The sequence below is a fragment of the Semicossyphus pulcher genome, unplaced genomic scaffold (assembly GCF_022749685.1).
Source record: "Semicossyphus pulcher isolate SPU_LCO1_2020_fin unplaced genomic scaffold, fSemPul1.0.p SCAF_15, whole genome shotgun sequence".
In the NCBI taxonomy this organism is placed as follows: Eukaryota; Metazoa; Chordata; class Actinopteri; order Labriformes; family Labridae; genus Semicossyphus; species Semicossyphus pulcher.
The window spans coordinates 14,080,144-14,188,062 of NW_027211659.1; the positions used below are offsets into that span (position 1 = coordinate 14,080,144).

General features: G+C 43.5%; 2 protein-coding genes across 3 annotated transcripts; one reads left to right on the forward strand and one right to left on the reverse strand.

The window, feature by feature from the left end:
• Window positions 1-228: 228 nt before the first annotated feature.
• LOC138592552 (WD repeat, SAM and U-box domain-containing protein 1-like) lies at window positions 229-16,463 on the forward strand. The gene is made up of 11 exons (XM_069663385.1): window positions 229-640; window positions 1,436-1,626; window positions 3,609-3,695; window positions 5,089-5,182; window positions 5,641-5,674; window positions 5,777-5,817; window positions 6,197-6,303; window positions 6,833-6,862; window positions 10,225-10,401; window positions 15,037-15,171; window positions 15,253-16,463. The coding sequence occupies exons 1-11, from the start codon at window positions 243-245 to the stop codon at window positions 15,402-15,404; spliced, it is 1,446 nt and encodes a 481-aa protein (XP_069519486.1). The 5' UTR covers window positions 229-242; the 3' UTR covers window positions 15,405-16,463.
• Window positions 16,464-16,526: 63 nt separating this feature from the next.
• Window positions 16,527-87,454, reverse strand: tanc1b (tetratricopeptide repeat, ankyrin repeat and coiled-coil containing 1b). Of its 2 annotated transcripts, XM_069662879.1 has the most exons (24): window positions 87,319-87,454; window positions 77,215-77,319; window positions 63,541-63,674; window positions 61,204-61,393; window positions 57,819-58,142; window positions 47,497-47,619; window positions 45,183-45,464; window positions 44,906-45,060; window positions 39,368-39,599; window positions 38,544-38,710; window positions 35,186-35,793; window positions 33,010-33,118; window positions 32,673-32,795; window positions 28,843-29,079; window positions 28,481-28,666; window positions 27,690-27,768; window positions 22,477-22,610; window positions 22,150-22,273; window positions 21,860-22,035; window positions 21,612-21,744; window positions 20,650-20,741; window positions 20,122-20,268; window positions 19,348-19,448; window positions 16,527-19,245 (listed from the first exon to the last, which is right to left on the reverse strand). In XM_069662879.1, exons 1-24 carry the CDS (start codon window positions 87,392-87,394, stop codon window positions 17,646-17,648), a joined length of 5,637 nt encoding a protein of 1,878 aa, XP_069518980.1. In that variant the 5' UTR covers window positions 87,395-87,454; the 3' UTR covers window positions 16,527-17,645. The 2 variants fall into 2 exon arrangements, with proteins under 2 accessions (XP_069518980.1, XP_069518981.1); XM_069662880.1 differs by lacking the exon at window positions 16,527-19,245 and having other exon boundaries at window positions 19,344-19,448.
• Between the last annotated feature and the right edge of the window lie 20,465 nt (window positions 87,455-107,919).

Here is a 107,919-nt window from a genome sequence, read left to right on the forward strand (position 1 = left end):
GTTTGTTGTAAGAGGAAACTATCCGAGACACTTCAGGAGCAACACTGAGCTGAGAGGTTTGTACCTTTTCATTCTTTAAACGTAACATTTAACAGATTATCTGGTGTCACGACAGTTTCCTTCAGGTGTTTCTGACTCGTTTCTTTCCTTTTTTTCCCTTCACAGGCGGATATTTGAGCGTTTTGCGCCACCTTGTGAGTGAACTGCTCCCTCAGCAGAGCCGAAATAGACGACATCTCAAGATGGTGTCATTACTGTGCACTCTTCGACAGCACACCGACGAGGTGAGCTGCTGTGCCTTCTCTCCTTCTCTACTCGCGACCTCCTCCGGCGACAAGACCCTTCGTGTTTATAACACCGCGGACTTCTCGGAGCTCCCCTTCTCTCCTCTCTCGGGTCACGGCTACGGGGTTCACTGCTGCTGCTTCAGTTCGTGCGGAAGTTACCTGCTCAGCTGCTCCACGGACGGCTCCGTCATCGTGTGGCGCTCGGAGACAGGTGAGGTGTCCGTGGTGCTGCAACACCCGGGCCGCAGCCCGCTCCGAGCGTGCGCACTAGCTCCAGACTCCTCCCACCTGCTGGCAGGGGCCTGTGACGGCACCGTGGCCCTCTGGGACTTCACCTCCAAGACATTACGCAGGTACAATGTGACCCAGTTGTAGCCACATCAACAGTTAAATATAGCCATATGCAAAAATATGTTAAATTCATCAAAGGCCCGTTTCCAGCAAAGCTCTAGCCTCAAAGTGACATTTTTAAGCCCCTATGCCAAGTGTTCCTCTATGGTTTGACACTAAAATGTGTGTTTTGGTGTATTCATAAACCTTTTACTGAATAAAACTGAAAAAAACAAATCTCTTGTTTAATCCAACCAGCAATCCAAAAACAACAGATGTCATATTACTATTTACAAGTCAAATTAAAGCATCACATCCTGACAATTGTTGATCAATTATGAAAATAGCTGCCAATTAATTTCTCTCAACAAAATGTATCCCCCAGCAAACAGCCTCCCATTATGAGCTTAAAAGTGTTTTTTTTTAAGTTTTCAATCACACGGCCCACATACTTGGTGTTTACAAAGCTTTACACCGAATCTTACAGCCTTCATCATCAGCAAAATTCACAAGGTCATCCTGATTCTTGTACTGTGGAATTCAGATTGATCCAGTAGAGTAATGCCCACATTGTACTAGGGAGGAGAGCAGAGATAAAAACACAAAGACAGAAACATGAATAGTTTGTATTTTGAAAATAAAGAAAGTTTTCAGGGCCTTTAAAAAACATTTCATACTTTCATCTTGTCTTGATTTACCTAAACCAGTTTTCTAAAGAAATATCAGGTTTACTTCATGCATACATTGAGGAAGGTTTTAACAACAGACACACATGTGACTATCCCTAAATTGTAACTCTATTATATTGTCTGTAACAGATGCAGTGCTGTGAGCGAGGCCAGTGTTGTGGCCTGCTGCTTCTCCCCCTGTGGTCAGATGTTTGTGACCGGCTGCACCCACGGAGACCTCAAACTCTGGGATGTGATGGACATGAACCTCCAGCATGCTGAGAAGGACGCCCACGACCTGGGGGTCTCCTGCTGCAGCTTCGCACAACAACTTAAAGTGGGTGAGTAAAGTTAAATGTGTGTTTGTTGTGGTGGTTTCTGTTCCTCCTGTCTGGGAGCTCCAGGTGCTGCTCTCACGCGTTGCAGCCAGTGATTGAGCTCACCTGTGTCCAATTTGTCATCAGGGCTTGGAAATACAGCAGTGCTTAGTCTTTGGATGTCTTTATTTCTCTGCTGTAGAGTTTCTTTTTTGGTTATCATTTAAGTTCTCAAACCAATATTTGGACCAGTGTTTTTTGTCTGAAGAAGAAGCCTATTATCTGTTGTGAGTAAATTCCTTTTGCCTTAGTTTGTTTATAAATTAATTATTTTAGCTTATACTGTGCTCTTATCCCAGCCCTCCCTTGTCTCTAGGTTTTATTAATTGTTCCTCTCTTTATCCGCTAACCGTTACCGAGGAAACTAACAGGTTGTTTCAAGTTAATTAGTGTCTAAATGCCGATTGTTGGCTTCTTGTTTTGAAATAATTCCCTCTTGAGATTTCAGCTGCCTCCCCAAATTAATGGAGAGTGAAATGTTTGTTTTGTTAGACTTAACTGGTACTTATTGCTAACTATTAATCACTAGATGCAAAAGTTAATCACTACATTTTGATTATTGATTAGTTTTCTCTCACATGAGAGTCTGCGGTTTGTTTCTGTTTAATTGTTGTAAGCTGAACATCTTTGGATTTTAGACGGTAGGTCAGACAAGTAGTTAGACGTAATCAGCTAGGATTCTGGGAAATTGAGTTTTTGTTTGTTTCACTTTCTTAGAACTTTCCATCAACCAAAAGATAAAGATTAATGTAAAAACTGTTTGTGCATTTATAGACTGATGATGAAAATATAAATGCACTGCTCTTATAAAGCGCTTTTCCAGTCTTCAGACCACTCAAAGCCGCTTTTACACTACATGTCACATTCACCCTTTCACACTCACACTGATGGTTAAGGCTTACATGCCAATCTCCAACCAGTATCTATACACATTCATACCCGATGGCTATGCCTTCAGGAGCAATTTGGGCTTCAGTGTCTTGTCCAAGGACACTTTGACATGTGACTGCAGGGATCGAACCCCCAACCGCCCGACTGAGAGACGACCGACTCTACCACTGAACGCACAGCTGCCTCTAAACATGAGTAGAAACAGAATGAACATGTTTTAATGAGAATATTTCTTCAGTAGGGAGATCTTTTGAACTGATCTCAAAGATCTCAGTCTTGTTCTCTTTAGCGGCACCTATGGTGATCAACCGGGACTGCAGGAGCACACTTTTCCAGATATCCAGACAGTGTTGCATGTGTGACGTCCACGGTTGGCTCCGGTTGTAACTCTTGATTTTCTTCGCTTTCCTTTTTAGACTGTTTGCCTTCATTTGAGCGTCCAATTTGTTTCTTTTTCTTTGGATTTTCACTTATTTTTGAAGTTGTATCTGTAGTCATTGATCTCTTCTTTGTTTGTTCAGCCATAGTAGATTACTGTTTACTCACAACACTTGCAGAGACTGGCAAAATTCTGCAAATGCAAAGGCTTTCATCAGTGGGCCATAGGCTCAGTCACCATTGTGTTACCTCATTCGGTGATAGGTGGTGACTTAACAGACATTTATTTAAATGAAAATCTTTGAGATTGTATCTTTTAAGTTTGTAACAGGAAAAGAGAGTTTAGTTTTCAGCTTTGGCTCCCCGCATGAATTAATTCTGCACAGCGAAACGGAAATCCTTCCTCCTTCACAGTCAGCGTTCAGTTAAAAGAAACCTGTGGCCCTTTTATTCCTGAATCCATGCGACATTTACAGTGTTTTTGAGGAATGAAAAGAATGTTTTTGTTATGGAAATCTCCCTTAAATCCAAACTCTAAATTCATCCCACATGGCGTGTAAAAGAAGCGTGTTGCTGCACCTCACAAACAGGCCGTCAGATGATATTTGTCTCCTTTTGTTATTAAACTCAGCGGAGCGAGAACGCTCACCGAGTGCGACTGTTTTTTTGTTCTGCAGACGGCTGCTGTGTGGAGTTTCGACTGGCCTCCTGTGGGCAGGACAGCCAGCTGAAAATATGGATTGTTTCCCAGCGTGAAGGAGCAGGTAGGCCGACCTCCTCTGTCCGCTTCCTCGACTTAAAGCTCCCTCACTCCATCACGAGAGAGAGCGAGAGAGAGCTGCTTTAACCTTGAAATCTCTGCAGAATAGAAGAATTTTATTACTGCATGGAATAAATCAGCTGCAGACTGATTCATTAATAATGGATCACTTTAAGACATTCTGCTGAAATACAGCAGCAGAGGGCAGTGAGTGTGTGTCTAAGTGTGTGTGTGTGGAGAAGATTTGGAGAGAAGTCAGGTGCATATATCCTCTGTGACATTTCTATCATGTACGACCAGGAGCAGAACAAGAACATTTCCTGTACGTTCAGAGGTTGTGGATGCGGCCTGCAGACTGTATTTTGATTAGTGTATGGACACACCACGATGTTGTTAGTTCCCTAGATGTGTTGCCTTGGTAACGGGTCATTCCTCCGGTAGAATGCAATGTGCCCTACGTGGTGACCCGCTGCGCTCCATGGGGATGTTTCATCTCTGAGCAGCTTGCACACGGACGTAGAACGATGTACGTTTCATTCCTTTTAAAGTGTCGTTTCTCAGACTCGGCGTTTCTCCGTGGAGGAGCCGAAATGTGCATTTGTTTTGTGTTTGCAAGAAGATTGCACCCTTGAACCACACTTGAACCTTTTAAAAAGCAAGATGATTCAAGGAAAGCCGAATATGAAGCTGTAAATATGCAATCTAAATATTTATACAGCTTCGTGGGTCAGATCTTTAATGCTGTCAGTTCTGCAGCCTCTTCCTTCTCTCGGCAGCGCGTGCTGGCAATCACACGTTCCATCTGATTTATGTTTAAGTGCTCACTTAAATTTGTCAGGTTTGATAATGTGTTTTTGTTTTCAACACATGCAAATAACAAATTAGCCTCCCACTGAGCCTGCGTACTGTACTTTCACTCTAATGGAGAAGACGAGGGTTTAATTTACTACACGCGTGTTTACAGGATTATAATTCACACGCTGCCACAGACCTATTAGTTGTAGAGTTATTGCACAGTAAATTATCGCTCTTTATATAGAAAGCATCTTTCTATATAAGGCTGTGAGCGCCTCAGGTTTACTGCCGGAAAGAAGATCTTTTGTTTCCTCGCAGCTGTCAGCAGGAGGCCCAGCTGCGAGCCAGCGAGAGGGAGGAGAGGTATTGACAGAAAGTTTTGAGTGTGAGGTGGAGCCGACTGAACAGATACACACAAAGATGCAGTTTGATGCAGTGTGTGCGTGTGTGTGTGTCAGCTTCAGAGGCAGAATTTTGTTGTGTTTTTTTTGTCAATTTCTGGACAAAACTTTTTAAAGTTAGTAGCTGAACAAACGCAGACATTACTTCTCTGTGATGTCTAACCTTGCCTGCGTGTGTGTGTGTGTGTTGTCGACCCTCAGCCTGTGTCATGAAGCTGCTTCACACTCTCACCAGCCAGTCCGCTCCTGTTCTGTCTTGTGCCTTTTCTCCTGATGGAGAGCTGGTTGTCTCCGGGTAAGACACGCACACACACAAACAAACACATACAAATCACTTCCTGTCTTCCTGTGTGAGCAGCTCGAATAAACACCTCCTGCGCTTGCAACTGAATTATGACTGTTGTGCCTGTTAAGCTTATATTCTGTTTAAAGATTTATTGTGAGCTGTAAAATAGTTTGCTTATTAGGGACAATTAGTATTAAGTTTCCCCTCTGCGCTGTGAACGGCGTCCTGCTGTTCCCTGTGTCGGCCACAGGAGGAGTGTATTCTGTTGCATTTAAGCGTCTGCTGTTTCTGGCTTTAATTCAGACATGCTGAAGGTTAATCTGTGCTCTGCTTGCAGCTCACATTTGAATAATGTGTGTGCTTTTCTTTGACTAGAGTCCAATCTTTTGTGTTATTATTCTGTCATGCACATGCTCACGTGATTTCTGCAATTGAAAAATGACTTTTTAATTCTTATTTTTCAACAGCTCAGTGGATAAAAGTGTTGCAGTCTATGATGCGGTGAGTAAAGCACGATTTAAAGGTGTTTAGTTTGGTTAAATGTGCCACCTGTAAACACAGAGATGAATAACGTTCCTGTTCTTGTTCCTGCTTTGCTCACAGAACCTGGGAACTCTGCTCCACACTCTGAAACAGCACGACAGGTAAATGACCTGCCCTCCCGCCGCTATGCAATCTCTGCAGCTATCAGGCAAACAGCGGAATAGGAGCCCCAGTGTTTCAGATCAAAATGTGTGATTTTTGCTTGATTAGTTTTTCCCAGAAGCCCTGGGTGCAGTGATGCAATAGTATCCAACTCTGCTTTCCAGACAGTTATTGAAGTGGCACCGCAGGTAGGCACAGGCAGAGCTCTTTGAAGTGCTTGAAAGGATTTAAGATACTGTATGATCTAAGTCTGCATTTTTCTTTTTTTTCTTTTAAGGGCAGAGGGAGCCTGACTTTTAAAGCCGATCTCTTCCTGTGCCAGTTTTAGTCCGTCATACACACCCTTCACATCTGTGCTCCTCTTCCTCCTCCCGGCAGGTACGTGACTGCTGTTGCTCTGTCTCCCACCATGCCGTGGATTGCAACCGGCTCCATGGACAGAACGGTAAACGTGTGGAGAATAGGAGATGAAGTCAGCACGACTGGTAAATACTTCACAGAGAGTTGTTTAGGTTGGCGCCTACGTGTGCACAATCACTCCTCCTTTTTAAAAACAGACTATTAGCAGTGGTTCAAAGCCCAGAAACCATTTGGAGCCTCCCAGAAGAGTATTTTGGGAGCTATCCAGCAGGAGAAGGTCCCATTACATGTGTATTGCTGTCTGGCTGCAGTGTCTAGAGGAAGTATTGTGATTGATGTTTATTGGTGCAGCAGGGCAAACTACCACTGCGCCTCAGAGAGCTGTTGTTATTGAGGTGAATCCTTAAAAAAAAGTTTAAAGCCAACATGAAAGAAAACACTCGGAATACTAAATGAAAAAGGTGCAATCGTCAGACATCTGGAGGCCTTGAAGCTTCATCGGGGCAGCAGGTTGATGTCAACAAACAATATTTCAGCGCAATGAAGATCTGCCTTTTTATGCTTCTACCTCTCCTCTCTCTGTTCCCCCTTTCCTTTAATCTTGTCTCTTTCTTTCCACATATTAAACTTATTCCCTTTTATGTTTTTCCACAGCAGCTGAATCACAGCAGACGGCGTGCCAAGGTAAATAAACGCATCACTCCGCTTTGCCCATAGAAATCACCGCTTATTCACAGCACTCTCCGAGCCAAAAAACGCTGCTGTTTTATTTTGATATGTGCTTTATGTGTACGTGTGAATGGTTCAGGTGTCAGAGTGTGGTACAGGTGTGAAAATGATGAAAACATCTTTTCTTTCCAGCTATTGTTGCAGTAATTTGTTGTCTTTCTGGCTGTAGTGGAAAGCTTTTGTGATTTTGTGTATGTCCTGTGTGTTGTTGTGTGAACCCAAAAAAAAATGGTGCTTTGGTGAAGCTAAAGGGGATAAAAAAAAATAAAAAAAATAAATTGAAAAGCTACTGTCTGGCTTTAAAGGATAAGGCTGGCATTATTGAATATTTTTCTTAACGTCAACAAATCCCATGAAAGGACTAAAACCAATAATGTATTGGGAGGTCTCCCAACTTTCCAAGCCTTTAGTTATAGTTAGTTAAAAATACAGTTTAATTTACAAAAGAGGATCATTAATTTCTTAAAATGAGTGGGCACCATCGATTTTAGCCATGATAGCTGAATCTATGGACGTTAGTTTATCGTAGGGTGACCATATTTTCTCCAAATGTATGAGCTCATGGTACAATTGGATTTTTCATCAGTGTGCCTTTCAACACCGTGCAAAGTGCTTCAGCAGATGAAAAATCATGTCTCCAGAGACACCGTGGACACTTGTAGTATGTGCAAAGCGCAGCACATTCACTGCCTGGTACTTTTCGAAGGAACTCCTCTGGAGCTCCTTGGAAAACACTGACTTCCTTTTCGGCGTGACTGCTAGCCTACCTGATGTTACGCCATAGAGTGTATAAAAAGATGGACGACATGACAGCTCCCTAAAAGTGAAGCCAAAACATTTGGAGCGCCCCCTGCTGACTGGCGGCAGTATAGGTCATAAAGCCAAGTTTACTTCTAATGAGTTATTTGATGCTGTAAAAAGGATGATTGACAGCTCTGTTGACAAATCTGGCTCCTGCAGCCGATCTGTTCCAGATTAACAATCACGACAGTCACTGAAGTTTACATATCAGTCATACAGTCATTGCGTTACGCAGCAGGTCGTGTCAGTATGACGAGCTGGGAGAGATTGATAGACACATGTAGGCCCTGCAAACAAGTCAGTATTGAACTTTGACCAGCAGTGCATTAATGATGTTTATCTATTGGTTAAAACAGCAAAAGCCTTGGCAATGACATTGACTGACATATACAGACAACTCAGTGTTGCAAGCATGGTGCATTGTTTTGGTATTTCAATTGGTTAAAACCGGGACAGGGCTTGTTCAAAACCGGGACATATTAGTGTTTTATAAATAGTTGTTGGGACTCGGGACACGGAGCTTAAAAACGGGACGTATGGTCACCCTAGTTCACCATTTTGTTCCAGCCTTAAATATTTGTTACTTATGCTAGAATAACTAATGAAAATCCCTTTAGGTACAGCTATGCTTCGTTTTTAGTGCTAATTAGCAAATGTTAGCATATTACCATGCTTTATTAGCATGTAAGCTTGCTTACGTTTGCACCTAGCTTAAAACAGTGCTCCACAGAGCAGCTAGCTGTAGCGTCTTTAGGGAAGTTTGTATGGAGAAGCATATTAGGTAATTAATTAGGTAATACCTTTTTAGAATGTTATATACATTAAGAAAAATGCATAAGATTTTTTTTTTTTTCAGTAGAGTGCAAAATCTGACCTGTTAGCATAAAAAATGTAACTCTCTACTCAGCTGTAGTCCACCCACACAGGTGTTTTCACTTAAGGTGCTTGATTAGACCTCCCCTCTACACAACAGGCATGATTGACATCTCCCTCACTCTGCTGCTGTTGCACCTGTGGGGGTGGGACAACAACCCTCCTCACAGTCTAATCAGCCTGAGTGATTGAAAACACCTGTGTTCACGAGCAGGGTCTCAGGCAGTGGGAAACCGTTTAGGGTTTTTTAATTAATTCAGATGGACCTAACCTCAATTACCTGGAGGTTTTACCAGACATAGGACACTCAAATATGGAATTTCCTGTTTAATGTTCGACTGTGGAGGCAGAACGCTGGATAACCTGAGAGGTCTGGATAATGACATAGCAGCGGTTAGAAATGTATTTTGGCTTCAAGCACTTTAATGCTTTAAAAATCCTTTGTCCTGTTTGTTTTTATAGAATTTAATAATAACAGAAATGCACTGTTGCCCGGCTCCTCCTGTAAATAATGGACTTGATGAAGAGATCTTCACGCATCTGTCCAAATAATTAAACCGTGCAGTGTGAGCTCTCCCAGTCTGCAGTGGGGCTCTGTGAGGTTTCATGCTCTTGGCACCGTGTTTCATGACTCAGCCTCCTAGACTGTGAGACTCCACACTCTATCAGCGCGGCTGCAGTGAAGAGGTGGTGTTACTCCGCTCACTGTCGTGCAGAACTAATAAGTGGATCTTTCCACTAAGTGCTACTGGGCTTGGGGGGGGGATTTATGTTTGTGCAGGTTTAGTCTTTCCAAATAAGGACGTTTTAGGTCAGAATTCATTTATTCTGAAAGACAACCAGCCCCTTGCTGACAATAATGGTATTTCCAGGACAACTGTAATTGAGGGCATCAGCAACTATTATTTTCAGCAAATATTTTAACCGTTTGTCCCCATTGGAAGAATCCTGTTGAGTTTGTTTAAACCCTTATTTTTTCCAGGAAGTGCCGACATGAGGTCGGCGTTTGTGGTTGTGAATGAAATATCTCAAAAGGTCAATGAACTGTCTTGAAATTAGGTACAGACATGTCACTTTCTGGATGAGTCAAACCTATAAAACTACCAGTACAAACAGCCCAAGCTGTCTTAGCATGCTAACCTGCTAAACAGACCCTGCTATACATCAGCATATTAGGTACAGATGTGTTTTGCCAGAGTAATCAGACACATTTTAGCATTCCAGACCACGTCTTTTGTGGAGGAAAGTATGCATACATTGTGATTATTTATGCTAGCAGAGGTGAGGGGGAAACCTAACATGTGGTTCACGTGATAACGAGCAACACCTCCCGGTCTTCAGGGTTATCCTTCACGTTCCTAATGATGGGCGATGGGAACCGTGCGGCTGCTGGGAGGTGTCATTAACGGGGCCGGTTTATCTCAGCCTCGTGTGATAAATGGCGGCTGCTCACTCCCATCGTGTCATGTGAAGGTTGATAAGCTGCATGCTGGCACACAGTGCAGCAACACAACCCTGGGTTTAGCCGCACCCATATCTGTGCAGTGTGAGGGGAAATATTTAGCATCAGATAAGTTTTGTTGCAGCAGATGCAGAGAGAGGGGAAAGCAGAACACTTCCTCCCTTCCTGTTGTGTTTTGCAGAAAGGAAGTTGCCGGGTCACTCCAGGCTGCTGCTTGCCGATTGGTCGGAGGAGGATGTGCAGGCTTGGCTGTGCGAGGAAGGGCTGCAGGAGCTCGTCAGCATCTTTAAATCCAACAACATTGACGGGCCAGAGCTCAACAAGCTGAACAAGGAAACAACGACAGAGCTGGGAATCGGTGAGGATGACATATAAAGCAGAGTCACGAACACACACACACTGAGTTCAGTGTTTTCGTGCGGATTTACCATTTGATCCTAAAACACAAGCAGATTGAATTGGATAGCATGATATAAGCCGCTTTTTATTGATGCTCTGATTTATTTTCCCCCTCCCAACAACACTCCCCAAATAGTGATCTGATTCAGGGATGTGAGGCCGCAGTGTTTCTATCTGCTTATACAATCATAAATCACGCAGTGAGGACAGTACCCCTCAGAATGACCTTTACGTCACAAACAATGATAATCCCTCTGAAAATAAGATTAGTCCGCTCAGGGTTGTCCAAGGTTTCAGTGTGGAAAGTCACCGTGCAAACTGCGGCCAGAAGCAAAAAAAACACCTCTCCCTGCAGGCCATGGACACTTGTGTAAACAACAACACTGTAGAGTAAGAGCAAACAATGTACAAATGTCAGCATCACCGACCCAGACGAGACTTTTGAGGCTTGTTTTAAAGGAATACTAACGTCTTTTTTTTTTTTTTTTTTTTTTTTACTGTCTGCTAAATTAAATTGTAATATTGTATATGCAACTGGTTTTACAATATAAGCCAAATTGAAAGTGCCTTAAACCTGCATTCTTTCTAACGGCCAGCAGGGGGCGACTGCACTGGTTGCAAAAAAAGCCTAATTCTAAGAAAATGTGATTTTTTTAATACTCGGTAAACATTTTCCTAACAAGTTAATGGTCTCAATTGCTTGTTGTATATTTTTTTTAAATACACTATGACAGTTTTGTAAATAATGGTCCCATAATTATCGCTTAAGTTGGGTACGCTTTAGGGCATGGCTACCTAAGATTGTCAAGCTGCTACCACGGCTGTCTGTCAAACAGTACAGAGGTGTAACAAACATGTCAACCCTGTCATCCAAATATGGTCTCTTCTGGTTCCAACAAACACAACGATGGCCAAAATGTTTCACTGAAGGCTTTAAAGTTGAGGTGAAATGAAAAATGTCATTTTAATCCTTTTAGATCACATCCCCGGTAATATACTGCATCTATTTGACAATATAGGCCAAAAAAAGATAAGCAATTTCTTCGTATTCTTATATCAAAATCCGATCTTTTTTTTTTCCTGTAAAAAAAAAATATCCAGTGTGCCTACGTAAGCTAGAACCAACCAATTTCAACCAATCAATCTGCAACATTTAGCCGCAGAGCACCAAGAACGTTCAGTCAGTTAGCTAGCTACTGCGCTGTAGAGAACGTCTGTCTACGCCCACTTCTCAACGATCGAATCAAATCCCTCTGATGATATGTCCCGCCTACACGTCCTGTTTCACTCGGAAATACGTCACGATACGGAAGCTAGATACTCTCGAAATGCCGTTTCAGCTCGACTTTAAAAGTGGGGTTCACAAACCAATTGGTGACGTCCCATTTGATTGATATAAACTTCAATTATTCACTGATGGTTAGCTTAGCTTGGCATGAGGACGGTAGTTTTTTTTTCACGGTTTCACTATGTAATATGAGTAAGATCCTTTTAGGCTTATGTTGTTACCTTCAGATAAAGCTAGGCTAATTGTTTTACCTGTTTCTAACCTTAGTGCTAAGCTAACTGACAGCTGGCTTCAGATACGTATTTTCTGTAATGAGAGTGGTATCCATCTTTTCCTTATTCTCTCTGTAAAAAAGCAAACAAGCGTGTTTCCCAAAATATATTTAGCTATTGCTTAAGTCCCTGTATGCGTGTTTAGCATAAGAATTGAACGTCAGACTTAAGTTAAATGTGTTTGAAAAGTGAGTTTTTGGCACAGATAGCGCCGTCATCTAGCTCCTCATAAAGCACTTGTTTTTGTGCATACCTCCTACATGTACAGTATAACAGCACGTTGGTGGACGACTAAATCTGACCTATTGTGAAACAAGACACGTGCACATGATTTTTTTCAAAATCTGAATAATGCTTTCTCACCTTTTTTCCTCTTCCACTTTACCACATCACACATTGTTCTTTGTAGAAATCTGTATGTACTCCTTGTCAGAAATCCACACGAGGGGCACACATCCTCGCTGCAGATTAAAACCTAATTAGCTTCTGTTGAAATAACTAACGCAGGGATAGTTGACCTTGTGTTTGGTGCTTTGTGGTAAATAATTCAGTACTGGTAGTTGTAGCTAACCACGGTGCTATCTTGAATTCTAATTTGAGGTTTTAAAGGAAAACGGACGATTGCAGCTGTAATGCCGTAATGTTGAGAACAGCTGTCGTTTCTCTGTTTGTGTCGAATGTAACCATGTCAGTAACTGCATCATAGGCCTGCCTTTAATCAAACTTTATTTAATTTGACAACGGTTAAAAGCAGACTTCCTGTGCATGTCTTATAGCATCTCTGTTCCTTGTGTTCAGCATGGAGGACAGCTCCCATCATTATCGCTGAATAAGGACACAGCAAACAGCAGATTGGCGCTTTCCTGTCCTGTCTGCGCCGTGCAACCAACAAACTATCATTTTTCATGCATGCTGCTTGTGTAAATGTGTGCTCATGCATAGACACACAAGTACTTGTTCAGCACACACACACGCAGAAAATTCCAAATTAGATTCCAGCACACTTTACTTGATGAAATATTCATGAATCTTTGAGTAAGAGGAGGGGAAAAAAAGTTCCTCTCGGATATAATTCAGTGTATCTCTGCGGAGACAGCCTCATTCTGCAGTTTTATTGTAGCGTCTCATCAAATGATCAATCTAAATGTAAAGTGGACAGTATAGTCTTAATGGCTTGTGCCCCCGTGAAAAATGTGGGAAGTACTTATGGAAATCTTAAACCCTATAGAGCCGTTAAGAGCAGTTTTTCTATCCAAGAGTGGTTTATTGGATGAATCAGAGGATTTAATGGGTTCAGCGTGTCTCACCGCGAGAAGACGTTTCGATCACTTTTCCCAAAGGAGCCAAACTATTTGTGATTGCGACAGCGGGCCACCAATGCTGCATGTGCCTGTTTTACTTTAGGCTTGATTGCAGAATTTGCAATGCTCTGAGATCATGCTAAGAAGCAGCCGCGGGCTTGTGGTGTGAAATGCTGCTTTCCTCCATCGCTTCGAGTTCCTGCTCAAAAAATGAGTGCAAAGTTAAGATGGACACAAAACATTTCTTTTGCTGCAGTAATATAAAGAGTTTTACAAATTCTTCCCTGGTTTAATAACATGCTAATCAATGTTAAACTAATAGTCTCAAAGATTAACATTTAAATATGTCTGTTAAGTCACTATCTATTGCCGAATGTGGTAACACAATGGTGATTGAGCCTGTGGCCCGCTGATGAAAGCCTTTGCATTTGCAGTATTACAGACTGGGTGTCTGGTGCGACTTTCGCAGAAAGAATCACAAGCGGCGAAGATGTTACGGTGGTTAGGTCTTTATTGTATCTATTACTCGTTCAGTCTGTTTATCAAACTCGGGGCTGACAAATTTTGAACGATGTTCGAGCGCTGCTCGGACGGAGACGGGTGGAATTTGTAGCTGAGATGACGAGGAGTCGCAGAAGTTACTGACGGAGCATAGCATCGTGCCGAAGGGGGGGGGGGTGGAGATTAGCCTGTCAACACGGGTTTTGTGTTCCCATCAATGCCGATCGGAGCCGAGGCGATAATTACCCGGGTCTGCTGCAGAGTCATTTGACCCGGGTGTTTTTTTGACCAGTGGGAAAGCGGCTTTAGTGACGCGTTTTCCATCACCCAGCAGTGGTTGGTCTGCCAGAGAGGGTAGGCGGAGCTAAGTGGCTGCTTTTCTGGTTCTCTGCAAGTGTTGCGCGTAAACAGTAATCTACTATGGCTGAACAAACAAAGAAAAGATCGATGACTACAGATACAACTTCAAAAATAAGTGAAAATCCAAAGAAAAAGAAACAAATTCGACGCTCGGATGAAGGCAAACAGTCTGAAAAGGAAAGCGAGGAAAATCAAGAGTTACAACTGGAGCGAACCGTGGACGTCACACATGTAACACTGTCTGGATATCTGGGAAATTTGCTCCCGCAATTACTGTTTATCACCAAAACTGAAATCTTCGAGGTTAAAACTGTAAACTGAGCACTAATATTACATGCCTGCACCTCAGTGTCGCTGCCACACGCCTGTGAAGCTCCTCCCTCCATTGTAGCTTGAGGTTAAATTTGCAGCTGATGACGAGTTCAAAAGGTGCCGTCAGTGGGCAGAGAGGAACTGAGTAATCTTCCTCTTATGGCCTGTTTTGCTGTTTTAATTCCTGAGGAGAATAATAAGGGATGTTAACTCTGAACTACAGCCCACACAAAGTGCTCTGGGGACTCACCTTGCCATTATTACAAAGTGAGCATGTTTGGCTTTTTGTGTCTGAGCACGGATTCATTGAATGGAGATCCAGATTTATTCCTGCCTTTTGTTTTATCTGAGAGACCAGAGAGGAAACGAGAAACGCTAAAGGTGCCGTCTGAGTGGAACAACATTAACATAAAATCAATTTAAGTGTATGTGAAATGCCAAGTCTTTGTTTGTACCAAACATTTCAACACTTATTAATCATCAATCTCTGCGTCGCTACACTTTAAGTGTCACATGAACTTGTACTGAACAGAATACCGAGCAGTGTGTTGGTTCCTCAGAGTCTGTGGGCCTGCGCGGTCGTCTCCTGAGGAAGATCGAGGCCCTGAAGGCAGAGCAGAGCGGTTCAGACGCCCCCGATGAGTTTCTGTGCCCGATCACCAGAGAGCTGATGAAGGATCCGGTCATTGCTGCAGGTTAGACAACAGAACCTTAAAACAACTCACAGCTGGCTTAAAGTGAGTCCACCATGTGTCAAATGTGCGTCTACTCCACAGATGGGTATTCCTACGAGCGAGACTCTATCGAGAGCTGGATCAGAGGCAAGAACAAAACCAGCCCCATGACGAACCTGCCCCTGCACACCACGCTCCTCACCCCCAACAGGTCTCTGAAGATGGCGATCTCACGGTGGAAGTCGAGCCAGTAGACGGCAGCTTATTTTAACTCAGCAGGTACTTCAGCATTTCACTACAATGGCAACCATGATGAGTTTTTCTTAAGACAACAGATATTTACCTGGTACATAATTAGTTTAACTAAACACCTGCGTACAAGCCAACTGTAATTATGAAACTGTGAATTTAAAGACTTAAATCAACACGATGTAACTCCTGAATGTAGAAATACATTCTTCCTTTCACAAATAAAAGGTGGAGTTATTAGGAATGAAAGACTATTCAATACTTCACGGTAGCTTAAGCTAATGATATCAAACTTTAGGCAGATTTGCTTTGTTAACTGACACTCAATAATCACTGAATATTGATTAGATCATATTTAATCAGCTATGCTCCCAGGGTCCTTTGTCCCCAGATCAGTGTTGTCTTAATACGACTATTTAAGGAGATGTTTTATGATCTGTTTTTTTCCGTAGATGCTGATGTTTGACTTCTAGAAATCTACACCCTCTAATTTGCAATACAAATTAGCATGCCTTTAGACACCGATATCTCTACAGTGGCTGAACTCTGCATTTGAAGCATCCCCGATACCGCTAACCAATCTCATACATTGTTAGTGCAGTCAGAGCCCTGTCGACGTGGGGGGCGACACGCTTTTACTTGTGGTTCTGTGAGCTTTTGTTCTACCACCTTCTTTTATTGAATCGTCACTTGTTGCTTCAGCAGCTGATATTCAGCACAAAGTTTTACTATCGGTTACATCATCAAGCTTAAGTGAGATAATGTAACTTTTAAAGACGTTTATGTAATGTAATAAATCAGCAGTAAAAAGGTTTGCTGCAGTCTTATGTCAGATATGACCAGGAGCAAGCGGAGGCTTATACTCGCTCATTGCATTGTCTTTTATCAAATATTAAAAACTCTTCCTCTCCAGGAATGACTGTAAATATAATGTGCTGTTGTCCTAATGTGTTTGTGGCCTAAGTGGCAAAACGTAATGATCTGTTTCATTACCTTTGGCTTGTTGTCGCTGATCAAACAGATGTATAATGATTTACCTCCTGTTTAGGTTCACAGTAATAATAAAAGGCTCTCATAAATAAGGCAGCCCTGTGTTTTATAGTCAAAGTGAGCAGACCTGTTCGCTTTTTCCTCAGTGGGTCTTTATTTCTCTCTCCCATGGTGGCTATGGCAGTAATGTCCTATTACAGTATGTGATCACAGCTAATAAAGCTCACAATACTGAAAACATGGCGACAATTGCATTTAACGTACATATTAAAATAGAGCTGATGGCACTGTGCCCCGAAAACCATTTCTGTTTTTATAGATTTTTTTTACTCTGTCATATAAACTGCAATTGTAGCATGCACTTAAACTCAACATCATTGAGAATCATAAAATGTCTTAGTAGCTGTGCAAAAATAACTATATAAAATATATTGCTTTTACAATTAACCAAGCCATTGGCGCTGTAAATAAATTAAACTAGACAGCAACAACAAGCAGATACAGAAAGGAATTCAATGTTAACGGTGATTTATATCATGTACAAACACATTTAACAAATGCTTTTTTAGAACACCATCTGAACAACATTGTGCATAAAACTCAAAATACACAAGTCTGAACTTGTCATTACATTTAACATGGACCTTCAGTGAAAAGAAGGAAAGGACATATTTATATATATACACAACGTGAGGATCTACAACATCCTTCCTAAAACACAGGAATGCCCGTCCTTTAGACTCTCTTACACCTTCACTGAGGACTCCCTCCTTGTTTCTCCTCTCAGCACCATGGACGTAATGAACACAGTTAAACCCCGTTTCACTCCCTCCAAACTCTCCTGTAATAACATAATGCTGTAACTGAACATGTTGTTTAAGCACTTGAGCGGCCTAAGTGTGTATAAAGTGCTTACTGTCACCGCTGCGTTGATGAGGACTGTACAGTTCACGTCCAAATACTTCTTTCAGTGCAATGTCTCCAGCTTGGCTGAACGACGGCGGACATGTTGTCTTGTAACAGAAGCTGACAGCCACAAGCGACAGGTTGGGAAGAAGAAAATCTGGAGCGATCAGTACACTGCCTGCAGTCTGTATTCACACAGGAAACAAAGCGCTTGCATCATGTACTTGTTACAAGGCTTTAAAGTGAGACTGTATTTTTTTGGGGGTTGTTAAAAAAATAAAAACAACCTGTTCTCACTTCTTGCTCGTGCGTGTGCGTTGTGGACTGTACGAGAGATAAAACAAACATCTCTACACATTCGACTCTATAAATGATCGCTTTGGTTTCATTGAAGCTACGTGGATGGCAGGATTATCTCGGGCTAGGCCAGGCTGCTTGGGCTTACTGTCCATGAAAGTGTGCGGCAGAGCCAGCGCTGGCTTGGACTCTTTGTAACAGTTGGCGGCTTGGCAGAACTTCTCCGTGAATTCCTTGGCGTGCATGCCGTTTTGTAAGCTACTCATTGCCATAGCACCCTGAGGTGGCGGAGGTTTGTGCTGCTCCTGGTAAGTGCTCACTGTTTTGGTGTAAGGCAGCTCGCAGTCGACGGGCAGCAGGCCCATCGCCGACATGTTGTGACACATCAGACCGTCGGACGAGTGGTTCATCCAGCCGCGGCTCTGGTGGCTCTGCAGGCCGTGGTGCTGCTGCTGAATTTGCTGCTGCTGAATTTGCTGCTGCTGTTGGAGCTGTTGATGAAAGCGAGCCGTCTTGTCGGTGATGCCCATGAAGGGTCGGGGTTTGTACTCCGATGCAGAGCTGGCCTGTTGGCTGTGCTTGGTTTTGTCAGAGATCTTGGTGCGGACATCAGGTCCCAGCTTGCCGCTGTCTGATAGGCTGCTGCTGGACGCCAGGCTGCTGGTGGAGCTGGACACTCGCATGCTGCTGCTGCTGCCGCCGCCTCCCTGCGACCCTACTGCACCGCACACTCCTTCCTTTCCTGTCTCAGTGTGGTTCCCTTGTGGTCCAGGACCGGAGCAAGCCAACCCATCCAGGGAGGAAGCAGAGTGGGCAGACAGCCGGTCTTGTCCCGGACCCTTTGAGTTGCTGCAGGATGAATAAGAAGCCTGGGAGGAGTGGAGGCTCTCGTTTTCATAGCTGTGACCCATGGAGGCGGAGGCAGACGCAAGTGGCGGGCGGTTCCCGTACACTGGCTCATCAGCGGGGGGCGGCAGAGGGCTGATGTCGATGCCTGGGCCTGGCTTTAACATACTGGACATGTGTCTGCTGGGTAAGGGACTGGAGGGAGCGTACTGAGATTTTGCCCCTGTGGGTCGGCCGCCCACCGCCCCTCCCACAGCCTGCATGGAGCTCATATGCTGGTTGGTCTTGACTATCTGGGCCTGCTTGGTGGGCTGCAGGACCAGGCCCTGTTGTGCCAGCGCCTCCCGGTGCTCTCGAGGGTACCGGTGTGGGGGTAGCCTTCCGGGGCCCGGGGGCGAGCTGGGGCTCAGACTCTGGTGTCCCAAACTGTTGTTGCCGGGCTCAGAGGTTGCCACCTTGTTGTAGGAAAAACTGTTCTGTGACCAGCAGCCTTCAGCTGTCCTGTCGTGCAGCGAGGCTTCCTCCTCCTCTTCCTCCTCCTCCAGGATGTCTCTTTGTCCTTCCATGCTCCTGGCGAGGCTGTGCTCTGAGAGGTCTCCTTGTCCTTCGTCCTGCTCCTGGTCGGACTCGTGTCCTCCTGATGCCTGGCTGGAAGCAGCTGCTGCCCCGGCGAGGCCTCCTTTAGTCTGGACGCGCTGCATCTGTTTACACTCGTCCTCCACTCGAGCCAGCAGACGCCGGATCTCCCGGTTATTGGGGCACAGCTTGGCCGCTTCGTGCAGGTCAGCCAGGGCCGCCGTAAATTGCCTGTTGATGGGAGAAAGAATGAAGAGACGCATTGCTGCAAGATCTACGCCACATATTTTAACAGCCAGAGAAGCTGTTGTGGAGCTGTGCCGAACAGCTTACCTGCTGCTTCTTTTAGCTCTTGCCCGAGCATAGTAGGCCTCATAGGATTTGGGTTTCAGCTCCAGTGCTTTTGTTGCAAACTCCTCTGCCATCCCAAAATCCTTTAAAAGAAGCACATGAATGAATAACAGTGAAGCACACATGTTTGAGTTTAAATCACACACAAGACTTACGTAAACAAACTTTTATGAAGAGCTCATCTGCAGCAACAATTATCCAGAAATTCAAAAGCATGACAGCTTAAAAATGTGTTGTGTTTGCTTCACTGTAAAGTCTTCCTCAAGAAGTCATTTAATTGATCATTCTGTGATAACATTGGGTAAAAACCCGAACAGAAAGAGGCACAACTGTTCTGCACAGTCAAAGCGAGCAGACAGGCTGGCACGCTCAGGAGCTGATATTGTTTCACAAGAAGATTTGAGGAGATTGTGTCCACTGCCCAGTACACATGTAGCTTCCTCCCAACCTCCTGCCTGGTGCCATCTGAACACTAACAAGCTTCTCCTGCCCACACAGGCTCCCGATCGTTCGCATGCTGCGGTCCTGGTCACACATTTAGCTTTTCGTCTACAACATTTCAAAACAACGGGGGATACTTCCCAGTCTTTTCTTTAGCAAATATCCGTTTAATGATGCCCCGTGATATTCATTACACTGACAAATAAAAGTCTAGTGAGTGAAACGGCTTATTTAAAGCCATTAAAGGATCATGCTAAAAATACAGCTCCGGCTGAGGAACAAAGGGAAAAAGAAAGTGTCTCTTGAGAGGCTTACGTTGGTTTTTCTGCGACAGCGGGAGAGATTGAGATACAGAGAGACCCTCAGGTCTTTAAACGCCTTCAGGTCATCTCCAAAGCCTTCTCTAGGAAACTTCCTCAGGGCGTACTGGTACCTCTGGGCCGCCTCTTTCATCTTCCCTTTCTGGAGGATGCGTGGAGGGCGAGCATGCGGAGAGGAAGAGGGACAGAACCAGAAGGAAACATGTGGGTGAGAGAAGCAGGGCAGGGTATTGAACCAGGAACTCCCACAATAGTTTCTTTAGCTTGAGCCCTTTGTGCTCATCAATCACAGATTGGGCACACAGGCGCTTTCAGACACCTGACAGGTTTGTCCTTTCTGCCACAAACTCAATCTGTTAAATGTCAAGCATCGATCATGGCTGCTTTGGTGAGTGGTGCGAACATACACTATTCTTTTTCTGCATTTAGCTGACCAAGAAACGGATGTCGTTAGTACCTTTTAAATTTCTTTTAAAAAACAGGAAATATTTTAGTCCAGCTGGTTCTTTCTTTGCCATCTTACCTTATAAAGTAGGTTTCCCTCCTCCATCAGCTTCTGCAGGAGGATGATCAGGATGTCAGGCTTGGAAGTAGCCATGGCCCACGCAGCGTTTCCTGTGTGCATAGAGAGGGAGGAAGCAAAGGGGAAAGAGAGGCCTGTTAACGTTGTTGTTAACGGCACCAACAGACGGCCAGTGTATTCTCTGGAAATTGGTACAAGGTAAAGTTACCTAAAGATTGTACCTGATCGATCGTAAGGAGACGTTCTGTGGCCTTAGTTTAGTGAAGGCAGTGAGGGAGTTAGGAGGGAAAGAGTGAAGAGAAAAGAGGTCATGCAACAGTGAGAGTAGTCATCTGTTGTGAAAGGAAAAGGTGCTGCAAAGTGAAGTGTGACAATATACAATTACGCCTCCCTCAACGTGAGGCGGCTTTGTAAACGCATGCAGACTGTTAACAGTGCTGAAAGAAGTGTAAAGGTTCTGCCCATCACTTTCTTTCTGAGACGGCAGAGTGCAGCGCAGATAAGCCACACAGCAGATAGCTCTGTGAATGTCATTTCAGTGATAAGTCACATTCTGAAATTAGCAAAGCAGCTCGCGAGGGAGAGGAAGGAGGACATGCACATGCACCGACACACACGTAAAAGTGAGCGTACAAGCATGCTGAGCAGTGAGAGAGAGGCAGGAATAGAAACGGGGTTTTTCTTCGACATTCCACAAAATTATCCCGAGCTTTTTCTTGGTGCCATGAGATGCTGGGCGAGACGGGAACAAGCTCGACATGAAAAACACTCTTAGTGTTAACTGAGACGTGAAGACACTGCAGACCTCACAGTTTCTTGGGACCACAGGACTAACAGCTGACTGAGTGATGTTTGACAAACTAACAGCCTTAAATGTTAGTACACATGCTCACGATTACCCACATGAACAGTTGGAAATAAACAGAAAACTTATTTTACTGTAGATACATTGATGTGCTTACCCAGCTTGGCCCCTTTCTTCAGCAAAGTCACCACCACCGACGTGTTCCGGCAGCCTATAGCCCGGTCCAGAGGCCGCATCCCACTGTAGTCCACATGCTCTATCACTGCTCCTCTTTCCACCAAATACTGGACCTGCATGACGGCACCAAGCAACACTGCGTTGTCAGCGCAGCCCTTGTCTAACGCTCAACAGTATGTGCTCAATAATGGAACAGAGACGCTCTCTGTGTAAAGTACTCTCACTCACAATCTCGGCGTCTCCGTAGAAGGCAGCGAGGTCCAGCGGAGTCCGTCCGTTCTTGTCCGTGTGGTCGATGACCGCACCTTTCTCCACCAAAAACTGCACTACATTCTTATGTCCTTTCAAACACGCCCAGCTCAGCGGCGTCAGCCCCTCCTTGTCCATCGAAGTCAAAGATGCACCTTTTTGAGACATACAATAATTCATATTAACGTATAGTGATAGTTCAATGCATCAGGGACTATTCACTGCCCTGTGGTTTCCTGTTGAGTGAGATTACAGTTGATGTCGCTCACCTTTCGAGAGCAGAAACTCCACGGTGCTCAGGTGACCCTCACAGGCAGCCACCATGAGTAGGGTCCTGCCCTGCTTGTCGCTGATGTTTATGTCAGCACCGTGCTGCAACAGCAGCTCTGCAATCTAGGAGACAGACCGACACAGTCAGAGAGCAGAAAAACATCCAGAGCTCAAATAAAAGTTTCTTTTTTCCCAGGCCCCATGGCAGGACATAAATACCACACGACAATAAAACACCACACACTGTTTGGAGATTACAAAAAGAAAAAGTCGAGGTGTGATTGTTTGCTCGCTGTGAGGATGGAGAGCCACGCAGCGTGTCTCACCTGCCAGTGTCCCTGTCTGACGGCGCAGAATAAAGGCGACACCCCCCGCCGGTTGACCTGCTGCACCACCGCCCCCTGCTCCAACAAGAAGCCGCAAACCTCCATCTTCCCTCGGCCCGCTGCTGCCGTCAGCGCTAAAGGAAGGAGAGAGGAGCGCACACAGACACAGATGTGAGGGTTGGATTCTTTATATAGTTTTGAAGAGAGGGAGAAAGTGAAGGTAAGTATGCAGTACAGCTGTCAGATAAGAGTGGCATGTCTCACCACTTAGCCAGAGAGGACACTGTAAAGCAGGAGGATTAGTTAGCATGATAACATGTGAAGTTCCCAAGGCTCCTCTCACAAGTATGTGGGAAAGAAACAGCTGGGATATAAATAGTGTTTACAATCCCCAAATCCTCCTATTCTTCGCAGAGCAAAGACAAGCTGAGAAATCCAGACTCATTTTTGGTGCTAATTGAGTTTAAAAACAGACAAATATGTTATGCTTATTGAACTCATTAAAATCCTGCCTCCAGCTCCCCAGGCTTTTTTACAGAGAGATGAGAATTCAGACATTTCATGCATCAGCAGACAAACAGTAGACAACAAAGTCAAACAATTGTGTCTAACAACCGTTCTTGTTTGTATTTTGTATCTTCGTCAGACCGTGATTAGCTGGGATTTACTCTGTTTACGGCTCTCTCTTTGTGGTTGAAACGAATTAGACAAATATGAATCTTTGCTGATATTCTGGTCTGTGAAGAAAGCAAAGACGGCGTCTTTAAACGCTCGCAGTGAATCAGCCCGCTGTGGATGTCTACAGCAGCAGATGGGCCGGTCTTAAATGAGTGCTGGTTGTCAAAACAGAGCGAGATCCAGCGGAAGAACCGGAGCAGCTCTGCTCTCACGTTCACCTCTGAGAGATTTAAGGTGCTGCTGAGCCTCGGTGTCTGACTGACATCATCCATCTGGATAAACAGTCATCAGAGCCAAACAGCCCCGCCCTCCATCTGCTCAAAATATGGATATCCTCTTACACAGCACAGCAGAGACAATGACTCTGAGCGGCTAAACTTAGGCTCTGTTTGCGCTCCGGGGAGCAACATTAGCAGCACCTGTGATGGCTGATGGTTACATTGGTACTGGTCTAAACAGCTGTGCAGTTTGTGTCTATTCATGTCTGTTCAATTCAAAACACTTATAAAGACTCGTGCTCTTTAGAGAAGGAGCTCCTTCAGTTATCAATAAAGTGCCTTATTTTATCTCATCTAATGTTCTGTAAGCTATTTATCAGCCTTGTCTTAAATCTGCCGCGCGTCTCCTCCAGCCCACCCACAAAGCTGCTCTGACAGCCTTATGAGGAGACTCTAAATCACTGTCTGATAAAACACATTCACAAAGTGAACGCATAATAATGTGTTTATCCAGCACCACAACAACCAAGAGGTGGTAATTTGAACCAAAGCTTTGCAGATAAACAACCTGACAAATGCTCTTAAATTATATCGTCTCACCAAAGTTTGGGATTCTTCTATTTATTACGGCTGCTTGAGCTGCTTTACGTTTCGTCAGCATGAAATTATAAACGCGTAAGTTAAGTTTGATTCCATAGTCGACAAGATGGTTTCAGGCTGTTTACAAAAGGCAGCACAAACAAAGATTGCTCTGTGTAAAATGGTAAGTTTGCTCAGCCTGGGGAAGCAGCAGATGCTCAATTACATAAGAAGTGCGTTTATACTGAGCATATTTTACTTCTATGCACAAAGTTTTTAATTCAACTTTTAACTGCTCCACACTGGAAGGGAGAATAAAGTAAGCCACATTTCCTGCAGCTCTTAAAGGAAACTAGAAATGTTAATTAATGTAGGATACTTGACTTCCTGTGAACGCACGTGATAGTTTGGATGGAGAATCTTGCTGATAAAAAAAAGCCCATGGAGATAAATCCTCCCATCAGAAAGCAGTGTTAAAAAGCAGGTGTTTGTCATTTGATGCGAGAATGAAAGCATCTTTTCCCCCGGCTCCTGAGCGGAGCCACAAATAGCTGCCTTCCTCAGCTCGTACTGTGCTCTATCTGTACAGCACTTATACTCTGTGTACACATAAAAGGAAACAACAGCAGGGAGGAAAAAACTGTACGTACAGTTTCTCCTGTATTTAAGCCTTTCTAATGATTCAGAGCAGGGGGCAGCCATTTTTCACTACCCGGAGAGACCTCCCAAAGCGTGTGTGGAGCACAAAGAAATCCACATCAGCATTAAAAAACAAGCCCCACACGGATAAGTAAATCATGACAGGAAAATAAATGCCAAAATGTTTTTTCCATCCTGCCCTGCAATAAAATAAACATCTTGTCATTTAAATGGATTATGGCCATGACAAGAACTGACATGAATAATATAAAGGCTGCACAGAGGCACCCTGTGGCCGCTGTGTTTGTCATAAGCTAACAAAATGAGAGAATGGTCCTCATCTGCATGCACCATGGGATCCAAACAGCAAAATGTATCATACAATAAGTTATTTAAAGAAGATTATTGTACGACGACACAAGAACGTGTCGGACTTCTGCTCTGCGCTCATCACCATGAGAACGACAGAGCGGTGAAGTCACCTTTCTTTGCATAACCAGGAAGAGTTTTGCATCCTAAGAGGGGATTTTAAAAGACGGAGCTCGCCAAGATGCGCGCTCCAATCTGCCTCTGTTTAAACACGGGGGGACACTGCCGACCTGTTTGCACAGACGAGCAATGTTCTGACGAATTTGAAAGATGAAATGCGTTTTTTACAGAAACAGGTTGTTATCAGGGAATAGTTCGGAGACAACAATGAATGACCGGTCCTATGGGGGATCATTCAAGAGCTTTATTGGTTTTGGTACTCTCTGAAACAGAGCTGCTATGAGGTTGGATTATTAAATCTGCACTGTGAGTGGCAGAGAAGTGATTTGAGGTGAAACTGAAATTTAATATATCTCTCAGTGCTAATCATTTCTGTTGTTTGCATCCAACATGAACACAGTCACTTTTGTTGTCTGAACTGTAAGAACATTATTTTCCTGACAGAACACGAACCTGGATCTCGTATTAAATCAACGCCAAAACATTTCAATATGTGGTCGTGTCAAGTGTTTAGGACTCATTACGTTTCAGGTCAGTTGTGTCATAGCTCAGCGCCTCTCTATTACTACCTGTGACTTAATATTTCATTACTGTTGAAGCACGCTCAAGAGGGTGATTTAGCATCCACTTTGTAAGCTGAGAGGAGCGGTAAATACCGCAGCACTCACAGCACAGGTGGCTCCAATGTTCAGGATGGTGTGATTACTATAATTCACATCCATAGTCATGTTCAAAGTACCCAAGTAACAAGGCCTAAAGCTTTAGATAAAATGTATCATGTTTTCAATAACATGAAGGCAGGTGTTTGGAGTGCAGCAGAACACAGAGGGAACAGCTCCATACAGGACGGACGACCGCAATGAGGTCTGAAGTCCTGCAGTCATTTAGCAGGGCACAGGCAACACTTAAGCGCACTGTGGACAGCCTCTCCATTAATAGGCTGACCTACATTCCTGTAGCAGCAAACTTTTAGTGCTAAATCCTGCAGCCTCACAGACAAAGAGACTATTATTACAATTCTTATTTTTTAAAAAATCTATTCTGGTTTGACTCAACATCAAAGACTGTTGTCAAATCAGAAGGGGTGCGATTTGTACATTTATAGCCTCTGGATCCGGAAACTTTCAAAGCAAAAGCTCACACTGAAAATGAGAGACAACATCTTTAAATGTGTCCGACGCGTCAGATGAGATGTGCTGCTCTTACACAGCGGGATGCGTCTGATACTTACAAATGTAGCAGAAATAATTTTAGCAGTTAAACTGGTAACCAAATAAATATTCTTATGACATCGTCTGGGTGTGTATAACGACTAATGTACAGCTGTAAACAGTGCATTCAGTTTCAACCCTAACAGTCATGTTGCTTTTAGACCTTATTTTGCTCCCTGCTGCTGCACATGGCTTTTTGAAACCTTTCCTCAATTAATCTCAAATGGCTTTGAGCGTCCTGCCATCACTTTCCTTTAATCAGGCAGAAGCACACACATCCCGGTACCCGAAAACCTACTCAGAAAAAGATTCAACTAAAAGAACACCTAAATGTTTCCACTGGAATCTAATACCCATGGTCGTTGCCGTGGATATGGGGAGAGTGAGCGATGCTTAATGTGGCCCAGGACACATGTGCGTACACACTAGGGCTGTCACTTTTCAATCGAAAATCGATAAATCGTTTGAACCTGGTGAAATATTAGTAGTTCGAGTCGAACTGTAATGATGCGATCGAAACAGCAGAAAATGCTTGCCTAAGAACAAATGAGTAATCTAGTAGTCAGAAAGCAAAGGGGAGACTTATTATTGTTCTGCTCCAGGACTGAGCTAGCTTCAGGGCTAACTCCTGTTTAACACGCAAGCAACAAGCACGGGAGCACGGCTTGAGTCTTAAGGAATCGTCGCCTTTGTTATGCACTAACAGCCTACATTAGTTCTGTTGTATGTACAGCTACCGATCACTCTGCTCTTCCGCTGTTCGGGTCCCCGCACTGAGTTCTTCACAAAACAGAACTTTCCTCTGTACAACACCTCCGTATGTGGCCTGAGTGATCGGATCTGAATGCGTCCTCAATCCATCCTGGGTGTGTTTACACCTGTACTTATAGCTGTCCACTTGTGATCCGTTCACAAAAACCACATGTTGATACCAAACGTGAACAGGGTCTAAGTAAAACTCTCTGGTTACAAGATTAATAACAAGATAATTCTACAGAAAAAGCTATACCTCATTGTGAACAGCAATGCATACGAGACATAGTGGAGTAACTTCAGACTGTGTTTCTTAACAAAGAGAACTAAAGGATTACTCCAGCAGCGTCATGGAAAATCATCGTTTCAGAGGAAATACTGTGTTGACCAAACTCAAAGTAGAAAGCCACATGACCCACAAGTAATGCTTTTAGCAGAAACTACAGGAAAGTGCAGGAAAACTTTGGAGCAGCTGTAAAAATGCACATGCATCAGGGCTGAGCGACCTCTACATCAAACAGGGAGCGCTGCTGTGCAGACGAGAGATACAAGACCGTCTGCTGCAGCACGCAATCACCAGAATGCAAAAACAGCAGGCGATGATACCATGGAGCAACGTAATGCACAAAGATGGATGAAAACATACCTGTCTCTCCCCACAGAGTGTCGTGGCTATCAATTTGCACAGCATGCTCATTATTCAACGCCAGCAAGCCGCTCACAACCTGCCAAAAAAGAAACGTAGATTAATTGCATACTGTGTCAACGTACGATATCAAATAAACCTTCAAGAGGTAAAACAACAGTCATTCTAAAGCAGAATAACAAAAGAAATCTGCTTTCTGAGCAGATTATTATTAATTAATCACAGCAGACGAGAGAACCACTGCTCTCTGAGCTACTCGTGGAGGTTATGTGAGTCCAAGCTGATTTATACATTGACTTTTTTAAGGGGTCTCCTTCAACATGTGGGTTGACAGCCGAGCTTGGCCCAGATCTGTTATTCCAAGCCTGGTATCTGGATCCCATTCCAACTAATGAGGAAGCCAAAATAAACCTTGAGCCTGCGTTGCACCTGGGCAGCTGTAGGCGCTGCACCGTGATCGATCCCCAAATCCTTCTTTCCGACATTACAAGGCCGAGCAACACTCTGAATTTTAAGTCATCATCAGCGAGGAGAAGATGTTTGGATTTTACCTGTTGTGCTCTCTGCTCTCTGAAACTACTTGTGGAAGGATTATGGGGAAACTCACATTAGATATTAGGTGCTGTGTGATTTTTTGCAATATGCAGCCTTGCTTTTTCCCTTTTTTAGTGAGATACGGTTTGATAAAAGGACATAAAAACCTTGCCCTAAGTTTCTTTATGATATTATCACATTTATAACAGCTGGAGTTTGCTTGTGCGTAAAGTAAAATATCTTCCTGTGTGTCGGACCTGTGTGTGTCCCATGCTGGAGGCTGCTATCAAAGCCTGCTGCAGAGCTTTGTTCTTCAGAGCGCAGTCCTGCTGCTGCCCCTCAGCACTCCACTCCAGCTCCAGCAGGTACTGGATAATCTCTGGGTGTCCTCGGAGGGCGGCATGGACCAGCGCACACTGGCCACTTTTATCTACGTGATCAACCTGGTGGAAATACAACATGGTCAGTGCTTGGAAAAATGTATCATATGGTTAAACAGGTTTAATTTACATGCTGCATGGATGCAGCTAGGCAAAGTCTGGGAGGATAAACATGGCTGACTCTGTTATCAAAACGTCCATATTTCTCGGCCCCAGAGTTAGAAATTTTAGCTCCTCACCATGGCCCCCCTCTTGCAGAGCAGCATGACGATTCCCAAGTGTCCTGCAGCTGCAGAGAAGCAGAGCGGGCTCATGCCGTTTTCAGACACGACGTCCACACTGGCCCCAAACTCGAGCAGCAAAGCGGCGATTTCCTGGTGACCGAGGTGGCACTGGACGCAGAGCACCGGCGCGTTGTTCAGGACCTCTGTGCGGTAATTCACGTTCGCCCCGCCCAGCATCAGCAGACGGCTCACCTGATGTACAAATGCAAACACAGTCAGATGGTTTGGAAACATGTTGTCAAAGTTTATGTAAAACACTACAATAGATGTTTTTTCGTGTTTATCTTAACAACCTTTTTTTTAACAGAAGTAAACCTTGAGTGGCACATAAATGCAACTTCTGTAGGGCTCATCAAGTCTCAAGAATGTAAATGTAATTGTAGCTGGGATTACCCAATCAGTGGATACATGGAGTGTGAAGAAACTACACTACCACTGCACACAGACATAGGAAACCCATGTCCTTCAAAATAAAAGCGCAGCATCGACTTTTTGCCACAACTTTTTTTTCTTCAAGCACACATCTGCGACCCACTGAAACCAGCTCTTCGACCCACATTTGGATCCCGACCCACCAGTTGAGAACCATGGCTTAATAGTATGTAGATGAAAAGCTTGAATGGGGAATGTTAAATGACTGATGGAAACACAAAACCCATGTCAACACGCTAAATCTCTGCCCCTTTTCCGGAGCGATGCTATGCTTATCTGCGACTCCTTGTCATCTCAGCTACAAAATCCGGCTGTCTCGGTCCAAGCAGCGCTCGAACATTGTTCCAAATTTCTTGGCTCCGAGTTCGATAAATAGACTGAATTAGTAATAGATACAATAAAGGCCTAACCACTGTGACATCTTCACCGCATTTGTGATGTCAGACGGTGACGCAGCAGAAAAGAGACTGAAAGCAGGATACTCCACTGGCAATGGGAAAAGAGAAAATCAGCAGCTATAAGTGGGTCTTCCCGGGTCTGAAAAACCTGTCAACACACTAAATAAAGATGGACACACAACATACAGTATGTCATGTCTACAGAATACAACAAGATAGCATCATGAAAATCAGGATGACAACGTTACTATCCATGAGGATGATGTGAATCCTTATGCAATCATTGTTTCTCTACAATTCCTCTGAATACCCACAAAGATAAAACTTTGCTCAGTCATTCTCCTCTATTCCACCACACTTCACAAAGATATCACAGATACTTTGAAAAACAGGCTCTTCACTAGAATTTGAAATGAAGTTGAACAAAACACAGAACAAGATGTGGGCTAAAACACTTTTCTAAATCCACAAACTTTTATGGCTTTCCAGGATTTGTCGACACCATGATAAATAACTACTTTAAACAGCAGCAGAATCTTCGATACACTTGATTTTCCCCTTCTAGCTCATTTAAGTGCAAATGCTCATATTGCTTCAGCCCACTCTGGAGATTTTCTATCAAGCAAAGGTCAGACTCTAAATGAAGTGGTCACATTCTACTGAATGCAATTATTAAGTGTGTTACTCTCTTCCGCGATGAGGGAATCAATAATACATGCTTGGTCAAACTGAGATAGGAGTGAAATGAGGAGCCAACAACAGGAAATGAAAATCTCTGTTGTTTGTTGGATCGACTGTGGAGTGAATTAACAGCTGTTTTCCCCGGAGGACAGAACGAGGTCATTGTGTAAATATGTCTATCTACTTATGTTATACGTACACAAAATAACACATAATGACTCGCAAATAGACGATGAGGATGACAACATCTCATAGAACACTGTTACATGTGATGGCCTTCACAGGAGAGGACACTGATTTCCCCCCTTAAAGTAAAACAGGATACTACTGCTACTTTAACTTCCTCTATGCGTGGAGATTTGGAAGCAACAAGTCATTAACAGACTATCCACAGAGTCAAAAGTTGAACTGACTCTTTCTTATAAATAACAGTGAGTTCAATCATTTATATTCATAGTAAAAATAAGATTTTCTGTCCCCCATTCATCGTGCACAGACTTCTTAACTCGTCACGTTTCCTATTTTCTTCATCCTGGAACACATCTCATAAATATCTACTTTCCAATTTCCTGTGAAGATTTTTCATTTTCCGTGTTGCTCATAAAAGTTATTAATATCCCTGGGCTTCATCTGATAAATAATTGGCTAATCAGTGTGTTAAATAAGCTACTGACTATTTTAGCCTGGAATTAGTATTCAGCTCCGATTAATAAATCATATTATAAACTGCCAAAGATGCAAGCTGTGTGGATCTGTCTGTTTCAAATGCTGTCTTTTATTTCCTCTTCTGCTCAAATAACAGCTGGCATCCAGTGTGACTAATTAAGACTCTTTTATCACTGACTCTTTTCATTTGCTCGGGTCTGTATTCATTCCTTAACATATGCAGACACAAATCTGCTCTATCAATGTCCTGAACATACTTAGACATATGCTTGTCGTTACCATAAGCAATCTGGGATCCCATCACCTATAGCCTGGCGACGATATAGCCTCTGGGGACATAGCGAACATGTCGGGCGTGTAGCCAGCGACGACGTCCTTTTCAGTGTGCTGCGTTGTTTACAGAAAAAGAAACCGTTTTTTTCTTGTGATTTACTTTAATTAACGGGTCTTGTCTTTGATGAAATGTCAACATCATGATGCAGATAAGTACAAATTAAAAATGAAGCTTGGTCAGGTCTGTCCTCAAGAGGAGAAGAAAACTAAAAATGCTCATTTGTTGAACGGAGGTTGGATCGATCATGATGCATTTGAGGAAGTTGGGAAATCTGAACACTGAACAGCTTTCGGGGATTTATCTCCAGTTTGATTTTTGATCTAGAACGGATTGTTAGCTGATTTAGAAGCTAAATCATCATCATCATCAGATGATGCTGATGGGAGCCTGGATGTCATTACGGTGCATTACGTTCCGCCGGCTTTTGCTCTCCACACTGACTGTTTCCTACATACGTCGCAGCCTGCTGATACGTGATGGGTGAATATTACTCGGACTACAAGAGTAGAACAAACGTCCCTAAAACCCATGTCCCTGCCTACAAATAGAGATTACCATATAAGTAATCTCTATTTACAGATTCTACATTTCTATGTGGAATCTGTAAACAGATATTACCATATACGAAACAAGAGAAATAAGACAAACTGCAAGAAACGAAAAGAGGATGCCTTGAGCAAAAAATGGATTATTGTAAGATGTTTGTGAAATGTGAGGAAAATAGCAAATACTTTGTAGGCTGAAGTTAAAAAGAATAAAAAGACAACAGAAAAATGAGGACAGTTTGTGGGTCAGGTAGAGAAGTTAAAGCCTACAGACACAAGGTGACGGGGGATCGAGCTAATGCTAAGAAACAACAAGCATCAGTCAGGCCAATAAACATCTTTATACTTTAAAAGCTTTTCATGGTGATTTCCATCGTCAGACAGCTGAGCTCTCACTCCCCGTCCGTACGTGTAAGGAACAGATCCTGACATTTATAGTAATCCAAAACTTAATTGCAATCTGTGGATTTCTAAAAGAATTCAAAAAGGACGTTTAAAGACAACAGATGTGCAGTCTGATTAAAGAGTTTAAGGAAAACTATTTTAATTATCAAATAATCTGTTGATTCTTTTAGTTGGTTAATTAACGAGGGTTAATTTTTGTTTGACCATCAATCAAAAAAGCAGAGAGATTTAATTACATGAAATGGAGAAAGCCTCAGATGAAAACAGGGGATTAAATTCCAGGTTTGGTCCAAGAGCTGGAGAAGAGCTGGTGAACATGTTTACCTTGACGTTTGGTGTGTAAAGGTTCCTCAGGGAGGCCAGGGCTGCAGAAAGGCCGTCGGCGCTGCAGCTTATCCACAGAGCCTGCAGCACACTGGATGACACACCTGTTTTCTTACTCAGGCCCTGCACACACACACACACACACGCACAAACACACACACACACGCATATATGAATGCAAAAACATACATTGAGTCACTGAACCTAAGCTGCATTTCTCTTCACATCCCGTGGCTTATCCTCGGGTGAACTACACTCACATAATACATGAATAACAGAGCGAACACCACGGATGGAATTCAATCTCAGATGAATGTAGAGAGCATGATAGTTGTACCTTGAAAATGTGCGCTTTGAGGATGTGATGTCCCAGTTCCATGGTCTGCTGACGATTCAGTTTCCCCTCTTGGCGAGAAAGCATGAAGGCCATAAGAGCGTGGCCAGTCCTGGGGTGTGGAAACAACAGAGGATACTGAGATGCAAAGCAAAACTGGAAACGGATAAAGTGACAACAAAGAGTTTGCCACATGTAAATCAACTGATGCATTTAGTGTGTGCCTGCTGGACTCATCATGAAACTACTCGTGTATTTTGGTCATGAATGCACCTTGGCATGGTCATGGTGAGTCATTTATTCTGTGCTTTTGTAACCAAGTCCATCCATCCACTGAAGGATGGGGAAGCGTCTAAAACCCCTGGGTTCTCCTCTCCTCCTTCACTCAGACACTCCGCCGTTAATTAATGCAGAACTTCATTAAAAGGACATGCATGATTGCAGATCACTTTGATCTGGTTGAAATTTTCTCTCGTCATGCCCCGGCACAAACAGAGAGGCAGCGCAGCCGGCTTTTGTTTGCATGTGTGTTCCCTGTGCCAGACTCCGAGCCTTTGTTTTTTTAATGACAGAGTTGGAGGGCTGTGAATGACCAGAATATGAAGCTCGGCTCCGGTCCATTTTAGAGACACCGCTGTGTACGCAGAGGTGATACTGACGAGCAACAGGGAGGGTGGGGGGGGGGGGGAAGCTAGCCGGAGTGACATCATCCAATTTATTAAGTGTGAATGGCTGAAGTCTCTGATGTGGGTGAGGGAGGGCTCCAGAATTACAATGAGGTAGCACTACTAAAGTAGATAAGCCTGTCTCGCAGGGAAGGAGGGCCATGGTGGGAAACAATGATAATTTTTCTTCTGGAAATTAATTCTAACTAAAGTGGAATACAGAGCAGCCTACTGTGACTGCACACATTAATATTACATTAGTAAGTTTTCAAACTGACTTTTTTCCTGAAGATGCATTTCTAATAAATGCCTAACAACCATGACTTTTAAAAAATCAATCCAATATATTTTTGACATCCACAATTTTTAATATTAGGACATCACCGACAGTATAGCCAGAGCTCCAGACTTAAAAGGATAAGCTTGGTATTTTTAAAGCTGTCGAAATGACTCAAACAAGAACTTTAGAAATCAGTCCAGTAGATGTCCTCCATGGGTGGTGAGATGTTACCTGAACAGGACGGTGGTTCAAAAGCCTCATCTTCATCATCGTCAGGTAAATATTCAGCCACAGCTTTTGAAATATATTCCTGCTGGCAGTCTTCTACATAAACAAACCCTCTCCCCAACTTTAACTCGTCTCCACCATCCTGTGGTAACATCTCAGCACCCGCAAGAATTCAGAGCGCGACTTCTGTTTCTGGTCACACAAAAAGGATTTTACGCTTTTAAAAAAGGACGATCTTTGTAGGTAATGTTGTCGGACACCTGGAGTAACAATCTGAGCCTTTCAGCGGCAAAAACAAGCACTTTTAGTGGACGTACTTTGATCGGGCGCAGTTGCCCCAGGGGATTATGTTGCAGCCGTTATGGCAGAGGACATCTACTGGACCGATTCCAAAAGTTTTTGTTCCTATGAGTCATTTCGATCCCCCAAAAAAATACCAAACTTCCACTTGTTAGGTTCTGTCTTTGATGGTAATTCACCTATTTTACCTGCAGCAGGGATCTCTGTATGCCAGTAGTGTCCTTGTGAATTGTTGTTTGCTAGCAGCAACAACAAAGGTGCCATATACTGCATTAGCAGCAGCATTATAAATAGTGCATGATTTTAACAAATACCTGGAACATCTCAGACCCAATTTCCTCTGTGACTCAGACATGAGTCATGCGGCACATTTTGATGAGAACATTCTGCTTGCTGTGTATGAAACCCTCGTGTTTACTTTTCATGCAAAGTGGTGGCCATGACTCACATACTATTAACTACTAATTCAGAAGCACTCTGAGAAGAAATAAGTAAGGGCTGTTTATCAAAGATGCGAGTGCGGTCTGATGTGCATATTGTTTGCAATCAAAGGACAAATTCTTAGTTATGATCCCGGCTTGACGTGTACTTTCATACAGACTGTTTTGCAAGTATATTTTCTTGATGCACTGCAGACTAAGTATCCCACATCCCTAAAGGGAGAGCTGCTGAGTTACTGCATTTGCTTTTCAGACAGAGGACCTACCTGGGGTCACAGAGGAAGTCTGTACTCTCTCCATCAGCTCTCCACACCAGCCACTCCCTGAAGGAGGGGTGGCAGAACATGCGCGTCTTGTCCCTCCGTTTGATGAGGAAGCACGAGAGCAAATCCATGCGTTGTTGGAAATCCTCCCATGGCAGCTCCCCTCTCATGAAGCCGGCGTTGATGGCCTGAAACAGCTGTTCATCAGTCATGGGGTGCAGCGAGGCGAGCGCCACGTTGAGGATCGGCAGCGAACGCTCAAAGGCCGAATTGGTCATGAACTTCATGTTGCACTGTAACTGGTAGAGCTCAGCCAGAGACACGGGCACCACTTTGTAGCTGGCACTCTTGATCACCAGGTGGCCTCTCTCAAACAGATCCAGGGTAAGTTTGAGATACAGGTAGGAGCCCTGGCTGCGTGAGATCAGGTGGCTGCTGAGCTTGCCTACTGTGATAGGGTCGGCCTTGCCGTTCAGGCTGATGTTGTTCATGATATCCTTGCTGCCATTGATACGGTACTGGATGTACGCATTGAGGTCGTTGCTTATCTCTTTGTTGTCGGTAAAATCATCCAGGGAGATCTTGGAGAAGGGCAGAAGGCTGGTGATCTCCTGGGAAAGAGAGGAAGGTGAGGACAGTCAGTGACATACAGGAAGCTACAGAATATTCAAGGAGTCATGCAGTTTAATTTCCTTCTCATGGCATTTTATATTAACAGTGAAATGTACCAATCAGAATCCAAATACCCGAATAACTATGAGTACATTTCAAGCTACTTTCTGCAATATAAATAGCATTCGTTTTTACCACACCAGACGAATAGAAGAGTTATTGCTGAATGAAAGAGCCATTTCAAAGAATTCTTCTTGTGTGTTTCCTATCAGCCGACTTGTCTTTGAGCAGCGGGGGAGCAAACACGCTCAGCTATCAGGCCACAGCAGACACTTACTGTTGGAAATGTGGCTATGACAAAAACAGGACTAGAAAAGTGAGTATTAAGAAGCAGACGATGGATGGGGGGAAGCAACAGTAACACTTCCAGCAACGGTCTGAGCCATAGCTCACATTTCAATCTATGTCCTGCGGGTTGGAGAAATCAATGCACCTTAATCCTCCAATCCTGTGCCTGTCTGAGGCTAAAGAAACATTGCCTCGGTGAGATAACACTTCTCTCTTCCTCATCATGACAAGGTACAGTAAACACACACACACATGAATCCACACATGCACAGAGTCACTGATCCTTATCCCAGAGGTGGGTGAAGTGCGAGCAACACCTCACAGATACAACAGATATAAGTCTAGCAAGCAGAGGCCAATATCCTGAACACCTTTGCTCCTTTGTTAAATCCTATTTGTTTGCTCAAAGTGCAACACAACACTGAAGCTTTCATAACACTTGCTTACACAGATATAATAATATATTTTTGTTTATATAGCGCTTTAAAAAGTACTCAGACACTTTACATGTTAAAAACAATAGCAAAGATAGTTAAAGCAATAAACAGTAAGGCTCATGGTTTTGATTAAACGAACTGGGCTTCAACTTGCTGCGAGATTTGGCCACGAGATCTTCTGGCGTGAAGTACAAAACCACACGAGACTAAGAGTTATAGGGAAAGGCATATTTTATAACATGCTAAAAATACACTCGCGGCTAAAGCCGAGGCTAACAGAGAGTGACATAAACATGTGCAAACAACAAAGTGCAAAACTAACTTGCATATTTATGAACGCACACACGATAAAAAGAGTCCGTCAGCGATCACTGATGTCCCAGTAGTAGGCGCAGTAAACAAGTCTGGGCATATCTCCTTCACTGCCGTGTTTCGGGGGGATGCTGCATTCAGGTGCGCTCAGAAACGTGAGTGATCAGACACGTTTTTACACATATTTTTATGGATCGATCTGGGGATTTATTAATCGATATTGGGTCGATTTTTTAAACCCAGTCCTAATAAACCTTGTATAACAATCAAGGTGCAGTAATTACAGTTAAATATGTATGTATATAAAAGACAACTATTACAACAATAAACATAATGAGGGGTCACAGATTAAAAGCAGATTTTATTAGATGGGTTTTGAGTCCAGCTTTGAAAGAGGGGAGTGAGGGAGAGTGTCTGAGGTGTTGGGGGAGAGAGCTCCGGAGGGAGGGGGCAGCAATAGAGAAGGCTCTGTCCCCCCAGGTCCGGTGTTTGGATCGGGTGAGAGGGGCGAGGAGGTTGGCGTCGACAGATCTGAGTATACAGGTGGGAGTGTGTTGGTGAAGGAGGTCAGTGAGGTAGGAGGGGGCTAGGTTGTGGAGGAGAAGAATTTTGAATTGGATTGTACACTGATTCGGGAGCCAGTCAGTGGAGGTGTTGGAGGACTGGGGGGATATGATCTCTGGTGCGAGAGTGGGTGAGCAGACGGGCAGCTGAGTTTTGGATGTTTATTGAGGATTTTGGAGGATGTGCCATAAAGGATGCTATTGCAGTAGTCCAGTCGTGAGGTGATGAATGCGTGAAGGAGCGTTTCGGCTGCGGTTGCAAAGTGAGCTGTAATTTTCTTCATGGTTGACATCTAATGAGTCGTCCTATTTATCTACTTCCTACTTACACATACATCATTTTAAAAAAACTGCATCCGTGTGTCAATCAAAGCCCCCCAAACATTTACTTTGATGGAAATGTTTTAAGCATTTTGTGCAACGAGAAACATAACATCCAAAAAAACCTTTCCTCACCATAAATGGAACCTGACGAATAAATAAAGGTGAATACATCAATGTCAGAGTTACAATATATTGATTTAGCACATGCACAGAAACTGGCCATGAACTGAATGATAATCCTGCCTCGCAGTTGCAGGAAAAAAACGAATGAATGAGGATTGAAGTGCATTGCATACTGATGGCCGGTACCTCTGCATGGCTTCTGCCTGAGCATTAATAACTGAATTCTGGATGTCAGTCAGTCAGCTTTCACATTATTATCTCAGCCTTAGCAAAGAAAACCAGCCGTCGTGTTACTTTACAGGCATGTCAAAGCCTCAGCCATCCTCAGTGTGAGTTCAACACCCAGCAGAGCACATCTCTGTAACTAGTGAACCTAGTGTCACTTTGCCTCCAAGCTAGTCCGCTCAGAGTGACTGACTGCTCCTATAATGTCATGCAGTCCTGATTCGCGGGTCGCAGATACTTCCATTCCTTTTTGAATGTTCCCGGATACGCTTGACAAAAAAAAAAGACTCTGTAGAGAGTAGAGTATGACAAGGCGGAGCAGCCTTTCACACCTGTCAAAGTCTACACGCTTGTAAGAGAGTTAAGACGTGACAGAAGATTGGCCTTCAGGTTTGTTTTTAATCAGCTCTTCCTTACCAGTAAGTTGACCCGGACAGTGACCACCAGCTTCAGCCAGGGAGGGAACTTGGTGATGATCTTCGTGATGAAGGAGGCGATGGTGTCTCCGTAGTCAGGCTTATGGAACTCGGCCTCGTTCAGCCCGTCTATCAAGATGATGTGGTCCTCCTCTGGAATCTTCCGCTCTGGAAACACACAACAACCAACAAAGTATGATGTGCAGTGAGGTACAGCTCATAACAGGGTTTGATGAACTCAGCTTTGATTTATCAACTACACAGCCAGTGCTTCAGCTTACTTACTGCCTGTTAAAATGTCAAGTTACATTTGCTTAGAAGAAAACAGTTAATGCTTTCAGTGGCAGTTAGTTGAGTTACTTAAGGAAATTGGGTAGAGAACAAAACGTTCCCTGATTTTTAGGAGTTATAAAAGTCCGAAGTATAAACACATCCCCTACAGACAGGGATAGAAGATGATGTGCAGACAGTACTTGAGGCAAGCAGGTTTCAAAAGTACCTTGCTTCTTATCTTTTTCTTGCTCTCGAGTTCTTTTATCAACTCGTTTAAATTGGCTCATTGATACTTTGCTGTAAAGCAGCTGGCATAATAACTTAATAATGATTGTCAGTTAAAACCTCACAGACAAGTAGTGTTTGGTCACACAGACATAAATGATTAAGAAGTCTGCCAACCCTTCTGCCAAGGGTAAAAGCAGTGGCATTGAAAATGTTGTCTATTAAACATTTCTTAAGAGTACTGTGGATAAATGCAGCTGTTCAAGAATAAAAACTCAGAATGGAACAACACAAGAAGCCGACCAACTTGAAATGTTATGTTTTTACCTTTACGAAGGTTGGCTAGTGGCTCAAGGACCCCCCTCCGGAAAGCAGCCAAGGGGTCCTGCACGCAGGAGCGCAGACTGAGCATGCTCTGGAGGTTGGGCTCTTTCAGCAACAGCTCCCGGTAAGCACCAAGCTGGTGTGCTCTGCACAGCAGGGCAGCAATACTATGTACAAACTCAGGCACCAGGCATGTGTATGTGTTATCCGCCTGGCAGTAATGGTATGCCACCACCTGGAACACACAGGGAAGAGACAAAAACAGACACAGACAGGGTTATTCCAGACTTCTCAATTATTATTATAAACACTGTAATATGTGAACTGAAATAAAGCTCAATGATTTGCAAAAGCCAACAGTCTTGTTGACTTCAATACTGAATATTTCTGTTACTGTTTTGTATTTGATGCCTTTTTATATTCACAGCCCCAATTAAACCACGTATTATCTCTTTATCAGCTACGCCCGTCCACACAGAAGGGATGATGAAGTAACAGGGCGATGGCTGACCACCTCAGATAAACTCTACTATAAAAAGGATCCAGTGGATCCCAGGGGGAGGTCTAAAAGAAGGTACACCTTGTGTGTTTGAACGGGGTGCCGCAGTGTTCAAAGGAGGTCTTATTCAGAAGGAAAAAGGATGGACAAGGATAAGGAAGAAGGATAGAGAGAGATGCCCTGGGGATGTTTGACTCTGTTCTAATTACAGTCCAACCTGGAGGAGCTGACACACTTCCAGGGGCAGCTGGAGGAGGAGCAGGTGACCTGTTCCTCTGCAGGATGCTGCTGCCTATTACTCCATCCACTATGATGACCAGCTTCTCCTAAATGCTCCCATAGTAGCATCTGAAAGAGTATTGATATTGACTATTTGTTATAGAGGAAATACAACCCACAAAGAGTTAATATAGCCACCATAATCATTCTGGATGCAACAAAGTCAGGCCCTCCACATGTGATGTATAATGCAAATCCCTCCTATTGAATCACAGTAGTCGACACCATTGCAGCAGCACCATCTTTCAAACTGGCAGCTTTGAAAACTACCTTGTACTACACTTATGGGACAAATCTTATATTCAGTATATATCGTACATTTGAGAAATAACATGATGAGTTTTGGCTCATGTGTGGGTGTAAACTAGCAGGATAATTAAACTGAACTCCCATTCCCCTCAGATAACAGAGATGTTGTGATTTGGAGGTCTGAAACAAGGCTAGGCTGGAACAATAAGTCCATAAACTTTCAACTCCAATCCAAAGCTTTGTGATAAATTGGCTCAAAGAGAGGCCGCTGAGTCACACAAATGATTGCAATTTAGCAAGAACAAAAGCCTGAGGTAGAGGCTTTGTCTGTGGCAGTTTTCAACTACTTGTCTTCAGATGAAATAAAGTGAAAAAATAATGTGTGGCTCCACAAAGCTAATGTGCAAATCTGTCAAAGAAGTAGGCAACTCGGTGAGAGAGATTTAGCTGAATCCAAACACAGCAGCAGAGGATTAAAATGATCACTAGTCTCTAGCAGCGAAGAAAACAACAGTCCAGGATTGGCATTACATTTCATGGAAGTGAATCAGCTCCATATGTCATCATAAAACACAAGAGAGAGAAGTGGAACTAAATTAAATCCGAAGAAAAACACAGTAACTGATTTAAATATCCTTTTATATATTACACTGCAATGGCGGATTCAGTACTAGGGATGGGTATCGTTAGGATTTTATCGATACTGATAGTTATCAATGTCTTTATTAGGGTGTCTGATAATGTGCCTCTGGAAGGGGTTGTAACTGGGGTTAAGGGCTGTGCTCCTCTTCCTACAGTAACAACAGTTTACATTAACAGTAAATGCACTAACAGTAATAATCATGAGCAATACAAAAATAGATTTCATGGCAACTTAAAATCCACACTTAAGCGAGCTAGCACCTATAGCGTACCTAAACCAACTGGACTCCACTGTAGTGAAGGGAAGGAAATCTTTTACAATACCCTTGCCGACAGCTCTGTGACAATCTGAGTTTTTTCCTGTGTCATTTTCCCTCGTTTAGCGAAGGAGAATGGGGTTAACTTGGGTGTGAGCCTCTGGGACTCGGTGGCTGCACTGGGGACGTACTTGCAGTAATGCTAGCAAACTCATTAGCATTAGTCGCTTTGCTAAAGCAGTCAAACACGCTGCTCTGCTTCAGATTTATAGAATGTTGAACTTGTATGTGTTTCATTAGGTTGCTGGTGTTACCCCCTTTAGACGCAACTACCCTACTTTTACTTAAATTGCACCAAGATGCACCAGAGTTGCATTTGGTAAAGTGAGCCCAAACTTTTGAACACTTTGCCCTGTTCGCCAGACCTACTAGACTTTCTTCAGCGTGAGACCACAACAATGCAACGTCATTGCCTGACACCGAAGGCTTGGTCATCACTAGGGCACGGTTGCCAGCTACATTAGAATGAAAAGATTGAGTGAAAACGACATTAAATAAGACAGAATGTTATCATTAAATACCGATAGAAGCATCATCTGTCTATGAGCTTATCGGTACTTTCGGTACTGATCACGTACCGGCACCAAAAAGAAAGTCTCTGGTACCCATTCCCATTTGATACACTGAACTTGGCTCAACTGTGAACTCTACATTATTTGTGTTACACGCAGGGTTCAGGGCTGTCGTGTGTACCTTTAAAAAACACATTATGACAGTAAGGCGTAAAACAGTGACTGGAAAACTTTACTCTCGGGGAGTTTGATGTCACAAGAATTGAAGGCTTAGTTGGAAAGATGCGATAACAAAGCAACAGAGGAAAGCTGTGAAATTATGTTCGGTAAATAAAGTAAATCAAAGTTAACTGCTGTTTGTATGAATACAATAACTTTGGATAGGTGCAGTGACAATGTACAAGTCATGCAGACGACCGCCTCATCAACGAGCAATAAGAACCACACGAATGATGATGCAATATTTGGCAGTGCACCTGCAGCACTTCATCTACTGACAACAATGAATTCTATGTTGAGAAACAAAGCCGACAAACGTATCTCTGTCTTATGAGTAAGACATAGAAGTTGCAATTAACCATTAAATGAAATGGCCTCAGTGTCCCTGTTATGAGAAGGATTTGAAATCCATGATTAAAAAGAGCTGACAGACTTTGACAGAAGCTGCTCGGTGTTTCATCAGTATTCACACATCACAGGAACAGAGCCCCTGGGAGGGCGCCTGTTGGAAACACTTTACACAATAATTGGCTTGAGGGATATTGCTCGGGCTTCATAGACATTTAGATGAGTCTCAGTGGTATAAAGTCAGCTGTCTGGTGCATGGACTTTAGTGTTCCCAGTAGCAGATGCAAACCACTACAGTAATGCTTAGTTGTCTCATGCCCCATTTCACTGTTAAGGAGGCATCCACGGCAGGGCAGGAGTATTAAACGCTGTTATATGGACACCAGTGTGTAATAAGTAACGTTGGAAATGAGGACAAAAGTAAGATCAATGGCATGAGTCCCATTAGACAGCTGTGTCACCCATCAAAGGAGCTAACAACCCACCATCACAAAGGTATTCAGAATGAAAGGCACGGTGAATCCAAAATGAAACACTGTGCCAACGCTATCTTCTCGTTAAAACTCTCAGCAGGCAGAGCAAAGCGAGTTATTAAATACCCCTGAGAGTTTCAGTGAACAACACGAGGGGAGGTGTAGTCAGTCGTCAAAAACACATGATTTGATGATCATAAACTAATAACAAAAGCACATCACCATGACATGTTTCAATCGTGGCATCCTTAGATGTGGAGCTAATAATTATAGAAATGAAAGACAGCTTGAAGCAGCAATTCCAAGAACCGTTACAAGTGAAGTGGCTACCGTTTCAGACAGGTACGGTGCTGACAACTTGGATAATAATGGAGGAAGTGTTGCAGAAATATGCTCGTTTATGTCTTTGCTGCCAACTCCACCACAGAAAAGTGGCCTACAATAATGATGACAGAGCTGCCGACTTAAACGCAGAAATGTTTCAACTTGCTACTTTAACAAAGTGCGTTTTATATTGAAAAATTCCCTGCTGCCTGTTTTTAGACAAATACGACTGAGGCTTTAATTGAAGTGATTTTAAATTAACCAGGACAGCTTCATTAGCACGCAGCAAAATGGCACAAAGTATGTAACTAATCCCAAATATCTCAAATATGCAGACTTTGTCACAGGCTGGGGAGGAGGGGACTAATAGTGATCAACAGTCCGATTGTTGCTTGGTACCCTAATAATGCTCTACTACTAAATAGTACAATGAATTTATTGTGATATTTTGTAGTAAACTAAATCTACAGTTCACAAAACTCCCTCTGCGAGAAAAGAAGTCTACTGTACATAGAAACCTCTGAAGAAAGTAGAGCTGCACAATTAATCGAATATTAATCGCAATCACAAAATGAAACGTTCCCTGAACTAACATCCACTCCCGCACACCAGGGGGCGATGGAGAGGTTTTGGCTTCATTTTTGGGGGAGCTGGCGAGACCAGTGTTTCGGTTCAACCAGTGACCATGTTAACTGGAGACTTCCAGCCGACAGCGTATGTGGTTGTCGTAGTTACAGCAGCTGTTGAAAACAGGAAGAGAATACACAGCTGTCCTCGTGAATGCCTTTTTGATGAAGTTAATTTTAAGTCGTAGCTTGGAGCACAATTTGAACATGAGCTGGAATATAGCACAAAGTGGAACTGAAAGCGTTGCTCTGTTTATTAGATGTGAAAGTACAATAAACAATGTTGCAGCCCTATAAGAAAGCGTACCATTTAGTTAAATCCAGCAGTATCATTAAAGTGTTCCAATGTCAACTCAGTAAAAGAGCCTGTGGTGTTTTTCAGAGCGCACAATGCAAATGCCTTGAATCTCAGAGCTAAAAGGGCACGCTAAAGACCTGAGCCAAAGTTTTCTATCTTCCCACTGCCTCACAGTCACACTGCAGAGCTGAGATGCCGTGGACATTAATATTAAACTTGCGTTTCATGGCCAAGTCTTAAACTAAGCACCCTGCCTCTCAAATCAAACAAGCCTGTGATATTTAAAGGACTCTGAGAGACCAATGGCAGAACTGTCTTTCATTATCTCAGCGAACTGCCGAAGACCGTCCATATATCATCGGCTGAATATCAAATAAATGAACATAAACAACCATAAATCATATACAAACAATATAAATCAACTGAGCAGAGCCGGTATCAGGATTCTGCAGTGCATCTCATACATACTAAAGGCTACTCTACACACCATGATATCTCTGGAAATAGAAAGGGAAGAACACACAGAGGGAAGTGCATTACGAAGGCAGACTGATATGAACTAATGTAGACAGCAGGTAAGTGAGCATTTGGGTAAATAATTTGCTCTAAGGTGACAAATTGCTTTCTGTAGCTGACTGACAATAATAATAAAGGTTTAAAGGATTTTTTAGGATTAGTAAGACTTTAATTTTCTCCTCCTTTCAGGTTTCCTCAACGCTATGATTCCTCTTTAATGCATTGGCTACAGGTTGTACCTTTGCAGCAAGGCGTTTGACAGCCTCCTCCCTGCGACGCTGCAACTCAGGGGTCCCCGGGCAGCTGTTGGTCCTCAGCGTGTTAGTAGCACTGGAAGGTGGAGTGGGCTGAGGTGGCTGGCTGAGAGGAAGTTCTGTGCTGGAGACCCCACCACCTGCAAGACAGACGGACACTTTATCACATGTATGAAGACAATAAATATATGTTTACAAATGAGTATGTTAGGTCACTTTAACAGCAGTCTCGGAGTTTTGAGTTTAAGTTGAAACTGATTACTTTTAGGGGAGGCACTGGGACTGTTGGAGGCGATCTGACGCATGCGGCCGCCGTGGCAGCTCAGCGCCACTAGCCGGGAGATAATGGCGGTCTTCCCGTAGCCCACGCTGCCCACCACTACAGCACCGTGGTTCTCTGCGGACTCGCTGGCCTTCAGGACATCTTCCAGCTTCTGAAAGAGCCAGTCTCGGCCCACGAACACAGAGTCTGTGGTGATGCTGGGCACCTCGAAGAGCAAGGGCTTGAGCATGATGTCCACGGGTTTGTAGGGAGCAAAGCGAGCTGTGGAAAAAGGGATAAGAAGGAAACAGGTTAGAAATTTAATTGTGTCATTGTTTTTCTCACGAAGGCAAAAATATGCAGCGTCAGAGATACTGCTTTGTAGATACAAGCATGAAATGTGCTTCGGTTCGCTTTTGGATAGTTGAAAAAAGTGCCAACTTCAGCCTTAATTAATCCTGCAATAAGTTCATCCATCCTTTACAGATCAACATGTGCACAGACGAATGTACCCGTATCACAGCTTTTAATGAATGCATTTGGGTTTGTTTCACTGTGTGCCACGTCAAAAATAAACCGCATGATTGTAGCCTTAAAACTGTATACTACTCCATTGTCTGCTTTAGCTTGGATTCATGTTAATCTAAGTGGACTCACAATTATAAAGTGGACTTGAGAGGGGACTCTCTATCTGGTCCACTTCAGCACTAATTAGATCTCAGAACACTTCATTCAGGTCTCTTCTAAAGCCCTGATCCTCTCTAATAATACTGGTATCAATAAAACAACCCACACTGCTGCTGCTGCCTTGTAACAACTATTATTCATGCTGCTGTTGATAGTAAAACTTTATGGTATTCTTGCTACAACTAATAATTTCTGCCTACTTTTATACTGGTCAAATTTAGTTCTGGGCATTTTCCTAAGCTTTAAAGTGGCTGTCTGTTTTTACAATTGTTTAAGGGGGGGTGTAATATGCTCATGTCAAGTTTCATATTTCACTCTGTAATACCTGTGGTGTAGCTTAGCAAAATTACGAGTTAAAAAAACTCATAGTTTTTCTCTCTATGAGTGCAGGTCCTCATAAAGCCTCTGCATGAAACGACTCAGTCAGCTCTGTCCCTTTAAGAAACCCCGCCCCTACAAGCCCACTTTCTTCTGATTGGCCAGCTCTCTGAAGCCTGCTGAAGCATCACAAAGTACTGCGTGTAGAAAAAACAGTGTGAAACCTGGCGTTCACAGCAGCCTGCAGACTGAGCTGAGAACCCTGGGGATTTCTCCAACATACTTTTACCTACAGATTTGAGACTTCACCCACATTTAGAATGGACATCAAACATTGTGACATTATATATATCATATGTACAGTAATGTTCACTGTTTTAGGCAGGTAAATCAAATCAATATTTGGTGTTACTACCCTTTGCTTTCAAACCAGCATCAATTCTTATAGGTACACTTGCACAAAGTCAGGGATTTTGTAGTCAGGTGTATGATCAATCATTTTTTCACACCTGCCTAAAACTTTTGCACAGTGTATGTCTTAAAACCTTATTGCAACGTATCTCAAAAGGCAAGCACACAGATGCATGTGAGGTTTAACAAACATATTTAACTTCTTCTGGGGAACCGCTGTCAAACTTTTTACTTGACCTGGTGTGTGGGCTGTGGCACGTCTCTTGCCAATAATCCCAGCTCCACCACCAGGAAGCAAACTAATTTGATGCTTTGAGCAAACTCATTTAAGAGCAGAACTTTTAGAGACCGTGCATCGAGCGGCAAACAGATGTTCCCGGCACTAACCGAAAAACAAAATACATGCGTGTGAAAAACAAAAAAATCAGTCCGTCAATATTTCAACTGAATGTTTTTGCAGGCAAATGAAAATTAACCCACTGATATGATGCTTCTGTATAAACCTTTTGCTTAAAGAGGTAAGGAAAAGAAAGTTTTCAAAAGAGGGTTAAATAGTTTGAGGACTAATGATGTCATATTGAATTATTTATGTGCCCATCAAATATTCACTCTGTGGAATTTCTCTCGGTTAGACTGAACATATAACTAAGATAAAGGCTGCAGAAGCAAAGGAACCTCACATGATTTTATCTGTAGAGCGAAATGTGTGCAGGAAATTGAATATTACTTAAATTAATCAACTCCTACCATTTTCTTACATTAGAATTTCATCAAACATGTAAAAAATAGCACACTTTATTTCTCCTAAGAATTGGATTAGATGACAAATAGTATATTAGCTGTTATACTCTGTTTTCCAGCTGCCTCGTGTGTAACTATAGCAACAATGTATAGTCACCTTTCGAGTCCTGAGGTGGCCTTCCTCCTGTGTTGTGCCAGGGCAGGCGAATGGACGTACGCAGCGGGGTGTTGCGCTGTTCATCAAGAAAGCTCAGGTCTTCCAGCTTAGTGGAACTGGTCGCTGTTGGCACACAGATAGAAATAAAGAGTGAAGCAGACATTTTGGTGCATCATAACGACTATTGACCAGTACTGCCCTGAGGAAGGTATCTTTTTATCTCAGTGGCACACACAATAGTAAAATCCTGCTGCACATTTGGCATCTATGTGAGAAGAGGAGTGAGAAGCAAGGCACTCTGACATTTGTATATTGCCCAAGGCGATGTGTGCAGGTACCAGTAAGCTGCAGCAGTGAGAAGAAGAGTGTCCCTAAGTGAAGACAGAAGTGCTCCTTTTTTTCTTTGATTTGAGCTGACAGCTACACACACACAAACAGTGAGAGGTCCCCACAAACACACCTACAGGGCTGTACAGAGAGGGCAGATTACCTGTAGCCTTCCTAAAATCACTCTGTACAGTCCTGAAATCAGCCAGTGCTGTCTCGTATTAAAGGACATTTCATTCTAATTTAATCACCATGATCCAGAACACATAATATTTGTAAATCCAGGCATAATCACACAAAACAGCATCAATAATGTGACGCATTAGAGAACACATCAAAAGTGCTTTTAATATTTTTCTCATCTCGAAGAAAATAAGATATTTTCCGCTATGAAAGTCTGTAAACATACTAACGATGTGCATTAGTACCACAAGGTCTCCCATCCAATTGCTTTTCACTCTTCAACAATGCTATCACCATGGTGATCCATGCTCTCTTGGCCCTGCTGAAGAGCAGAATCAAAGCCTCTGCTCTCCACTTTATCAGCCCCGGCTGGGAGAGGCTGTCACAAACACTCAGCTCTTCTCTTCACTCCCTCTCTGCCCATCACTTGGTCGCTAACTTCCTCTCTGGAATGTCCCACTAATTAAAACCCATCTGTTGACAACAGAGTAACTGTGGAAGCGGCCATCATCAATACAACTCTGAGTGGGATAAAAAGAAGGCCCTTGTGGTTGCTTCTACTGCAGTGGATGGTGCTTTCACTATAAACTATTATTGACAAAGTTAAGCTTGACCAAACAAAGTATAAAAAATAATTGTGGACACATAATCTGAAGTGACTGCAGAGCAATACAGCACTAAAGCTAAACTGCACAGCTGGTGTACTTACATCCAACAGCAGAGCCAGGATGGGCAGTGGGAATACTCAACTCCCTCCCCTTCTCACCAGCATGGAACACACTTGGACAGGCAAACAGACAAGTAGGCAGGGTGCAGACCCTCAGCTAAATCCCTGGAGAGTGCTCCCAGTCGATGAGCTCACCGAGGGCACAAAAGCGATTCCTCTGCCCCAGTGCTCCCATGCAGGCACACTGGCAGCATTCAGCTGCAGAGCAGAGGGCTTGGCTGCCCCCTCTCCAGCGCTCAGCCAGTCAGAGCATCCACAGCATTAGGCGCTCGCTAAATGAATGCACAGCGCTGCAAAAGTCACACTGTCTGCATTTGTTGCAAAAATGCATTCACCTCTGTCAATGTGAAGCACGCAGCAGAGTGTGGAAAATAGTTAATCAGAAGAATAATAAAGTGAAAACCAAGAGATCTCGTCGCCAGTGGATGATTACAGTCTCTAATGGGCAGCTGTAGCATTAATCGATGATCCTGGCTGGAGTGGGGTGAGAGATAAGAGAGAGGCTTGCGAGAAAGAGGTAGAAAAAGCAGCAGAATTATAAATAAGAACATGAAGAATATAAGCAGGGTGGGAGCCAGGGAGATGTGTGGAAACAGGAGAGAGAGAGAGAGAAGTTAGACAGTGAATCAACTCTATGCAGCAAATCACCCCTAAAGCCCGATACTGACACGCTGCTGACCACAAGAAGAGGGATTTCTCCTCTTTTACAGTCCGATTTCTGACTTCAGGAGAGTAAAACACAGCGAGCCTCATTTCACATCTTTTTAGCTCACAAGTCCAACAAGCAAAGATTGAAGCTGATGCTCACTTTGTCTTTCTCAAGCGGTCACACACGCCCTCATTTCCATCAGTTACAAAGCATCCCGCACAATAACCATTTTTCCTTTTAGTTAAGTCACACCTCCATAATTCTTGTAAGGCAAAAAATTCCCACAGGAAGCCTTTCCTATCGCCCCGCTCCCTTTCCCCGCCGTCACTCTCCGGATTCCTCCACATTCTTGCACACCTTTACTCATTGATAAAACGTACATTTGATACCTTGAAGCCTCTGCTTGCCGTGACTTTGAAGCTGTACCAATGTGTCAAGACTGTATTCTGATGAAAATGGGAGTCTTTTTTTTTTCCTCAGGCAGGTTTGCCCTTTGAATCCTTCAGCTCTGTGTATCCCATGACAGACCAGAGAGGAGGGCCGATTTCCTCTGCTCCAACCACTGCCCCCCTTATCGCCCTCACTTGACTCTGCTGTCCTCTTTGCCTGTGAATACAATCAGTGCTCCCATCACCTTGCATACCTTCTTGCCTTTTCTATAAGTTTAATAGTTTAAAAGTTTTCTAAGAGTTAATTCACTGTGTGACATTTGTATGAGTAAGAGTAAGAATCAGTTTTTAAAGTATGGATGGAAGTTCTGCAAATTCTCAGTCACGGTAACATGAATTCATTACAAAGTTTCTCGCCATCAACACCTTTACTTTCGTCTTTTCTGAGTGATATGACGTCAAGTTCGTCAACTCAGCAAGCCAAAATGTTCTCCTACGTTCTGAGCTGTTATTAAGGAATGATTCACTTTAACTTTTTCAGTCAGGAATTCTTTATTACGATTATTCTGGATTAGGGATGGGTATCCAGAACCTGTACTTTTTGGTACCGGTATGTGATTTGTCATTACCGAAAGTACTGATAAGCTCATGGACAAACGGTGCTCCTGGCAGTATTTAGCGTTAACATTCTGTTTTATTTAATGTCGTTCTCATTCAATCTTTTCATTCCAACGTAACCGGCATCCATCATGACTTTGCATTGCTGTGGTCTCATGCTGGAGGAAGTCTAGTATATGTCTATATGGCGGACAAAGCAAAGCTTTCGATAGTTTGGGTTCACTTTACCAAATTTAACTTGGGTGCTTCTTCGTGCAATTCATATAAAAAGGTAGTAGTGTAATAGTGGTAACACCAGCAACCTCACGTAACACATACAAGTTCACCAGTCTATAAATGTGAAGCAGTGCAGCGTGTTTGACTGCTTTAGCAAAGCGGCAAACGCTGCTGCTAGCATTACTGCTAGCACATCCACAGTTCAGCCCCCGAGTCCCGGTGGCTACGATGGCAATGCTGCAGATGGGATTAGCCAAACTACATATGCAGTTAAAACGCCTGGTTCTTATAAACAAGCCTGTAGTTATTCAGTCACTGCTGTTAGTTAGCTTCGGTTATTAGCACTTCTTAGTTATGTTCCAATTTAACCCATAGACAGCGTCAGTCAAGCAGCAGCCCCAGCTTCATCTGAGGTGGGTAACCTTAGCAGAAGGTTACACAAAAAGTTGATATGATTCATCTTAATGGGAAGATTTTTCAGAATTTTTTTTTATGACCATCTAATAGTTGTTGATAGATTTCAGACTGGACCAAAGTGATGGACTCACCAACCAACATGCAAACATAGCTCTCAGGAGTCAGGCTGCTAGCTTCGTCAATAAAGCAATAAAGACAGAGCAGCTTTAGAATGTAAGACTTTCGAGTTGAAACAGAAGCCAGGCCACACCTCATATCAAAGATCTATAGCTAGGAAGGAAAGAGACCTTGGATTTTAAGATATTCATGTCATCATAATAGTTAGATATGTGAAGTTCTTCAACAGCTATTACATAATTCTTGCATGGGTGCTGTCAATCAAACTTAGCCAGATGGCTTTGCGGTGGCAGAGAGTAGTTACGAACGCGTTGTCCCTTTGAGATTGGGCATTTGGCAAATTGTGATCCGTCGACGGAGTGCCACTGAGAGGAATATTAAATGGCTCTTCAAAACCCAAGCAGATTGATCGCTGCAATGGTTTTTCACTTTGCTCCTGCTGTGACGTGAAGGCACAGATAATTCTCTTAAGAGATGTCACTGTGACCTCTTCGCAGCTGGAGGACAGGAATCGGTTGTGTTTTGCTTTTTGCTTTCTTTACAATCTCGCACTAAAAAGATCAATGTTTACATAAAGCTGAAGGCAGAGGAGAATCCCAAAGCTACCTGAAGACATTTTTTTAACAGCAGACACTATTGTCTAAAAATTACCGGAGACGAGATGAGATAAAACATTTCAAATGTAAAGAGCCAGATCTAGTTTCATTTTATACTATTCTATACAGTTTGATAGATACCATTCTTAATTTGACTGTCTGACCTTTGCACACATCATTGAGCAACAGATTGTGATCACATGGAGCAGGTGGTGTCGTCCTAATAAAACACAGATGTCACCGTTATCCATAGCTTTGATAGAGGAGCACATCCTTGAGGTTGCTTGTCAGTAGGTTATAGAATCAGGTCAAACGAAGGATCTATTTTCATCTGTGAAATTATCACAGAGCAGGAGTTTTGCCAGACTTTAGAGTAGAAACAAATATTCGTTTGTGTCCTGTTTTACCTCAGCATGACTCAGACCACAAAGCTCTGCTGAATAGCAAAACACCTCAGATGCACTGTGGCACCACTCGTGAGCCCCCACTGACCCCCACCTCAATCTCCCTGTCTGAGAAACCCGACCACAAGCAGCTCAAGCTACAGTTTCAAAACCGTGGAATTCCAGTGGCCAGAACTAATATGGCCCTTTGACTCTGTAAGCCTTTTTAAAACGCTTTGCACGAATGAATCAAAAATAGAATTCTTATTACTTCAGTGTAATGAAGTGCGGCAGGGACGGGTGGCAAAGACACGTGAAGGGACGTATTGTCACCCATTTTAAAAAGCAAACTGTGTTTTGAGATGCAGGAGCATTTGTGGGTGCTGCACCACCTGACAATTTAAAGTGTGATTTGCTGTGATTGCAAGATATTATAAAGATACCTCAGCAATGCCACAAACTACCTAGGAGCCTTACTTTACTGCTACATAGGGTATATATAGGATCTTTGAAAACTCAAAGACACAAAGCCGGGCACATTAGTTGGACTTTCTATGAATCCCACACAGCCCTTATAAGCGGTCAGCTAAGACCTTTAAAGCACAATATATTCTGAAATTAAATGGATGATAAATGTCTGTGGTGCTTATTGAGGCTGCAGATGTGACATCGTTTTATTCCTGCCGCACAAGATATGAAAGAAAAGAGTTTCTTTGAGGAATGGCGGCTGAGATAGTTCCCTCACACAACCAGCTAATGATACAATTACAAACAGCTCTAAAGAGACATCTGAATTCAGCTCTGTCGGCGGTGACAGGTGCTGCCAGCCAACATTTGTGCAAACTGCCACAGCACATGCAAGCTCCACACAGGGCTGCTTAAGTTCCCACAGCAGCCCGGGGACAGGCCAGCCACAGTATGATTTTGTGTGTGTGTGTGTGTGTTCACAGAGGCAGTGTAAATGACACTTCTGAGTAATATGCGGACATTCCTTCTACATGCATAGCTTACATTCTAGAGGCCCAGATATACAGAGGTTTCTTTGATTGGCATGAGGCAGATGGACCAAATCCACTTTGCTTCCATGAAAACATCTCCTTTGTGCTGCGACTCTCTGCAACTTTGTGTGTTTCTATGAAATGTTGTAGTTCGCTCGATATGTTGAAGCAAAGTCAATCGATACAAGAGCAGGTTCAAACAACAAAACAGTAAGGTTTCATCGTTCAGTGGAAAACAGTTCTCTATGAAACCTGGCAAATCCATCCATACATCCCTCCCTTTTCATATTACAGTCAAGGTGTGAACAGGTGGTGCCAGGCTGCACTCCATTTCTTCTTCACAGCCGAAACTCCAGCTCTTCCTGGGGGATCCTGAAGGTGTTCCCTGGCCAAGTGGGATATGTAATCCTTCCAGCTTGTTTGGAGTCCGCCACAGGCTCTCCAACCAGGTAAATGCCAAATGGATGCTGCTTTTCAGCTTCAAGGAGCACAAACACAGAGATCTTTTCAGGACAATGTGTCCAAGCTCCCAAACACCCTGAGAGAAAACGTTAATTTGAGTTAATCATACTTTTTTTATTGCTACCATGCTGACAACCAGAGACCATAGACCTTTGTCTTCATGGCTAACTCTCCACAACAACACTCCAGTGCAAGGTCTGCATCACTTCACACAAATTCACCTCTGGAACTCATCTTCCATCCTACTCTCACCTGTCAAACTCACCCTGAGAGAGTGGACCTCATTTGGTGCAGAAGTCGCTCCCAACCCAAAGGGAGCAATCCACTATTTTCAAACAGAGTGTCATTTCTCAGGCCTGGAGGTGATGACTCTCATCCCAAGAGCATGGTATAGAAACTATTTACTCACACCTAATGATGACAACAAACCAGCTCTATCTTTTATTCTAGATATGACATGTTAGCCTGCAGGACCGCATAGACCATTAAGTATCTAGGCAGCAGTGTGTCAGAAAAAATGAGTCAATAAGGGGTGTGCTGGCAGCCATCTTAAAGGAGGGCCAGTGCGGCGATTTTCAACCTCAGTCCTATCATGCTATTACGGGGAGCTAACGCCATTATGGTAGGGGAAAAAATGCAATTTCACTCTGTCTTTGGAGGACGCTATCTGCTTCTCCAGTGGGCCCTGGAAAACCTTCGCTAGATTACATAAAACGTGTCATCTGGCCGAGGCCAGGGAGCTTGCTAAACTACACTTCCTTAATCTTGGATGCCCGCCTCCGATGTCATGTCTCGTTCAAAATCATCGAAATGTAGACTGCAGACCTGAAGATTTTTTAGACGATCCGCTTGTATATTCTCATCGTATATCGGATTCTGTAGCGCTCTGAGCCGTTGCCAGCAGCAAAAACGGTCGTATTTCTCTCCAGCGTCTCTCGCTGGGCTGTTCCTTTCAGAGGGAGGAGCGCAATGCACGCTGGGTGTTGTAGGAATGTAGAATGGGTGAAACCACGAGCTGTTTGTAAAACTTTCTTCACAGCTATGGCGCCAATTTCAAATAGTATTGCTTCTATCGATTACAGAGAATACCAGCTTTGACTGACAGTGGCTTTTTCCAGGGTAGAACTGCTCCTTTAAGGTGGTATTACCACTACAGCTGAAGTTTTGCAGTATTTTAAAGCAACGACATTTCTTTCCATAATAGAGTTTCACATTCTTACTCTAAGTCGAAGGAATATTTACAGCATACACCTTGTTATTTAAAGTGTTGGCACACAGAGACATAAAATGTAGAGCTACTGGCACACGGAGCAAATTCACTAATGATGAATGCAATTTTGTTTGTTTTGTACAATGGGATCTCTTCCATTAAGCTCCTTCCTGCTTCAGTAATTGCTTCTCCAGAATCATTATTTTTTATTGAACATAATTTCCTTGAGCATCAACTGAGAAGAAAGCAGTCTCCCTGGAACAAAGTGACATTGCCACGGATCGGTCCAAACCATAAATGAAGCTGTCTCAACCGTGTCCTTGGTGTCCTCTCCAAGGGCTCTGCCACACAGCGTAAAATCTGAGGTGTGAATTCTGCAGGTCCCTAGAGGGCAACGCTGCATAACTATGACATCAGCCCATAAACTCTTGGAGCACAGAGGGGAGACGAGCACGCCGGCGCTCACACGCAAACCAACACACATAAAGAGTGGAACATAGCCTGGTGTGTTTGCTTTATGAGCTGGTGTGTGTCTGAGCTGCTCAGGTTTATGTTAGTGGTAAAATAAAGGTGGGATGTAAAAGAAGAGGGGATCACGGAACAATAGAACGACCATTGAACAGGCGTGTTCAGCACAAAGCCGTGTACCACTTCTACTCCTTCTTTTGTAATGTGGGCACGAATTCAACTGAGGGTTGTAGACACAAAATGCAAAGCCATGACATATAGTTTATGTCTGAGAACAAGCACTTCATCTAACTCTCTCAACAACAGTTGAAGTGAACCCTATAGGACAAACCCTCTTCAGCAGATAAGCGGGCTACTTGTTGTAAACAGTTTGGGATTCAAGGCAAACATGGCACCTTTACATTCAATCATGTCTATTCGGCAGATGTTGTTTTTTTCCGTCCAAGGCGATTTAAAAAAAAGTGCGTTTGAACTCAACAGGGACCTGAGCTACACGTCTTCAAAGAGAGAAAACACTCTGATGTGGCAGCAGACAAGAGTGAATAGTTACTGTTTTTCATCAAGGTCAAACCCAAGGGAGGCATATTTTCTGCAGGAGCAGCAAAGCACTCGAACTTCAGAACATTTGCAGCTGTGGTGCTCGGGTAAATGCTTTTTCACCTTGTGATGTTACCCAGCAATATGCACTAAAGAGACATCATCTTCCTCCTTCTAAAAACGAGCATTCACAGAGAGTTTTACTTTTCTGTCTGTCTGGGTTCTGGTGTTTTGCTTGCTGTCTCAGTCTGATTGTTTTCTGTACTTTGACTCATCTTTATCTTGGCCTTTGATCTGACCAGACGCCACTTATAGTTTCACGCTTCTTCTTCCCCAGTTTTGTTGAGCCTGCCCCTGCTTTTACAATGTCAGCTCAGTAATGTGATGGGCTGCTTTTTCAATGCAGTGTGACGTACAGTTCTACAAACTGTGTTACCCACATCTCTGATCTCGGAGCCCATCGGCTGAAGTCTGGGGACGATATAGCCTCTGGGGACAAAGGTGAACGTGCCGGGTGTTTAGCCAGCGGTTAGCCATAAACGACATCCAGTCAAGACTTCCGGGCCTTGCCTTTGCCGAAATTTCAACATCATGATGCAGATTTGAAAGAAGTAAAAATGAAGCTTTGTCAGGTCTGTCCTCAAGAGGAGATCATTTCTGATGCATTCAAGTTAGTCAGGAAATCAGAACGCTGACACAGCATCAAGGGCATTCATCTCAAGTTGAATTTTAGATCTAGAGCAGATTGTTAGCTAAACTTGCTGCAGATATCTTTTCGATCGATTAATAAGAAGGTAAATCATTGTCAGATAGCCGCTGATGGGAGCAGGGATGTCATTATGTCCCGCCTGCATACGCCGCAGCCTGCTGATACGTGATTGGTCAATATTACTCTGACTACAAGCGTAGTACAAATGAAAACCAGAACATTTGCCAACCTAAAATCCACATTCCTGCTGACAGATTCTACATTTCTATGTAGACTCTATAAATATCTCAAAAAGCAGTCTTCCCCTTCCCTGGGACAGTGCTTATTCCATCCAAATTAATGTCCTTTAATATCATGCTGTACTCTGCCACTTCTATAAAAAGCAACTGTTTAACCCATGTTTTTTTGTTTATATTCTTGTTATTTCTACCATATTGTCAACTTAACACCAAGCATGTGCAGCATGTTCCCCCGGGTATGGAGCAAGATAAACAGCATGTGTTTGCAATCAGGGCTGCAGACTGGTGATTTTACAGTTTAATAACACATTAAAATCCAACAGTCCTTAGTGAGTCCTCAGGGTGTTTCACAGCTGAGAGTGTAGAACTAGTAGTTATCAAAGAGTAGTTCAATCATGCTGTTAAGTAAGGGTTTGGTTTTTGTTGGTCTCTGGTAACCTTAAAGGAAGACTTTTGCCCGGGTTTGTTACAACAACAGGGCGAAGGTCAAAAGCAGCATAAACAGAGGGCGGCAGTGTGCGGGAGATCTGGGGATGGAAAAGGGGGGAAAGTCAGAGGGGGAAAAGGGAGGTAGCAGCAAGGGGATGTCAACAACTGTGACAGCTGTGTGGATATGGCGAGCTGAGCCATAACAGGGAGGCTCCAGGGCAGGAATGCAGAACAGATCAGCCAGACAGTGGCTCTCGCCTGGGTCCAACATGGCAGGGCAGGGCCGAGGCACAACTCACAACAGCTGCCTAATCCCCAAGTTCTGCCTTTAACCCAACTCCCCATTGAAACCTAGTTTCTGAACAACCCTAACTTCTTATTCGCTCTATTTCTACACAAGCCTTTTCCTGTCTGTGTCTGTCACTTGGTTGGAGTGACACAACACTTGTCAGCCTCAGGCACAGGCCATATCATAGCGGTACAATCTTGATCTGACAGGCGATGCAACGCAGAAGCACAGAGTGACAGTTTTTCTGTCAGCATAACAAAAGGTTACTGGGATACAAGAAGAAGTAAAATGTTTCATGTAACGCTAAATAGATGGAAAGGTATCCAGATGTCAAGAGCTCAGAAACCATCGGCTCTTACCTGCTACAGAGTTCGGCCTCGGCATCATGAGAGAAGATGTCTGTGGCGGGTATGGAATGGGTCCCTCAGGTGAGTGACTTGGAGGCTGTGCTGCCCCTGATGATGTGTTGCTTTGCTGCTGCTGCTGCTGATCCGTCCTGGACGGGGTGTCGGCTGGTGTTGCAGGGGCACTGTTGGAGTCCTCTTCCGCCACAGGAGAGCAGGTATCAGCCCGCACACTCTGCGACGGGCCATGGCGCCCGCTGCCCCTCAGGCTGCCATCCTTACTCCACTCCAGGCTGGAGCCGCTGCGGTCATCGTTCTCAGAGGAACTAGTGATGGTGGCTGAGAGGAGATGAAAACACAGAGGGGATTAGAGCGAGTGAGGGAGGTAAGATGAGGGTAAGAGGCGAGAAATGTGACAGTGGGTTTCTTTGTGCGCAATGAACATTTATCTGTCTTCATCTCTGCTGAGATACTGAGCTGTAATGGAACTTTTAAATTTGAATAACTCCCTGCTTTTCCTCATTGCCCTTATCAACACTGTTCACCACCTGAATTCTTATGACAGAGTCTGCTTTCACTAAAGGAACGATATGAAAGCATGGATCCAAAATCATACAATGTAAAAAAGGACTGGATGAAACTGAAACATGGATGAAAATAAAAAGAGCAGAGTGAGAATTAGTGTTGAAAACAGCCTTTGGAAGTTGTGAGTTCAGACAGGTGTTGAGCCAACACGACAACAGATCCTTTAATCCTTCCTCAGGCCCACCCAGCCCATCCAGTACGATGCTAAAAGACGACCAAAGCTACATATTGACAAGCAGCTGGATACAGAGACACGTGCACAGTCAGAAGACTGGAACTGACTGGCCAGCTGTTTGCATCACACGCGCCTAATCTTCATTTCATAATGCCGCTGCACGTTGCATCATCGGTAACACTAATAGATCACATCCTGGACCTTGTGACTCCTGCCGCTGTAGAGCTGCACAAATATGAAGTCATTCATGAAAATCACATCCAAGCATGGAATCAGGAGAGCCATTTCGCCGTACAAAGAGCTGGTCACATCTAAAGGGGCTGTTGTACCTCCATCTACAGAAATTCCTCCGGGAGCTGTTTTCTCCTAAATTCCACCAAGGAGCTTTTAACGTAATACAAAGCCAAATTAATGTGCTTTTGCAAACAGAGTGCGACTCAGACTTCAAAGAGCAGGCGACATTAATCACAGGCTGGAATCTGACTTATGGACACAACATAGCCTTGTTTTCTCCATTCCTGCAAAGTCTTATCATGGCCAGTGGAAGGCAAACGTCACAGTCAGTGTCTCAAAATATAAATTTGAGAGGAGCAGAGTAGCTTTACAATGAGATAGTCTGTAACACATGTGTGCATCATCCTGGGTGGCAGCATGTCGATGCTCTATGCGGGGAGATCCTACATCAAGTTTCCATAAATTATTTAGCAGCTAGCTATGATACTGCCCTGGGGGGACAGAATGACTGACTCATGATAATCAGCTATATCAACTCTGCAGAAATCCAACATATTGTGATGTATCCGGCGTAGGCGAGCACTGCTTTCTACTGCAACAATCGTGTCAAAAAGCCACATAAACAGGCATTAAATGTGTGACATCATAGTTGCTTCACACAAGGAACAGAAATTGGTTCCCTCTGCGCAAAATCAACCAGTGCTTTCAGAAATGATTTAAGTTCAACCAAGGATTTCTGCGGGATCATATGGTTACAATTGTGCATTGAATCATCACACAAATGTTGAAAAACCCATTTTGAGAATGAAATTCTAACATTTGTGCGGCTGCTCGCGCTGCAAGCTTTGCGAGCAGAAACAGCAGACGGATTAATATATCAATAGACCATGCCACATTCCTGTCAGCTTATATAAATCCCCAGATGTCTTACAGCGCTATTACCAGAGATATAATACAACCTCGAACTGTGGCAACTGTCACCTCAATGCTCTCTTATACCAGAACAGCTCTATGCAAAGCTAGTAACTGACACATGGTGGAGGATGTATACGGCCTTACACAGATGCTATTCAGTCTGACAAAAAATCTGATGGGTTTAATAAAATGATGAATGAGTGAAGCAGCGCAGGTGAGACTTCTGCTTTGTCACAAAGTGCACATGAGGTAACAACTGTCAGACTGAAAATTAGAAATAGAAGAGCTAAATGGAAGACGCTTCAATAGCTTGTGATAATACAGTTAGTGTGTGCTGCTGAGGTGTGTATTGTGCATGAAAAGGCTACTGAGAGGGCAGCAGAGTCTTTGTCATTACGTTTTTATCAAAAAATAGCCAGTAAAGGAGCCTCTGATACACTGCCATGTTTCATCATTACTCTGTGGTTGGATGCTAACGCTCCTTACTCAACTATTGATTCACTGCACCTAGCTTCTCACTGGATCTGCAACAGACTTGGCTCAACAACAGCATCCCTGGCAAGGTTATTGACTATTTTGGCAAAGGCCCCACAGGTGCGTTTTAAACCACAGTGAAGTCAATTCGAAGCTATTTGACAGACATTCCAGAGCACGCTTTATGCTGGCTTAGTGTTGCATCATCCTGCCTCGAATGTAGAGGCTTTTTAACCCTAAACATTTCCTTCATTTCCATATGTGGCTTTCTTCTATATCCATTTATGCAAACTAGCAGTCTGTTTCCATGTTTTTAATGTCATGGTATCAATGGTCTGTAGTGTGACGACGATATAGCTTCTGGGGACAATGGTGAACATGCCGGGTGTGTCCGGTTTAGCCAGCGGTTAGCGATAAATGACTTCCAGTCAAGGCTTCCTTTTCAGCGTGCTGCATTGTTTACAGAAAAAGAAACCGTTGTTCTTGTCATTTCCTTTAATTATTGACGGGTCTTGTCTTTGCCGAAATTTCAACATCATGATGCAGATTTATAAGAAATAAAAACGAAGCTTTGTCAGGTCTGTCCTCAAGAGGAGAAGAAAACAACTTTTAAGATGCTCGTTTGTTGAACGGAGGTCGGATCGATCATTTCTGATGCATTCGAGGAAGTCGGGAAATCTAAACGCTGTCGTGACACAGCATCAGGGAAATTTCTCTCAAGTTGAATTTTTGATCTAGAACGGATTGTTAGCTGAACTTGCTGCAGATGTCTGTTTACAGAGATTAATAAGAGGCTAAATCGGCGTCAGATAGCTGCTGAGCTGTGATGTCATTACTACATTTGCGCCAAGAGAGAGAATTGCATGGGCCACTTTTTAGCATGTGCTAAAAAAAAAAAACCTGCCTGCCTTTTTTGTTCCATCATTGGTCAAAAAAGTACCTTTAAGGAAGGACATTGTCTGCCCTGTACCATAGACGTTGCTATTGGCTATGATAAAGTGCCTTGATATTTCTCACCTATGATCCCACTGTCTTTGCTCTCAAGTGTGGAGCTGGGGCTTGTGATGGTCCCGCAGGGGCTGGAGCGGCTGAGAGGGGGCCGGCTGGTCGTGCTGTTAAGCGTGGAACATGGGCTGTCGGTGTTGGGGGACGCCGTGCTGCTGGTCAGCGTAGAGCAGGGGCTGATACCCTGGCTGGTCACAGAGCACTGGGGGGAAAAAGAAGTAGAGAAAAGAGTTAAGGTACTCCAAGAATGTGCTCTTTGAATTAAATATGTCAATGAAGCATGAAGTAAACTCGATATAAACTGTCAGCTGGCAACATGCTCGCATTTTTTCAGCATGAGCAGCAATAAACACAACAAAAAATCATTTCCCTTATTTGGAAGGAGAATTGAGAAAACGAGAATTTTGATTGAAGCTCGTTGCCTATCTGACCTGGATCATGTAAAAGCAATGCGAAACTTTCTCTCACAAATAAACAAGCCTTTCACGTGTGAGCATGACACACAAGCCGAAGGGCATGAGCACTGCAGAAAGAGCAAGGCTGGAAAATTACACACTCATATGTCTGCAAGAACCAAAAGAAGCCTGAAGAGAATTTCACAAGGGAAGAAGTCTCTACTTTGTTGTGACACAAAGGATACCTTTCTAACGCCATCAAGCCTGTCTGACAACCATACAGCAGCTGAATCTGTGACCTAACTGACAACCAAAGAAATCCAAATTAAAGCTGGTTTGTCCTGTTTCCCATCCTCCTTCAACTGTATTCTGATTGCACACAATATACTGTAGCTCAAAGAAGGTCATCCTTGTCCCAGTGTGAGAGGAGCCAAAGCCTTCCACACTGCAGAAAGCCTGATTATCGCTCAGTAAGTTCAAGTTATAGTGCTACACGTACAGACAAAAAGACACCAATGAATCTAGTTTCTAATTTAAAAAAATTCCACATGAAATACTGAAATTGAAAACCACTGTTACAAGCCCAGGTTAAATTAAATTAACCCTTATCCTCAACACAACAACACTCTCCACCATCCTTTTGTTGCCTGAGGGACTTTCACCCACTGTTCTACAGCAGCACTTACCACAAGGTTGTGTATTGCCTCAAACAGACTCTAATTAAAATCACAGAAAACAACCACAAAAATGTCAAACGTTAAACCTGAACTGCAAAACACCAAACCTAGGCTCTTCTACATCCTGTATAAACCTAAATATTTAATGATTACTATTTACCCTAACGACTATAGTTCTCATGGCTCGTATAAACTGAATTCACAAATAGTGCTGCTGTTTAAAGGTTTGCATGTTTGCACAGTGGAATGCTGGGTGAATACAAACAGCCCAACAGGAAGGATGCTGCATGGTTTCAGGCATCATTAAAAACTTGTGGAATGCTAATTTTAGCAACACAACTTTTCCTATTTTTTACAAAAGCATTCCAGTAGTTTTTTTGTTGCAATATTCAGCCCCCCGGCTGCAGCCTAAAGCCTCCTAACAAGTTACAGGAAGAGCCAAACAGCTTACTGACATTTAATAATTTACTGTTAAAGGCAGAACTTAAAACATCACGCTGAGTTAGAAATGCTGTAAAACAGCAGCATGTAGGAAATAAGAATTGCTCACAGATGACAATAATGTGCTCCTCCCTAACTGAGTTCTGGAAACACACACACACCTACACACACACACACAAAAAACCATTACACTCCCACACTGCCCGCCGCCTCTTTTCACATCTCATGAATTTCACTCATAAGACACTTTGTAAGTCTCTTTCCAGAATCTCCACTTCTGTGTCAAAACGTGTCCGAGACACGAGATGAATGAGGGAAGCGTAGCGTGCTGCGCTTTGCTCTGCTCTTCACACAGCACCAGCTTAATTAGTAGAGCCAAACAAACTGAGGCTCAGACCTAACATAACTCTATTTCTGGACCCGGGCTCAGACACTCTCGTTGCATACTCGAGAGCCCCTGGAATAGCACTCAAGTTACCGTGGGAGACTTACAACCACGCTAAAGATGTTGCACTGGAATATAAGCACATGCAGTCGGTTTTAAATACACTTTCTTTAACATCTCAAACAAAACACTTTTGACAGTTACCGTTGTTTGTTGTGCCCAGGAATTAATTCCCAGATGTGCCTCCTAAATCTCCATCCAATGATAATGCACAGCAGGGAAAAAATGACTCAAGCTGCAACAAAATAAATCCAGTCTTCTGTTACACTGTCACAACTCCCTCAGCCTCACATCCTCACCCTCTCTCCTCTATCTCTCTATCTGTGTGCTGCAGCAGCTGCTGCTGGCAGAGGGAGGGAGTTGGAGGGAAGGGAGGGAGAAAATGAAATACCTTCTTTTCATTCTTGTCGTCCATAGGTATGCGTGCCGTACCCGGGATCCCTTCTCCTAATAAAAAGCCGAGCCTTGTCATCAGTTCCTGAGTGGCAGGGGAGGAGGAGCTTGGCTGTTTCTCTGCTTGCAGCTCTAGAGAGAGAGAGAAGGGGGGAGAGAGAGAGAGAGTTAGCGGGCAGATTCCCTCTCTCCGCTGGATGGCCCACACAGGGCTGCTCTGCCTGCCCTGCCCTCAGCGGCTCTGCTCTGAAATGTTATGCTGCACTCTCCAGCTGCTGCTGATGTGGTGCAGACCCGGAGAGGTGGGGGGGGGGGGGGGGGCAAAGGAGTGAGAGAGAGAGAGGGAGTTTGGTGGGGGCAATGGCTTGTGTGTGTGTGTGTGTGTGTGTCTGTTCTAAAAGAGTCTGAATGCATGTGAATGTCAAGCATTGTTAAGAAAGCAGAGACCGTGTGTGAATGTGTGTGTGTGTCCTGCAACACGCCTTGAGTGCCAATTTCAGGGCTTGTGGTTGTTTACAGCTCTCACTCATAGAGCCTCTGAATATCAATGAGTGGACATGGGGTTTTTTTCCAGCACAGCTTAAAGTTTCTTTGGTCTCCATTCTTGAGGCTTAATACTTGTTTAGAGTGAAATTTCAAGGTTGGGGCGCCGTCAACAAGACAGAGACCACTAGCAATTTATTTTCTGTTTATAGGCATTAAACCCTTCAAATAAGAGACTTTTTTACTATCTATACATGTAGCAAGCAATGTGGATGCGGCAAACTTTATAAGGTAGAGTCATAACATAACAGAGAGAGAGAGAGAGAGAGAGAGAGAGAGAGAGAGAGAGAGAGGCAGATGTCCAAGGTACAGAAGCTTATTATACAGTTCTCTGTCAGCACCTTTCCTTCCTCTCTCCTTCATTTCCCCCTTTACCCTCTTTCTTCCACAGTTCTTAATAATGCTGGCAGTCAATCTGATTAAATGCAAAGAGTGAACCGCAAGCCACCAAGAAAGCAAAAAAAAAAAAAGACACTATGCACACACACACACACACACACACACACACACAAATACATATAAACATTTTTGGGCATGCAAATGGCTATATAAAGTAGGGGTCAGAATTGCAGGGTTACTCATGATACGATATGCAATACGATACATGGCCCATGATTATGATTATATCATGGTACAGCGATTCTGCGATAATTGATACATTGGAAGACAATCATATAATGATACATGTGGCTCAGTGGTAAACTTGGTTGGGGGTTTAATCCCTGACTGCTGCAGTCACATGTTGAAGTGTCTTTGGGCAAGACACTGAACCCCGATTTGCTCCCGGAGGCATAGCCATCGGTAGGGCTGCGTAATATGACCATCATCAAAACGATATGAAAGTGTCTATCGTATGTGTTTTTCTATATCGTCTCTATCGTGATGTCACAGCGATGTTAACGTCATTTTGACAACGCTTTACGTTCTAATCCTTGCACATCGGAGTGAACCTGGAACGAAGAGGGGGGTGCTGCCTTTTAACATGGACATTAACGTGCAGAAAAGGACTCAGACTCAGCCCAAGTGAAAACAGAAACTCAGCACTTTTTATTTGTCAAGTATTTATTTCACACAGGATTATCCACAAATGGGCGTTAACATGTGGTTATTTCATATGGGCTAATTATTTGTTAAATTACCAGAAAACGCAATATATTGCGATATATATCGTTATTGAGACATGAACAACGCTATATCGTGATATAGGATTTTGGCCATATCACCGAGGCCTAGCCATCGGGTATGAATGGGCATAGATCTGATTGGAGATTGGCACTTAGGCCTTTGTAGTAGTGTAAAAGCACTGTGAGTGGTCAGAAGACTAGAAAAGCGCTATATAAGTACAGTCCATTTACATCACGGTATCTGATTAACTTCTTTAGCCAATTAATTTCCGCTCACCATCTGTCATGTTATAAGTGCCACCACCAAGAGGCATGAAGTAGTGACGCAGAGAGCAATAATTGTATTGCACAAGTCAGGACGACAATATGTTGCCGTATGGATATTTTGTCCCATCATTAATAATCATGTTTTTCTTATAGTATTAAAAATATTTTCTTTTATTCACGAGGTTGGATGAATCTCCAACCTGGTCAAAAGACTAATCTCCACTCCTCCATCTTCTCTAAGATAAGGTCTGTTTTTTTACTCGAACATTTTTCAATTTACATTTGCCTGTCTACATGGCAAAGCAGCAGCCAACGTGCGAAAAACTGATCTCTGTCTGTATCTTATTTCAAGTGCAAGTCCTAAGGGACTCTCCTGGAAGAATACAATCATACTGGATGTCATCATAACACCATCTCTCACACCACGGCACCATACTATTTCGGTGAGTTTCAACCTGAGAACTCCTGATTGGGAATGTTCCGGTAATGCCGTCTTACAAATTAACAGTGTGTGTTTAATGACTGACTCATCAGTCCTGGAGCAAGAGGGCTGTCCTGTCGCCTTCCATCCATAGTCTGCTGTGAAACAATCCTACGTCTATGTTTGCGGGGTCTGTTTATACCTGTTGTAGCTGCATGCTCTAATTTGGTCGAGCATGTTTGACTTCTGTTGTGTCCTAAATGTAATTTCCTTGTAGAATTTGCAGGAGCCTCAATTAGATCTTGTCATATTCAATAGGAACTCTCATATGTCAGGTAATTGGAAGCCTGACGGCTGCCTGATCTTCCTCGGGGGTATTTTTTATATCATTTTCTATAATTTCCTTGTCGAAGTACAAATGCAAAGTGCGGGAGTGAAATGAGGGAGGGAGTAAGTCTGGATGTGCAGTCCTTGGATTAATGAAGTTCATATGTTGGATAACATTTCATTAATTGAAGGACTCTTGGTAAGAGGTTATTAACATGGTGTGATATTAAATGTAATAAACAATTTACATTCTATAACCTAACAACCTGTTGACGCATTTGATGCATTATTTTTTATATTCAGGGGAATGAATAGGGGGCTGCACAGTGGTGCAGTGATTAGCGCTGTTGCCTCACAGCTAGATAGTTCCTAGTTCGAACTCCCACAGTCCAAAGACATGCTCGTCAGGTTAACTGGTCTATTTATTCTAAATTGCCCGTAGGTGTGAGTGTGAACGGTTGTCTGTCTCTATGTGTCAGCCCTGTGACTGACTGGCGACCAGTCCAGGGTGTACCCTGCCTCTCGCCCAATGACAGCTGGGATTGGCTCCAGCCTCCCTGCGACCCTGAACAGTATAAGCGGTATAGATAGAGAATGGATGTACGGGAAGGAAGGAATAGGAAGAGTGAGGAAGAGTGATGTAGAAGAGCTGGTGGAAATCTAAGCCAACATGGACCTGAAGTCCTAAACCCCCAATGTCCAAGAGAAAAGTGATACACCACAGAGCCCCCGACTTTAGGAAATATATTCCTCTCCAGTCTTGGTGTGGACTATTACTTTCTCGCTTCTTGTTAATATGGATTCTTTCTTTGAAGCATTGCTCTGAGTGATACCACTAACGGGGTTATATAGCAACAACAATGAAGGAAAGTGTAGGTTAATAGTTGAGTAAGGATGATATGTAATGTCAAACCGGCCAACAGCATCAGCGGAAGAGGCAATATACAGAGCTGAGACCCAAAGAGCAGTGATTTGTATCCCAGTTCGGTTTTACTCTGCCCTATTTACCACAATCATCTCTCTTCCTGAGCATGAGCTATGCAGAGTGAGCCAAAATCACATGCATGCAGACAAAATATTCAACTGAGAAAGACCTGTTGTTAAGGTAAATCTCAACGCCGCTGTAGAATCAGGGGGGAAATACAGTCAACACAGAAGCTCTGTAGCACAGAAGCTAAGTTTGCCTTGGTTGAGAAAGGAAGCTGCTAAAGCTAATGAAAAAACACTACATGCCAAATAATGTGAACACTATAGACATGCCATGCCTGATAAGCTAATTAAGAGTCGTGCTCAAGGAAGCTTCCCATGCAATCAAAAGACAAACCCAACATCCCACCACAGCTTCTTCCAATCACAGCTCAAAGTGTCCCTGTATGCTTTGTTCCACTGTTATTCTCATACTACCCGTTTCAACAGCTGGACTGTCTGCCTTTGAAAAGTGGATGAATTTTTATACGGACATACGCAGCATGCCTAATCAAGCAGATTGCACAAGCGGTGAGAACTAATTCTCCACTAATTTAAGAACAGCAAAGCTTCTCGAATATCCTTGAAAACTTATGCTGGACATGATTGAAATGCAAACAGCTGGTCTGCTATCACTAAGGAAAGTAAATCATGCCAGCAGCTTCTAAAAGGCTAGAAGACATGGCTTTGCACATGTTAGTCATGTGCCGAGCCTTCAGCCAAGACGCAAACGTGTTAGACAAGATACTTGTACTGTAATTTATGCCAAACAAGCACATATCTTTAAGTTGAAATTGGTCAGAAAATTCATGTTAGCTTTTTAAAACGTCTGCCAACTGGGTTGACAGCTTTCTGATGTAAGTATGTGTCTAATGTTGGCACTGACTCTCGGCTTGTTGCACCGCCTCTGACAAAAGCTGCCTCCGAATGTGAGGAAGTGAAACTCTGTTCAGGCCTGCGAGGAAAGCTAGCAATTATCATGTTGGCCTCAAGGTTTCACTCGGAATTAATTGTATATGCACTTGTGAATGCTAAGCTAAAACACATTGCCTGCTGTACTTGCATCGTATTTGCCCCTTGCACTAAGAAGACCATACAGTGAAGATCAATGCTTTCAGAGGAAGATCATCATGCTCATGTAAAATGTTTGAAAGGAGCCTTTTTAAGGCCGCTGGTGCAAAGATAATGTTGAGACCTGAATGCACACAATACTAATTTTATGGACAGATTGAGGGTCAATGGAAAACAGGATCTATCTGAAGTCTTTGCAAAGCGCTATAATCACGTCATTGATCATTTCTCACCCACCAAAACATCCACAAATCTTTACAACCATGAACATCAGCATTCATCAAGCAGGTTTTTGTTGGCTTTGAATATAAGTGCTCAACGCTGCGTTTCATTGCCATCACTTAATTTGACATCTTTATTGGATTTCTTCTCATTAAGGTTTGTGGTCCTGGAGATGCTGTTAACGTACACGTGTCCGCATATTTCACACACACGACTCAATGAGCTGCAATAACCTAAATCACTCCTGTGTAACATGAGAAGGTGACAAGAGGGGACATAATGTTGTTAAATTCAGCTGTGTGATTTAATCTCTAATGAGTGCCAGTTGTGGGTCAATAGTAATTTAAATTACACAACAACAAATTGCATGCTTCATCAAATTTATTACATGGGTGCAGATAGTGGGAATCGGTCCCAGGTCTTTAAAAGGGGCACCTTACACAGCACACATTTATGGCGTAGATTTGTAAATACTGTGTGAAACTATACAGACTGTGAGACTGTTTATTTTTAGACTTGTATGCCCTCTACCTGATGTTGAGGAAAATACAGAAGTGAAAGAAGAGTCAAAGAAGAAAAGAAATGGTGCAATATTGTTGAAACTAACAGTTCATAAAGACCTGTGCAGGATCGATTTGTCTCCTCGAAACCCCTTAAACCCACCTGCCTCTGAGGACCAATCAGAAGCCCCGGGACTGTGAGAGATCTCTAGTCTACTGACATAAATACACAACAACAGACAGGAAGGCTGTCACATGTGGGATTCACACGACGCTTGCGAGCCACATGGGCCACATCAATGACAATATCTTCAGCCAGTGCTATCTCTGAAAATCAATACACTGTACCAACACACCAGCAATAACACGATTACATTAACTGTAACTGCAACCACTGGTAGACACAAAGTCTTCACTTTTCAAGCTATTTGTTCACAGCGCTCTATGTTCATACATTTATGAATAAAAAACACAGCTCAGGTGTATTAATTACACACTACAGCTTTAGCTCGACAATTGCCTTTGAATGGATTTGCACTGTGTGACTCACTGTTCATTCTGTTTATACACATGACGCGACATGGTATTGTGTGGGACAGCAAAACGGTTGACTAAAATCGATTTGTTGCCAACGAATTTAATTCGATAATTAGTTGGTTACGTCATTGCACACGTGTTTTTCATTCTGTGTCCCGGAGCCTAGTTGCTGAGGGGTGAGCCGTCTCTGCTGAGAGCTGCACATGCAAAACAGCGACTGGGAAGCAACAGGTGAAGAAAACATAGCGAAATGTCGGCGACCGATGAAACACCATCGCGTCCTAAAACTTCTAAAGTCTGGAAGCATTTCACCCTCACAATGCGAAGAAAATGACTGCCTGCAGGATTTGTAAAGCGGACCTTGCTTATCGGAGTTGTATTGGCTTTTAACAATAATATAACACTGTAGTGCTATACAAAGAACCTGATGCATCTTTCAACATCAGCTGTGTCATTCAACTTTACAGTCCAAAGTTACAGCAATGCTGTGTGATTTTTCTCTCATTTACATTTTCAGTCCCTCACCTTAAACACTTCATAGCCAAATCAGCAGCAAAGTTAAAAACACATCTTGAATGAAGAACTCTTGACTGTTTGTATTGTTAGTTAGCTCATGCTTAAAAGAATCTCCAACTAAATTTAAAGGTTATAGTTAAAAAGAGCCATTCAGTAATTGTGCAATTTATTATCCGATTAGTCGCCTAATCATTTCAATAATCGATGACTATCAAAATAGTCAGTAATTGCAGCCCTATTTTAGTCTTTCTGTTAATGATCGCTCATACCATTTACTGCCTGTTGACAGCCATGACAGTCACCTTAGACACCTTAGAGTCACAGTAAACAAGGCATGCAGAGAACATCCTGCTCATGTAAAGTAAATACCTTGCTTATTGTTTCACCTTTATTTCCATCGCTAGAAGCTGCTCAAAACAATCCACGTCTCGTCTGTTGCTGGTTAAGTGTCCTGCCTCAGGGCGCGTCAGCTGTGGTACTAAAGGAGGGACACATGCTCCTCTTTCACTTTCCTGCCAGATCTCTCAAACATGGCCGAGGATCAGATCAGCTACCATTCAGCCAGGAGCTCGAGTCCCTGACCTTTCAGCCACTGCAGCGGCACGTCGATGTGATCGCATCTAAAGCTTCACTGAAAATCGCTGCTTTCGCTGTAAACACTGCTGCTAATGTCGCTGCTGTTGTTTGCCTGACCTCATCGCTGTCACTGTAGACAACATACTGCAGCTGCCGGAGAGTTTAAGTCTGTGTAAATAAGAGACTGTTTATCAGTTAGCTTTACTCGTCACTATCTCCTCAAGGATGTTCTATGAAGCATAGTCAGTGTTGGAACTTTTATTGCAGTTACAGCTCTACAGGCCTTTAGTGCAGACTGCACTTAATGTTACTAAAGTGTCTGTGTCTCTTTCAGTGGTAATCTGAGCTCAAGGCCGAATAAGTGCAGCGCTGTATTTCCCTTCCAATACACAGAGGAGAAGAACATGAACAGGAACAATAAGTTAAGATGATTTATACTTCTTATACACGTGGTTGGATTCGCTTAAGGAAAGCAACTCGCATATCGGTGTAAGTCATAAATCCGACCATCCTATCCACGTGTAGAAACTGTATCTCTGGGCTATGATCTCTTCACTCTAAGACACATGAACACACAAACTGAAGCATGGAAATCATCCCGAGGTCAACGAACACATTCGGCGCATCTCAGTTTTAATTGAAGAATGTATTTCACTGCCTACAAAGGACTCTCCAATCCATACCAAATCAGAAAAACAGTCCGAAGACACAGGTCAGGTTGGGCTTTATCGGTTTCACATGCTGTCACGCATTCCTCAAAAGGACAGCATGAAAGGGCTGCTACGGTTTAGTGACTCAAAATGCGACCAGCGATAGGGCACTTCTGATTGCAAGTGGTCTACCTGTATCCCAAGATAACCTGAGCATGGTACCATGAATGAAACCAGCCGCAGCGAGATTAGGTCCCATCATGCTTCATGTTAATGCTCATTGGCCATTTTTCATGACTCACTGCCATTCTCTTTTTTTTGACGAAGACACACAGTGTCAGTATTGTGTACTGGACGGATAATGATGTGAGATAGCAAACTAGAAAATGCCAAAGTTTTGTTTGACATCAGTTAGAAAATTTCACAATTACATAGTTTGCAAGTAGGGAGTGTACATTTCCAACTGGCCAGGTGCAGCATGTCATGTTGCCTCTCTTCCCCATTCTGTCCTGTTTCTCTTCATCTATCAAAAAAGGTTTTAAAGTGTAAGGTTTCGACCAAGCATCGTCTAAATGATCCACCTCCTGTAGCGGATACAATACCATCCAGAAAAGATTGTTGTACTCAACCCTACTGCCCTAATGGCTCTGTTTAACAACTCTAATCTTGATTAACACGCTTTATTTACTGGTTTCTTCAATACTAGCTCTCATCTAGCCACATAGCACACAGCAGTTTAAGATTTAATAACAGATGGAAAGTATTTATGCTTCCGAAGGAGGCATAATAAAACTGTTGCAGTAAGGCAACAGCAGATTTGTCTGTACACGTAATCCCTGCATTTATCTGGATGGAAGGCAGTCACAAAGTAAAATTAGCTCCTTGTGCTGCACACGGTGTCTGATTAACTCTCTACAAATAACACTATCCTGGAAATGTGGAAAAACCAGGCATGTAGGCGGAACTACTTTTCATTATTCTAGAAACTGTACAAAAAACAAACTGTCGTTATCTGCAGCCTGAGGAAGTTTATGTGTGAAACAGCAGCCGCGTGGAGCAGTGATACTGAAAAGGAATGAAGACGGAAGGAGGAGTGGCAGACGAAGGATGGGAGAAGGAAGAGGGAAACGCCGCGAACGGAGCGGCTCCAGAGAGCTGTCTTTTCTCTCTCCCTGCTGAGAAAACAATCCAGCCGGTGCTCATTAGCAGCTGGAGTTTCATTACCACAACAGTGGAGCCTGTTTAATGAACCCTCGATGAGAACACGCATCCTGCTTCCCCCGTTTGAGCGCAGAGGTACGAGGTGACGTGCCCCCTTGAAGCACTTTGAGTGCTCTTATTGCACATTCCAATGCTGGAAGCACAAATGTCCTTTACTGCGAGCAGAAAAGACGGAGTGTCCAATGAGACATTAGTGAGGTGAAACTGTTGTGAACACATTATTCCTGAGTAAAATAAGGTCTAGGGATGCTAGGCTGACAGTTTTGATTGACATCTCTATGATGATCTATACTCTAGCTGTTATGATTGTTGATAAGGTTGGCATTTCTTTCACCACCTGACCAACAGAGCTAAAGCTTCTTCAGGACAGATTAATGAAGCTTCATTTTTAAACAATGTTGATGATTAAAAAGAGGAAATATATTCCGACTCTTTTACAGCCAGAAAGAAATCACAGTCCTTTCACAAAGTCACTGCTTTCCTACATGGCGGATGATGAATGAGGCTGCCTTAACATCATCAAACTGGCAACAATGGATCTTGATTGCACAATGGGCCTTGAGTTTTTTTTAAAAATGGTGCAAAAATCGCAGCCAGTTTGAAAAGCTGCTGCACGTATAACTGACCCATTGCATTCAATCTTTAGTGGAACAGAATCACGCACACACACTCAGACAATAAAGATAATCTTGACATTATCTGTATTGTTTTAGGAAAGCGCAATTTAAAATGTGTGCAAAAAGATGTCGACAGTGACACCATGGTGTCAGAAATGTGCAAGAACATTCCTTGCATGCAGCCTGCCAAGACCCCGGCTGTGCTGTTAGATCTTCTTGCATCATGTTACTTCTCTTTGATCACATACCAGGAACGGAGAAAAAGATTACATCGCATTTGCCCGATTCATGCCCTGTTTTATATCATTACTAACTTATTAACTGTTGTGTCTTTTAACAGTAACAACTAAAGAGTACCATGAATAAGAGGGGGAACATGGTCACTAAATGTGTAAACAAATGATCACTGTAAAGACAATGAATGCTAATTACTTAGTTACAACCGGGAAGCGAAAGCAATACTACACCATAGTTTCAGCATTGACAAGATAATCAGTACATGATGAAACAGGTGGTTAGTGCTTGGCCCCGTGCCCGGGAGTTGTAACATGGGGGAGAGGAGGGGGTAAGCGAGAGAGACATAATTGCGGGAGAGGACGGGACCTGAGGTTCAGTCTTGAATGACAGAGACAGAGGTCTGTGACCACAGCTGAGACAATCTTGACAGGCGGGCTGCTTGGCCGCCTGTTGCAAAGGCACTCACGCACGCAAACACACACATACATACGTAAACAAACAGAAATGTACCCGCTGACACAAAATAGAAATAAGCATTGCGTTCACACATGCTTAAGAAACTCTATCCTTCCTCAAAGACGGAGCCATGTGAGATGACTCCGCTGCAGGTCAAACGCGTGTTTCTTTTCTTAGCCTGCAGCCCGTCCTGCTTGCCCACAACTGAGATCACTGGGAGCCGACTGTGCGGAACAAATGAATACAAACTCCACATGTAGGCTTTAATTAAATCTGAGGAGGGTAAAATGATACTGTATTAAATTCATTTAGTCAGCATTCACTGTTTAAGACAATCCAAGTGCGCACTGCCTAAAATACCGTAAGAAGCCTCAGTTGCAGTCAACATGTGACTCTGATGTGACACATCGTTTTTTGGACATCCAAGAGAGGCATCCTTCAGCACAACACCCAACAAAAAGCCTCTTTACAACTTCCAGGAACTCACTTGATTCAGGGCCTAAATGTCACACAGTTCTCGTGCTGCAAAACTTTCCGTCTCTGATTCTTCCGTCACCGTATCAACATTTCACGCTGACGCTGACCTTGTTACAAAAGCTGCAATGTCGAACAACCACCTCGTCCTGTCTCAGCGGCTCAGGAAAAAAGCAGCATTGTTTACCCTCTTTGAAGTCGGAGCAAACACAGGCTGAAAGACGCGCTATTTATCGACAAAAGAACACCGCATATGTCCTTGTAACGTGCGACGTGTAAGGCAAAGTAATACAAATAAATACGCCAAACTCAGACACTTGCTCTCAACATGTAATTTCAAAATAGATGCTAATTCTGTCTGTGTGAATTAGCCCACATGGGAGAGAAAAGCAGAGGCATAGGCTGCACTCTCAGCTGTGCATGGGGCCCCATCCTGCTACAGCTGGGCTATCACAATTAGCCATCATTAGTCTAGAATGTATACAGCACCTAATTGTACATAATTAGTTGAGTGCGTTAGCTCGTTCCTGAATTTTCTCAGCAGTAAACTTCATATACCTGCTTAATGTGGCTGTGAGTACGAGGAGGTAGTTTCAACTGGCGTATTTTCCAGCTGAACAACTGTTCATGGCAGCAATACACAGGTGAGCAGATGTCTGACCTTAAAAACAGATTCTTCTAAGAGCTGAGTCAATATTTGAGAACATGTTAGAGCCAAAGCCACAAAATAAACTCTAAAACGCCTAAAATGCCTGGAGCCGCTCAAAGAGAGACTGACTTTTATGTGATGTCCTCACAGTTATGAGCAATAAAAATGTCCATAATTAAATATGGCCGTCCTTGAAACTGCAATGACCTCCTTTCTTAAAACCTTAGCTCGATTTTGTGTTTAAGACTAAATCAGTTGGATGGTTTTCTACATTTTGTAGGCTCGATCAGCAGATCGGTCATGAACTTGAAGGATAGTGAGGCCTTTTATATTGCGTGAAGAGTCATTTTAGCATGGATCAAAATTAGAGTACAGGCAGCACTGAGTACAGTGCTGAGTACAAAAGGTTAAAGGGGGAGTATAATGCTCCTTTCAAGATTCATAGTTCATATTTGTGATACCTGTGGAGTAGCTTAGCATTATTTACAGTTTAAAAAACTCCAAATTTTTCTCACACTGGTGCTCTGTGCAGACCCTCATACAGCCTCTGCCTAAAACGACTCAGTCAGCTCTGTCTCTTTGAGAAGATTGGCGAACACCGATAGCATCACAGTTACCTTTGCGCTAGCATGCTAACCGCCGATTACCTTTGCGCTAGCATGCTAACCGCCGGTTACTGTTGCGCTAGCAAGCTGACCGCCGGTTACTGTTGCGCTAAAATGCTAACCCGCGGTTACCTTTGCGCTAGCATGCTAACCACCGGTTACCTCTGCGCTAGCATGCTAACCGCGGGTTAGCTTTGCGCTAGCATGCTAACCGCGGTTTACAATTGCGCTAGCATGCTAACCGTTGGTTAGCTTGTCCTACCCGGTTTGAGGCACCAACCTGTCCAACAGAAAGAAGGCAAAATCTGCATCGCTCTTTTGCCATGTTTGCCGGTCTGAATGGGGCCCAGCTGCTAATTTGAACCACTCCCACACTCTACACCTATACGCTGTGATTGGCTCAGGGAACCACAACAGCGCCGCTCCTGAAAACGTCCCGTGCAAAGCAACACAACAGAAGAAATGCAGAGGGAAGGGTCTCACAAGGATCTGCACACACACTCACCAACACATATGTATAGAGGCCCATACGTGATGGTTTATATTATATTATATTTATAAAAATCTATATTTTATTTTTCTAGGAAAATCCTACTTATTACACCTTTAAAGCAACGATGGCAGGAGTCCTTCTCTACAAAAGTTCCTTTGTTAACATTTAAAAACAACTGGATGATCCTTTTCTTCTTTTGCATTGGAAAATAAGAGCGAGGAAGGAGAGCATCTGCACGATTGTCTCAAAGTCAACACGCTAACGTGATTGTGTATGTTTATTTACATGTGCTTACCGCGCCATGACTTAACCACCGACACAGATTCTCTGTTAAAAAAAACCAAACCAGCGCTCTCAAAACTTTTTCAAGAAATAACTGACAAATTGAGCTTTCTAACAGCGCCAGCACACCAGCTGTCATGAGACAACATTAATCTGGCGTCTGCGAACTGCCGGTAGCCCGCTCGAAGCCGACGCACCGCTCTGTGCCAGCTGAATGTCAGACACACCCTCGTGCATTGGTATGTAACAGTCAACAGTGACCGGGCTGCGCTGGGTTACTACTGTCTGCGTATGTGAACCACGTACAGTCAGAGAGGGCACTACTTTCTGTGTTGTCTTTTGCTGAAGATAACGCATCCTCACAACTTCACTTAAGCCTACGGGGGGAATTTGAGCCTTGTGCTGCTCTGCTGGAAATCAAAACAGACCACTTAGAGGAACATTACCTCTACACAAACAAACACACAACGCCTAACACAAGAGAGAATGGGCAGCAGTAACACTAACGTGGAAACACGCATAACACATCCAATTACTTAGAAATGTAAGGTCTTGTCTTTGTTATATTCCCATGAAACAAATCCAGTACTTTGGTCAGACAATCCGTCCAACAGACTCCTCTGTAATCCAAACACACACTTTCAAATAAACATGGCACTATTGTGTGTTTGTATAAGAGGCTGCATGAGGGAACACTGCTCGAGCGCACTCGTACTTACATGCAGGAACCAATGCTTCCCGTATTTACTGAGACCTTGCCCTGACCTCATCGACACAACAATGCTACACTATATAAGATAAAATCATACATACAGCTATAGAGTGAACACAGTATGAGGGACAAGTTTGTTAAGGTCTTCCAATTACTCCAAATATACAAGCAGACATACACACAAGTGAACGTAAAGCTAAACTCACCATTGTGGGAGGACTCCTTGTTATCAGCCACCTTCCTCAGCGCTGACACGATGGCATCAGAGGGAACGCGAGGACTCTCCACATATTTGGGCTTCCTGACTGGACCTGCTAGCACGATTCCAAGATCCAGGGAGAATGAGAGAGAAGGAGAGAGAGAGGGCGAGCGTGTCACACAGGGCGAGAGAAGGAGAGAGAGAGAGAGAGAGGGGGGAAAAGAAATGCAAAAGAGGAGAGAATGGGAGAAACAGAGGGAGAGAGAGAGAGAGTTCTCGCTGGATTAACGTGTTCCAGATGGGACTAGAGATGAGAGGCGCTGGTGTCTTAGTTGGACAGGCTTGGCTGCACTCCGTAGCTCACAGAAACTCACTAACACACACACACACACACTCTCACAAACAGCTCCCTGCGCTGATAGCAGCTCTGGTCTGTCTGACAACCCCAGAATATTGTCTGCATGGCTGGAGACTCCCAGTAAGACGCTGCTCACCGGCTCTGGGAAATGTAAACTGCAGCAGGAAACCACGACAATTAGCCTCTTTGTGAACTTTAAAAAACGAGCGTTCAAACAAACACTCAAAGCGTTTTGATCTCTGAGCAAGTCCATTTAAAGAAAACCCCAAATAAACATATGGTTACGTAAAAGGTCCAGGCGTCCCAGTGTAAGTCAGATGATGTATCTGGGACAGCGGTACAGTCCTCTTTTATGCCTTCAGTGAGGAGCTGAGGTTAGCTGGCTGCTCTGTTCCCTCTGCTCACCCTGAGACAGAATTAGACGATCCCACAGCGACGCGCAGAATGCTTGCTCACTGCGCCGAACTTTATGACATGCTCTCCCTACTGAAGAATCAGCTCCTTTCGCAACATGTCCATCTTTGTGTTCGCCCTTGTCCAGAACTATTTTTAACTGCCTTCAATCTGCCCCGAGAAGACAAATAAAGTTCTTTCACTGAGTGGAAGCAAAGCCCATCTAATCTTTCCTAAGAGCGGCAATATAATTGTTTATACATGCAGGAGATCCAGCAAAGACACAAGAGTAAATATTAAACCCTGAAACAAACCCTGCAAAAGTCTTCTTCTCCTATCCCGCAGTTACTTGTGTAATAAAGAAATGAATCCCAGACTCCAGAAACAAAAGCAGGAAATAATAAGAAAACAGGATGTCGTGTATAATTTAGATGCATAAATCCACAGAGGATGGCAACAGCATGCCTCCCCTTACACCACTCCTACCATGCTTCTCCAACCTTGACCTACTGTAACCCAATCCAGACCTCCTCCTCCTCCTCCTTCTCCTCCAGACTCCTGTTATCAGATGACTGTATGTGTAACCCCAGTCATAACATAAAGATTAGATGGGGGAGCAGAGATAGCCATTTCCTATTACCACATTCGATAACCGGCGGTCACTCCCACCTCGAGAGAGGAAAAATCCCCTTAATCAGATGAAACCATTTTTTTTTAACTACAGCTGTTATATCTTGGCAACAGATACAAATAGTGGAGGCTATAGAGGGGGTACAGGAGGGGGGGGGGGGGGTTACAGCAGCAGCAGGCATGTGAGAGGAAATGATCTGGAAATGTCATTGCAACAAACCAAGCACGAGATCTAAAGTCAGCCTGACGCACAGTGCCATCTATGGATATGGGGCTTGAAATGCATAGTACAGAATGGTGCTTTTGATACCCGAGAAGAGCTTATCACTCTTAGCTTTACTCATGCTTGCTCTCTTGCCTGTGAGCACAAAGACATTACATAAACCCAGATAAAGAACTCAAACTTAAAGCCCAATGCCATGTGTAGTTGTCTGACAAAGAAGAAGTAAGCGAAGCCATATATGCAGATTAAAAAGTGGTTCAAAAACACTACAGTCTAATGAATGGATTTCCAGCACATGTGAGATTTATCAAACTATTTGATTTGTGCGCATATATTAGATCTAACCTAAAAGGGAGCCGATCCAGTGACGCCTCTGCAAAAGCAGTCCGAGTCAGCCTGCATTCATCTGTGGATGGTCAGGCACAACCTATTAACCAGGAGTCACACGGCTGCAATTAAAGCAGAACTGCAGAGACAGAGAGGGCTGTGTGTGAGACACACTTAGTTCAGGTAAATATCTTGGAGCAAAAGTGCACAGCCAAATATGTTCCATTGAGTGTATTCATCTAAAAACAACAGGGGGGCATGGTTTGAGTAATTTAAACCATATGCTGGAGTTCAGATTGGGTTTACACAAGGATCCGCACATGACATAGCAAACACGAGGCTAGCTATCAAGGGTAATTTTAAGGCCACTTCTGAGGGCTGATAATACAAGGTAGAGGTCCTTCAGGAAGGCTCTGATGTCCCGAGCATCAGCACACGACAGACGAAGCGCACGGGGGTTTCCTTGCCATTCAGAATCTCATCTCAAGATTTAACAGGGTGTCATTACCGCCCTGGCCTTCAAGATGGAAGCGCTGACGAACGAAGCAATTGCAGTTTATAACAGGCATGAAAAGGTCGCCGAGATGAAAGTGTCAGACATGTGACCCTTGAAGGACGGCGCGAGAGAGCGAAAGAGGAAGGGACGAGATGTGCTCTCACTTCTTCATCACACTTTGAAGGCGACGTTCAGAATGTAAATCTGTTCACGGGCGCATTAATGGTGCACAATTAGCAAGGCAATTAAATAGATGTACAACAATTATCACCTAGTTTGATGTGAGGGGAAAATGTTAGGATTTTCAACAGAGAAACATCACCATACTATCAACACATCTCTCTTTTATCTCAGAGGCAGATTCCACAAATTAAAACGCGTTAAGTCCCAGTATTCTGGACTCACTCTTTATTACTCTAGTAGAAAACCCCAGCTTCTCAGCTCAACGTACAGCTGATGAGTCTCAATTTAAACACACATTTATAAGTAAAGTAAACAAGCAATCTAAAGGTAGGAGAAAAAATGGGTGAAAGCAGAAATAACAGAGAGAAAACAGCCTCTCTAGGGTAAAGCAGCCAGGCGAGCTGTGACTGCAGAGGACTCTTGACTCACCGGTATTCACACTGAGATTCAGGAGCCCATGACCAGCGAGCCATCAATCAGCAGGCGCGCACACACACACACACACACACACACACACACACACGCACACACACCAAAACAGCTGAATACCTATGGCCAACAACTTACAGTGAAAGAGGGGATTGTTCATGGTTAGGAAGTGATCAAGGAGATTTCCCAGCATTCTTCACGATGGACTCTGACTTCTTCACATTTCATCTTTTCAATGAGGCTGTGTGTCCTCTTTGTGCAGCAAAGAGAATGAAGGCAGTCTCACAACAGCCCTCTTTATGTTGCAAAATGCCCTTCTTCAACTCCAACATGAAAAATAATATATTCTGAGTGCAGCATGTCAAACTCATTCATTCTTGATTTCTAAAAGGCGTCATGTAAGGGAGCAGAGCCAAATGTCTCCTGGTGCTACAACCAATGTGACCAACTAGGCTGCTAGGCTAGGAAGCTAGTTCCAACATCCAGTTCATATGGCTTCTAGGTCAACATAATACACAGCCTTTAGGCATGGCGTGATTTAATAGCCAACACTTATCCATGTAATACAACAGTAACAGTGCAGGAACAGTTACAAACCCTAACCTGGTGACATACCTGGGAATTTCAAAATAAAAGCATGTGTTAAAGTAATTACCCGGGTCTACAGCAGAGTAATTTGACCCGGGTCTGAATGCCGATTGTAACCTTTCCCATTAAGCAAAAAGCTGGGTGTTAGTGGGTTTTTTGACCAGTGGGAAAGCGGCTCTAGTGAACTTGAGTAAAGTTTGTTTAATACACATGGGCTAGCATATTTAGAAGTTACACATTGGTGGCAGCCATCTTGGTTGTCTACGCCTCAACAGTGCCTTAACCCACCCATATTACACTTAACTTAAATCAGATGGGATAGAACTCTGCGTGTGTGAGATGAGGACCCGACGCATCTGCCCGAGCCAATAAAGTATGAGCTCTCACATTCGTCTGGTTTCCAGTCCGAGTCTCATCTATTTAACATCTAACAGCGTAAGATATACTTAATAGCGGCACCAACCATTTAATTATTTCCCCATTATGGTTGCAAAATAGCGGAGCCAGTATTACAGGCATGGTGCTTTGTAAACCTAAAACATAAATGCTAATTTATGATTCATTCCCTGTTCACAGCCTGACATATTACCATCTTCCTCTCCTGTACCGACATGAGAAACTGGTAATGTTTCTGAAAAACTACGTTTGATAGTCACGACAAATCTCACATGAGCTGCTTCACAGGATGGAATGACTTAATGACACAGTCAAACTTTTCCAAGAGGTAGCAGCAATGTAAAGATTTGTTTCTTCCCCGTAGCCATTTACAGTCTAATATGATACACCACTCTGTCATATGAGCCGACTGAAGAGGCAATGGCAGTTTATTCAGAGCTGGTCTTTTATGCAGTAGGTGAATTGGGATTCCACTGCAGATGAAAAGGGGGATTGGATGTGATAAGGAGCCAAAGCCGGGGTGTAGGGAAGTGCAGTGAAGTGGAGAGCTGGATAGAACTTTTCACTGGGCGCAGCTCATCAGAGGAACCTTTCAAAGGGTTCCTGCCGCATCACAAGGTCTTTTACAGCTCAGCTCTCAGACAGGCATCAATATTCCCTCAGGGCTGTCTGGTTACTGTCAATACCCCCAGAGTTAACTTCAGGAGAGCTCACCTCAAAGGGGCTACAACTGGCTTTGAAGGGAGTTTCTCTCCTCTTGACAGAACTGCAAAATAAATTGCACTCATCTGGCGAGGTAGATGTACAATGAACAAGACAGGAAGTATGTTGTATTGATACAGAATATTGTTTGATATTATGATGTATTTTAAATCTAGCTACGATTTAGCACGAACATTTCAAAGTAGAGCGAAGGAAAAAGTGCTAAGCTAAAAACTATTGTAGATAATTAGTTACAGCTAAAAGCAATCATCTCATTTTGAGTCCTCTGATCCTGTTAGAAGAGGTGGTTTCAGTCTAAGCACACACTGTCCTTGAACTTGCACATGCTGTTAATGACTGCTATAAAACTATGAGGCTTTGCGAAAACACATAAATCCACAGAGAAATCCTCCAGAGTGTAACTAAATTATCCTCTGTGTTGTTTTATGTGGTCTTCTGTGATAATATCATCTCAAGCTTTAACCCCTGCTCCAAAAAAAACCCTCAAAGAGCACAGACATGTCGGTGCTTAATAACCACAACAAAAACACACTGTAATGACTGTGCAGTGTATAAACAGCTAACCGCTAATGTATAGCAGTCCACGTGCTTTGGGTCAGCAGTCAGGCCGCTGCCACAAAACATAGATAAAGAGAAGATAAGGAACGAAGAGGTCAAGGATTCAGATCGGTGACAGTGAAAGTCGTCGTCTGATCGGCTTACACACACACACAGGTAGATTTTTTCAGGTTGGCTAAGTGTCCAAAGATAGCAGAAGCATCAACAGGGTCACCACCCTGCTTGGAAGACAGGAAAAAAGTTCTTGAAGCATTTCCAGTTTTGTTTACAAGGGTTGGGTCGATTGATGATGTCATCATCCGACCCCGATTGCTGACTGTCATCAACGACAGATCCCTCTTCCATCCTAACTTAGTGATTTAAAAGCCCAGTCCGCACCCGACCCTTGTGCCATTTTTTGATTCACTGCAGTGCCACACTTTATCAGCCTTAAAGGGCCAGTTCGCCGACTTTCAAACTCAGTCCTATCATGCTATTATGGGGAGCTAATGCCATTATGGTAGGGAAAAAAATGCAGTTTTGCTCTGTGCCTTTGGAGGATACTATCCGCTTCTTCAACGGGCCCTGGTAAACCTCCGCCAGATGACACGTTTCATGTAGTCTGAGGGAGCTCGCTAAACTTCAGTTCCTCGATCTAGGACGCCCGTCTCCGATGTCATGTCTTGTTCCAAATCATCAGGTTTGAAATGTAGACTGCCGACCTGAAGATTTTTTAAAGACGATCCACCGGTATATTCTCATCGTATTTCGGATTCTGTACCGCTCTGAGCTGTTGCCTGCTGCAATCATTGTCCGACGATGATTGGAAAGCGGTAGAATTTCACTCCAGCGTCTCTTGCTGGGCTGTTCCTTTCAGAGGCATGGGCGCAATGCACACTGTGTGTTGTAGGAATGTAGAATGGGCAAACATGAGCTGTTTGTACGACTTTCTCCACAGCTATGGCGCCAATTTCAAATATTATTGCTTCTATCGCTTAAAGAGAACACCAGCTTTGACTGGCTTTTTCCAGGGGCGAATTGCTCCTTTAATGTGTCTTAAAAAGTGCTCTGAAAAAGCAAAAGAATATAAAAGTATATCCTCATCATCGACCAATTAGGTAGACATCGCCCAGCCTCACCGATGATAGAGAGAAATGTCGGAACAGCATCTCTTCTATGGTGATTTGTAGCCTTGCTACGATGATCAATAAATAAATCAGCCTAAATCAGCCTCTCAACCACCATCAGCAAAAGCTGCCATAAAAAAAAATCCACTTAACTAATTTTAATAAACAGCCTACCACAGACCATCCTCCCTGTGGCCTCATTGCAGATATACCAATTAAAACGATACACCGCCCATGACAGCAATAACTCAGTATGAATTGCTGTTTTATGATCCCTTGCAGGCTGGTGGGGAGGCAACACTTTTAAAAAGGTCACACATATTATGTACAGTGGCAGCACCAGAATGACCTCTGTGTCCACCACCCATCACCCTCTGGAGATCCTTTGTAACTGATGTCTAATAGACAGTATTTCATTTCTGATATACTGACTAGTGTCGTACACACCATGCTGTTACAGGGCTCATATTTCAGGGATGCAGTGTGGTTGGATATATATCATCTGGTCTTAAGTTATTGAGAGGTGTGGCTTTCTGAAGTGTTTATCTAACTGCTCATTACACACGATGCTCACAAAGCAGTGGTACTACAGATGTTTTTAATCCCTCAGTGGCACAGTAACATAGACCAACCAGAGGAGGTCACTGTGGAGATACCCAGGAGACTGCCAGAGGTGGAGCGCAGGGAGTCTCTAACCACTGAAAAAACCTGAAACCTCATTTACTGTCATCAACTTTACTCCACACACTTAAAGAGGTTCAAGTTTTTCAATACTTGACCTTTGACCTGTATAGGTTAGAACAAGATGGATCCATTCAGGCCACATTCCTGCAGTAAATGTCCCTCCCTGGGCATTTAGGGTGCCTGTAAACTATTAAGACTATAAAGCCTAGGTGCTGCTCAACACATGTCAGAGTGCTCTGTTTCATGGTTAAGCTCTGGGCTTAGCTGATCAAAGCTGCGGCACTCAACGCCACCAGGACTTTGCAGCTCAGGCATCCGTCACACTCCTAATTAACTGAATGTTTCTCTGTTGTCCCCTTGTGAAGTTTTCATGAAAAGAACAACCACTAAGTCTGAGCCTACAAAACTGCGATAGATTATCCAATGTGTCAGGAAATGAAGCCAAGCCGCAAAATGCTTTCGGGATCTGTGAAACCACTTCCCCTTAAAGGCATCTGTGATGGTGGCTGGATGGGAAGGAGAACAAATGGATGAATACTATGATGGATGATGTTTATGTTCAGATAAATGACAGTAGTATGATTGAAGGTTATTAGTTCCGACCAAGTGATCTGATAAGAGTAAAACATCACTGGGACTTTTCACTCTGTGTATCACTCCGCCTCAGCCAGGTGTTCTGAAAACTGTTAATTAATATCACAGCAGGCCGTGAATGTCTACATGAATCAAGCTGGAACCTCTGAATCACACAGCAGACTCTTACTGGTTGATGATGAATTAAAACCTACAGATAAATGTACATGATTAAAAAACAGCTGATCTTGGGCGCTGGTTTAGCTCAGACGGTGGAGCAGGCGCCCCATGTACGGAGGCTGCAGTCCTTGTCGCACTGGTCGCGGGTTCGACTCCTGATCTGCCGATCCGTTTGGTGTGTCAGCCCCCACTCTCCACTCCCAAAGTTTCCTGTCTCTCTTCAGCTGTCCTGTCTAATAGGGCCAAAAGACCAAAAAAAAATCAGCTGATCTGCGGTAACCTGTAGACACGTCGTTCCGCCTCTGAGCCGGAATCGGAGGTGGTAACAGAGGCGAAAGGGCATCAGTGTAAACAGCGGAGCCAGCAGGGCCGAACAGCACCGTGTGTGCGTATTTGAAGCACACGCTGTTTGTTGACACCTCGCGCACGTTTTGCTTCCACAACACCAGAACGCTATGTAAAAACACACACTGGGGCGGCTTTACGCCGGCGTGGCTTGGTCCAATGTAAAATGGCAAAGGCTGCATGGCGGCGGAGCTTCGTTATGGCACTGAGGCGGAACCGCAGTGTAAAAAGGGCTACAGAGGGCAGGATGTTTGGGTTGCTTGGCAACAATAGTCCAGTTTTAGTTGAGTTGGTGGAGCAAAAAGTAATCTGTTGTTACTTTTACAACTACTTGCCGCTTGTCTAACTGTTGTATAAAAGCACTATCACAGGAGAGGGAGTGATGTTATACTTGATATCAGCACTGGCTGCAGATAATCACAATTAACTAACAGGACAATCGGACTAAAGACCTGCATTGGGATGCACAAACGTTACATGTTACATAATGTGCCTACTTAAAGACATAGTGGCAGCTTCCAGTCATTTTCAGCAATCTGAGTTTAGGTAATCTCAGTAACATTTTTGGTTGTATCACAATATCTGCATAAAGGCCCACGCTCACCTTAACTGAGACAAGCCTTAAATTGAGTATACTGTCTTGTCTCGGTCTCACCAAGAAGAGAAAATAAAGCATTATGACCCATGTTGTTTTCGTCGCAGAGCTGAGACATTTCCTGCAGTATGTGTTTATTAACTGGAGGTGTGAACTCTCCCCCGACGGGTTTTCACAGCTACCTGTGAGGACAGTGGAGGAGATTCTACAGACCATCCCCCAACCGTCTCTCCCTGGTCGTCCTCTGCAGCATCCTATCTTGTCAGTCCATTTTTTCCCACTTTTCCATGCCTCAGAGCACTCCAAGTGGGAATATGCCTTTAATGAGTGTTCCCCTTCCCCTGTCCCAAGGGCCCTTTTCACCTTCACAAACCCACCGTCTTCTCTCTCTCTCTCTCGTCCCTCCCTTCATGTCTGTAAGTGTACATTTCATCAGCGCTGTCTTTGATGGCTTTAAAACAGTCATGAGAGATTTAACTTGAGTGCGGGCTGAGCAAATTCAACTTAACTCTATGTGTCTTTTGTTTTACCTCTGTTTTTTAAACTAGGGAGGAAGCAATTATGTGTCTGGCTTTCCACTGAGCATTTGCATAATGTAGTGCATCCCAATTTCAAGCCTGGAAGTCCAGTGTTGGATTTTAAATCATGTGAGAGTTGTGGAAGAGGTGCAGAGAAAATCAGGGGCTACAACAAAACAAAGAAGCCAACATATCTCCATCGTAATGTCGTGAAATTAGTCTTAAAGCTTAGTTGAACAGCCGAAAGACAGTTTCTAAACAAAGAAGTGAACACAACGTTTGCATTAGGCTTAAAACCACACTTCCTCCCTCCCATCAACTCATCTTTACACTAAACAGATCAAAGCTGTTACCACTCTAAACAAAGGGCCACGTAGCCCCGCAGATGAGTGCCACATGTGAGTGGGGCCCACATTGACCACTTAAAGGATTTCTCTCCTCTGTGCCAAGTCTCCAGAATACAAAGACTCAGGTTGAAACAAGTTCAGCTACAAAGGTATCCCCTCTGGCTTTGAAGCACCCCACAGCTGCTGACAGGCATGTTCGCCAGCGTGGTGGATAGAAGGCGTCTGGGAGGACTGACAATGAGATCCAGTGTAAACACGCGCCCATTACTGGTCGGTAAAGTGTAAACACGCGGTGCAGTTGTGGAGACCCCTGCATCAACGCAAGGTGATCAAACAGAAGGAGGGAGTAACAAGAACAAGACTGAGCTCACAGTGCAACTGTTAGAAACAAGAATGATGCTGCTATCTTAACTGCTTTTTGTGCCTGGTGGCAAATGATGATGTAAGTGGAAACAGTACCTGGGGATCTCTTGCCAGTCCGTAAGGGCATCATATAAGACTGTCGTGGCAGGAGAGGTGAGGATGGAAGAGACATGGACACCCCCTTGGTAAGGCTTAATCTGAAAACATCATCTGGTATATTAGGGTGGCCGCTGCCTGGACCCTGGTGTTGAGGGTTTCCATCAGGTGGGAATCTTCTTTGGGCACTGTGGCTGTGGGCATCACCTGTTGAGAAGAACCACAACGCCGTTAAAAAAAAAAAAGCTTATGTATTACCTCATGCAATCGCTTGTCATCTTCTCTTTTAGCTGTTTGTGTAGAGTTTTCAGGGCTGAAGGAAGTGAAGCTACGACATTGTTAAAACAGCACTGCACGCTAATCAGCATTGTGTATGAGTGCACTGTGCGGATTACGCCGTACTCTTCGGGCTGTGCACCATAAGACCTTCACAGGCTGGAATATACCAGCAAATGTGCACAGAGCACATGCAAACCGCACTTGCATTCTTTCAGTGCCAACCCGTGTATCATCGCCCGGAAGCTGACGCACGGTCTCATGTCATTGTTTTCGTGTGTTCATTTTCAGTGGATCAACTGACGCTAAAATGAGGATATTGTGAGGATTTGTGCAGCTGTGTTTGCACATGCAGGGCTCAGAAGAGTAAGATGGACTTTTCTATTTAATCTTTCTTGTTCGGCTCAGTGAATTTAACAAACTTTAAAAATAAAATGTCTTGTTAAAAAAGAAAAGTCTGACCCACAGGACGCACAGAAAGACAATACAACTGACTCACAATACAGGCCTGATATGCTATTGTCTAATTACAGCTAGCTTGTTAGGTTATAATTTTGTTCATCCTGCTAACCGTTGTCTGGCTTTACAAAGAAACAGAGGGTCATTAGCTGGTAATCGCACACAACTAAAAGCAAATTTTCAGGATATCATTATATCGCATGTTAATTGACCGGCCATTTTATCATATATACCTTTAGAAAAGACCCCCTGTCTTCAGAGCTTTTCATGTTATCCACAGGAAATAGTGGCAACAGTCAGTAGGGCTTTGAATTGAGCTTACTTTGAGATACTTTTTCCAGTCACTAAATGCTTGGCCTCAATGCGGTTTGTGATATAGTAACTTATTTACTATATATATCTTATTTTAATAGATTGAACTATATACAGAAACCAGAGCCTGCTCAAACTGGATAAATAAAGATGGCCAAGCTAACCTTGAAGCTGACCCAACTGAAACAATGTACCAAACCCTTTTCTATTACTGCCATCCTCAGTCTGAACACCAGGAATGTAAAACCTCAGAGGAAACCCTGGCAGCATCTCGCCTGCTGCAGAAAGCTGCTTGTTTCTGACAGGATGGATATGCATATATCATTTTAAGTATTTTATTTTAAGCTTTCAGGGAGCCGCGCAAAAGTGTTGTTTCTAACTGAATGACACAATTTTCAACATTATATTATGTAAATGTTTCAAATAAGATAGAACTTGCTACCTCCATAGAGCCTTAAGGTATTTAGTTGACTATAATGCAACCAGAGGTTTGCAGAGGTTTGGTCTCACCTGCCTCTGCACAATGTTACATTATCTGATCAGCCCCATTGCCATTACAGCATCCACATGGGCTCTATTTTTCCAGAGAGGAGAAGGTCTACTGACATCATCCCCCGATGCTGAGCTTTGTGTCTGCCTGCAGGGGTTGATTAAGAGCCTTATTGATGGCAACAACTCAGTCCGTAATCTGTGTACACACAGTAAATATGTCAGATGTGAGCTGAGCTTACAAATTATTTCAGGAGTTTAAATTTCCTTGCATGTGAAGTAATATTCCCTGATTCTGCAGGGAAAGGCATTTCCTCAGTAACTTTTCTGACCACCCACATCTTGCTGTATGGTTTTACTATCAAATTTTTATTCAAGGTAATACTCCAGTCTCAGGGTACAACTAAGCTTGAATAATTACAGTAACAGACGACTGTTGCTCATACAGTAAAATCGACTTGATGCTTAGATCACTAAAGAACGCCGTGCCTGAACAACGTCAGAGATAAGTCCCCTTCACAGGTTGCCAGGGACACAAACAAAGATGACGGCCCGGGGTGGGAAAAAAAAGCAAAATAAAGCTGGATCCTGGAAATCACAGGGCCACCTAACATGTATTTAAACCCAGGGTCATGGACCGGTGAGCATTTCTCACGGCATCATCAAGGACATCCAGTGAGATGAGCAAATAAAGCGGTGTCTTTGACCTCTGAGTTTAGATAACATGTAATTCACTAAGATAATTATCTGTCATCGGCGTAATCAATGCTGTATAAGACAAACACTCCCAATGGCCAGAAATAATATTTATTCTAAGATAACTGTCTATTGCCTTCCAATGTTAGTTAGAATCCGATGATGCTGTAATCAGACGGCAGACTGAAGTAGTCCATTAGAACAATATTTCAAGTAGTGGTGAGATTATAAGAAGAGGAGGCATATTTCAAAAAACCTTGAGCAACTTGAGATGCCAAAAGCGAAACTTGTATCCATGTCACTGCCTGATTCATATTCAAGAATAGTGCTTGAAGGAGAAAACCTCACCTGTGGGAAAAATTCCTTTTTTACTGCTCCTGAGTCAGTTTGCTTCATAAACCCTGCTAGGCGCCAACAAAAAATTCCAGCCCTAAAACATATCTCTTATGATACATCCAAGACATCCACATTTTATCTTGATCAAAGTGTTAGTTACCATACTACATGTATTCCCATGTTAAAATACCACATTGTAAAACTAATCGCAAAGAATTTAAAATAGAATAAGTTAAAAATGTCACAATTGTGTGCAATAAGATCAAGATGTCCAGAAATCAGCTGGCATGCAATATGAGCCAGCAAACATCAATTTGCTCTTAACTCAGTCATTTGTAATTCCAGGGCCGATACATGTCACCTTCTCTGACGTTGCACGGTCTAGGACTAGACATTTTGTTTGTCTCATCTTTTAGATCAGGGGTCTCCAACACTTTGCTCGCTGGCCTGGTTTTAAGTAGTTCGCCAAGACGTTAACAGACTGTGTACAAAAAAATCTGACGACAATAAATGCACCTTGAAAGCTTCTTCTCACTTCAATTCAATCATATACACAGATATCCCACCCCCTCTGATACAAAATAATAGGATAGGCCTATCAGCTGTTAATAAAAACTGAGAAGTGAGCTAAAGTAAGGAGTTCGGCAGAAAACATACTATGTCCACGGGGGGTGAGAAAGCGCCGGGGTCAGCTCTACACATGGGTCTGTATGTAACTGACTGACTGACTGACTGAGTAACTGACTGACTGACTGAGTGATGGTACTTTCACAGCCTTAGAGAGAGAGAGTCGCGACATCGCAATGGCGGATCATGGAGCATATTGGACCTCCACTGACGCGACTCTCTGTCTATACAGCTCGGGATACTTTGTTCAGGGAGTAGGCAGGGATGCTCCTCCGCTGCTCCTCCGCTGTCCTCACCTACATCCGCAGCGCACACTTGCTTTCAAACACGTTGTCATCGGCCTCCTAAGGACAGTCCTTGTAACACATTGCCCACAAAAGCGCACATTGACCTGATGCGGTCAGTCACATACTAGGCTTTGACCTAGTCTTGTTAATCCATGAATGTGAAGGACAAGTGTGTGTGCTTCATCTGCGGTACCAGCGTTTCAGTCGACAAAAGAAGCAACTTGGGGCTCTATCACACTCAAGTTGACGGTAACTTTGCACGGGACTTCCCTGCAGGAATGCTACGAACTGAAAAGGTAAGCGACATACCGACAGCTCTACAAACTTTTGTGAAGCAGCTTTTCTTAACATGAATGTCTATATCTAAATTCCGAACAAGATGAATGTTTAAATGACTCTTTAAGAGTGAACTTAAGTAGATACCATCCAGCATACACTTCTAATGTGGACTCAATGCAGTGCCAGTCATCTCACTAACTCCAGAAAAGACTGTTTCTTCTCCTCACAGAAAAGTACCTTCAGATGACTTACCTCGAGTTCTGCAAATGACTTAACCTGGTGACTAGTTTTCTCAGTGGAATCCAAGCCGTAGATGGAAAAAGCAAGTTTTGCTTTACTGAGAACCAATCCTGCATGGAAAGACCATTCAACCAATGGAGCCTGCTAACTGCAAAGTAATCTGTCCTGTGGCATCAAAGTTGCCCACTCATCATAGCCACAAATTAAAATGTATGAATAATCAACCTCAAGATAACATGTAATACCTAACTAATAACACAGGCCATACGTCAGCAGAGCCAGCTAAATCAGAACTGCAGATGTGGTGAACCACAGTAATGACAATTAGCTTTTCAGGACCGTGCAGCTCGGGGAAGACTGCAGCAGATTAGTGCTGACGCCTGTCTGCAGCCAGACGTTTGTAGAAATCACTGAGGACTCGACCACAAGAGGCAAGCTACTATATTAGCATCCTGGCTCTCTCCTCAGGGGAAACGAGTGTTGTTTGGCTGCAGGGCTAATCAGAAACAGAGTCCCATTTTCTCCACGCCTCCGCCTCGCCGCAGGGGACACAAAGCTGTTCTGTGTTTTTAAAGGGCTCCTAAACAAAGAAGAATGCCAGAGACAGGAAGCGGAAAGGTTGCAATGACACCTCTGCATGCCTTCAGACGTGGAAAAACCTGTGAGTGGCCCAAAAGGTCGCTCAGCCAAGGCCAGGATCTGCCGTATCCCTGACCTGAGTGGGGACTACTGCCTCCACATTGATACGGACACCTTAAAGGGTCCTTAGGGAGCCGTGTGTCTCTGACCTGTGGGTTGGAGATGCAGACATGGCAGATATAAAGTAGAGAACCAAGTCAAGTCAAGTTCTCTGTTGTGGTTCAACAAGAACAATATGATAAAAGTTCATCCCTGCTGATCCTGCATGAACACCAACTGAGAGTGAGCTTGTTATAACTATATGAAACAATTATACATTAAAATAGAGGCAAAGGGTTTCAGGTGCTGACCAGGATCCACATCTGGAGCAGCTGTGGCTCAGAGGTTTTTGAGTGTCATCAACTCATTGGAAGACCATCTGTTCAATCCTACAGTCCCCATGTATCCTGGAGCAAAATACTGAACCCCACATAGCTTCTTAAGGCATGTCCATCATTGTGTTAGATTAGATCCTGACTGACACTCTGCAAGACTATATTTGCAGCCAATTTACCATAACATCTCCAGTTCCTGTGAACCATAGACCTTTCCTGCATGTCATTTCTTATCTGTTTCTCCCATCATTTCCTGGCATCTGCTGAATAAGGGAAAAAAATACCTTCCCTTATCCATTCAAAATACAGATCCTATGTGAGATTTGAAGCCTGTCTGAAATGCCACCTTTTTGCTTTGTTTAACTATGCATCAACGATTCTTCTGACAGCAGCAATAGTTCTCCATTCATGTGCATCTTTCAACTAAATGAATAATTGCAATGTTTAAAAGAATTCTTCTTTACTTTTGATTCAGTTTGACACAGACATCTCTATGAAGGTGAAACACTCACTGCTGATTTTCATTTTAATAAATGTCTGTTAAGTCTCTATCTATTGCAGAATGAGGTAACCCATGGTGATTGAGCCTATGGCCCACTGATGAAAGCCTTTGCATTTTCAGTGTATAGTATTATTACAGACTGGGTGTCTGGTGCGACTTTCACAGCGCCCAATTAGTGACGCGTTTTCCATCACGCAGCACTGGTTGGTCTGCCAGAGAGGGTAGGCGGAGCTAAACGGCTGCTTTTCCGGTCTCTGCAAGTGCTGCGAGTAAACAGTAATCAACTATGACTGAACAAACAAAGAAAAGATGGATGACTACAGATACAACTTCAAAAATAAGTGAAAATCCAAAGAAAAAGAAACAAATTCGACGCTCAGATGAAGGCAAACAATCTAAAAAAGGAAAGCGACCGTCAGCGAGGAAAATCAAGAGTTACAACCAGAGCCAACCGTGGACGTCACACATGCAACACTGTCTCTATATCTGGGAAGTGTGCTCCCGCAATTACCATTTATCGCCATAGGTGCCGCCAAAGAGAGCGAAACTGAGATCTTTGAGATTACCACTTCAACACATTTTGGGCTACACTGGCGTGGACTTAAAGGCTACATTGGTCACACTCTGTTACAGCTGCCAGCCGAGTGTTCACTTACAGTCCCAGCAGGTCGTGGTCGTACAGGTTCAGCCATATTGCATGCGAAAGAGATTATGACAAAGCTGTAATTTTGGTAGCTGCTTCTGAAAACATGAGGCGCCACATAAAAGCTCGCCGTCCGAGTGCTGGTGGATCGGCTGCAGTGTGTCACGGTGACTGCTTTGCCATCTGACCTACACTTTATAACGGCAGAGGGACACAAGGACAGAAAGTAGCCTGAGCTATTTCAGTGTCTTTCCTAAACCATGTTTGGGGCAAGGCCTGCAATTTCAGCCCCTGCTGTGGTCAAGGAAATCAACCCTTTCTAATTATACAGTGGTGCCCCAGGATGATGTAAAAATGATTACAGTCCCTTCATGCTCTTTTCTCCCCCATCAAAGAGAAGGGCCAGAGCCCACGAGGACATGCCCAACCCATAAAGACGGTTCAATATTATTTCAAGACATTGATTTAGAAAAGCAAACATTAAAGTACAAATCAATTATTTGAGCAGGTCAATCTGAAGCGTTTATTCCAACCAACGTTCCGACTCACTGTCTCCTACATATGCAGTCATGGCATAAAGATGGAAACTTTGATTTAAGCTGCATAAAAAGGGAAATATTAAACCTTAACTCATATTTTTTCATGATGAATTTCACTCCTCTATGTTTCTCCTGCCATCTTATCATAACATATGGCTGTCCCATAGAGCCTATACTCTGACATTTATTTGACGAGGATGGTCACTTTGCTTCACAGCCAACCACAATGATTTTTTTCATTCATAGCCGAAGCATCCGTCTTTTCCTCCTGCTACTGTTCACATTGAATCGCTTTGAAATGTCTTTCATGGATGTAAATCTGGACGCTGTCTTTCGCCTCTCAAGTAAATCTGTGCAAAGGAATGTGATCCGTCACTCCTCGTGAGGGAATGCAGTCCCCCACTAAAAAAGACAGACTCTCTTCATTGTCCAAAGAGGCCTGAACTGTCCACTGAACTATACAACTTCAAGGCATACTGTATGGGCGTATGCCAGACCACTTAAACACTTTAGGCTGTGTTCAAAATAACACAAAACACACAATGCAGCAGCTCTGTCATAAAGAGAATTGTGCGTGCCACCTGTGTTTATCTTAAGAAGCCCTGTGCCCATAATGTGAATGAATCAAACCTGTCAAGTTGGCACATTCCTACAACTACAGTATAAGTGAACTCATTTGCTCGGCTTGGTTTGTCACCCTCTGATAGATGACATTAAACACCCAAAAAACTGGGAAACCTCGAGTCACTGGGACGGACAATGGCCTGTGTTTACCCAAGTTGAAAGGAGTGGAGGGTAGGAAGAATACCCGACGCAGGCTGACCTTTTGAACCTAACCACAGTGTGTCTGAATGGGACGCCAGATTCTTAAGGCCTGCTTAAGCTGGTATTGGAACTAAACAGCAGATATCATACTGACAATGAGGTCAAATAATTCCTAACAATACCATGCCGTAGATAACATTTTGGTGATGCTAATAACGTCTTTGTGATGTGTAGTGTGGGAAAGAGAAAGTGACCCAGTGACTTCAATAAACAAGTTCAGGGTCTCAATAGCAAGTTTCGTGGCTGCCAGTGATTGACAAGTTGCTAACATAGGGAACGTTCGAGGCTTAAGAAGTAGTCCCAAACGACATCATGGTGGCTGCATTCACTTCTTTTATAAAGTCTGTTGGATCTACATGTGACCACTGTTCTTCTTCACTTATGTAGGTTTAATGTCTTAAAGGGCCAGTTCGCTGAGTTTCAACCTCAGTCCTATCATGCTATTATGAGGAGCTAATGCCATTATGGAAGAAACAAAATGCAATTTGGCTCTGTGCCTTTGGAGGACGCTATCCGCTTCTCCAATTGGCCCTGGAAAACCTCCACCAGGCTACGTAAAACACGTCATCTGGCGGAGGCCAGGGAGCTTGCTAAACTACACTTCCTCAATCTAGGACGCCCGCCTCCGATCATGTCTCGTTTAAAATCATCAGGTTTGAAATGTAGACTGCAGACCCCAAGATTTTTTAGACGATCCACCGGTATGTTCTAGTTGTATTTTGGATTCTGTACCGCTCTGAGACATTCCCTGCAGGAAAACGGTACTATTTAACTCCAGTGTCTTTCATTGGGCCACTCCTTTCAGAGGGAGGGGCGCAATGCACGCTGGGTGTTGTAGGAATGTAGTATGGCCCTAATTTCAAATATGATTGCTTCTATTGATAATAGAGAACACCAGCTTTGACTGACAGTGGCTTTTTCCAGGGGCTTCTTTAAAGATCTTTAAACATGGCAAAGACAGAATAAATGATTTGGCAGAAAGAAACACTGGTGTTTCTGGAAGTTTGTCTTTGCCTGAAGTTATGCTAACCAGTAAAAATTCTATTTACAGCACAAACCAAGCCTATTTTAACCAATATAAGCCATAATACCATTTCATTTTACGCCATACATTTATGCTGTACAAATACACAAACACATGCACACACAAATACTCCATAAGCTCCTCACCAGTTAATTCTATGGACCCCAGAGAAAATGAGGAAAGGCTATAATTAATGCAGATTCTTTCAGTGGACACACAAAGCACGATGACCATAGGACAATCCACCAAAGGGGGGAATTCTCCCGCTAGACTGAGTGCCAATGTGGAGTCCCTGTGTACTTCCGAGACCAGGGTGACAGTCTCACAAAAGCTGTCATGGTTAACACACAGAAACCCACAGAGAGCAGAGAGAGCCAGACAACGAGGAGTACAGCGCGGGGGAGGGGATTGGGTACAAGCTGGCTGTGATGATGGAGGACAAATTAGATCCTATATGTTAATGAGACGCATATACTGCATGTCTGGTGAAAATGACTCTAAATTATTTAAGAAATTCAAAAGATGACATTTTTTTGTTAAGCTAGGCCGTACAAACGGTCTGTGAGACTCTTAGGAGACTCTCCCATGAGGCCATTCTAATTTAAGACCACTTTAGTGAGTTGCAGCCATAGTAACAGTCATAATACTGTATAAAGCAGCGGTACAAAGGACAGTAAAACACAAGATGATTTAAGTGATAAAAAATAAAGTAAACTAAGTGTGCAAGCGCTCTTGAAGCACATTTCCACTTGTGTAACTTGTGCATCGCTGTCCACCCGGCTGCATCTCTGCTGCACATCTAAGTAGATAGGAGATTAAAGGGAAGCAATGTGACATATCTTCTTAGAAGCATCTCATCTTCTTTCCTTTCCGTCTTAGTCATTGTATGTTAAGTATATTATTGCATTTTAAGAGTATTAACAGACTTTCCTGTGGGCATATTTTCTGTCATTTTTCTCCACAACGATCAACTTCCATTAACTCTTCAACTGTCCAGAGCCACTCTCTCATACTAGTTTCAAAGGATTACTCATCGATGCTGGTGGCCCCCGAGGAGAGAAAACAACTCTGACAGTGTCTTTAGTTTTCACTTGTCAGAAACAGGAACAGTCCCTGCAGCTCTTAAACCCTCAACTCTAATTCGCATGCAGTTGATAATGAGAACAAATTAGCTGCTTTATGCAAAGCTAAGATGCTGTAGGCAAAGCGAGACTGCAGAGCGTTTTGAATCCAAAACACTAAGGACTCTGTCTGCCTCGCTCTTTTTTCCCTCTGATGCACACTCTGCAGAGGCCTGAGCTCTGGAATGCCTTCCCCACTGGCCCCAGGGGAAGAGAGACTGACAGGGAGGGGTATGTGTGTGTGTGTCTTGGGGAGAAGAAGTGAACAGGAGGAGGAGGAGGAGGAGGAGAGAGGGGGTAGCAATGGGCAGGGACCATGACATTTCCCATTCCTCTTCATAAATCGCCAATTTAAGAGGGTATGGGAAAAAAATATGAGCCAGACAGTATCTTTAACATTTTTCATTTGAGGATGTGTGACAGGGAAGGCCTTTAAAGGGACTGCTGACGGAGGAGAGAGACTGTGTGCTGCATTAAAGCCATGTTAGGTAGGTTTTAATTAGACCATTCTCAATGAGTAAAGAGGATATACTGTAACTGCACTGCTGTATCTACATGGGAGCTACAGTATAAGCTGCTATGTGTGTGTTCAGGCCATCAGTCAGTCTCAAGGTCGCTGGTCAGTGAAGCGTTCTCCAAGTTAAACAAAATGCAGGAAGAGCTTTTCTACCACTGAAATGCAGCATTGAAAACAGTCTGTGTGGGTGGGTAAAACCTGTAAATTAAAATGGAAAATGACTGTGTTGTCAAGGGTAACAAGAGCCAAAATTATACAGAAAAATACCCAAAATTATCTCAAAGTTGTTACTGACATCACCCTACAAGAACTTAAAATGCACGATCTAAGGTTTGCCTATGGTAGACAAAAGACAAAAGCACTCAACACAAATGCAAATGTTTGACCATCCATGAAAATTTAAATGAATTGCCAAGGGCTTGACCTTGTTTCATCACAGCGTTGGAATAAATTAGGCCAGATCCACTGTTGACAGTCCTGGCTGGAGAGTTATTGATATTCATACGAGCAAGTATTGTGTGTGAGGTCCCAGCGTGAATGTCTCTCCACAGGCCTCCTCAGTCAAAGATTGTAGGCAAGTGGGGCACACTGTTCACTCCCACACTGAAGGGGAAATACCCCCCCTCTCACCTCTGATCCGCTCTCGTTTAAACAGCGAGCATATTATAATCAGGGCCTTTCCTGCGGTCATATGCAGTCAGCTGGTTTTTGAGCTTCGACACTCGACAGTTCATGTAGTAGAGCCTGATACTCATAGCTCTTCTATTCAAATCCATCTCTTATTTTGTTTCTTTACTTTGTTCTTACGTTTCTTTCTGGTGGTATCTCTGATCGAACACTCTCGGAAAGGATAAGGATTAGGGATGCACGATATTGGATTTTTTGCCGATATGCCGAAATTTTCCAACCCTTTTTGCCGATTTCGATACCGATACATAAGGCACATGTTTTTATCCACCTAATTGCAGAGAACATCAAGTCTCGCCTGTAGTGGAATTGATATCATGCCTACTCTTATTGAAGTGACCAAAACCTGCCATACTGCAGACATCTTGTACCCTTCTTCACGCTTGACGGAAGAGGCGTTGTACAAAAGGTCCCGTGTCTGATCACTCACGTTTCTGAGCGCACCTGAATGCAGCATCCCCCAGACACACAGCAGCAAGGGAGACATGCCCGGACTTGTTTACTGCACCTACTACGGAGACATCAGTGATCGCCGACAGACTCTTTTTATCATTCATGATTATGTAAATTCGTTTTGCACTGATGTTTATGTTAGACTCTGTTAGCGTCTGCTTTGGCAGCGAGTATTTTCGGCGTGTTTGATATCGCGTAGTCCGCTAAAATGGCGAGAATGTGAGCTGTTAGCTAGTTAAGAGTTGTGAAAGTTGTTAAACTTCTATTCATAGGCTCGAGTTTCTGTAACTTTTTAGTCTATATTGTTGATAACTTTGCGCAGGCAGTTAATGTTGTAGCATTAGGTCAAGCTTTTTTAGGGAATCATCAAGCATTAAGGCAGAATTAAAGCGTTGTTTTATTGGCGGAAAATATCAGCAGAAAAATCTGTCGATGCAGATATGTCACCAAGCTGCTGATATGTCACCAAGCCATAATGTGCCAGTACTGATGACATGCCGCTAATTTCGTGCATCCCTAATAAGGATGATTCATTCACTCAATAACCAAGTCTTGATGAAATAAAAACACTGTCTCTTTTTACGTCTGTTGAACTTCTGATGAATTAAAGCTTCTACAGAAAACCATCAAATGTCTCACATGGGTTTTACATGGGGGTTAATGACATCAATGTCCTCTACATGTCATGCAAACAGCTGGCACAGATGGATGATGAATGATTGAGCCCACTTGTCCATATTACGATCAATCATTTTAACACATGGAACACAGCTCTGGGCCACTGAGCTTTAAAGTGAAGGAGTCACAATGTAGCCAGATGAGATCTGGTCAAGAGGTTTCAGCTGTCCCACATTCTCTGATTTCTCTCAACCTCGGAAAAATATCTCCAAAGTCTCACTGCCAATTACTGACGTCCATCCATTAACAATATGGATAAAGCAGCCCTGAGACGTGCGAGGGATTTATTTCCGAGCAGAAGTGCAATGGGGTCCGGAGCGCCGGATTGCCATGGAGATCTGGTTTAACAACAGATTTGGACTGCCATTAGCACAGGTCATTAGGCAGAGCTTCTTCTGGGAGCAGGTGAGGTCATGAGAACACCACTAACCCCTGGACAACAGCCTGTTCAGTAACGTTAAATGGACGAGGATGTGGAACAAAAGCCGTTCTTCCAATCCTTCCACAGAGCCTAATCCCAAAAGCAAACAGGGACGAGGGAAAATCTTGCAGCTTTGAACCATCTTTGAAAATCTTTGTCAATGGGGAATCTTTGTGAGTTGAGCATCAATCACATTCACCTCATTTGATGCGCTCAGAGGGCCGAAAGGAAGTTATTTTTCAACTATTAGCAAGGTGATGAAATCCCGATTATTATTTTCATGCTTTATTTTAAAGGAAAAAGTTAACATCTCACACTTAACGAGCTTCCAATAGAAGGCGCCCTGGTTTTTATTCAGCTCTAATCACTTCTGTTAGACGTGAGCATAGTTCACTAACAGAGTTTTCAAATGAAAAATGATCCTGAAACGGCCCCTCTAAAATAAGAAAGATGGAAATATGAAGAGGGAGTGCTCTACGCAAACTGCTTCTCTTTGCAAAAGGCACTATCCCCTGTTCCTTTGAGGCTCGGCACAAAGGAGCCGAGGTCATTAGTTCAGCCTGTCTCAAACCCTCCTGAGCTAAGGATGGCAAGACATTCATCTGAAAGCACAATTACAAAAAAAAAAGAGTCTGTTCAGAAATTCAGAGCAGGGCAGGGCAGAGCAAAGTAGGATGGAAGAGAGAGAGAAAGGGGCCCTCGAGCCCAAGAGGTCTCCACAGACTGCCACACAGACTTTTCGGAGAGTCGCACACTGTGACAGCATGGGTTGGAGTCTGCATGGAGCTAGATGAGGAAAACTGTCTTGGAAAAATATCAAAGTCATCGAGACACAAGTTAGGCAATGAACAGCCAGTACTCTGTAACTCCTATGGGTGACGGAGGAGTCTTCTGCATAATAAGGGACACTTGAAGTACTCATTAAGATCACAGACAAAAGGATGTTAAAAAGGTATGAAAGCAAAACGGAAAACAGACAGAAGGAATGCGTCTGCACACTCCCGGCAGGTCACGCTGTAATTAGAAAAACAAGTGGCCTGCTGACCTCTCCAGCCAATGAACCACCATGACAGCCGCTATCGCCCCCTTCAAAGACCATCTGAAACAGCCTGGCATGTTGGCTGATAAACTGTTTTTTTCCTCCTCTTTGAAGTAGCAAGAGGAACTATTTGTTCATGGATATGGGGCTGGGATAAAGGGGGCGGAGGGGCTATAACTGATGTGTTGCTGTGCTGTAGATGACTTCACCCCCTGCTTCCATCGAGTCCTCATGTATTTGTTTGGCTGCTTGTCCGTTGTTGTGCAGACACTTCCAAGGTCACAGGCACAATCGATGCGGAGTGTATGAGAGCCAAATTAGGGTAATGGAGGAATGTCACCGGCGGCTACGGCAGACAGTAGCCCTCTGGAGTCCAAGAAGTGTTTATCCAAAATCTCAGGAAGAGCAGCGGCAGATTAGACCATTTGCTAGAGCATTTTTTTTCTCATACATGATTAATTGAATGAATGTCACAAACAAAACTATTATGAGCATATTTAAAGGAGAAATTCGCCCCTGGAAAAAGCCACTGTCAGTCAAAGCTGGTGTTCTCTGTAATCAATAGAAGCAATAATATTTGAAAATCAGCGCCATAGCTGTGGAGAAAGTTGTACAAACAGCTCGTGGTTTCGCCCATTCTACCTTCCTACAACACCCAGCATGCATTGCGCCCCTCCCTTTGAAAGGAGGGCCCCAGTGAGAGACGTTGGAGTGAAATACTATTGTTTGACTACAGGCAATGGATCAGAGAGTTACGGAATCTGAAATACGACGAGAATATACCAGTGGATCATCTAAAAAATCTTCAGGTCTGCAGTCTACATCTCAAACCTGACGACTTTGAACGAGACATGACATCGGGAGGCGGGCGTCCTAGATCGAGGAAGAGTAGTTTAGCAAGCTTCCTGGCCTCCATCAGATGATGCGTTTTACGTAGGTTTTCCAGGGTCCATTGGAGAAGCAGATAGCGTCCTCCAAAGGCACAGAGCGCAATTGAATTTCCTTTGTACCATTATGGCATTAGCTTCCCATAATAGCATGATAGGACTGTGGTTGGAAATCGGCACACTGGCCCTTTAAGTGTAAATAAGTACGATTAGGTGTGGCTGCATTTTGTTGAGCATATTCCTATTTTGATGCATCATATGTGATTGGAAAATTATGAGCTTCATAGCGTCCATGTTAAAGTAAAATGTAACCAGCGCTTCATGTTTGTTGTAAATCTCTCTGCAAACAGAAAACAGCGACAACATCTGTACGACCAGGTCCACAGCTTTCCCCGAGAGCCCTTATTATGCTTTTCAGAAGGAGAGACGGGGAGTGTCTAATGTGGATACACCTGAGGTTTGTGGGCGTATGTGTATGTTTGTGTGTACATGTGCATGAATGTGTGTGTGTGTGTGTGTGTGTTAGTGAAAGATGTGGTTTGAGCTACGCCCCGCTAATGGTTGCCTGCTGGCTGCACAGTGCTTTGATAGCCGTGTAGGTCTGTGCCTTGAATGGTCTCCTTTGTAGATCAGGTGCATTCTTTTCTCCACCGTTTTAAATCCTTCCACAACTGTCTGGACATGGAAATCTGGATAAACATGACCGGGAGCAAAAATAGCAAACATGGGCTGAGAGGATTTTTCTCGATTATCAGCATAGCTTTCTTTAAATTAACATTAGAAGGGCATTCGATGGTAAACTCGATATAACCTTTGACGTGATTTTTAGTGAGAGCATTTGTCGCAGAGTTCTTTCAGTACTAAGTGTTTTCCAAAAGGAAAACCATGAGCTGATGATAAAGGAGTCAGTGGTTCTGGTCTGAACACTAGTTATTATGGTTAATCAAAGGATGTCAATAATGTCTCTTGAGGTTTCTTGCCTCTCTCTCTGTCTCTGGCGCTCTCTATGTGTGTGTATGTATGTGAGGGGGATAACATGGAGTCTGTCTTCCTGTCCCGTACAGGTCACACACTTCATGTAATCTGCGGTCTAGACGTCTTGTGGTTGACTGTGTGCATCTTAGTTGTCTGTCTCGTCTCAGCGCTCGTATGTATATCTTGCTCTCACCTGGAGCACATGCTTACCATCCGCTTTAGAGCAGCTTTCCTAATAAAAGAAAACGCTCAAAACTTCCACCCACATCGGAAGAACGCATTGAGGGAGTTTTTTTCTTGAAGTTCCCTAACAAGCCACAGGACAAGGAGGGAGCGTGTCTCAAAATGGCTGCGGTAGATATTGCTGGAGGGGAGGCTGCCACCCAGCTGTTGGCGGGGAAGACGCAGGCGAACATCGGCGCTTTGACACTGGAACATGTGGGCAGACTCTGCACTGAGTGGTGTTTGTAAATGTCTGAGGGGAGGGTCGGCCAACATGTGGGTGAGAGGGTTCACTGTGATCCTGAACCTGGTTTGGTATTTTGGAAGGCTGCACCTAACCAGAAAATGCCACACACCTGGAAAAGAAGGCGCTACACTCATATTAGCGACATAAAGCAAATGCTAGTTGGATGAACATTTCTGACGCCAAAGTGGTAGACACACACGACAAAGATGATTATTTCTTGGCAACAAAGGCCTGTAATAAATGCTGTTTGAGCTGCACTTACTGTCAAAACCGAGATGTCCCATGATATATTACTTTTACTGAGACAAACATAATGAGCATAATTGTACATTTGCACAACAACCAACAAAACAAGGCTTTTATTTGGACAAATAAACGTTCTTCAAAAACCTGTTTTTCCGTTTGAACAAATAACTGCTGAACCACCTGTGGTTATTGTTTATTGAAGGAAGTCTTCCCATAACAGTAAAAATTCCTCTCGGTAAACCCCTGAGGGCATCTGAGAAGAGAAAGAATAGAGACGACGGGGAAGGAATCTCTGCAATGTCAGCTGCAATATTCAACATAGACAACAAAAGAGAGAACACAGAAATCAGGGAGGTGATTTCTGCTGCTTTGTTCAGCCTGATTAAAGCACAATAAACACAACAGCAGGAATGAGTGCTTCAAAAATATTAGTGTCTTCATCAACACCTCACTGACAGGCTCAAGAAAAACATAGCATTATAAGCTTTACAAAGGAAGTATTTATTGTGAGGCGTTTGTGTCCACCCCTCAAGGAAATCTAGCATTAAAGGTTGACCTTTGAACTCTATCATCAATATGGTGCTTTGGATTTGAAGCTCAAATCCTACAAAAAAAAGTTCAGCTTTTGTAACCAATTTGCTGTCGTCTGACCCTTAGCAACAAATCACTGCTTCATGTCAAAACACCCGAGGAACTCACAGAAAGTGCAGCGACGGCCTGTACCAGTCACCGCCACAGCTGAGGCAACAGCATGCGGTGCTTAATGGCCTCTCTCTCGCACACATTTACACACGCCGTTAGGTTGTGTATGGGTCCTCTACCTCACGAACATTCCCGTCATCTTTCACTTTATCCTCCTAAAATCTAAATGAGGTTGCTCCTAATTTAAAAATGGCATAAAAGATTTTAAATTTCTGCAAGGCAGCAAACCAATATCACATTACGGTCTTCTAAGTCTGCATATCCTGAGTTGTTTCTCATTATTTTTAATAGTCAGAAGAGAAAAAGCACCCCCTGCTGTGGGAGACCTTTATGATGATACAAGTAAAACAGCCACATAATCACTCGTCATCTGCAAGCTATGCTGCATTTGAAAAGCACAGAAAAATATGGTGTCATTGCTGTCAGCATGCAATAAAGGACAATTACTGTCCCTGAGAATTCACTGCGGGATTGACCCCCATTTATTGTTCTGGCCGGTCGACAAGAGGACTGCTGCCTCCCGTCCAGCCAGGTGCACGAGTGGCTTCTGTCCCCCTCACTGCCAAACAAACCGAGAGAAGCCCTGCCAACTGGTGCTGGTGGCATATCTGTTTGTGTGTGTGTTGGGGGTTGGAAGAAAGAAAAAAACAGCTGAAACTGTTATCAGCCACAAAGAGCGCGCGGCAATGCATGCTAGTGTGATTAACACTGCGTCACCCACAACAGACAGACAACTGTCTGGCAGCTGCCACACAGAGTGGTTAGCCCTAGTTGGTGGGCCCTCAGAGGCCTACGCAGTCACACTCGGCAATTAGAGCGGAGTCAGAAATGCTGCTTTTCTGGGTGACATCATGAACAGATACTGGCTGACAATGCTCCCAGGACTGCAGCGACAGTAAGAGGCAGAACACTTTACTTAAGCTTACTTAAGTTTTTTAATGGTAGCCTCTGAAGTAAAAGACTAGAGACAGCCAAAAGACCACTTTAGCTGAAAGTGGATTAAACATTGGTGGAAAAAGCAGACTTGTACTCAGAGTCGCACGTGTTTCCACCAAGGGGATGTAAAGAGGCTTCAAGTTTAGTTTCACTTTCACCAATAAAACTTCAACACAGCCAGAATCTAGGGATGCAACTATTGATAACCCTGTAATCAAATCAAGCCAATATTCACTCCCGTATACTTACACAGGCTGGTATAAGAACCATGCAAGTTAAACATAGGCACTGTGGACTGGCACGACCCTATCTGACAAGAGTGACATATCAAAAGATAGTAAGTGGTGTCTTAGGAACTCTGTGGGTGCACCCAGGGAAGAATCACCGCCATGCACAGGGTATCTTCTGTCTATAATCATTATAGGGTTACGTATATTACTTCAGAGCTCTGTTGTAGAAAAATGTTTGCAAAACAGGATGCAACAGATCCACACACGGTCCCAAAACAGCTCCATCAACTTAGAGCAAGTAATTTGTTTTGCAGTGAACTACAAAGCAGACACTGCTGTGAGTTAATAGGAAGCCATAGGTGAAACTCGCAGTAAAATAAGGGGCCTCTATCCTCAAAGAGAACACCAATTAAAACACGGTTTGATTCTTTACAATATAATCATCTTCTTGTGCCTTGGGGTCCCAGATCTATTAACTCCAGTGAGGCCTGCTTGCAATGTAACCTCTCTCGGAGAATGTTGACATCAAAGTCAGCAACCCACAGCAAACTCGCATCCCACTTGTGGAACGGCAGACCATAAAAACGAGTACTTAAAAGGGATTAAAAGGGCCAATTCCTCACAGATTCCTTACAGACTGAGTCTAGAAGAGGGGGAAGGAGGAGAAGGAGGAGGAAGGATCGAGGAGGAGCACATGATGGAGAGACTAAATTAGCAAGCTGTGTGTTTTTGTGGTCTTGGCATTGGGGAGATCCCAAAGGAGAGCTAATGACTGTAGCGGTATCTGGCATAGGGGCCAAGTTTCCTTGACTGCTTTAAAGTTGCCTCCAGTCCACAGCCACCATGTCATGAGCAGCATATGCTGAGCTATCTTGCAATTATACCATTATCAAGGTCTTTCCTCCAACTGATTTCCATTATATGTTGCTGAGCAGATTTTAGAGGAACTTTGTCCCTCTCATCCTTGAGAAGAAAGGAGAGTATGTAAAGTCTGACTTACAAGAATAAGGGACCCACCAATTTTAGACCAATACTCAGTACTCACAAGGCTGCTTTCTTTAAGTAATAACTTTTTTAACTCTAACTCTTGGGGACAAGCTGTTAGATGACATGTTTTTCATTAACTCCAAGCACTTGTGTGAAAATCTGCACATCGGTCCAATAATATCGGCCGAAAAGGGGTGCTTATTTTAGGATATGCTCCAGTCTGCTGTGTGCTAAGAAAACCGCAGTGGCAAATTATTATATGACATTAAAGCACAGCATAATGTGTAAGATTATGCAGCTTTTATATTTGATACAATAAAGTAAATACACAGAGGCAAACCTAAGACAAAAGACAACGTATTTTTGCTTAACTTGCAAAAAAAAAACATTGTTTAATGCTCTTTGAGACATCGATTTGCAGCTTGTGTGGGCAGCTGCAGATTGACATTCACAGCTATGCGGCTTTCCTGCATCAATTGTGTTTGTATATGAGACTCGAGCTGCCAGGCATTCGCGCCGTAGTGATGTCACGAATGACTGGGTGGCTCAACAGGTCCACGCATCGCAGGTAAGAGCTATTCTGTGTTGGTCAGGGCTTTCCCCGTACGTTACCGACGACAAGAGCTAGCTAACGTTAGCAGCGCTACTGACCAGCCAGGACCGACACTCCTTGCTGGAGCTGTGTACAACAGAAGGCGGAAATGGTGCACGGCAGACAATGAATGCAGCGGGTTTGCTGTGTGCAAACTGGCTGATGTTGAACATTTACTTAGGAAAAAAGAAACGTTTATATAAATAGATTTTTTGGGAAGTTTTGTAGAAATTAAGAACTGTGGTTCTGACATGAAACGTTTTATTTTTCAGAACCCCTACCATCAGATACATCGGTCGAATGCAAGCAGGACAGTAAGAAGCAATTTGTTTGACCAATAAATATAACTTTCCTTCATCAGCACAAAACAAAATACACCAAGAACTAAGAAATACCAACTGTCAGGTATGAAACAGAGCTGAGACTACCAAAAATGTAACTGCTGCTGTACGATCCAATTTTACACGGCAGAAAGAAAGAAGCACACAAAAGAAAGTACATCAAAAACTCCCATGCACAAGACATTTAATTTTAAAACAACTTTCTGTCCCAAACCATTTGGGATCAAAATGAAATCTTCATTTGAGCCTCGCAGAAGGTGCACTGAATATTTTATGTGCAATATGGAACCATCTTGTCTCAGAGACCATTAAACACAGTGCAGTGTACCCAATTTCATTAACACGGGCCTCTATCTGTGTTACAAACCACATCTCAGATCCCAGGAAGGACCTGACTTTACACACGAATTTTCCCTCCTCAAGGACAGCAGACAAGTAATCACAGGGTGGCACCATGTGCAATTCAATCAACGTAACTACATGAGTAACTTCTTGTTATTACAGGCTATTGCAGATGATTTTCCAACAATCTCAACACTTCATGAGTCTGACCTTTAAAAACTCTTAAGGCCTGAAAATGCAGTTTAGATTTGTTCCCCATGCAGGAACAACAGAAGGACAAAGTGACCACTGCTAGCTGTTATATATCTCTGTGACCTCTCGTCTGTCCTAAGAGCCCTAAACAACAGATAGGAGTGGCCAGATTTTATTGTCCCAGCATGAGAAAGGGAGACAGAGCTGCTTTAGCTTGATGGATGGGGTCCAACTGGGAG

What these genes read in the sequence shown, in the direction of transcription:
- LOC138592552 (XM_069663385.1), top strand. Translation starts at nt 243, where the DNA reads ATGGTGTCATTACTGTGCACTCTTCGACAGCACACCGACGAGGTGAGC. An exon ending in AACGACAGAGCTGGGAATCG is followed by an intron (nt 10,402 to 15,036) that starts GTGAGGATGACA and finishes TTGGTTCCTCAG; the next exon opens with AGTCTGTGGGCCTGCGCGGT. An exon ending in GGATCCGGTCATTGCTGCAG is followed by an intron (nt 15,172 to 15,252) that starts GTTAGACAACAG and finishes TCTACTCCACAG; the next exon opens with ATGGGTATTCCTACGAGCGA.
- tanc1b (XM_069662879.1), bottom strand. Translation starts at nt 87,394, where the DNA reads ATGTCTCTTCCATCCTCACCTCTCCTGCCACGACAGTCTTATATGATG. An exon ending in CTGTCCGGGTCAACTTACTG is followed by an intron (nt 35,794 to 38,543) that starts GTAAGGAAGAGC and finishes TCTCTTTCCCAG; the next exon opens with GAGATCACCAGCCTTCTGCC. An exon ending in GCTGTCGCAGAAAAACCAAC is followed by an intron (nt 19,449 to 20,121) that starts GTAAGCCTCTCA and finishes CTTCTTTTAAAG; the next exon opens with GATTTTGGGATGGCAGAGGA.